This window comes from Onychostruthus taczanowskii, unplaced genomic scaffold (genome assembly GCF_017590055.1).
Source record: "Onychostruthus taczanowskii isolate IOZ18803 unplaced genomic scaffold, ASM1759005v1 scaffold38, whole genome shotgun sequence".
NCBI classification, from domain to species: domain Eukaryota; kingdom Metazoa; phylum Chordata; class Aves; order Passeriformes; family Passeridae; genus Onychostruthus; species Onychostruthus taczanowskii.
In genome coordinates, this window is record NW_024501237.1 from 6,454,060 (window position 1) to 6,596,853 (window position 142,794).

A 142,794-nucleotide genomic window follows, 5' to 3' on the forward strand; every position below is an offset into this window, starting at 1 on the left:
GTGAGTGTTAATTCGCTTATTTTCTGAAGAAGCAAACTTCATGCAGTCATGATGTTCTAATGTCCCTTCCCAGTAACTTTTCAAACCAAGAACTCATTCTGACCAACTCCAACGGTAGATAGAGCACTCCATAAAACAGAATTTCCACAGCCTTAGGAAAATATGTGGCCAGAGGGAAGAGAGAGAGACAGAGAGACGGAGATGAAGACAGAGACAGAGAACGAGAGCAAGCCTCTGTCAGTGCACCAGTAGACACCAAAGCTGCAGCAAAATCTCACATCAGGGACAGACAAAAGTGCTCTTGGACACCTTTCAGAGACTCCACACAGAAGCACATTCCTGTGAGACAGATCCACACAGAGCCAGACTTTATCAGCTCCCCTGGCAAAGGAGTTGCTTGTTCCACCCTGCTTGTTCCACTGTGGTTCTGGCAGGAGTAACCCAAAAGGGCTTCTGCACCTAAAGAACTGTAGTTGCACAAAACAGGTGAGAAGGTGGGGGGGTCAAACCGCTGTCCCTTGAAGGTGACAATGTGAGGGTGGCTTCCACTGCACTGGCAGCGAGCCCATTTTCACCATTTCACTTTTACACTGTCATGGGTGTCATGGATGACATGGGGCTGAAAAATGAAAATAAGAGTAGTCCAACAGGAAAATTCAGTGTCAGATTTCTGGCTTTCCTGGCTACATTCAAGCAGAAGCTACATAATCACATTTATGCCACGTTCCAATCACTTGATATAAGCATTAGTTGCCAACAGCCTTGGTAGACATCAGAGGGTCAAAAGGATTGCTGCAGAACTGCTTTTGTCCAAGGTAGTTCAGCCCAGGATCATTTCAAATGTGCATTGCACTGCATGAAGTTGTGATGTAGAAAAAAATGGGTTCCTTTTCCCCAGCAGTCACAGACTTTAGCTTTGAGACTGGCTCCAACCAAACTGACTCCAAATCTTCAGCAGAGCTTTGCTGAAATTAGCAGAGCACAGCATAGGAGATGGATGTTCAGCATGGTCTTTGGGACTGGGGCTGAAAGTCATGGAAAGGACGACAGAAAATAGTGAGTCTTGTTGAAACATGTTACTAAATCTAGCATTTACTGGATAATAAATTATTTGCTAAAAGTCTAAGATGAACTGGAGCCTTATCATGATTTTACTGTTAATTCAATCATTCTGGAGTTCTTGATGTTAAGTTAATTAATTTTTGTTTTATAATGGGTATATAGTTCTGAAATATAAATTGAAGACACCTCACATTTTTAATAGTTGTTCCTTAACCTTTAAGGCATTTCATTTTGTGTGGTCAATGAAGCCAATGTGAGCCTCTTTCCATTACATAGAGGACATTTCACGTAGATGTTATTTATCAGACAACTGAACAGGAAGTGCTTTGTCTACTTACTTTTCCCTATTTGTTCCTCTATGATGCATCCATACATACCTTTATCTGTGACAGATCACCCTGTTTTGACACTCAGCAGATATTCCATGTATGCTCTCCATTATTCCATTTTGCCCTCGGCAGGCACAGGCAGCCAGTCCATCGCCCCAGTCCTCTTTCCCAAAATGCTCCAATAATGCCTTATGGGAAAGGAGTCAGGTTGGCTTCCAGGAGATTATCAAGCCTTGACAACAGTTTAGTAGTGGTTAGACAGCCTGAATCTTGTCTCTGACAGTGCTGTCTAGGAGATGACACTTCATTCTTGCTGTGGTTGCACCAATACCTGAAGGATATCCTCAAAAGCCAATCACTATGGATAGGCCTCCCAAAAAACTCCATTGTCTACACCTTGCCATGGCCACACTAGGGTTCAGAGGCATTATTCCCACTCTCCTTCCACAATGATGCCACAGTAAATATCTTCCCATGTGCAGATCATTCTCCCTAAACAACTCAGAGCATTGTCAATTTCCAAGTTTATTGGAGAGGCACCCCACAATACTTTGGGGATCCAGCCTTGTTTCTGGAAATCTTGCCACTGTAATACCATCTCTGAAGGAATTGCTTATCAAGGAGGATGGGAAGCTGAAAGATTTCTAAAAACCATGAAATCTCATTGGGTTCAGAGAAACCTGGAGATAGAAGTAGAACATAAACTCAACAAAATAATGACTTTTTCACAGTAAGTGAGAGGTGATGACAACGAGCAAATCTGGGGGTTGGGTTTTCTGCATCTCCTGTTCCTGTCAGTCAGCAGAACATCAGATATAAATATTCTCAAATAGTACTTCTCACCATCTTGGGTCTTCCAGACAATAAATCATATCTTTAGGATTCTTTCCCAAAAAATACACAGTTTGGGGATAAACTCTCCCAGTGTGACCCCTGAGAGCTACATTCAGAGCTCAGCTTCCCCCTCAAGGGTTCCTGAATGCATAAGCTTGCTGCTTAATTGAAAAGTAATGAAGATATCCATGCTTAGCATTTCCCCCAAGACTGTTGACTGCTACAATCAGGCTTTTTCCTAGACATGTAAAGAATGCTTAAAAGTGTTCCTGTCCCTTGGGTGTTGCCATGCAGCTTTGTTTACTGGCTGTCCAGGAAATAACTCTATCAGTCAGAGGTGGCTGCAGAATCTAAAGACACAGCTGGTACTTAACTTGACTATAAAAAAATTATTTATCCATTCTCCCTTCAGACAAGCAGGAAAATATTTAAGCTTAATTATGAGCTGAAAAAAAAAATCATACTTTACACAATCATATAAAAGAGAACAATTAACACAGCTCATTGCTAGTTTTTGACAGGGCTTAGTATGTCAGCAGCCAAATCAATGCGAGGATTATCACCTTTTGGAGTAAAAGATGCCAAAAAATATGCCAAAATCAGGTTTGAAGGGCAGTGCACTACAACATAACAGCAAAATAAAAAAATTTAAAAAAAAATCTCCCCATGAGAAGCTGCAAGGTTCATGCAAAATAAATTACATGATAAGTCCTAGAAGCATCACCTCCATACACAGATTAACTTCAGCAAGGCATCTTTGTGCTTCTCACCTTGAACTTTCTGCTTCTTTCAACATTTAAGATAAATATTGAAGAGAGATCATATTTTTACTGAAAAGCAAAAAGCAATGGGAGATGGAATTTTCTGTTCCCATTTTTCCCTGCCATGATAAGCTTTAGGCCCACTTTTGGGTAAATGTGTTTGTCATGCCACCTGCCCAAGACAATCAGCAGCAGTAGCAGTATTTTAATAAAAATGTTGTCCCCATACACTGAAATTCACGACTATTCGATTTTGAGTAGATTGTCTTCTTAGGACTGATACTGTTTCCTTTCACTGACTGGTCAGGAAATAGTCCATTCTAAGTCATGAAAAAAAGAAAATTGTATAGACTTACACAAAATCATTTTTCCCCACCAGCTGCAGAATATTCTCAAGACCGCAATTAGGCATTTTCCATTCATCCATGCAAACTCTGTCTTCTCCCGTCAACAACTACAAAGTCACAAGATTTCAGTAGCCAAAAATATAATTGCATTCATGAGTCTGTAGTAAACTCTGTTCTTTATTGAAAGGGTGAGACTGGCTTTTCTGAGAGAGATACACGGTATTCTCTGCATGCTTAAGGATGATTAAAAGCGGATAAAAATGCTATCAAAAAAATCCATCAACACAGAAAAAGGATATCACATGGATGAATCAGTAAGTCTCACTAGATACATAGGGAGATGATAGAGAGCAAGCCATGACCTGCAAAAAAGTTGGGATTGTTCAGCCTTAGGAGGGTAAACTGGATATGGGACCTTACAGTCATAAATACATTAAAATTCTGCTGCAAGCACTAAAGGAGAAGGGTTTTTTTCCATATTCACAGTGGGAGAGTCAAGAGAGAATATCCATAAACTGTGGGGAGAGGAAAAAAAGTTTAGTCATCCTTTCTAACAGGAAGCATGATGAATGTCTCCAACCTGAAGAAGAACCACCTGGATAGGCTGGTGGGGCATCTTTAAAGTCTATCTGAACTAAAATCCATTGGGAATGACAGAAGGATCGCTGGGCCTGCTTGGGGCAGTGGAATCCACAAAACTGCTTCCAATGGTCCCTCCAGAGCCGTTTTTCTACAGGTTTTGAGGTAAGTTTGGGAACGTATCAAGGGCAAAAATCATGGCAGCAAAGAGGGGAAAACCTGCACCTTTTTTACTAACAGAATCTGCAGGTGAATTTGTGTCCCACTATCGCTGTTTTGTGCAGAGGAATGACACTATGAATTAAATCCAACAAGGCCTGGCAACATTAATACTTTATTAACGTTCAGAGAACAAGCCATTCAAACTTGGATGCCAAATGCTCCCCCTAGTTTATTTCAAATATTCTATTGGAAGCTGTATAGACACAAAACAAGGCAACAAAAAATATCTTTTCTACAGGGAATGTTTATCAAAACCTCAGAAGGGCCCATTTTATGATGCTTCCAGTTCAAGGCTCAGAAGTGAAACAAATTTTTAAAATGCTAAGTAGGCAGTGTTTTCCATTAGACTGTTTGGTTCAAGAAAGTTCAGAGGTTGCTCTTGGGACACACTAGGCTGAGGCTTTGATGGAAATCATGATAAATGTGCTTTCCAATGTACTGACCTGGATGTTAGCATATTTTTTTGCTGAACATTATGGGGTACTTCGCTTACTACATAATTGATTTTCCAGTAAAGCTTAAGACTTTTCTCTGATTCCAGTAGAAATCTGCAAGCCATTTTCTTTATTACCACCATCCCACACCAGGGGAGGGTGTGGGCTGGGGTGAGGCAGGGGGGACCAGATTATGAAAATACAGCAGCATTGCAGAGTACCAGTTCAGTAGCTCCAACAATAACCTGTTGAATTCTTTGTGTGTGTGTGCACACACTCATACATTCACTTATACAAGGACATCTATGAAGCCCTAATGGTCTTTGAAAGCACAATAATATTTAAGCAACTGGATGTGCCCCAGCTCTTTTTTCCAGTAGTCTTGGAATGAGGCCTGGCAAAAACTCACAGCTGGTAGGTTTTTTTTGGCGTGTTCTGTGTATGTTAGTTTTCCCCCTTCATCCTTGATCCTTTAGCACAAACATTTCAATATCCAGAACTCTTCTATGCAAAGCTATTTTTTTTATTCCTCACGTGTTTTTCTCTACATTGAACCCAAACTATCTTCAGGGCATGGAAAAAGTCAAAATAAAAACCAAGGAACCTTGGTAAATAAGTTTGAGTTTGATATACATGTAACGTGTAATTTGAAGAGATCTCAGAGCACTCAGTAGAGGAAATTAGTGTTTAGGTAGAAAACTACTACAGGAGTACCTGGCAACCAATCAACCAACGACTTTCTCAATTAAATTAACCTACTTAACTCTCAGGCTGCCCCACCACTGATAACTGATGCTCTTTTCCAGAATAGTCCAAATTAAAACTGTTCCCCAATACAAATGTAAAAGCCCCAAATAATTTTAACTCCTTTTCCCTTTGTAATAATTTGCTTTGCAATCATGTTCTTCTTCCAAGAGATCACAATGTAGATGGAGAAAAAACAAGCACATCACTGACAGTAATGTGTGGAGAAGACAGGAAGAACACACCGAGTGCATCAGTGTCTCTCTGGATTTCCCAGAGCCTCATTTCTAAAAAAGGTTCATCATATTCTAGCAGCGATGGCTTTGACTGCTTTAATTCAGCAGTACGTGTCTAGGGGCTAAGGCCCCCTTGTCATCTGTACACTTGACTGGCAGGCATGGATCTTCCCTGTCAAAATACCCAAGTATTTAAGTAATGACTAGTGCCACTTGAGTGGAAAAAACTAGGCGAGCTGTCAATACAATGGGTGTCAGAAGCACATTGTTACTCATCCTAATCACAGTAATTGTAGACAGGGACAGGCAGGGAAGAAAAGGAAATGAATGCTATCTGCTGGCAACAATGCAACTTCATTTAACCTTAACAGACCAGGCATTGATATCATTTCTTCCTGGCACTCTCTGCGATCCTGATGTCAAAACAACTTCTCATTTGCAATGTACGACAATTTCCTCACATCTGAAAAGACACTGCTGCAAGTCAATAGACTATAAATTGCACTTGGAAATGGGATAATCTTAAATAAAGCCTGCCTGCTTTCCCCAGGAGGCCCAAGCCCGCTTCCCCCTCCTTTTAATAATTTGTATGTTTAGGTGTTTGGTCAATTTACTCTACACTTGTAATGTCCTATAGGCAAGACCATCAATCAGATTCGGTGTGACAAAAATATCCTGCTGCGATATTACAGGTTATTAAAGGGATGATGGGAGAAGGCTGCATGCATTTACTGGGCCCCTTTTCTCTCATCTCAGGAAACCTGTCACAGATCTAAACTGGTGATTCATCTTCTCTTTACTATCAACAGGTAGCAGCCAAGAGTGGACTTTGATGAGCTGCTTTCACTGCTCTTTCCTCTGACCTCCTCTAGCTGCCTCCCAGCCCTATATCCAGTTTTCCCCACTCCTGGGAGAAGCATGGCCATGGGCAATGCTGCTGTAAAGGCTTACAGCTTCCAAAAAGACAAAAATAGTTCCAGTGTCCATTGAAGGGTTTCCAGCAAGGGGCCCAACACAGTCTGAAGCACTGTGTTTTTTCATGGAGCCAAATTCACCTTGCAAACATTTTGCATAAGGCTCTAAAATAGATGTTGAAATTATACCATTCAGATAGTCTTTAAAAGTTTTTAAAGAAAAAGCAAAGTAGATTATATACAATATCCTTACATTCATTGGAATATATAGTAATTATACTTACTAGGCCTCAGAATATTTTCTCTGAGCTTAACAGCCTAGGGCAAAGCAGGAAGGAGCAGAAGAGAAACGTCTCACTCCCTGATTTCTGTCTGCACACAGAGTGTCTATTTATGATATGTCAGTCCCAAAACTGGAAAAGAAAGGGACAAAATAAAGTAATAAGCACAAAGAACAATGTGAGGCCTACACAGTACCCTGGGATTTCTACAAGTGACAGTCTGGGTCAGAGAGGCTCTGAAAGGATTCCACAGCCAGCGTACAGGTGCCAAAGACTGTTGTGGAATCTCTCTTCCTGTGTTTAGTTCAGTGGGAGAGAGTGTCACCATGACTGCATGTGATATTCCAGCAGTGTTAGCATTTTAATCCAAGGGTCTTATTACAATATTGCAACAATTCCTGCCTTCCTTTGGAATAGAGATGATACCACATGGCTCAGTACCTAGGAAGCACACGAGACAATTCTGTCTTCAAGAGGCAGGTGCCCACTAATAACCATCACACAATGAAGTGAATGTAAGAAAATGAAGTATATTTACATAATTTCACATAATTTCTCCATGTTTCACCTGTTCAGTCCCAGATGACTGTTTTGTTACATCCTCTTTACTCAGATTCCTCTAAACTGTCCTTTTAAGAAACAACCTTGAGGAGGACATTTTCTGACCCCCTTCCCTCCAGTCCTGTATGCAGGCTGAAAACCTGTTAGTCATCTCTCCTAGGGTGACTTTATGACGCTGAATTGTATCCCCATTCATCTGCTTAGCCCAGAAATAAGTTTTCTTCAAGACTGGTTCTGAGAGCAAAGTGGGGGAGAAGTACGGAGTTTGTTATCAGAAACTGCACTCGCTCCTCCCCATTCCTTCTCCTGGACTGTGTTGTCTGCAGTTCTCCTTTGCTTTTTGGTAATTCTTAGCTGGCTGAGGCAGAGAAGTTCCCCAGCCTGTGGCTTTTCTTTTTCTTGGAACTGATCAGCCCTACTCTGGACTGAACACCAGAAAAACACCAGGAGCTTGCACATGTGGCCACCGAGGTTCAGGGACTGATAAGAGACTGAGAGAGCCAAGCTACACCCCACAACAAGGACTCTCTCTCTCTCTGAATTTGCCATTTCTTCAGAACTGGCAATTTGTCATTTCTTCAGAATTGGCAGAATTTTTAATTTCTTCTTTCTTCATTTCTTCAGAGAGGTTTCATTGTTTAATATTATTCATTATTCCATGTTTGTGAGTACTTTGTTTGTTAAATAAACAGGTTTTTCCACTTTTCTCAAAGGAGATTTCTGTCTCCTGGACTGGTAGGGGCAGGAGCTGCTTGAATTTGCTTCTAGAGGGCCCACTTCAGAAGTTTCCTGCCAAAATTTGCCCTAAACCAGGACATCACCCTATCCTGAAGTGCAGGTTCCCACTAAAAAAAACAAGGAAATTTTTCTCCTGGGCTGTGCAGAGCTGGAAGGGATTTTACATGGTATAATACAGACTAGGATGATGATGATCACATCATTAGACAGAAAAGTTAACATTTCAAAGAGATTAAACAATCCGTTCCAGAGACACCACTCAAAAAGCAACCCATGAATGTGCAAATTACATCTAAAGCTTTGGAATGAGAGAGGAAGGAAACCTGAGAAAAAACATGAGTTGCTGGAAAGACCTCCAGACCCTGTTGATGGCATAGGAAAGGAGGTGGTAGGGCACTCTTATCTTCAAGAAGGTGTGTCAGTAACAGAATATGAGCTACATCCTGTGAACTGCCCACACATGCAGAGGATCCCTTGGAAGCCTTCTACAAGCTGGCAGGCAGGGTCCCTGCAGCACAGGGACCCTCCAATCCAAAAATTCTTCTGAGCTCTTTGTGTATTACTGGTGACTGATGTCAGAAAGGCTTTATTTCCCAGAGGGGAAAAATGTACAAGCAAGACAGGAAACAAGGAAAGAAAAGTGTGTCTTGAGCTTAAAAGTGACGGAGCCGTGGGCTTGTGCTCTGACCTGGATGAGTTGGTGCTAAGGCTGCCTGGAGTGAGCTCCTCCTGTGGGGAGCAGCCAACATGCCACAGCCCAGGGGCCAATGCTGATGTGTCCAGCCACATGTCATGACTCAGGTTGCCCAGGAAAAAGCTGCAAGAAAGTCCACAAAGATAGGAAAGGTGAATAAATCACAAACAGAGGCAGGACTGCTAAAAGACAGCATCCTATGCCAGCCCAAGTCACACCTGGCCAGCAGTGCCCTTCAGAGGCCTCTGCCAACGGGTATCTTTTGCCTTGTGAGCTGGTTGGGTGGCTAGGTAGTGAGAAGGCCTTGCAGCAGGGAGGTTTACCCCCCATCTTTTCTCCCTGGCTGGAAAAGCCACCTGCTAAGCCACCAGTGCTTTCACAGCATGCATATTTTTTTTGTTCCGTAGTCACATCATCGTTGTTACACAAAAACGTTATTTGTTTTTGTGTTTTTAAGAATGCAATTTTAAGCATGGTTGGATTTTGCCTGCTGTTTATTAAGAGAAAAGGTCGCAGCAAACCATTTTGCTTTGCAAACCATTAAAGGAGGATATTCATAAGTCTCTGATCCTCAGTGCAAATTAATACAGCCCTGAAACACCCTGGGCTTAACAGTTCACTTTTCTTTAGCACCAGAGCTTTCTATAATCTAGGCAGCCCCACAAGAGGGCTGAAGGGCAACAGCTTTATCTGCAAGGCTGATACAAAGGCATATGAATCAAGTGAATGCATATTTCTTTTTTTTTTTTTTTTTTTTTTTTGAGCAATGACAAATTTAAAAGGGGCAACAAAGCATTCCCCAAATTACAGGCAATTTCCCTAATTTACTATTATCTAGTGTTGCAGAATTTTGACAGCAAGGGCCAGGGTGTGAGTTACTGCAAGGCGTGTTGTAAGATGCTGTGATCTTTGCACAGCCAGCCCATTTCTTTATGCTGAACTTTGAACACACTGTAGTGTCTGTGCCTGTGGAGAGATGGCCCAGGAAACAGCTAGAATATTAAGCACCCAGTTATATGCCTCCCAAAGGAGGCTGCTGCTAATATTATACATTACAACAACATTGCCTGAATGGTTTATTAATGGTAGCAAAACAGAGTGAATACGACATACAATGATAATAACAATAAATGTTATTTATATGGTGCCTAACCGTGACAACGCTCTAGAGGCCTCACAAAAATACACTTAAAGTGCTAGCATTGCAGTATTAAAATATGCCCAAGGCCTCAGCAAATAAAATGGATTTGGTGTTTAAAATGTGATTTACTTATACATAGTGCCCTTAGCAGCGAGTTTGCATTTTACATGAACAGACAGAGGCTTTCAAAAATCACACATGGTTGTCATTGCCCAAGTGTTTGGAAGCCAGCTTAATCTGTTACAAAAAGATTTTGAGCCCAAATTATCTGCAGGTTTCTTTTAGGACTCAGAGCAGATTACATGGAAGTATAAGGTCCTGAAACAAACAATTTTGTTGGTTTGTGTGTGCAGGAAATTATAACTGCAATGTAAATATAAATGAACTTGGTTTTAAAATGTAGCTAGAGTGTGAGGCAGCCAAGATAAACCAAAATGTCCCTGGAGTCTTTGATCTTCCTTTTATGTTTCTGGATAAACAGTGCCACATATTTGACACTCCTGTACTTCCTGGGCATTTCCAGCCTTGGAAACTTCTTTCTCGGAGCTTATCACGTGTGTTGGGATTCACCTCCTCAGGCAGCCTGTGTGGATGAGGTGGTGCTGGAGCAGGCAGTGTCTGTCTCTTGGCATCTGAGCCTGGCTTTCCATGAGGGATTGGATGTGCTATCTCATACCTTCACCATGCCAGTCCTCCTTCCACTGTCCCAAGCCTCTCCTCAACCTTGGCACTAACATCCTGCACATAAAACATGGCACATTCTTAAGTATCAAAAGGAGTTTAGAGGAGGAGTAAGCACCAAACTGCACAGCCAATAATTTTCAGAGCTCACTTGCCCTCCAGGAATACAGGGCCTTTCCTTTCAGCATCTATGGCTTCAAAAGCTACCAGCAAAGAAGGAGTGCTAGAGCTGCCAGAAAGCTCTGCAGACCAGCCTGGGGACAGAGCTGGGCAGGAGGGGACAGAGACTAAGTTAATGTATTTATTAATAGTTGGCAATGATAGCTGGGTTAACTGCCAAAGTCAGACCTAGCTCTTCATTCTTGGATGCTGTGCCTGATCAAAAAGCCAAAATCACATTCCACCACTGCACCTGGTATGCAGCTACAGAGCCATCCTCTCATTCTTTATTTTACAGTGTCTCATAGCCCAGAGACACCTGAACACATTTGAAAGGTTTATCAAGGGACAGTAACAAGACTTTGACCAACAAAGTCTTTGTCTGCTACAACCCTTTCCATATGCACTTCTGACAGCACTATAGGATAACTAAAAGGAGCATAAGAATCTTTCTGCATGAAGACTTCCCTTCTTACACATGCAGAACTAGGAACCAAAACATCCTTGTTCCCTCACTTCATGTCCCCACACCCAGTAAATTTAAAATGGAAAGCACTGAATATGTAAGGAGTGTATGTGGCACAACCCAGAGGGTTTTTGATGTGTTCATCAAATACGATTTTTAAAATAGTAATTTCTATATATACATGCATGTCTGTTTGTATAGACACACACACATGCTTATCACCATACAGTTTTCTAAAAGAACTATTGTCATACCACAGAGACCACATTTTGATCCAGCTTTACTGTGCAAAAGAGGCACACCTGCAGGGAAAATCCACGTCTTTGACCTTACTGTTACCATTAATATATACAGGTTATGAGCATTTAAACATTTAAGCATATGCTTTTATTTATCTGGAAAAAAATAAAAACTTCAGATCACTTACATGGAAAAGGTCTTAGACTTCATAAAATAGAATCTGGCAAATGGGCACAACCAGAGGATTAAAAAACAAAAAAACCCAAAAAAGCCCAAAAACAAAAACAAACAAACAAACAAAAATTTAAAAGTTATCAATTAGTAAAAATTCAGAGGATTGCATTTTAAACCACCATAAAACTTGGCCCTGAATTCTCCACAGAAGGTGTATAAATAATGATAGTAAAACTGTTCTTAGTTCCAGGGCTTCTCTGAGACCACACCGGGATCTTCTGCCATCCCTCTCCATGTAATAAGCACAGCCTTTTTCTTTATCTATGAACAGTGACAATTTCCCCATTATCAAAAAACCTGGGGGAGAAAAATCATCTTGTCTTTGCATAAAACACCACTCGTTTTTATGCTTTATATAAAATAATAATGAATGTGGAAGGATCGCTAAGTTCCAAATCAATCACAGTCTTTTGATATTATTATTAACTGCACATACTCCATTCTTGTGGTTTATGATATCATCAGAACCCCTCAATTGATTTATGCCCTAGTGATCTAGTTGTCTCTATTCATTATGCCATATTTAATTAATATATGCCTCAGAAAGAGTTGTCAAAAGACAAAGTTAATTATAGCAGAAAAAAAAAATCTGGTTGAAATTATGTCATATTTTAGTTTAGTGACAGGTCCTACAAAAGGCAGTTTTAGCTGCTTCTGTATATTTTCTGTTTGTCTGAATAAATACTATTGCATTTTCCTGCCCAAGTAAGGAAAAAAAATACTTGTCTCTACTCTTCACTAGGCACTTCAGAAAGATTTCTTAGATAATTAATGTTTCACTAAGTATTTGCAATTCTTGAGCTGTGCTGAAAAACCCGATCCTGAGGAATGGAGAATTTGACAACAGATTACTAACCTTATTTATCAGGCTCAAATAACTCCTTTTATGAGAGGAAAGTGAGTATTATACAAATTATAGGTAAACACATAAGAATTTTTTTTTATTCAGAATTATTCCAGCTGTGTGGGCAACCTTCTTTGAGATGTGTTCAAACAAATGACTCCTTCTGGAGGAATGTTTGCAGAACCAGTACGTTTTAACTTCATGCTGGAAAATATTGATGTAAAATGAACATTTTAGGTCTTAAGTATAGATATTCACTGTGGGAATTTGATTCAAAGCTTTACAGTCATCCAATCAGAGGTGTGAGACTCACAAATCTAAATAAGTCAAGTTGTCTTGACTTAGGTATATTTAAATTATCTGTTAGAGCCCAATGCCAAAAAATACTGATTTTAATATACATATTAAATATGTATTTATATTTTAGTGAATTATTTTGAATTATTAATACATTGAGAAAAATGTTACTTGTTCACAGGTATAACTTAATGAAAGAAATAAAAAACCCCCAACCATTACTCTTAACAAGTTGGGAAAAAGTGCTGCTGTCTATGTAGCACTTACACCCTCTATGTTACACATGCTGATGCAGGGGAACTCTCATGCTAATATTTTTAATATTTGTTGCTTATGACTCTTCTGTCAGAGATCTGTGTTTTGCTACTAAGCTTTTATTCTAGATCTGACAGTAAAATCAGAGAGCAATGGCAAAGTTAGAAATAAAAACCATGCCAAAAAGGGACTCTTTCATCCATTAAAAATGCCCCTATTCCATATTCTCATACCTTTCACTGCACAGAATCTTACTGTATGCAGCAGCTGTCTAGATTCCTTTATAGAAATCCTTTTATGAGGCTTCACTAAACACTGATATGTCTCCACCACAAAGATTCCTAGATATTTTAGATTGGTGATTGCTGTCACTCTCCTAAATTTTCTTCATCACTAGCACTACTGCTTAAAAATCTGTGATTATGTAGATATTTTTTCTTGGTCTGAAGACCACTTATAATTATCCCATGGACTGCAAAATTTTCTGAATGCTGTTCCTGGTTTGGAACCTGCAACATAAACATCCACTACAGTCACACTGTACTGGAATGTGTAATCAAAAAATATCTGCCTCTGTGGGCAGGAATAACAATGATCCTATCAAGCTGGAAAATGCACCCCTCTATCCTCCTTGTCCATTTCCAGATGAACACTGCCTCGCGGGCTGCCTGGATGTCAGCAACATGTACCAAACAGGGATATGGCAGGAGTTTCTGCTCTTCTGTAGAAAACAGGATGACTAAAAAATACCTGACACCCCTCAACTCCTAAAGCTGTCATTTCAGAACTGGGTGGACAAGCCTGGATTCCTTGGTTGGCATTTCAATATCTGATGTATGTGCTAAGCACATACTCATCCTCTTTTCTGTGTGGCAGCATATTTCATCCAAGAGGCTGTTCCACATACAAAGTTGATCCCAGTTTCCAATGCTTTATTAATTTCTAATACCTGATCTAAGAATGGCACTGTGGGCCTCACAGAGCCTCCGTCCACCTCTCTTTTGTTACAGTTCCACTAAAGGCATGCTCCTGTGCTTCCCCTGCAACCCACAAATCCCAGGGGATGCAATTTCTGAAGGAACTATAAACATCTAACAGAGCTGGTCAGCTTATTCTTTAACCTACCCAAGCAAATTGAGCAACATTATTTTGGTTCATTAACCATTTCTGAGCAGACTTCAACTTTATACCTATTCATTCACCATTTGTAGCAAGTTTTAGCAAGCAGAGAAAGCATTTAAGCCTCACTTCTTGTTTAAATTTCTTGAATGCATGCCTTAAAATTTTGAAATAATAAACACAAATAACATAAGAAACAAGTGCAAAACATAAATATGGATAAATATATGAATTACAAAAATATTGTTTAAATGAATACTACTATATATATTATGATTATTATAACTAATAATAAATAAAAATAATGTCTTATAAGTGAAATTATGTCAATATATAACAACACAGGTATATACAAATACAAAGAACATAAACAAAAATCTAGCTAGGCTTTTTAACTATGAAAAAAACCCAGAGGTGTATCACGTACAAGTCATTAAAAAGGGAAATATACTTTGTCAGTGCTTGCAATATTTGACCCCTTATGATTTCTAAAAGTGAGACTGACCATAGAGTACCACAGATTATAATGATTCATCTTCTAAAAATCTATTTATTGTCTTCCATATTTCTCTCCAAATTTTTAGCTTTGTTCAATATTTTTTCTCCTTAATACGCAAGCATTCACAGATTTGGGATTTTCTAATAAATCTCTTTAGACTGGATGATTGCCATTTATTGGTGAATTAAGTGTTGGGCCCTTTAGATTCTATCTCAGCTGGGACAGTACAGTGACCAGAATCAGAGAGCTACTCTGTCAGGGTGGGGAGCAAACACACCCATCACCTTCTCAGAGACACTTCCTGCTCCAGCAACTGTATTTAAGGATAGAATACAATTTCCTGGCCATATTATTTTCAAGTAATGGCAGAATACACACTGGCATTCAGACATGGGCCAGTGGGAAGGTAATGGATATGGGCTGTGGAAGAAAGGAAAACAAACCTGCATAGAATGGAGGGTGTCAACATTATTTCATCGATACAAGGATACTAAAAGCGCATTTGAAAAAGCTTCATCAGATCACCTGTGTGTGTTCCAGTCACAAATCACCCCTGTCCTCATGAATTTACAGAGAAACCTAGTAAGTAAATACCTCTTCTTGACTTGTATGGTAAAATGGAAGGGAAAAAAAGGTTGTGAAGTGTCTGCTTGGGAGTATATACAAACTAAATCAAAAGTATTGTTCAAAATTTACAGCAGGTCATCTCTTCTTTTTTCCTATTTCTTTTCAATATCAAATGAAGGGCTGACCAGCAAGGTCAAACTTTCCTTATTAATGAGGCATTGCTAGAGCTTTGTCTCATTAGGGCACTCCGAACTATGCATTTACTGCAATTTGCAGCACTTAATAGAGAAAGGTCAGAGCGGGTTACGTTCAATTTCCACTTGGCAGAGGGAGGAAAAATGGAAGTAATTCATTTGCACAAATTTGAATAATTCTTCTCAGTCTCCCTTTCTTTATCTATGTCCAGATAATTCCTGCATCTTAGCCCACTCACAATCATCCCAAACCTGCCAACAGCAGGCTTTCTATGAAGGCTATAATGGAGCTGACAGATTCTATGGATCCAGGTGTCAAAATAAAGCCATTCAGCTCCCTCTCCTCCCTCTCTCACAACAGGGAATGTGAGCTGCCTCTAGTGAGCTCTTAAACTTATCATAAATGTATCAAGATTGCTGTGGGCCATGAAACAGCTGTAGACAATTAATCTTTTCACAATTCTTCTGCAAAAGAATTGCTTTCCCTGTGAAGTAACATCTGCCATGCTGAGGTGATTATTCATGGGCAATGGGCGCCACCATAGTTTTATGCATAGAGCCATCAGTGGCAATGAAGCAAAATTTATAGTTTTCCCTGGTTCAGTAAAAATAACATTTCAGCTGCATTAAAATGTCATCCATCAGCATTGTCCCAGAGCACAGGGCTCCATCTCATCCAGAGAAATTAAAAAGTATTCATTTTAATGGTAACTTGTGAAGCTTGCAGTGACATGGCTTTTTTCCCGCCTCCCTTTTCTTTTTTTTTTTTTTTTTTTTTTTTTTTGTAAGCAATATTGAGAAGGAGGAGGACTGAAGGAAAAGGTTATGTGGTGCAGCGAAGCTGAGGATTAAATGTGCTACTAGGGAGTAATGATATACCAATTACTGGGCTGCTGGTTCTTATTTATTCATAACCCCTGAACGCTTAATCAAAAATCCTTGAATCAAACTGAACTAAAGAAGGAAAGTTATTTCACAGAGATAATGTAATTCTTCAACTTAAAAAAAAAAGAGAGAGAAAGAGAGACAGTGCCAAATGGATATAATGGATATAGAGGCAAGACATGGCACCTGCCAGAATGGTAGGGTTAGTCTTTTGAAACATTAGCTTAAAGGAGCAGAAATTTAAGCCGGAAATGTCATGGTTGTAATTTACAAGCAAGTTTCTATTCTAACTCTTAGAGTAAAGCTGATTAATGTGTGCTTTGGCAGCGTGCTCAAGGGAGAGAAGTGTGCAAAAACTTATTGTGTGAGTTTAACACTTTACTCTGTATAGCTCATGTGCCACTACATCAGGTTGTTCAGGTAGCTCCTTGCTCTGAAAGCACTGACAGGTCAAGTACTGCTCAGGAACTGAGATGCCATTCACCTGAGCAAAGATAACGCATCCTGGATTTTAGACTATTTAGGTGCTTATATGGGTAAAGACATTTTTCCTTGGTGAAGAAGTGACAGAAACAAAGAACTAACCACATCTGCACCTTTTGGAACTGGACCTGGACTATACAGGCTCCACAGCCCAAAGGCAAAGTGGAGTGAGTGGCAAGCTGCAGTGAGTCCAACTCCCATTTCTGAGTTAGTACAACTTCTTCTTTTAAGGTAATAGAAACTGTGTTTAGAGTAGGACATTATGTTCAGAAAACCTTTCAAAATCTCTGAGAGCTAAATCTAAATATGTCTACATTCAAATTTTCAGCAAAATTGTGCTGACTTCATTTCTAAAGCATGTTAATTTAACAGTCTGAACATCAAAAGTATTTTGGAATTAGAAGATATAGAAGAGAATTAGAAGATGTCTTAGACTTTAAGGATAGACTTTTTACAAAGGCATATAGGCAAGTAAAATATTAGATGAAACACAGCACTGAAGGAAGAGATTCCCTACCAGAGCCGATTTGGTTCCAGGCAGTCTGAAGCACATAAACTGCAAGTTTTATCTTTTTGTTTACAGAATGATTTTACTGATCAGTTTTAGCATTGTACTTTAACTACTCAATTGGGATCTTTTCCCAATGGTGTTTCTGTGGAGACAAACTCCCCCTGAGGGTTAAATCTTCTGTGTTTAATGTTTCTCTCTCCTATGATGCACCTCATTATGACATGAGTGCCCAAAACAAAAATTCAGGCTTGGACGAGGAGTCAAATCCTTCAAGAATTTAAGTGATACCAAAATATAATCTGCCAAGTCTGGAACAGTCTGAATTTCAATAAAACACCACAGCAGGTGGATGGACTTTTTTTACACTACCTAATTCTTAAAGTACAGCTTGCTATAAGAAAAATACCTCCCTCTCTTTCCCGAGTCTATAAAAAATGCCAAACACACAGTAAGAGACAAACTCCCCATCTATTGTTTTTGTCTGAGAATGGAATTAAATATGGTCTGAATGAAAAATTAAAATCCCTTAGTGAGAGGCAGGGCTGTCAGCAGCTTAGTGGTGGTGAGAGACTCCATTGAAGAACAAACAGGATTGTGATAAATTGTTACATGCTTGTGTTTAGCTCAATTCTGCTGTTTCCTGTGCAGTAGGGAGACTGACTCAAGGTCCACATCTAGGATGAAGGGAGCCTGGGCTGATCTTTAATGGATCCTACACTTCTTACTGTTTGCTGCAGAACAGAAAAAATTCAAAAATGCTGTCAGACCTATCCCAAATATAGGAAGCAACAAAATAATTTTGATGGTTTGCATAAATTCTTTCAGTCCCACTGCTGATTCATTGTAAAGACAGGTTCAGCTCCCGGGTCCTGACTGACCTCTCTTGAATTATGAGGGACCTTGCCTGGAAGAAATATTACAGTTGGCAAGATTGGAAAACAGCAACAATGCCTGCCAGACCCTCTTGAGACTTCAGCGATCAGCTAAAGTGGCACATGCTGAAGGACACGAGACTCAAGAGCAAAGAAAATACTGAAGGGGAATTGCAAGTAACAAACCTTGTAGGGATTGAGAGAGAGAAGGTAACAGATAGTGAGAAATCATATATGAAATACCTTTGATTTAAGGAGAAAATACGGGTTTACTCATCTGTGTGAAAAGGAAAAGACATCTGACCAAGGCCCTTCTCAGTTTCAACAAGCAATCTTTCCTGGATTCAGCCTATCCACACAAACCATTTTAGTTTTAAGGTAAGAATTGCGTTTTATGAGCCCTAAGAACAGACTCAATTACCACTTTGTACTGGACCTATCTCTGCAAGGTACAAGTGGCAGACTCCCCAGGAACCTGCTAAGAACAAGGCAAAGCATTTGTTCTCCTGGATATTATTCCCAGTTTCCAGCAACCAGTGTTTCAGCGCCAGAAACACAACCAGTGTTCCTGAGCCAGAGGCTGCCTCTTCCTCTTAGGCACCACTTGTAATATCCAATCCTTCCCCAACAATGTAGCTGTGCCTTTGATCAATTAGCAGTTTCAAGCAGCCCTTGAGTTGCCCTTAACTCGGTGCAATCCCTGCCCCTTCCCAACACCATCCATCTCCAAAGAGGGGCACTAAGATAGACTTTGGTCAGTGCTACTGGCAAGAGCCCAGACAGAGGAATATCATGTGAAGGACTCGTGCAGACGTTGGCCTTCCTTCCTTCTTTGGCATTAACCCACCTTGAGCTCCCCAGCTTTTCCCAGCAGCTCTAGGGGTCTGCCTTCCTAGGAGGCCAAATGTCTTTTGCATTCAGAGGAGAGACAAAGCCCTCCACGACTCCTTTGAGTCTCAAGAGGTATTCAAATATGTGAACCCTTTTATGAAAGTTAGCATTACAAGCATGATTTGGCTTTTGATTTAAAAACGTTTCAACTGAAATAGTAAGCCACAAGCCTTTTAAATTTTGGCTCTTTTTTAAGCTGCACAGTTACCCTTCCCAAGGAATGTTAGGACAAGACAATTAACCATGCTATTGATTTTCTAAAATAGCAATCTTACTGTGACTTCATCAGGAAATCTGCTGATGCCAGGCCATAACTGCACTCTCTGGCCACACCAAGCCATCTTTTCTGACTGGGGAGGTCTTTATCACCTTGAAAATGACTGGGTTTCACCATAACACAGGCTGAATACCTTTAGGGATTTGTGATGCGCTCTTAACTATCATTTATTATCTGAGGTCCAGAAACTCCACTGGCAGTTCATGCGCAGAATAGAGTGTTGTCCAACATCCCTGTACCAGTTTGCTCTGACAGAGTAAAAATGTGCAGGGAAGGCCCAGTCCCAGCCTGGGGTATATCCCCAGGGCCCCCAGGGAATCTGCATCCGAGTTGCTCAGTCAGGGTGAAACTGTACTTTTGTATGCTCCCATCCAGGTCAATCATACATTAGATTTAACTCTTCATGCTCCACAAGAAATTACAACAATTCTTCCCTTTGGATGGGGGAGCACATACAGACCATTGATTATGAACAGTAATTTGGAGCAGTGTGTTAGCTCCAGCCAGAGGAGTTTCCCACAGGCAGAGAAGAATGGGGAACCCTTGGCAGATAAGTGCTGTGTTAGCCACCGAGCAGGTGAGGTGATGAGTGGATTACAGATGGCCTGCCTAAAATCATATGAGACTAAAACCAACCTGGGAGCTGTACCTGCAGTCACATTTCCATCAAGCACTCTTTCATACTCCTCTTGCTTCTTGGAACATGTCGAGAGGCACCACTGTCCAGCAACTTCTCAGCACCAATCACTGCACACACTGAAAGAAGAGATTTAAAGAGAGCTGGGGGTTTTCTGTTTATTTAGCAAACCACCATTGTTTTCTGCTCTACCAAAGTCACTGCAAGAGGAGACCCTGCAGTGAGAAGGAACAACATGTTTCTGGAACATCAACTCTCAGCCAAGAGCAGCCATTAATTCACTTTCTAGCAACAGTAAAAAGCATGAGGTGTTCATATTTGGAAAAGAGCAAATTAAATCTTATATTCTTTCCATTGACCTAAATAACTTTTTCTACATGTGTATGGTTATTTACTACAACTTTGCCTCATTAAAGAGTTTATGTTAAATTGTTGGGGGTCTTTTAAAATAGGATATGTTGTAGAAAAAGAAAATGGGTTGCTTCATCAAACACATTAAACCTTTTCTCTATTTGCTTTTTAACAATTGTGAAGCACAAATTATCCAGAGCTTAGCACTCAGTGTCTCTTCCTTGGCCTATAAAGTCAACAGTTATGGTGTTAAAGTTTAATCAATCCCATAAAATGTTACTCAGAAAGTGACCCTGGTGTTACGGCTGAAGTACATCTCCTACATTAAAAAGCACTTTCGTGGAAGCCAGAGCAGTGTTGTTGAAACAGGGAGCTAATAGGTATCTAGATGAGGTTATGAAAAGGGGGAGAAAGTAAAGGAGAGCACTGGGAAAGGCAGCTGAAGGAGGAAAACAAGAGGAGAGGGAGGAGAAAATATTTTTTCCCACTTGTTCTCCACAAAACTAAATGTAAATACATGAATGTTAAGGTTGAAGTATAAGAAGTTGTTTTGACAGTTGCTCAAAAGCAGAGATCTTCATGAATTTCATATTAAAGACAGATGCAATTTTCACAGTCAACATAAGAAGATTACAACAAACAAGAACAGTGGTAAAATCAGTGTAGACAGATGACAGGGCATGACTGATTCCTGCAAAGTATAGGCTTTTGGATACTGTTAAGATGAAGTTAATTAAATTATAACTTCATCAGAACATTATATTTGCTGGCAAAAAAATAAAGCCAGAAGATCAGTAATTATTGTCTGTGAACATCCTTTTTGATCATTATCATCCTGATTATTGATTCACATCCTAACATCCAGCTGAATTCCATTGCAATATGCAAGCACTAGATAGGGCATAGTGGGCCTTGCCACATATTCTATTTCCTCTATGTTTTGGGTTAGAACAGCCAGCACCTTTCAATATTTATATTGGGGTACACAACTCTGTTTGGAAAGTGTCACCAGTGAAGATGATGAAAGCACATAAACTCTTCTGACAGAGGAAACATGGCTTGAAATCAGAATAGTTAGGCCTACCAATAAATATAAAACTGCACAGTGAGCTGCCAGACCTCTGTGTTTCAACCAGCAGAATTTAGATTCCACCACTCACAAATAGATTCATAAAAGTCTGTCAGATTTCAGGCCAATATTATTAATCATGCTGAACCTTTGATGTGATATTTGATGTCTTCCAGACCCATGTCCAAGCACACACAAACCACTGAGATTATCAGAGACATTCAGAAACTACCCAAGTTAGCACCTTATCAGAACTAGTTCTGTGTGCTAGATACTGTGCAGGGAGAACTAAAAAGAAGACAGAGCCTGAGGACAACCCAGTTTTGAGAAGCAGCTGGAAAAAAAGCTATTTTAAGAGGGAAAGAAATATTTCTCTTTCAAGGGCCTGTCTCCAGATTAACCCATGAGTCATTAGCAGTGTATTTTCAAACCCTAAAGAAAACATTTTTTTGCTTACTACCTTTAATCAAGTTCAGGAACACAAATCCTGTGAGAAGCACCTGAGGGAGGTGGGGATGTTTAACCTGGAGAAACGGAGGCTAAGGGGGGATCTTATCACACTCTACAACTCCTCAAAATGAGGAGTAGCAAGGTGGGGGTCAACCCCTTCTCCCTGCTAGGCAACTAGTAGGACATAGCCTCAATCTGAACCAGGGGAGGGAGGTTCAGGTTGGACATCAGGAGGAATTTCTTCACAGAAAGGGCTTATTAAACATTGGAATGGACTGTCCAGGGAGGTGGTAGAGTCACCATCCCTGGAGGTGTTCAAGAAAAGTCTGGATGTGGCACTCAGTGCTAGCTGACATGGTAGTGATCAAAGGTTGGACTCGATGATTTAAGAGATCTTTTCCAACCAAAACGATTCTGTGATACCTATGAGAAATTTCAACTGGCTTTTTTTTTTTTTTTTCCTCAGGGATATGGATGAGGAGAAGGCCATATTTTGGAGATAATTTCAAGTTAGTTGTACCCTGAAGTGAGAAGTTCAATTGCAGCATCAGATGCTGGTATTTGTAAAGTGCTGGTATTTCAGCCTAGTTTAACCAAGGTAGTTAGAATTTGATGTTTATTAAAGGATTATCTAAGCCTGGTCTGGGCTGGAATTCAGTACTAGTATTCCAGAGCAACTTTGACTGCAGTAAGGATTTTCTTGTCGTTCTAGAGAAGAAAGCAGAAAAGCTCTCATCTGAAGGAAAGCTAAAGAAACATTAAAAATCACACCTGCAAGACAACATGGCTGGACAGCTCCCTCTACCCAGGCCCTCCCAGAGAGACTCAGCAGCAGCCGGACTCCTGTCACAGCTGTTCTACTCCAAAATCTGCTACAGCATCCAAAGAGAAGCATTCTCCAAACCAATTTCAGTTAGATCTCAGATAACCAAATGTTCATTATGAATTGTTCAGAAGGAAGCAGATACTTGCAATGACTCAAATAAAAGCTGACTTTGAGGGCTTTGCAGATCAGACTGTGTGTCAGCAAAAAGAGCACAAACTAAAGAGTGAATTATGACAAGTTATTCCAAATGTGCATGTTTGCAGTTCAGCACAAGCTAAACTGTGAAGGCCATTAAATGCTGGAACTCAGCTGAAGACACTTGAATGTACCAAGACATCAGAGTGTGTCTTCCAGATACAAATTATACTAATCTGAATTTAACTTAGAACATCTTGGTTTACAGTGTGGAAATCCTTCAAGCTTTTATAGTGTACAGAGCTGAAATTTTGACTAGTTTTATCTTGAAATATATGGCAATATAAGACATAGTTTAATAAATGTAATCCTTTGATCAGGACAGAAATCATGGTAAGAATTCAGTTGTTACTTCTAAACAGGACTCACAACTAAAACAATGAGACGTTCAGTACAGTCTTTATACCTAACCATGCCAAAACTTGTCTTGGACAAGTCTATTCTGACTTCAAGACAAAATTAATGAATAAAACAATGAGAAAACGCATGTTATTCACTCAAACATGTCAACTTGTTCAGGTGAATTTGCAGATGTGCAGAAGCTGACATCAATGGAACACACCTTCTCAAGTCCTCAACTTGCTAATGGTTCCAGATTCTCAGAATGACCAAAGCTGCAAGTACAAAAGACCAATTAGTGTCTCTTGTATTCATTTTCCATTCTGCTGGGGCTTTATATGCTATTCTATCTCCAAGGCTATCTTTAAACAGCTTTAACCAGTTTTTCCTCCCTACCAAGAGACTACTGCAAAGCCATGGCTGCCACCATCAGAGTTTTCCTTCAATACTTCAACTAAACCTTTTGCCTCATATTAATCTTGTTATTCAGATTTTTTATATTTTTATATTTATATAGAATAAATAATTCTTTCCCTTTTTTATTTTTTCCTGATAAAAATATTTGTAGACCATGATTTCTTGCTCAAAAATGGAGATTTTGAAAGGCAGACAGTAAATCTTTCATCTCCCTGCCATGGCTCAGAATAACAAAGATAAAAATGAAGTTTCCTTCAAATAATTTCACACTAAAATAAAGTTCTTTATCACAGTTTTGACTAGGAACATACTGCTAGTGAAAACATAGACAATCTCCAGTGGGAGGGAGGCCTAGTATTTAGAAGAGCTGTAATGAATTATGAATAAATAAATAAAACTACCAAACTGAGATAAAGGTTAGTGTTTGAATCTTCCCAGAGGAAGAGTTGCTATTTCAGCATTATTCTGATCAGTCTATTCAAATTATGAGCTAAAAAGGGTTCCTTTTTTTATTCCCTTAAATAACTTATTAGTTAAAAGGGTGTGAATTAACTTAGAATGAATGTTCAATTCATATAGTAGAATCACCATCATCATTATTACAGGAAGCTCTAATCATTACACAGCCACTAATATAAGACCTTCTGCTAGCTTGCCTTTAATGAACATGACTCACATTTCACTTTAATGATTTCTACACCCCTGTCTCCTCTGAGCCTTCTACTCAGCCATGGGGGAAGGGTGGCCTAAATACCTTTTTAAAGGAGTCACTTCCAGTACCCCTCTTTTATAGGAGTTCACACTGAAGAGCATTGCAGAAATCTGAAGTCCAGAAAGTTCCCAGAGCCATCTCCTTTGAAGAAGTCTCCAACTGGGCTACCCAAAATTGGGGCACATGGAAAGAGTGAACTCCTCAAAGGAGCTGAGCCACCTGCAGCTTTTCCTCCAGAAGATTCCTTTCCATCTTACTCAGTCAACTCCCTATTTTCCACAAAAGAAGTCAGTGGCTTAAGCAGAGCCCACAGGGATGGGGCTTGCATTGGTGGCAACGCAGAGATGCTTACAGTGCATTGCTCTTTTCCTAAAGAGCCTGTGGAAACATTCCAAAGAGAAGCCCAGCACCTCACAGCCTCTTTTCTTACCCAAATCTAACCTCACCGTACTAATAAGGTATTGAGAGACTGATGCTTCAGATTGCCTAAACAGTTGAAATGGTCCATTTACCTCCGGGTGAACGATCTTCACAGCATAGATAATTTCTCAAAAAAATCCACCTCAATCAATCAGGTCAGAGTCAGAAACATCTCTGTAGCAACTGTAAACTATTGCTTGAGAAGCATTAGGACATCCAGAGATAAGCACACAGTTAGCTCTTTGTGTGTCTGCTACATAAAAAAAAAAAAAACAAACCACCACACCAAACCACTTTCATGGCATGAGGGATAAATAAAACTGCTAGTTTCACATGACTTCCATTCCATTCCTTAGACTTTTCTTGCCACTAAGTGTACAATTGACCTGCTGACTAAATTTCAGTACAAATTCCATCTCTTAGACAGAATCCTACTCCTAATAACCTCACTGCCAGATTTTTCTTGCCACTAAGTGTATAACTGACCTCAGACTAAATTTCAGTACAAATTCCATCTCTTAGACAGAATCCTACTCCTAATAACCTCACTGCCAGAGCCAATGCTATGCTATGCACAATCATAGCCTTCCCAAAGGATAAGGTTTCAATAGTCTTAATATTACAGTTTTCTTCCCTTTATTTCGTAGTCTATTTTGTTTCCTTAACTTTTACACACAAACTCCTTTCCTTTTGTCATTAATTTAGAGAGGCTGGCAAAATTAAATATCACTAACCTTCTTAAATTACCTTAATTGTCCAGCACCTATTTAATATCCAGTCTTACAGGCAGTACTGTACAAGAACAAAGTTTGGTCCACTTCTGACCTAGAAGCCCAAAAATATCATTGAAACTCCACAGAGTGCTCCTAGCAAGGGACAGGAAGTTCAGTTGCAGTGTCAAGAGACTTGATTGCAAGACAGGGACAAGGGGAATTTGAGGAACAGCACAGAGAATGAGAGGGGTCTCTGAAACTGCTCCAAAGCAACTAAAGTGACCTGAGAAGAGCAAGATGATTACTCCCTACTCCCTATCCCTGTATGTGACATTTATGCCCAAGTTTAGCTACCCAGTTTTATTCTTCATCTGTTTACAGGACATCCCCTTATGTCCAGTGTTCTTAGGAGATGCAGGACTTTCCTCCATTTCAGGTTTGGAGGACCATAGCTGTTATTTCATGCGTTCAGCTCTTCTGCAGTTGCTTCCTTTTACTCCTTAAAACTATATGACAACCTTTTCTCTCTCTCTGGTCTACAGCACACAAGGATCTGAGGCATCACAGCTAAAATATTCCTGGAAATGCTAAACATCTCATGCTCAAACTTCATCCCTGGTGTGGTTCAGCAGCCCAATCCAACATTACTCAGTTAGGCCTAACACGTGTGAATAATTTTGAACTGGGAATGGAACAACAAAGCCAGCCAAAACTACACTTTTAGTATGAAATGTTGACCAAACATCCCAGAACAAAATGTTTTCCTCTTTTGTTTTGATGATGACAAAATGAAGATCCTCCCCTCAGTATGCACCTGTTCCTGACATCCTGCTTCACACCTCTCACAACCAAGGACAGAACCAGAACTGCGGATTGCCATCAGAAAGGCTGACCACCGAAAACTGAGAAGCCTGCAAACCATCCCAAGGCAGCCAGTCATCGCCCATACAAACTCCCCAAGCCTTTCAGGCCAAATTCAGACATTTTAGCTGGTGCTGAATGGCATCTTTTTCATGTGGCTGCACAACAAGTACCTGAGCCTGTGAGTTAGACTCTGACCTCACAGGCTTGTTCGAGTTCGCAATTATCCCAAAATGTATTCTTGTCAACAACACACAATTTTCAATTCATCACTTACCTTTCAAGTCAAATTAACACTTCACAGTCAGATTCTGCCTTCTAGACAACTCTATCCTAATTGAGACTTCTATTATTTCATTTCAAGGGAGGGCAGAAGACTTCATTTGTGATTTTAACTGCAGAGACAGATAAATAATGAACTGCGGAGATTTCTCCAAACCAAATATCACATCCTCTGAATGCAGCTACCTGACAAAAGACATTAGACTACAGGAGCTGCGACTGTGCTTAAGCTCAGACATGTATTGTTAAATGTGACATGCTCAATTTATCATTAGTTATGAAGTGAAAACGGATGAATACACATTCAATTTAGTTCAGCTGCTTTCTTCATTTATCACACTCTTTCATCATCCATCATTCTTCCCTGCCACCCTTTTGATTTGAGCAAATAACACACTTTCATAAGTTTAATCTAATTAATCATAATTGTAAGGTAATGTTCCCTTAATGAAGCGTATACTGGGCTATATAAAGTTTGTTGCAATTTTAATAAAATCTGTTCCAGATAAAATCTACAAATGTTTTCAATGCAGCCAAACCCAGCCCTATCTCTCTCCCACTCATTACTCAGGTTGATGATGATGTATCAGCACAAAGAGTTGCTCAAGCATATTGTTCTTTTGTAGAACCACTGTTTCAATAAATTGAAAAGCGTTCATCATTTTATGAGACAAGACATGCAGTTTAAAAAGTTAATTGAAGTAGAAACAAATCAGAAAACAAACCTAAAAGATTTTTCACACATCATTGCTACAAAATACGCAATATTTGCTGTCTTCTGAGTGCATCTCGCACGTCAACGTCAGTACAAAGAGGAAGTTGCTCCTTAGCAGCACAAGCAGTACACAGAGCTACTACGTTTTGCTACAGTTCTCCAACTGCAGGTAACGCAGATCAGAAACACTTTATAGCAGTGCCACTGAACATCTAGCTCCATGCATCAGATCAAGGAATTATAGTTCTTCTCAGGACAACTCAGCTTTGTTCGCTGAAATTTTTCGAATCTTAACGCCAGATTTCATTTCCACCCCTCCACCATCACTGCCTGTGTTACACAAAATTTCTCACCTCGTCTTGCACTTTGTCAGAGTTTCAAAGATTCATAAAACATTTTTGAACATCTGGGTAGGAAGTGCTATAGAGATCAATATTACTTATGGTGATTATTAATGAACAATTTAGTTTGATCACTGTTAACATACATGGGTTCTTCATACAAACATTAGCATAACCTCCATTTGCTCACACCATAACATACTCATTTGCATCTCTTTCCACTCTTATACTGGCAATTATTTCTAAGTTGCAGTAGCAGAAACACCACATTAGAAAACTGACTTATTTTCCTGCTAACAGACTTTCAAATCTCTGGATTACTAATGAGATATCTGTCCTTTTCAAAATCTGGCTGAAAGATGTACTTCCTTGCTCCAGGGATTTTTTTGCCCAAGTCAGTTCCTGACCACAAATACTGCTACAGAAGTATTGGTAATTTCGTGCTCCACCCATCAAACCATTGATCCACAATATAATGTAATGTCCCTGTTTTCATTTTCAAGTGGAATTTTACCAGCTTTAGTTCAGCTTTTTTCAAAACTAGTGAGAAATTTCTATGAGATAAACAATTCTAACCATTACTATTACCATCTCCACCAACATGAAGTTTCACCTGGATAGAGGATGGGTGAACAACACATAAAACATCTACTCCAGCATCTTATTCTGATGCAAGTCACTATACGATCCCTTCTTGCACCATCAGAAAGGAAGGAAGGCAATGCAGCTCTACATCTTGTTCTGTGGTTTTTGTAAGGAATTGCAGAGTTTTTTCCTTCCACTTTGTGAAATGAATGTGTGATGGTTTCTGGCAGACTGTTAGACAAAATGTGATTGTGACTCTCCCTCATTGCACACAAGATTAGAGCTACACAGCTGCCAGTGCTCCCTTTAGACCTGGCAAGTTATTTTACATATCCACACAAACAGGGGCGGAAAATAAGGATTTACTTGTTACAAAGACAAAGGCAAGAATAGCAGGAACTAACTTCACGTCTAACACAGATTTCCTGTGGCCAACTGCTGCTTCTAATAGCCACTTACTTCTGTAGCTCACCCCCTGAAACAGAGGAGTACAAGGTTTAATAATCCACCAAGGACACAGAACACCTGATCAGTAATGCTTGGAAGAGGAAATAATTCAACAGTAGGAACAAGCCCCTGTAGCTGCAGCTCACTACAATAAATTCATTTGTAAAGGATCAGGTACACAGAAAGGGTCCAGGGTCAGCTTCCTTCTAGAGGCTGGTGCAGAGTTATCATGTGAGAGAGAAACTTCAGGCATTTAACACAGTTCTGCATTTTTTGTGAAAGGAAAAAAAATAGGTCTTAGCTGGGAAGGGAGAAGGACGCAAAGCAAGCTTTTCTCTCAAGACAGGAGGAGTTTCCACATCTTCTCAGCTGGGGGGATTCCTGCTGTAGTCCTCTTTCCCAGCTCTTCCCCTTACTCTTATTTTTCCCACAACAATTATGTAGGCCAGTGAGGTGACAATTTCTGCTCCTTGTCCTATACCCCTTCACTTTTTAAATTTTTGACTCAGAACAGGTGTATCCTCTAAGTTGCTACAGTAACCAGTGCATCCAAAGTGCTGCTACCAATTAAGTACAAAGTATGAGACCAACTAATCATTCATTATCTTCACAATGCAATAGCTGGAGCTCCAGGGTAGGCAGTCCAATAATCCTTACAACCCCCAAGGTACTCATCTTCTTCTAAGATGACTATTTGCTCCCCAGAGCATATCAGCATAGAAATTTCTTCAATTTCCAAGGCAATCAGTCTAGTAGAAATGACAAGTCATTGAAACTCTGGTGCACCTTAACTATGTGAAGTTTAAAAGGCCTGTAAACACATGTTTAATCAGTGCTTTCAGTGAAAGCAAAGGAAAAAGTCGTACTGAGCACTTGGAATTCAGGTTCATTTCACAGCCCCGACAAAACCAGCCAACCTTTACAAATGCCTTGGTATACACTAATGTTACCTCTGTCCCAAGGCAGAAATACATAAGAATCCAATCCAAGAGATATGTATGTGGTGGAAAAAGCAACTCTCAGTAAAATAAATGAGGCAGGAGCCTTCAGGCCCCTGGCAAATGAAAGCCTAGAAAGTGCATGTGCAAAACAGTCCAGCTCCTGCCTTCCTTGGTCTGAAATGATGTGTGAACTCTGACACAGGACAAATAGCAAGATGGCAGCACAAATCACAGAAATCCCAGGAGGCACACTTGAGAGCACTCAGACACAAAGTGGTGCTGATTGTTTTGGGCTATGGTGCACCCATTCACTTTTTTAGCAAAAGGGTATTTTATGATGAAGCATCTCAACTTTATAGAGGAAGATATTTCATGGAAAAAAAAATTCAATGCCTCCCTACTCCTTAAAAGAGATCAGTAGGAAAGAGAAAAAACAACTCTATGGAAATGGTGGAGCCTGTGACCTTAAGCTCTCAAAATAGGACTATCCAGAGTAATAAAAAGCATTATTTAAAGAAAAGTGACTGCCAAAAAGAGAACAGCTTAGATGATGTAATGGGAGTGTCCAATTCAAAGGAATGTGCTGGTCTGCACAGACTTTTATTTACCACTGTAAGATCACACAGCTGTTTTTCCTTCTTCACTTTAACCCCTGGACCTCTTTTCTTTCAGTCTCCAAACTCCACAGCTTCCCACATAACCTTGTTTCCCAGTGAAAGCAGTTTCCAACATGGAAGTTGCTGAACAGGCCACAAAACAGCTGGAGGGTCTGAGACCCTTCATGCCAGGGCAGAGCAGGAACTGGGGCTGGCCCAGCACTGGGGGGTGTGTATGTGTAATCCAGGAGTGGCAAAAGCTGATTTAACCAAAAGGTGAGATAGCAAGCAAGGGAATAAGAGGTTTTCAGCTCAGATATCTGCAGAGAGACTAGGGCTTGGAAAAGGGGCTTGCCTGGTGTCCAGAGATGGCTGCTCAGCCCAGCAGGATCCAGATGAGCCTACACAGCTACTGAGTGCTCCAGATCCCATCCAGTTATTACCTGGCTGTGACTTTGCCACAGTTTGGGAAACTTTTCAGAAGCAGAATGGCATTCAAAATCCATTCAGACATCAGTTTTAAAGAAGCTTGCCTCCAGTTCATCAATAGGACTAAAGAAGTAGGACTAAAGAAGTTTGCTCACATCTGGGAAAAGTAAGTGAATAGGAATAATATTTCCCAAAGAAATCTGCTACAGCTTTTGTAAATAAGAAATCTCCCATTCAAACAAAAAGCCCAAAACAAAAGAAAAAAAGAAATCCCACCATTTGTCCAAAATGGAAAAAACCAAAACCTCAGAACTTTTTTTTTTTTTTTTTTTTTTTGGTAGGAAACTGATGACTGGGAAAATTATTTTTTCTGCACATAACAGTGTTTCTCCTGCTTTTCCTTGGAAATTAAAGGGGAAGAAAGGAAAAAAAATCCTAACACAGCTGATTTCTCACATAGTATTTTTGCTAAGTTCCTTCAAAATTCAATTCTTTCCTGCAAAGCATATTAGAAAATGAACTGTGCAAGTCTTCCATGGCAGTTTCCCTAGTTTTTCCACCAACTCTCATGCAAGGAGACAACACCCCCAGAGTAAACTGCCCCTCTCCGAACATCTCCAAACTGAGAGGTACTTTATCTGGACAATACTGCCCAAGCATGTTTCAGACAAAATAGTTGCGGTGCTACTGGAGTTGTCCCTTTACTTAAAGCCATCAACCTCTCCTGCTATTATTTCTTCAGTAATTTTCTCTTCTGGTTTTCCCACCCCTGCAAACTCACATACCACAAAGGACTTGAGGCCACGCAGGGGTTGTGTCCTACTTATTATTGGCAATTGTGTCCACTTCAGCGCCCTCATTGAGCCAGGAGTTTTCATCCGGTGAAGCTGGTGGAAGACTCTTCTATTTAAGAACTAATTTGTTACAAAGAATGATCACTTGCATTTGGTTGTTGTTTGCCCAGGCAGTTCCTTTGTCATTTACTTTCTTGGTGTAAGGTATTTACTGAGCACTGCATTCCAGCAGCAGCAGAGAAACCGCCTGGACTCAATTTATTAATGTCTAACATTATATTTGTAATAAGATCCACCACTTAAGAACCACTAGCAAATGTTGCCACCATGTTATGCTGCAAGAACAAGATGAGAAGAGGAGAAAATGTACTAAACATCATCTTTGTTACGTGTGTGCCAATGCTAACAGTGCTATATGTGGCTGTTATAACCTTGCTTTCAATTCTGTAGAAACAGCTCATAAAATCTGCCTCTGCCACAGAGCACTGTCTGCTCACACAGTGCTAATGTTTAATTAAATGGATACTAGCTAAGATGAGCACAAGGAAGGACAAGTTTCTACTTTCAGCAAGACCATCACTCACGCACATACCCAGTGTTTCGTGTTTATGAGTATTAAACAGCACACAATCAACACGCCAAGCTCCTGAGCTTTGCAGATGTATTTGTTCGACCCAAGAAAATGTTTCTTTGGGGCAAGAGCTTTAATTACAACCAAAAAAAGATCATAAAAATCTTAACAGCAGGTTGGCAATCAAATTTTCTCAAGTAAGCGATTCTTTTTTCCTTTGTTTTCCAACTTTTGGTTAAAAAGGTGTTTTCTTGGAATTGTCTAGAAGAAAATTGCCAAAGAATGGAGCTGATCAATTAAGACCCAGAAAAAAGGATGTCATACATATGGATAAGCAGGGAGATAGTGCAGGGAGAAAAAGAAGTGGTAATGAAAGGATAGAGAAGGAAATTATGTGCTGCCTGTGAACTGTCTTCTGCACAGTGGCGCCTTTTCCTAGTTTTTAAAAGGAGAGACAGAGTCTAGAGAGCAAATTTAGCAGTGTCTACTTGAAAGGTAAGAGTAAACTTAGACCCTGACAATTACTAAATAAGAACATAATTAATTATTCCTTCAACTGAATAGTCCTGAATCCTACCACAAATCAATCAGCTCTTCTTGCCTAAGAAGCTCTGACTCTATTTTAGCTCAATGAAAACAAAATCAATGAAGGCCAATTATGGCCCAACTTGTTAGAGTATGCAAATAGTGTCCTGCGGAGCTGAGCTGCTCTTGCTCTGGGCACTGCCGGGGAGGACACGTGTTAGGCAAACCAAATGTGAGCTGGTGCTGGCACCTAGCTGCCTGTGCTGTGATACATCAGCTCCTCACAGCTCGTTTGCAGGAGGATGCAAACGTAGCAGACAGAGATCAACTGTGCCAAACAGCAGTTCTTCAGCAGCCTCCTGTCCCAGAATTTCAGGTGCAGAAAGCTCACCAGTGTGTCTCAGACAGCAGATTCAGCATTCTTTACAAAAATGGGACGTGAAAATATGCAGAAAACAGAGAGCCTACCTGCTTTGCATCATCTTACATCAAGAGGAAAAGGCACTAAAAAAGCATGTAAAAATTATACAATTATAGTATTAACAATGAAATTGCAAAGCAAGGATTTCATCCAAGGGCTATCAATTAAACCTCTCGCCCTCTCAAATGGCAGCCTAAAGCTCTGGGTCTCCAGAACAGAGTTGTGGCTACCAACAAAAGGCTATAGTACATCTCCACTCTGACACCATTCTAATCCGAGCTTGCTTTTCCCAACACCAAAACCATAACATTTCAGGAAGCTTTCTCCTCTTCCCTGTGAAAATTCAAAATGCAAAGGAAGTTTGCCAAAATTTTCCTGCATGCAATGAATGGTCCATGGCTCTCTGGAGATGCAAGGCTACTGGAGCATGAACTGCTTTGAGTTCAACCACTTGTTCCTAGTTTTGCCCAAACAGAGACACAAAACTCGTAAGCTTTGTGTGGTGCTTTATTGAGGGCCCGGGAGTCTGGGGACCGCAGTCCCAAATCAGAGCTCCAACGCCACTGATACATCGATCTCTTTATATATGATATGCGTACGTGCAGTCCGTTACAAATTCTCTAAGCAACGACCCCCAACAATTCCCCTTTCTTAGCAACTTGCTCCTCGTGATACTCGTGATACATTCCTTAAGCTTCAAACAAGACTATGAATCAGGTCCTTATCATTATTTCCAGAACATTGTATACAAATCAGCATTCTTGCTTCTCTCCCCTGATTAAACATTTGTTACGATTGCTTGAATTCTATAGTTACACTCTTACAACACACTCCAAAAGTTACAACACACACTTCAAACGGTTATAAATTCTTATCTTACTCACACATTATATTTTACAAATTTTCTACATTCAATTATTTTCTAACACTAGCAGTGCCACCCCAGCCCCACGGGAGCACGGAGAGTGCTGACAGTGACTGTACACACAGCCTTGCAGGACTCAGGCACCAGGCAAGTGCCTGCCAGACTGGGAGATCCAATTTCATGCACCCACAAAAATCTGACCTCTCTGAGCCCTGCTCATCCTGATCAATTTCCCCATCATTTGCTTACAACAGACAGGATTATTCCTTTCAAGGAGCCACCCATAGGAACTGAACTTCCCAGTTTTCTGGCTACAGTCCACGGACACTTTTGGCCAAAAACCCCATAGTGGTTTTTCTGCCCATGTAGTAGGACTCTACCCTTGGCCTCAAAGCCAGCTTTGACAGACAGCTTCATCCTTCCACTGGCTACCTAAAAATTATGATGTAATATTTGCTTTACTGCCACACTTGGCAGTACTGCCGGGACTTAGGATAAACTACAGAGCAGCAACTACAGAAGGATTTAAAATTAAATGCGCAACTTCTGCAAGAACAGGGTGACTCTGGTTTTTTCTGGTGCAGAAACCTTGATGTCCAGCATATTCCAGGCTTTTGGGCTGTGTGTGGTTGGGAGCTTTGTGTTTGTTTGTTTTCTTCTCATATTGTTGTTTTTACGTTGATCATATTATAGCCTGGTCGTATTATAGCCAAGGGATTTTTTTGAAGCACCTTGAAAACGAACATGATTATGCTACACATAAAGCATGGAAGACAAACCATTCCTATTTTTAAATCTTGACACACTGTTCCCAAGAGATGCGAGAAGACAAACCTGGGAGTTCAAGTGCTCCAAACACTGTTGATCCTCACTCTCTCTTGCATATTAGTTAACACTGATTTCTAAGCTAAATCCAAACATTAGCATTTTTGCCATTTAAAAAATAATCTTCCTACTTAAATACTGTACAACTTCAGGAACAGAAAGCATTAGAAATGAAACCTTTAAAGCAAAAAAGTGGGGAAACAAAATTGTTCATTACTTCATAAGCAGCTACATGCAACAAAAAGCACCCTCTTCAAACAGTTTTGAAAACCATGAGCAAACCCTTGTTAAAAGTAACAAGATGTTCAATAGCATAAAAGCCTCCCTGAAACAGTATCCTTAAGAGTTGATTGTACATATTATTTCTGCTAAGAGAATAGTGTGAAATATCCACTTTTACTTCAGGAGCATGCACACTATTGGAGGGCTGTGAGAAACACTACAATAAGGGAATTCTGTAAATTGTAAAGAGGTCTGCTAGAATTTCCATCACATGGCCATGAAAAAAACCTTCAGGGTTATCAAGGCATGCTCAAGACAGCACTTCTACCGTTGCATCCTGGGATGTATTTCTTCCACTTTTTCTCTGGGCCACAACCAATTCAAACAGCAATTGCCTCAGAGTCCATCTTCCTAAAGGACCACAACCTTTATCTGTTAATGATCTATTTCTTCTTTAAGTCTACAGGAAAAGATGATCCACAGTCAGAACAAAATGGCAGACAAGAAGAGGAAGTCTGCCTTACTGATGGAAAAATCCCAAGGATAGCAACAAGCTGGAAATATTGGCAGAAGCAATATACTTAGCTGTGAGGAAGAAAACCCTATAAAGCAGGGGCTAAAATGCAACACCATGCAAGCCTCATTAGTGGCCCCATTTACAGATTCTATCTTTTTACAATTTCATTTCAGTTGGTGATATGGCAGGGCAAATAAAGCTACTTCAAGCAAAGATTAATCCAGAAGGTCCTGAACTGTTAAGTCACTTCAATCTTGTAAAGCTGGACAGAACAGGCTCAAGTAAATAATTTTTATCTTTTGAAAATAAGCCTGGACTTGGCTGGTTTCTGGAACTGGATTTCTATAATACAAGTTTACTGTGACTTAGCCAGACCAAATGCAAACTCTGTGTAAGAAGCTGTTGTGTGTTTCCACCAGGAGATGGATAGCAACATCCCTGTAGTTACCAGTTCCTGGTGCAGCAATCAGTGAGGACTGTAACATCCACACCTCATGGACAGCCCATTAGAGAAACAAGGTCTGAATGATAACAGCAATTTAACGGAAGTCACAAAGTGCCTCAGTTTTGGATATTGAGCATAGCATTTACAGCAGTGATCAGCTAAGGCTGGTATTTCCAAGAGAGCAGACACATGCACCTAATCTTAATCTCCTACACTATTAGTAACATGACAGCGATGCCACCCTGGGTAGAAGTTAATTCTCAGTCTTGCCCTTTTGGCAAACCACTGCAGCCTCTCAATGTGCTTCAGAAATATCTGCAAATACAGCAGCAAATATCCCACTCAAATAACTTCAGGATCAGAAATCAGCATGCCTACAGGAAATGGAAGTCCTGAGATAGCCTTGCTGATCAACTGCCCAGGAGTTTTCTTGAGGAGCTAAATGAGTGCAAGTGATTTCAAGGGAGGAATGGGGATGCAACACAAACATTCCTGCTGTCCTCGAGGTTTATTCTGAGCTCCTTGGAAACACATTAAAAAACCCTGTACTGACAGAAGTGGGACCACAGCCGAATCCTGACCAGTATGCATTCAAAAGTCCAAAAACAACATATCAAGCTTGAATATGAGCAAAGATTTTTCCCCTTTGGTGCATGAAGAGACGCTCATAAGGCCACCCTGCACAGCTCCAAAAGATACTGAGGTGAGTACCAACTAAAGATGCAGTTTTGGCTTCAGCACTATATTTTCTGAACAGCAAGTTATTTCTAATGCCGTAACTTCACCCCTTCCCAGTTGTGTATTCTTAATTCCTGCGATATCTCTAGTTACACAGAGCTAGACCAGGCCCATGTTACTTCTGAACTACTTAGGGCTAAAGATTTATATTTGGGCATCACCTTTCTCAAGATATCAGGGACAATTTCCAAAGATACTTTGGAACCTGAAGATTAAAGATACAAGCTTTTTAGGCATTCCAAACAGCATTTAATTAATACCTACCAGGCACTTCACAACCCTAAAAGCCTAAATACTCTCCTTACCTCCCCAACTCCTCCCTAAAACCTCAGACATGTTTAGCTTTCACCATAGGCCAGCCCAGCTAAACAGGTGTGTTTGGGACTCCAGCTGATCACTGGTTTCTTCATATGGCTAACTTGGGAATTGACAACCTCCTAAACAACATTGTTCCTCTCCCTCCCCAAAAAGGAGTGCCACCATTATTATCGAATGAGACAAGGAGGAAATTGCTGCTGCTCTCAAGAGTTCATGCTTCTGAATTCCCATCCCTTTCCCTGAGCACGAACCCAGCATTAGGAGTTGAGAACACAAGTAGAAGTTTGATTGTGATTGTTGGAAAGGATTAATCCCTGCCTGGGTAGCTGACTTCCACAGTGCAATAATTAAGTGGAACCGCTGCACAAGATGAAGCATGAGGAAGGAAATTAGAGTATGCCATGCCAGGGTTGTTTTGTGCTAGAGCTGTCCCCACCTGGGCTTACACTCCATCACGCTCACTTTATGCAATTCTAGCAAGCATCTGGACTAGTCCATTATCCCAAGATGAAGTGAGGAGAACACAGGGCCAATCTCATCGTTCTTCTTTGTAACTAATTGCAGGAGACAGTGACTTGCTACTGTGTGGGAATGGAGGTAGGAAGACAGAGCTCACAAACAAGTAATAGAAGACAATCAAAGCTGAAAGTAAATACAAACATCACCCTTTAGCAACAAAACTTGTGCCTTTCCTAAACACCAGGCATGGAATTGCACACCCAGATAAGGTTAAAAAAACAAAATAAAAATTAGATTACAACAAACGCGTGACACAAAATACAGAAAAGTGGAAAGTCCTGATAAGCAAAACACACACAAAAACCTGCTGCTGCCCAATAAAGCTCTGTTTTATGCCAAGTCACTTCAGATGCAGAAAGTTTTGGCCTGCCTAGCCTGACACTGACACAGGGCCCCACACTGAGAGTGGCAGTGCCCTGCAGGGAATGCTCTTTACTTGAAAACTCTAAGAGCATAAAGAAAGACTTAACTGTAAAAGGCACAAGGTCCCTGCTCCCATCCCAGCTGAGTGCCAGGTCTCCCAAAGCTCTCTTCATTCCCCAAACCAACAACAACAAAACCTTCCAAAAACAAACAAAAAAAAATCCCAAACAAACAAACAAAAAACCACAAAAGCCAATAAACCGTCATGCAGTCATCAGCTGATAGATGGTGCTGCTTTGCAAGGAAATTTCTTTCCTGTGATGTGTCTGGATAACGTGATGGCCTCAAGGTTCCAAAGCAAATTTCCTTTGGACTTCTGTGCAAAGTTGCTTTTACATGAGACAACTTTGGAATCAAAAGTTCAAAATACTGAGACAGGACATGTATTTAAGATATAGCTAAAAACGTCACTCTTGAGATCCATTCCTCATCCTGGATGGATGCCCCATTCCTGGAAGTGTTCCAGGAACAGTGTTCCAGTGTCTAGTGGAAGGTGTCTGTTACTCTAGGACACGAAACAGAAAGATACGGACACTGGATTTTCCAAGTCAAAAAAGAGTGTTTCATTTCTGATTCTAACATTTATAGTTTTTAAAAGTGACTGTGGATTAGAGGGTGACAGTGCCACCTCTCCAATGACATTGGACAAACCAACAGCCTATTAAATTTTTCTTCCTCCATAAAAGAATGTAAAACAATTAATTATTTACATAAAGTCTGTGAGAAAGTTTGTTACAAGAATGTAAACATCAAAAGGCTCAGAAGAACTCAAAAAAAACTGGCAAGAGGTGTCCCGGCCCATGGCAAGGGGGGTTGTCTTAAAGTCCCTTCCAACACAGACCATTCTGTGATTCCTTAAGAAATGACATGACTCCAATCACAGTCAAATCAATCAAGTTACACTAGTTGAGTGGTGTCAAGACATCATGTGACAGAGCAATTCACAGAAATTGAAGGCTATACAGCTCTCAGACTCTCTTTAAAATTAAAACCCCTACAAATTACGTCTCCAAGGCATGCCATGTGCACAGAACATCATCTGGTGTGCAAGAGAAAACTGGATGCAGTCCAGCCTGTGAACTGCACACTACCATAGCACAAGGACACAACAGAGTCACTGCTCCTGGAATACTGGAAACTCTGGATTTCAGTGACAGGCCCTTCCCACCACAGAGAGGCACAAACTGCCACCTGGCCACATCTGAGCTTCCAGCCTTGTACCATGCCTGGTTCTAAGAGAGGTGGGAAGCTGGCAGGGACATTTCCCTCACCATGCCTCCTCACCAAGCTGCAGGGCAGCTGTGCGGAAGCTCAGATACAAATTCATACCTCCCTGCCCCAAAGGTGGTCACAATTAGGAAAACTGAGCCAAGCACGTTCCCATTCCATGATATTTAACAGAAATATCAGTTTTATCCATACAATTGGCACATCTTGCATCTGTCTTGTATTTTAAAACAACACAATTTTTCTTATTAGCCAAAGTGTAACGTCACACAAACAATTACGGAGCCTAAAAGCCAGATATTTATTTTAAAAGACTGTAATAGCTTCATGATCTGTGCAAAAAAAAAGAAAAATCATCATTATTCCAGATGATGTCTGATATGTACTGGCTTCTTTGCAAAATGCATTTACCTTTTCATTACTATTTACTGACTGTGCTTGTATTTCATTTCTATGGATTTTATGCAGCACAAAAAAGCCTTAGAAAAATTTAATAAAAATATGGAGACAATGAACAATCATTGGAGTCTGCATATTGACTCTTGAGGTCACAGTTCTGCTGGTTTTATTATGTTAATTTCAGAGAAACAAAAAAACCCTTTTTTAATGAGAACAAATCAGGCTTGGTAATTGCATGGCCACATTCTTTGTGGCACAGCAGCACCCAAAACCACATCTGTGACAAAATCAAAGAATTCACTTTCACTGCTAGGCTTGAGCAGCCAGCTTATCACAAAAATAAATATTAAACATCCCCATGACTTTCAGTAGATCTCAGTCCAACTGCATATCCTCACACAGGGCTGAGTCAAGATCTGTTCTGCAGCACATACTGGCCTACATCATGCTCGAGTGGTGTCCCTCAGGGGGATGCACTGGGACCAGTATTAACTTCATCCATGACATACTGGGATCCAGTGCCCCCTCAGCATATTTGCAGATGACACCAAGCTGAGTGGTGCTGTTGACACACCTGGAGGACAGGATACCTGAACAAGCTTGAGAAGTGGGCCCAGGGAGACTTTGTGGTGGCCATTCAGTATTTATAGGAGGTATACATCAAAGATGGGGACAGACTTTTTAGTAGGGTATAGGACAAGGGGTAATGTTTTAAACTAAAAGGTAGAATTAGACTAGAGACAAGGATTAATTTTTCTACAATGAAGCTATCAAAATGCTAACACAGGTTTCCCAGAGAGGTGGTAGAGGCCCTATCCCTGGAAATGTTTGAGGTCAGGTTGGACAGGGCTCTGAGCAGTGGTCTAGTTGAAAATGTCCCTGCTCACTGCAGGGGCGTTGGACAGGATAGCCCTTTAAAGTCCCTTCCAACCCAAATCATTCTGTAATAACACTGTATTGTACCACAGCTACAATCAGAGCTTGCAGTCTAAGTTGAGGCACAATTATATATAAAATCAGGCTTCCTTAGTGCTAGTACTGATAAATACTTTTATCTAACAGCTACTTTATGTCCACCATCCACAAAAAAAAATCAGAACTAGGAACCTCCTTCCAGGGCATTAGTACTGATACCTTGGAGAAGGTTTCAAAGCCAAAGCCAGCTTTCACCTCAGTTGTGTATCTTTAGGGTTTTCTTTTGCCCTCTCCTTAAATATCTCAGTACTGTCTCAAATAATTTCCATTCCTCAAGCAAGAATTTGTAGTATCAGGACTGCCAAATTCTTGAGAAGCACTAGTTAAAATAAGGAAGAGCAGGAATACATCACATTTGCCAATCTGACATGTGAAGTCTTCAATGAATTAGACCAGATAAATACTGGGGGAAGACCTAAATCTTAACTAGAAACCTTTTTATCAATCTGTTCAGTAATAGAGGGGACAAGGACATTTTTAAGTACCTTAAATTTCAAGACTGGGCCAGGAACTTCCAGAATCACACTGAGATTTTTAAAACAAGTTTCCAAAGACTCTCAGTTGAGTTTTTCTTCATTAGCGTCCTTCATGTCAATTAGGAGCTGTCCATAATGACAGCCTGCATACACTTAATGTATTAAGAGGCAGAGCAGATTAACAGGATACAAAGGGAACCCTTGGCTATACCCACTGTGCTCAAGGTAGAAATAACAGATTTCAGCAACAGAAAAATTATTAACATTTGGATTCCATCACCACCTTTAAAACCACCTACCTGTCCAAACCCTGTAGAGTTTTATCAGAGGTTGAAAGGAGCCAACCCTTCTCTAAACTCAAATTCTCTTAACAAATATATGCACTTACATCCTAAAATAAGAATCAATGCTCTGTGCACCAAGCATCAGAAATTAAAACTTCCAGTTCAGCCATTGCTTTCTTGAGGTATCGCTGCTCATTCAATCCAATACAACTGCAAGATTTCCCACATCTGTCAGTGGAAAAGGAAAAAATGTACAAAATGCTTTCCAAAGGCAGTAGAGGGGCCTAACTGGCAGTGAGTCAAGTCACACCTTCTACACACTGGCCCTCTGCTATTAGTTGTCTGCTGTCCTATAAAAATACTTCTCCAAAGTAAAAACTAAGCCACCCCAAGAATGTGGATCTCGTGTCTGTAACAAATCTGGGACACAGTCCAGAACCACCCATTAGTTATCACCACTGAACACACGGCTTCTCTGAATACATTTTCAGAGCGAAGTGATAAGTCTGGGGATATACCACCAAGAGTCAAAGAACACACAGGACTTTCTGCTTAGTCAAGATGTACAAGCTGCTGCAGGTTCAAGAAACCTCAGCTTATTCACCTACAGATTCTCAACTAAGAAATGACTGCATGATGGCCCATGCCACTCACTCAGCTAAATCTACAAATTTCCTTGACAAATTCTCCCCAAAATAAGGCAGATTTTGTTAAAAATTAGTTCAGTGGAGACTATTTGTAATTAAGTCACAGAACTCCCTTTCATTTATCAGACATTTCATTACAGCATCATTGGATTACTTTGTCATTACCTTGTCATTGCCCTTTAACTTAGCAGGAGGTCTTCTGCCCTAAAATTGTTTTGCCCTAAGCAAGAAGCAAACTACAGGCACTTTGGGGCACTTTTGGCAAAGTCACAATTCTGTTGCTGTAAAGACATGCACCTAATACAGCATCCAAAAAACCACTGCAGTTCAGTTACTGATGATCAATTCAAAAAGCAGGAAGAAAGCAGAGGGCCCATAAACTGTCTGTGAGAGTTCTGTTAGGAATCATGTATTTAAACCTTCAAATGGAACAATTCTTGTTCCATCTACAGAGAAATACATCATAATCTATACCTTATAAGAAACATTCAAAATATGTATCCCAATATTTATACAGAGTAGATTTTTAAATGTGTTACCTAAACTGTATTTTAGGTGTGCAGGCATATAAAACAGGCAGGCATGTTTTTATAAGAGCTGTCCTTACAAAACTTCCTATTGTGAGTGCAATCCAGGAAAGCTCAAGCTCACAGCTAATATCCATAAATTATGACAAACGCTTTCATCAGCCCAAAGCTTGTATGACCAGTTCATCTTAAGAGCAATAACAAATCAGACCACAGCTGAACTCTGTTCACCTTAAGCAAAATGCCTTTGCTGTGTCTCACTTGTCTTACCACCCTAACCCTTTTAACAGAAACAATCTCCTTCTTGAAGGTCTGCTATGCTAAACCTGAAAACACTTCCCTATATATGCTTGTGTAAGTGCATAATGGGAAACAGGAGTTCTTTTTCTAGGAGACTAGGCTCTATCAGATTTTTGAGTTTTGATTTATAGGACAGTAATTTTTTTCAGCATTAAATTTAATTTCTCTTTGCTAAAAGGAAAAGACTACTCAGAAATGAACAGAGCTAAAAATTTAGCTCAGTTTTCCCAGTTAATTATAGATTCATTGATTGAGTCTCCCTGATATGACTTCATGCTGTAATTTCAAGATAAGCCTACATGATTAGATACTGATACACTAACAAGGATAAACACCAAGCCATCTATGTGCCTTTGAGTCCAAGGAGAGGGTAAAAAAGGAAATAAAGTCAGGTTATAAATCTGCAGAACTCAACTACAATTGGTCCTTTATGTCACTGATTGAAGTTTCTGTGATTCCAATCTCAAGTTCTCAGGAAGTATAACTTTTTTTGTTATATAGACTCAGAACAGTAGTAATGCCACACAAGACCCATTAGAAATATAGAATTTATTTCTCATTACATTCAGACAACAATATATTGCAGATTTGGACATGCCATATCTCATATCAAAGCTGACTTACTAATCCTATGTTTATAGTTGTGATAGCTATTGCTAGCCCAGGAAACACAAGAGGTGTTTCTGGAGTGGCTCTCTTGAGAATTTCAAGCCATTAACAATAATTTTTGCAGATGGGCACTCTTGACAGTCCACAAAGATTCATCTGTCATAGCCTACATTATCCAACCCTTACTGTACCTTACCTTTACAAAGCAATTTCAACAACAGCAATGGACAGGGAGACTGAGGACTTGCCCTTTATCTTCCCTCAGGCAGCAGTTCTCAATAAAGGCAATATCATGTTATAAGGCCACAAAATTCCTCATGTTCCATGGTCTGTGCTTTTGGCAGGGCAGCTCCTTTCCCATCCTGTAGGGTCTCTGCAACCCTTTTTTCCATTCTCTCCTTGCACATCCAGTGCAAGCTAACAAAGAGTTAATCTCACATTTCTGACAACATCCTAAAGCATGTGATTTAAGTCATCTACAACAAAAAGTCTGTGAGCAACAGAAAAATAAAAAGACAAAATTTTGTTATGTTTAAACCTTTGAAGTACCATGAACAAGAGGTATCTTAACAAGCAGTGTCCTGACAGCATCTGTTCAGTGTACTTCCCTTCATTCTTACAAACTCAGAAAAACTGGGGCGTTTTTTTCATCTTCTAACTCAGCAGGCATTCAGTTTGGGAATACCAGGAGCTGCAGTGCATCATCACATGAAGATGGAGAGGGGCAGGATAGCAAAAGAATGAACAGGGAAGAACACAGAGACACTGCCACTGGCAGGCTCTGCACCAGCCACACAGAGAATATGAATACACACAATGAAGGATTTTGTTGTTTTCTTGCTCTATTTTTTGACAGTTTTTTTTTTTTTAATTTAAAAAAAACACATTCCTGCTAAGGCTGGTTGTGCAAAGTTACTTTTCAAGAACCACCATTCAGTCAGACTCAGTTTCTGCAGACAAGCTTCCTACTGATCCATTTCTCACTAGCATTTTGCTGTAGTTTTTCTGCTGCTCTTCTTTGAAAGTATCTTTGACTTTTGCTCGTTTCAGTCCTCCATCCCTGGAACACAGAAAGAGAGAACAGTAAACCATCGGGGCTCTTATGGCTGTTGTTATAAATCTATGCATTACATTAAAAATCTATGGTTGATTAAGGTAGGTGATCTGAATTATTATTATTAAAGGCTTTTCTTCAGAACTTCTGTAACATTCAATTTTAAGCATGTTTATTAAAACCTTTACCTTAAGCACAATGTTTATGCAGTTCAAATTTTGAATTCAGCTCATTAAAGCAGTCTATTCATGTTGTTAACATGCTGTACCCACAACAGAAAACTTTGGCAATCTGGGATGCTACTGTAGAGGCAGTCTATTTTCTGCAACACTACAGCTGTGTCTTGCCTTATATTATTCAGAGCTGGGTCTCATAGTTGAATCTATTTGCTCAGTCTCATCATCTGAATTTTGCTCTCAAGTTTGCATCATATGAAATCTAGGCATTATCCTGCTACTTGCTGAGGCAGGACATGAGAAGTCAGAGCAGAAACCTTTAGACCTGTTTAATTTTTTGTTGTTCATCAGATTAGCCAAGAAACTCACTTTTGCTACTTAATCTCAATGTCATAAACAACTGTGAATGGACCTACTTCAACAGCATCAAGCCTTTAGATAAGACTCACTGCATGCTACATGCTCCAAAGACTTCATACATCTTTTACTTTCACATATGTGCATGTGGAGTTACTCCATTGTTTTCCTGAGTGGAATAAAGTGATGTTGAATGTTATTTGTCAAAAAGCTAAGGATGGAAGCACCTATCAGTCAAACTAATCACAAACAGTCCATGAATTCTATCAAGGAGGGCATCACTCACCATGGGAGTTCAGTCAGTCCTCCTTGGCGAGCAATGGCTGACCTCACTCTGTTGGCAAACTGAACAGCATCTTCATCTTCCTTCAAGAGCCACAAATTCAACATAACCAAAGAGAGAAGTCAATGGAAGCACTTTAACATTTTTTTATCTGTTGCCTCATCAAATTAGCTCACTTCCAAACAATCTGTTCCTTATCATGCCAGCATCACAATCTGAAGTTCCCACATGATAATAACTCATGTTTCCCCTAGAGTGTTGAAATTAGAAGAAAATTTTGCTTCAACAAGATGAAACATGACCATTATTGGTACTGTGAACAGCACTGCATTTACTGCTATCCTTTGTATATCTGATGCACCGCAGATGGTACTGAGCTGCACCAGGAAAAGCAGAGTCCAATCATACATCAGTCAGCACTGACAAAAATCCAGTATAAAACTAATTTGGAGACATGGAGTGAGCAGAGGTTTTGAGGGAAAAAAAGAGTAAAAGTGCACTTGCAGACACAGTCAAGTTTTTAAATAGCAGTCAGGCAACCAGATGTGGGATTACCTTTCTAACCATTGGTGGCAAGTACCACACATTGCAAACGATGGCCCAGCTGGTCATTATTCGCAGCAGATAGCTCACGATATTGTATTTGCTGCTGTTCCAGAAGGCATCTCCAAACTGAGGATCATACTGCAAAGGATCACAAAAAACAATTGATTAAGCCTTTTTCCAGACCATCACAGCCTCTCAGACCTGGGATTACATGGCAGAACCAGCAGCAGATGTCACCCATTTGCCCAAACAGCCAAAAAAATTAAGTCTGCTGTGAGCAGGATGCTTCCCTTCAGCACTGCAAAGGACTAGCTGGATTTCTCTTCCTTCCAGCTTTCTGGAGGAAGAAGCTGACCCCATCAGGCCTACCAGCAGGCTCTATAGGCCAAAGGACTTCACTTCAATTTCAGCTACTTATTCTCCAGGAGCCATCCACAGCATCCACCCAATTGCCAGAGCTACTATGCTTTTAACAGCAGCTGTATTGAGACAGCTTCCCACCCCTCTGACAAAAACCCATCTCAAAATCTGAAATCCAGAAGCCAGCTATTTCCACTTACTTTGATTGCAACAGGATAGATTGTCCCTCCTATTTCAAAGCTCCCCTTCTTGAACATCATCACAGATGTATTGTTTATGCAGGTGCCTGTTCAGAAGACAAAGTCATTGCTTCACACAGCCATTTCAGTACAACACAACATCCACAGACAGGTCTTACTCATAAAGGGCCTGCATTTGCTGCTCAGTGAGTTAAGCATCTCTCCCCTGCTTACTTTTAGCCTTTGTCTTGTGACTGACTCCCTGAATGAAGGTGTGCAAGACAAAAATCACAATGCTGAGGTTAAATGTGTAGGACAGCAAATTAATAATCTCAGGGCAAAATAAACAATCTTTCCCTTCTTCTGCCTGCAGCTTCTTCCAAGAGAAGCAACATCCAGGGACAGTACTGTGTTGTCTCCATGCATATTCATCTTATATTAAAAATGAAAACCAGGAATGCCCTAACAAAGTTGAAGCCAGAGGTGAAGATAGATTTCAGCAGCAGAAGCCATGAGAAGAGAACAGGGATGATATCTGCACTGAATGGAGATAAGTAGTTCAGCTTCTTACCTTCTGGAAAAATTAAGATTGGGAGCTTGCTTTTATCTGCCACATGTTCCCTGAGTCTGTGGAAGCAGAAGAAAAGCTTAAAAAACAGCTCCTTTCCACTCTTCTTTCCCCAGGCAAGTGCATTAAAAACACCTTTATGTATTATGTATGTATGAAACCAAAGCCTTTTACTAGACACTAATTTGTACTTGCCTTTTTTTTTTTTTCTACAGAACTGAAGCTTTGGGCCAGCCATCCTTTAGGCCCCTGGAGCATTACACTGAGGCAACACCCTGTTTTCCTTCCCCCACATTATTTTACTAATGACTGTCAGAGAAGTCGACAATTATACGCCATTAAGCCAGTCTTACTAAATCTGATCCACTCAACCTTCAAGAAATTGCCTACATAAGGAAAAAAGCATATTGATGCAGTGCTCCATGCAGCCTCTGCTACTTAACAGCATATTCCTTAAAAGAGGACTTCTAAATGCTCACAGTACTTGAACAACACTTGGACAACTTGGCAAAGCTGTCCTACTGTGCAGAGGCCAATAAGCCAGTGAAGAAGTTAACCTGTCAAAATTGACCTAAAAAGTTCTCTGCAAATTAGGAAGAATGTTTTATCCCTGTACTACAGTATTCACAGGTATGCTTTTGGTGACATCCTGCAGAAAACCACTTTTGTACACAGCTTATATTCTTACAACAAGACATTTTGCCTTTCACCCAAACAAATAAAGCTTTTTATTTCTAGTGGCTCACAATTTCCAGTGATACTGAGTGTTTGTCACAAAAACCCAATTTTATTATCAGTATTTCTCTTCAACAGAAAGTACCAGAATTTAAGTATCTTCACATTGTTTCAAAGTACACACCTGAATTCATCAGACATTAGTTATGTTGATGGCTTCCCAACTGAGATGTTTTGTTATTGTCTGCAATCCAAAACTTCCCAGAACCTTTGGTCTAAATTATGACACGCTGCATAAATGTTTTGAGCCTTCCCTGGTGACCTGAGAACCTGACATTTTGACCTCAGTGTACTGCACCAAAGCCCACACGAGCAAGCACACTCAGGTTATTCTGAGTGATGCAGCCTGCTGCACCACCCCTCTCCAGGGAGGCAACCAGCACACACCTCACCTTTTTGTCACTAAATGGCGGTCCTTGATCTCGGAGCGCTCGAACCAGACGTGAGGACAGGCCTTGACCGTGGCCCGCTGGATAATGCCCATCAGCCCACCGTGAACCTGGCCCACCTGCAAACCCAGCAAGGCACATCACTATCTGTGACACCTGAAAGGCAGAACTTCCTCCTCTCTACCCCTCCAAAAACATCCAACAAAACCAATTGCACTGGGAGGCTGCAAGCCAGGATTGAGCAATGACCACAGAACTGTTAAAATGCATTCACTTGAAAGAATCTAGACATTCACATGGTACCATCTCAGGTACTTCAACAGAAGAAGAGCCTGGCATTGACGTCCAAGGACAACTTCTCCAGCACATAATATAGACCGATTTCAACATAATTTACACTTTTCCCCACTGACCAGTGCTCAAGCAAACATCTCTGCTGTGAAAGTTAAGTACTGAAGTCCACAAGCAATACCCCACAATCTTTCCCTCTCCTGGTCCCACTGCTGTGGTTATCTTAGATCTCCTCATACCATTGCATAGCATCCATCATTTGTCAAAATGATCGCATCTATTGGTGATGTATGGTTGGCAACACAAATTCCTCCTTTCTGAGGTCTGTTTTCCCTGCAATTACATATTTTTTGTTAGATTGCTAGTGTATTAAAGCACCATATTACACACCAAATAGTTCCAAGAAGCTGTCAGGTGAGTCAGCCTCTAGAGTGTGACATCAACTTGCAGCTCAGGAAAGAGCAGTCCCCATTTTCAATGGGATGTCACACACACATACAAGCATATGCACACTTTTGCTCACTCACTTGTTATGGTAATGGATAGTACCAGACAGAGCTCTGACAAGGATGCGGGAGCACGTCAGGTGAACCACTTCGCTCAGATAGTTTTTCACACTGAAAGAAATTAGACATCTGAAGCATCCTGGAAAGCAGCTAGACACACATGCACTGTTCTCCAGCCTACTCAAGACAACTTAGGGCTGAAATCTGCCTGGTATTCTGGAGCACAGAGGGATGTTCCCAGCTCTACCACTCACTTGCTGTACAGCAGCTCAGCCAAGATACATCATGCCCTTGGTGCCACTTTGCTAGGCAAGGCTGTCCTCTCTCTGCTGGGTGTTTTTCATCCCAACACTACTACCCGCCCTACAATGCCCCATTTGAGTATCTCATGGCAGCAGGAGGAACCCATCAGAAATCAGCCTCAGTGCCAAGACTGACAAGAACCCAACCTCAGCCCAATTTCAAAATGCCACTAAAACAAGGTCCACAAATTTGTGGGTGGAATGGACTATCGGTAGTCTGTTATAGGTAAAAATCTGTCCACTCCTAGTCTTCAGCTGTTTGCACTGATGCAATTTGGAGAGTTCATCCCTCACATGCAGTACCTACCTGCCATTTGGCAGCTGTCCTACCACAGTTGTTCCCACAATCATCGATGTAATCCCGATGGCAGCAAGGCTAAAGCTACAGACAAAACAGACATTAAACCTAAGTAAGTAGCTTTGCTCATCATAGTAACACTTCCTCCCCTTTAAAATGGAAAGGGATTGTAGAAATTCAATTATTCCTCAGATACTTGACATCTGCAATTCTCTAACTCAACAATTCCCTGACCTGCTTCTTAAAGTCATGGTGTAGCAAAGGCAGCAGATCCAGATACTCCCATGCACACAGTGTCAGGGAGCTTTAGAGCTCACATTTATTTTGCTAATGCACATCGACTTAAGGGAAGCATTCATGGAAAATATGACCACCAGCTCTACTCTACTCTCCACAGAAAATAAGTGCTTCTTAACAAAAAAGGAGCCTTTAAGCAAGTTAACATTTTATATCTGCCAATACTACTTTTGGGTTAAAGAAAGCTGAGATGACATTTACAAAGAAAGCACAAAATTACCCGTTCTCAGGCTGACAAAACCCCTCAGCACCAGAGCTTACCGTAGGGGCAGCAGGAAGCAGTACCGCACTACCACCCCAATGACCCACACAACAGTCAGCCTCAGGCTGATGTAGTGGAAGTTGACATTAGTTCTTGTGAGCAGGTTCCAGGAGAGCAGCTCTTCTGAGGAAAATCGTTGAGTGACTTCATCTTCCACAATAGCCTCAAACCCCTTTCTGCAGAAGTAAAAAATGTGGGAAAATTCGAAGTCTGCTCGATGCAGAAGGGCAATTTCTTTCTCCAAAGGCGTTTCATCCCTTTCAATGATACCTTGGGAAGGAAAAGGGTAACCACCTGAGAAAATAATTCTGTGATGTAACTAACAGTCACCCACCAGACCCCTAGTCACTCTGTATTACTCAAGAAGACAAATTTACTGTCAGAGCCTCTCCTACGACAGGAAAAGAAGCTGTGCAGTTGAACACAGCATACCCTGCAGGAGGCCACTTCCAGCTCCCCTTCCTCACACCAACACCTTGAGCAGCAACTATATCAAGTTCTATTACCTACTGAACATGAAGGAAGAAGGCAAACTCCCACCATCTGGCATGTTCTCAACTCAAACTTTATCCAGGACTCTCTCACACTTTCAGAAGAAACCAAGTGAGACTTTGGCCTTTTCATTCCTTCCTGTGCTCTGTGCATTGAAGGGCATTCAATCTTCTTGATGGAGGCTTCCCTATTCCCATCTTGTCTGACATTCTGGTGCCCCACAGCCACAACACTGTCAAAGCCCCAGATGACAACACTATGCATGGATCAGCTCTGAACCTTCCTGCCATCACAACACAAATATTTTCTGTAAGTACAGGCAGACCACACTATTTTTTTTTTTTTTTTCCTGCCATCACAACACATATTTTCTGTAAGTACAGGCAGATCACACTATTTTTTTTTTTTTACTTAAAATCAAACAAAGGAAAACCCTTCAAAACACTACATCAAAGAAAGCTGTGCCTAGAGGAGCCTTGATTTAGTTTAGCACCAACAACTGTTTCAGCTGAACTCTGACTACATAATGCCTGGAGAGAAACCTGCAGAGTTCACAAATGCAATGCAAACAAGAAGTATTCCCCTTCCTCCAATCTTTAAGCTTATGGTCTGATAAGCATAAATTTCTCATCAGAGCTTTCAAAGGCAAGAACAAATTGTGTAAGCTAAACACAGATCAAGTAGTTGCTTGCTGGTAAGCAAGTCTGGCTCCAGAAACTGATGACCACAGAAATTTAGAGTAACAGTTAACCAGAACAATCACCCCCTGAGACACTCAACTTGGATTACAGAGGTCCAAGTTCAGTTTGCCACTCTGTCAGACACCCTCTGATAAATTACATAATCTCTGTGCTTCCATGCTGAGTTAAAAACAAAGGGAAAGGACACAGCACCCAATTTCATGAAGCTACTAGGAACTTTCCATATCTTCCTCCCAATTAAGTCTTGTCAGCAGAAAATCTCTCAATATATTTCCTGTGCCAATAATTGTAACATTTAAATTACAAGCAATATGGAAAATCTTTTTATCGCACATACAGATATGGCACATATAGGATAACATGGGAAGCTCCAAGATACAAGTCCCACAAACCACTGAGGTAAACACTAAAGAAGAACAACACTGCAACAAAACCTATTGGCATGTCCAGCTTGGAACCTGGCAGCCACAGCTTCCAATTGTACCAGCGGGCCACGTCACTGCATTGTCCTATGACAAGCCTACAAATATAAACCATTAGTATGGCACACCCAAAAAGCCACACACTCTTCAGGATCTAAATTATACAAGCATGCATCACATGAAACATTTACCAAAATGGACTATGCTTATGTCATATAAACCGAAACCAGAGCTCTAGCTTTTGATTAATTTTTTTTTCGCACTCAGAAAATCTCCAAACTGTGAAATATCCAGGACTGTAGGTGAGTCAATGCAACCTGTCTGCTCCATGCTGCTGGAAACAGGTTGTAGGCAAGAAACCAGTGGAACACTCCAGCACCCATCACACAAGTACCACTCCTCTCTCCAGTTCCCAGAGCTGGGAATGTTTCCTCCTTATCCAGCTATCCTTCCCCCTTATTCAGCACCACTCAAGCAGCTGGCCCATCTAGCTCCAGCCTCTCAGCTGAACTCAGCTGAGAAGTTTATCACAATGCTAGCAAGCTGAGAGAGCTTGGATAGGTCTGGAATGTCTAGCCTCATCAGCCTGTGCTGTCCTTGTCACATGACATCCCCATGCAGCAACTGCCCTGCAGCCTTAGGACAGCTACTCCAAGCCAAGATCTCAGCAGCACATGAAGGTATTGCGAACAGAATTACACACACGCTGCTCTGGTGATGCTGCTCTTGTAATCACAAGTCATATTTAATGGCCTTTAATCCCTCGGCCATGGGCAGAGCTGAGCTAGCCAAAGACAGCACTATGCAGGAGTACAGCAAACACTACTCTCAACAAAAAAAAAAAGCCACAGTCACTGTTTTCCTCAATACTGCAGCACTAGCCCCAAGCCTTCAAGCTCACATACTCCAGTCAACTAATTATACCAAGCTCAAATTTAACACCATCTACTTACAAAGCAAGTAGATCTACTTAGTAGCATCTGTTAATTAGCTCCTTAGTAGTATCTACTTATGTAGTAACTAGATACTACTAACATTACTTGCATAAGCTTTTCTTTTATTGAATGTAATTTTCAAATCTCTTATTAGCATTTTTGTCTTTTTTAAACCCATCATCTTGAAGACAACACAGCCAGCACCCACAAAGAGAGCTGAGAGCTGATTATTCAGCTGCAGTGAAATAGATACCTACCCTCCAAGCACCTACTCAGCCAAGAGCTACCACTGGGTCCAGTACACACTGCTCTCTAACAGAGAAGGATCTTGAGGTGACAGCACCACATAATTCCCCATGTAACTACACCAGCCAACTTTTCTCTTGAAACTATTCCTTATCACACCAGCACAGGGGCACTGGCAGCCCTTTCTGCCAAGAGATGTAAAGCACACTGGATTTGATGCTGCAGAGAAGGGTGGTGTCCCTTCAATCATGCCCACTTGGTTTTGGGTTGGTCTTTTTTTTGTTGTTCTTTTTTAGTTGGGTTGTTTGTTTTTGGGGTTTTTTTTTGTTTTGTTTTTTGGTTGGGTTTTTTTTTCCCTTCAATCATGCCCACTTGGTTTTGGGTTGGTCTTTTTTTTGTTGTTCTTTTTTTGCTGGGTTGTTTGTTTTTGGGGGGTTTTTTTGTTTTGTTTTTTGGTTGGGTTTTTTTTTGTTTGTTTTGGTTTTGTTGGTTGGGTTTTTTGTTTGTTTTCTTATTGAGGGACAAAATTTCAAAGTGTTTGGGGAGGACCATTTTTGCTCTGCCAGGGAACAGGAAAACTTGACTTTGCACATACATCTGCAGTGCTCCCTTCTATCCTGACCCAACTCCTAGTACTGGCTGAGTGGTCAGGAAAATCATAAGAAATGACAGACACATCCCTTCAGCACTTACACATAGGCGCATACACACACACAAACATTTACCTTTACCCTGTTTTAATCGACTACTCTGTAATTCATTATCGGCAGGAGTTTCTCCTCCTTCAGTAAATATTGTGTAATGCAATTGGGCCTCTGTCTGATCATGTTGTGTCACCTCAGTGGACGCCAACTTATATAATGCACTGTTAGACCTACACCTGCCCTGGCCCTCAAGTATTTTCTTCCACAGCCAGGGTCTCCTAATCACAAGCCAGTTACTCCTGTGCTTTAAAAATTCCCAAGAGCAAGATATAGAGCACAGCTTGGCACCGCATGTCTCCCAATACTTTCTCAAGTAAGGAACAGTTAAGATTCCTGCTTCCGGCAGAAAGAACCATCTCCAGTGGGGCAAGATTTTAACTTTTTATTTCAGATATATGAAGAACACTAAAAAGGGCTTCAGGCTTGTGATTGTGTATTCCTATCCATAAGACTGCTTGAACATAGCCTGCATGCAATCATCTGTATGAATTACCTCGGGCCATTTTCACTATCTCTTAATGGTCCTCCAGACAGCGAAGTACACTCAGCTTCATGCAGGTTCTGAACCACAGCACATATTAACACTACATACCCCTCAGCTGCAGAAGAAATAGCTACTTGTAGCTTTTTTTTAAAGATAGTTCAGAGAACAATCTACTAGCTAGGACCTCTCTCCCTTGATGTCTGTTTACTAGAGAAGAAATAACTATGTGTAAGAATGATCAGTTGTCTAGGAGCTAATGCAGCACAGTAGGGTCTCTTGCCCTCTCACTGGCCCATGACGTGATGGGGCACCATCTGCCTTACAGGCAGAAAAAGGATATCTTCCTGCATCATTGACAGCCTGGGAAGCAGACAATATCACTGACAATTAGCTGAGAGAACCACTAACCTTGCCCTTTCCTCCCAAAAAGCCCCACAACTTTCAGGACACTGGTGAGTGATATAGGATGTACTTTTTCTCAGCCACTTGAAAGACAGCAACTAAGCAAGAGAAGTTTTAACCTGCTTTCAGAGGTGCTGTGCAGTACCTCCAGCTTATTATCACAGATGCTAACAGTTGCACCTGCTGCCATGGAAGCCAGTTCCATGCCTGGCCTGCAGACAGTACGATCCCAGTGTTTGCAATATTGATAAGGATAGCCCTTTGGAGCTGAAACACACATACCCGGCTCAGCAATTCAGTCCCCACTACTGGATCATGTTCACATGAGCTAATCCACAGGCTCAGGTAACAGCTGACTTGTCTGCTAACTGGCAGGCTGGGCCTGCTTCCAGCTGTGCAGCCTAAGGAAGGAACACACAGAAAATGCTCACACTGCTGCCAAATGCTGTCAAAACAGAACAATTGAATAACAAATCTGAAGCATTCAGGAACCAGGAGGAAACCAAGTGCTGACTGCAACACTTTGTCCAACCTTCTCCTGTTTCCTGGGCAAACTCAGACTTCTTCTCATGGATCCAAAGTCATAAAGACAACTCTGACCTACTACAGTCTGCCACAACTCACACACAGTATGGGTTAAGATATAGTTAAAGAACTAATTTCAAAACTAGGCTAAAGGAAGAAAGATGAAGCAACTTTTCAGCTGTCTTTCTACAGACAGTGAGTGTAAGAAGTTTGGCAAACATTAACTCCAGAGAGTAAAATGTCCATAGCAGCAGACTGAAAAAAAGACAAGCCCACCAAACACTTTCAACTTGCAGTCCTACCACAGAAAAAAACACTGAGCTTGGGAAAGAAAGGTGCTGTCCAACAAACACTTAGATCTCTTCAGAGAGTACTTAAGAGCATTCTGATGCTGTTAGGACAGAGATAGCTTGCCAGTAACCCTAGAAGCATCAGAGTAAAGACAAAGTTCAAGATGAAAATTAACCTCCTATTTAAACACAAAAATTTCCATCAACTAAGAACAATCTCCATCTTAAGCTCTACTTTGTTTTGTTAAATTTCATGTTGTTTCATACCCTTCATTTCCTCATCCCCTGATTTTTCAATGACTCAGTATGACCCAGTAAAAGCAGCATTTTATAATGCAGGAACTGTTTGCTAGCCAGTAGCATTGCAAAATGATTAGATATATAAGTGTGCTGATTTTCAGTGGGGTAGAGTGAATTTTATTCAGAGTAGCTGGTATGGGGCTGTGTTATGGATTTGTGCTGAACACACAGTTGATAATAGAGAGATGTTTTTGTTATTACTGAGCAGGATTTACAGAGCCAGGGTCTTTCCTGTTTTTCATACAACCAGGCTGGTGAGGAAGTTGGGGGTGCTTGGGAGAGTGGGAGGAGACACAGCTCAGACAGGTGACCCAAAATGACCTTCCAGACCATATGGCATCATGCTCAGGATATACAGTGGGAGGAAGAAGGAGGAAAGCAAGACATTTGGAATGATGGTGTTTGTCTTCCCAAGTCACTGTTAACCATGATGGGGCCTGCCCATGGGAAAGCAGGGAATTCATTCCTTGTTTTGCTTTGCTTGTGTGTGTGACCTTTGCTTTCCCTGCTAAACTGTCTTTATCTCAACCCATGGGTTTTCAGGCTTTTTCCCTTGCAATCCTCTCCCCAGTCCCGCTGGGGCAGTGAGTGAGCAGCTGCCTGAGGATAAACCATGACTTTCAGTGAGCATGTAACACCCCACCTCTTCTCAGGCTCTCCCATGCACACATCTAACTGCTTCATTTGAGAAGGCCTCAGTACTCCAACATCACAACATTAGTCTCAATGTGACTTTACTCCAAGCTCTCACCATTGGCAGTAGCAGTCCGTGGCACCTGCGGCTGTGGCTTCTTGGCACCTTTTTGTAATCGGATAGTGGCCCACTGTTGAACAGAAAGAAAACATTAATTTCACAAATGCAGTATTCACTTAAGGAAAAAAGTCACCAGAAAAAACCCAACAGTTAGTCAAAGAAGTGTTGTGATTTTCAAAGAATATCTTCATCAGGTAATCATCATTCATCCTCCTCAGATGTGTGCACAAACCCATACACAGTTCTTATGAAGAAACTCAGAGTAATTAATAATAATTTAATAAACCAAACTAAAGCAACACAGTGCTAGTCAGTACTTCTCAACTCTGCTTTCAGTCTTCAGAGAGCCAACTCAGTGCTCCACACCTGTTTCAGTTCCAGTTCAGGTACACAGCTACCAAGAGCCTGAAAGTTGTCTGTCAGCCTTGCTACTGCCACAGCAGCCACCAAATCCAGGCCACATGGAAAGCCCCAGGTGCTGAGCTAGACACAGGACACACACAGCACGTGTTCACAAAGCTAAAAGTTTGGGTTGTGATATGTCTATCTCCTTTCAGAGCAGTTTCATCATACTGAAGCCAAAACAAAAAACAAAAAAAAAAAAAAAAACAAAACAAAACAAAAAAAAAAGTCCTAACTGGGTTAAGTGAAACTGAAGCCTGCACACAACTGATTTCCCTAAAAAACAAAACCGGCATTTGCAGTCATGAGAAATTCCAATTAAATTCTTGAGTGCTATCCTTTTTGGGATAGCACTCAAGAATTTTCCAAGTTGAACAAACCTGACATTTCCCTTGACTCTGCAACTGCTCGTTTCTTGGCACCCTCACAGAATCATAGAATGTTTTGAGTTGCAAGAAATCTTAGAGATCACCTAGTTCCAATGCGCTTCCATGGACAGGAACACCTTCTACCAGATCAGGTTGCTCAGAGCCCCATCCAGCCAGGTCTTGAACACCTCCAGGGGTGGAGAGTCCACAGCTTCTCTGGGCAATGTACTCCAGGCGCCTTCTCTTCTCCAGGCTGAACAACCCCAACCCTCTCAGCTCTCATTCTGAAGCTCTGAGCAGCAAGAAAACAGGCCAATTCACCAGCTTTGGGTGAGCTACAGAGAGCCCCTTCCTTCTCAGTTCTGCTGCTGCTAAGGCAATAGCTCTTCCAGGAATTAATTTTAACTGTAGGAATAACTCAGTTCTTTCTGTAGTACTCAAGTACTTTCAGTAACTTTATGGCTACATTCTTAGCAGTACTGTCACCATAAAAGTTCTGGGAAATACCAAACCAGAACAATTTTCAAGGAAGAACCTTTTCAGAGCACTGTCATTTTATGTTTTGTCTATGGAATGGATTTGGGGGTACAGAGGGACCAGCAAATACATTTACACAATCACTTCTGACCAGACTTGAATCACTGCATTCAACAAATTAACATCCCCACAAACAGCTAAGTCACAGAAGAACAAGAGCATATTTGGCTAATGGTCCCAGCCATACACACCAGCAGAAAAAAAAAAGTTTTCATCTTTCAAATCCTCTCAAAGGGATAATTAAAACCCTCAAGAACACTTTGATGCTCAGAAAGAAAATGCAACACTGCCTTCAGATAGCTCTTGCTACAGAAATCCTGCAGTTATGAGTTCATTCTAGACTATGTCAAAGCCTGAGTCTCAGCACAAATCAGGAGGACACAGGTTATTGAGACAGGCCTTTGTAATGCCCAAAAGCTTGCAACACCCCTCTATACTGCAGTATCTTGACATTTTGCTGTGCAAGGAGGCAGTACAATCTTCCCAAAGCAGAGAAACTGCAGGGTCCTGTAACTCAAGTCAGTTTCTACTGCTCAGATACATTTATCAATCTGATTCAGAAAAGCATATTTTTTCTTCCTAAGTGGTCTGACCTTTGCTCCTCATATCCATCTAACTCCAGAAAGGTGCAGCAGCCCACCTGGGGGATGGGGGAACAGTGGCAAAGAGAAAGCCAGGAGAGGACAGTTCGCTTTCCACTCTACCTGTGCTTTCCCAGGAGATGGGAGCACTGCCACGAGCCTCTCAAGAGCGTGGCATCATGAAGAATCGTGAGCATCATGCACAAGGGTTGCGCACTGCATTCCAGGAGACAACTGACTTGTGCTCTGTAAGTTGGTGGCTGAGGCAGTTTTACATTCCGTGCCAGGTCTCTTAGGGGATTTAAGCACACTTAATAAAATAGGCAATGATGAGATCAGCTCTCCCTCTTGGTCAGGAGCATTTGGGCATTCCTAAGGACCCACATCTACCAGATGACACAGCAAACAAGTTTTAAGTTCTCTGCCAGCTTTCCTCTTACCTCAATCCATCATATTTCCAAAAACTATGTATGTTCCAGCAACCAAGGAGTAAGAAATGAGAAATTTTTACTTAAGATCTAATTCCTTCACATATTCTCAGGCACCTGAACTAAAGGCCATCAAAGCCAGAATCTCAACTTTGATCAAGCGAAAAGTTTGTTTATATCTGGGCTGGGAAACAAGAGAGACACCACCCACAGTAAAGTGAGTAATTCCCCTTCCTTTCTGCTAATCAGGGATATGTGCCATCCATTGCTGCTTCAGCTGGTTCCTATGCTGAAGGACAACAAGGTTATGCTACAAAGAGCTATCACAATGTGAGCTGATCCATCCCATCGAGGGGAAAACAACGTGTTTGTGTATTAGAGATCAAAGCATGAAACAAATACAAGCCATAGCCTCCCTTCCACTCAGGAAATGAGCAAAAAGCAGACTTTGCGGCAAGTCTTTTGGATCTCTCAGTAACACTAGCACAAATCTAAGTGGCTTCTCCCAGATGGTGCTGACCTGGTAGTCCCAAGGACCTTGGTGCAGACCTGTGCTTTTAGTATGGATTCTTGAAGCAGCTTTGAGGAATAAATATAAAACACCAGGCTCCTAAACAGATTAAAAAGAGTTCTACAGTGGGGCTACACATTGGACTGAAAATGTAAAGTTAGAAAACAGTATGATCCCAGAACTACAAGCATCACCACAAGTCTGATTTTGAAACTTTAGTATCCTAACTGCTAACAAGAAAGTAGCTTGGATGCTTTAATTACACAATGCATAATCTGAAGATACCACATTTCACTAGGCAAAGAAAACATCAACTTTCCCCTGAAAAGTTCTACCTCCTCATCCTGCTAGAAAAGTCATCTAATTTATCAGCACCTTAAAAAAAAAATCTAAAGTGGCCAAAAGATCAAATTCACTTACACATCACTAAGCAACTGCCACACACATGCAGGACCTATGCAGTACTTGAGAAAGATGTCTATTTATCAACTGTCTTATCTGCAGTTAGGAAGGGGTTTTGATATCTCTTGTAAATGTGTGATTTTTGCCTCTGAGGTCTGACTATGTCCAAAGCTAAGCCTGACATGTCATTTCATGAAAGCACGTCTAGACATTCTTTGCTGGGATCAAAAGACAAATCATTAGGAACACCTCATGGTGCTGCTCTGTTCCCCTAAAAAATGGGGCTCAGCCTTTCACCTCATTTACCACCTTTACACCACCTTTGATTTAATGTTGAATAACTTTTTGGAAGGCAGGGATGACTGAAACCTGCAATCACATAGACACAGGCCACTGGTGTTCCTCTTTTAAAAGCACCGCTGGATCAGAGCCAAAACTTTATGTGCTAGTTTAGGTGAGCACTCCTCCTTGGAATCTCTCCAAACCTCAAGTAAAAACAAAGATTGCAGAGCACATCTCACACAATGCTACCTTGTTTAACACAGCAAAATCTGCATGCCAGGTATAGAGTTGTTTTGTATGAGGAAAGAACAACACCACCACGAGGAGCAATCATTTCTGAGTCAGGGCAAAACGTCCTCTCTCATCTCCCATGCACTTCTTATTCTGATGGGACACCCCTGGCACTGCCTCCAAGGAACTTCCCAAATTCTTCTGCACACAGGACTTGCACAGCAATCCTTTCTGGTGGACAGGTATCCAATGAGCAATTAAGAGTCCAGCTTTATAGGATAACACCAACGGCATCAGCAAAAGGAATGTCAAACAGCGTCTTTTACAGCAGCTTTACAACCTCTTACTTCAAGGCAAGCTCTGAATATAGCTGCTGTTATTTAACAGCATTTGATTATTAACAGTGTTCACATGCTGCAAAACTGAGAGCAGTTTCAGACAAGAGCTACTGATCTGGAATATGGTGCATTAATTACTGATGCAACTACAGCAAAGGGCAACCCCCAGCTCTGCCAAACTTACTGATATACAAGGACTCTTGATTTTTAAATCTGTGGTAACCATACATAAAGGCCTTCAAAGAACTGGGGTCTGTGTTAATACAGACCAGGGATTTACTTCAATATTCTGCACAAAATTTGCTAAAATACTATTCCAAAAGTCAGCATGAGCCCTGTAAACAAGGGTGCATCATTCACGCCAGGCATGTCTCCAAGACATGCTTCTCTTTACCATCTGAGCTGGCAGCTTTCAGATTCTCCTTTCAGAGCTCTCAGATTCTCCTCGGCTCAGCAGTCCTTGAAGGATACCAGTTACACAGACAGAGGCCTTCACTGACTCTGTGAATGACATTAGTCAGCAAAGCTTGCTGCTGAGGCCAGTGAGTTACACAAGCAGCAGTCAAAGCCCACAATGATTCATCTATTTATCATCTTACATCCTCTCCTTCTCCATTCCCTACCCTCATGCCCAGGCCACATACAGTCCTGATGGTGACTCATGGGAAGAGCAGCCTGGCATTCCTAGGACAAGAGTATCAGTCCATCCCACTGGCCCTGCACAGCCACAATCTCCAGTTTGACCAGAGACACCGAGAGGTCCTTTTTTCCTCATATCTAGATACATTCATATTGCCAAGGTCATCTGCAACACAAGCAACTTGGGCTTAACCTCCAGCTACAGAATAATATTACACTCTTGTCCAGCAAAAAGACATTCCCTGCAAGCAGCATAATAAGGTATCAAATTGCTTCTGTTACAAGGGGCTGCTGTTAAACCCTGATGGATCAGTTACAGGACTTGAACAACACCTACAAGTGCAGCATCTGCTGTGCATTATAGCCAGCAAAACCAGCCACACAAGGAGCACTCTCTGCTCACCTCAAGCCCCCACAAAAAGCTTTGAGAGACTGGGAAGGGGACTGCACTAAAAGTGCTTGCAGTCATCAACAAACCATTAGTCCAGAAACAGACAATAATGTAATGTTAGTTAATAGATAGGTTGTTTGTTTCCTGAGTCAAATGTGACCTAAACACCTCACTTCCCTCAGGCTTTCTTGTTTCTTAATATTTCACAAGAATTATGCACTGCACAGTTTAAAAAAACATGAAATTTTCCCATGAGAATGGGCAAGAAGAGCAGTCTGTACAAAGTGCTGCTGACAACTCTACTGTCTCAGGCAGCAAGGCACACCCCAAAAAAAGGCCCCAGCAGACTGGAAAAAAAAACCCCCAAAGTATTTAACAAGGTGAGCTGCAATCCATTCAAGCAGAGATCATCACTGGGCGGAGGGGGGGGTGGTGTGTGTGTGTGTGCATTGCTACTGCCAAATATATAGGCACACGATCCAGACCAGTCCTCCTGATTTTCCACAATCTGATGGAAACAGAGAAACTGCTCCTATGTGACAGTGACTGCTCTATGGGCATCAATGAAAGACAAAGGACTTGCTGAAAGGCTGGACTCCCCAGTGCTTGACAAGACAGCTCCAATGGCACGTTTGCAGGGGCCTCGACAGCCCCAAATCATATTAAGAGTTCACAAGAGGCAATGGATTAAGACAAAGCAAAAATGAGACCAAGAGGTAAAGATGCACTAAATTTAAAATTGGAAGCTATCTGTTGATGCTGAAAAACAAACAGGGAGCAATGCAGCATGCTGTGATGACTGCAAGAGACAGTCCCCGGCATTTCAGCAATAGGGAATATTTCTGTGGGAAGAGACTTGACAAGCAATCAGGACATCAGGTGCCTAGTCCAGACTAGCTCTTCATAGGGTCTAACAGCTGCTAGAAATGTTTCTGCAGCAGTACTCCCACATTTTAAAAAAACATACTACCATGGTGCCAGAAATCCTTCTATTAACACTGGAAGGAAAGCCACAGGCAAAAATGAGCAATCTCCTAAAAGTTTGCTGAGTTTGGTAAGGTAATTTCAGAAGCAAGTTCATGCACTTTCAGGAATACCCACATGATGGGGGGCAGCGGGCTTTCAAATAGCAAGTGCTGCCTGCTGTACTTCTTTAGCACAACTTTCCATACATTTTCCCTTATCACGTGGACAAAAATACAATCACATAGGAAAAAATATATCCATATAAATCTGGTAATCCCTAGTGCAGTACTTAAGGGTCAAATGCAACCCAACAGCAGCACATCCTCATCTGTACATGCTGCATTTTCTCAGCAGCATGTGCTTGCTGAGGCAGCTCAGCAGAGAGAAAAATCTATTGTGCACAAACTGATGTCCCTTGTCAGAAATGTCAGACGGTCAAAGTACAAACACATTTTGTTCCTAAAAAGAGCTTCCCCCTCCCTTTTCCCAGATCATGCTTGCAGCACCAAGAACAAGCTTCTGCCCTCCTGAAACAAGCAGAAATTTATTTATTTTTAATTGGCAGGAAAAAATTCAAGCACAAGCCCCCATCACCTTAACTTGCTCCATCCCACAGCCTACACAACAACTGAACACCATAGACTCATTCTTGGATGTTTTGTTTTGTCTGACATGACCTGAAGAGGTATCACAGCAAACTGTAGAACTGTCCCTGAACAGTGGACTGACTTGGACCCTCAAAACAGATTGACTCTAATAAAGCAGACGTTGTAACCTGACAACACAGGCCATATAGGAAACAAACCACAGTCTCTGTGTCCTTCCACTACACCAAGACACGGGATGTAAACAGGCAAAGCCAGGGTATCACCTGGGATGCACAAACAGCCACCACTTTGCAGACAGCTCCTGTAATCTGGCCCATTAAAGAGGTAACAAAAGCAGCAGCATCTTGACTGAACACTGTGCAGGTGCAAGAGCCCACCCTCCTCTTGGAAAAGAGGGGAAAAGGCCTAGGGAGAGCCAGGGCTGGGAGCAGAAGAAGAAGCTTAAGTAAGCTATTAAGTTAAGACTGCTGAAAAAGGCCTCAGCCATCAGAGACTTCAGCATGCTGTGACTTCACAGAGCCAAAAAGCTCTCCTCAGGAGAAAACGTGCACACTCAGTTCAACATCCCAGGGAGTCTCAGACACCCAGCTAGCAGCACACTTCACTGTTAACACAATAATTATTAATAACTATCCCTTATAAAAGAAATACACCTTCCCAAATTACTTAAATAACCTACTTCTTAAAAGTATGACATGCGCACTTTTCCCAATATTACTCTGGTTAATATCCACGGTTTAGATATTACATGTCAGGTGCTCTTCCAGGTGCTGCTTGGACCTGGCTGTAGACAATCATCCTCTGTCAGGCTTCTAGCCAAGACAGACCTGCGAGCAAACGAAGAGGAGACATCCCACAACAAACCACTTCCTTTCAGGGATTATCCCCATGCAAGTATTCTGAGGACAAAGAATTCACAGGCAAAGCAAGGCCAAATTGAGATAAGCAGAATACCTGGGTGGATTGAGCTTTTTACTCTCCCACAGCAAGTCAAATTTAGCTGACTCTTCTCAGAATACTTTCCAATTTTTCATTGCTTTTTCTTTATAGAGACATTATTTTATATCTATGTCCAATATAATTATGTATTAATCTAATTTTTAATATATTGAGCAACATGCAACCCCAGAAAGTATTTAATGCAAAAGTAATGGTAACTTGCAAGGTAAGTCATTATTTCCTCCCTTAGGCAATAGGAGAGCTCTCACAATTAACCATCCTCAATATGCCACCAGATACTTCTCCACAATTTTGCCCAAAACATTTTGAGTCACCTCTTGTTCCGGCATTTGATGACACTAAAAAATAATGATTAGTGATTTACCAATAAAGAATGTAAATTGTGGCTATTCACAGGTGAAGGCAAGTCATCCAAACAAGACTATCTCACTAGGCCATCTGGATTGCTCCCTCAGGCCAGGGTGATCTTTACCTCCTCAGCTCCTGCTATTCAAATAATTTTTTCCACTAACTGCATCTTCTCTCCTCAGCAGTTATCCTGATACCTTTCACAGACCCAGAAATTACTTAGAGCAGACTCATTCTCATCCAAAAGCCTAAAAACATTTTGCCTTAAGACGTATTTAACAAATGCTGATTTAAGAGGTGGGATTTTTTTTTTTTTAGCCAGGCACTGAAGTACACTAACAAGGCTTGCCTGAAAACCTCGAAGAACAAGATGAAACTAGACAAAATCTACTTTCCATAGTCACATAGTGATGTATATTGCATAGCCACTGACTGTGCTGTGAGTCATTTCACTTTTCCTCCTTACAGCTGTTTCCTTGATTTGGGTGCCCCTCCTTCTTGGAAAAAAAAAAAAGCGTAGTAAAGAGTCAAATCTGATCACCTCCAGCAACAATTTAAAAACACGTTTGAGCTTCACATGAGCTTCAGAGGGAGAGTTTTCACACACATATTAAATATGCCCCATGCAGAAAGCAGTTCCTCCGCGAGAAACTGACTGAGAATTTAGAGGCAGATGGCAACTAAGGTGTTGGACATGCTCACCTTGGATGGGAGTCCGCATCTCTGAGCATCAGCACTTCTGGCCCCAGACCTTTACACCCTCCCAGAGCACGACCCGGCATCATTTTCCCCAGGTGGAGCACAGCTGCCACCGAGCAGCGACAGCCTCGCCCAGGCCATGGTACAGCCTTAGGTAACAAGGTTTATTCCGCTTTCCTGCGGGTTCAGGGACAGCACTCCAGAGCCTACACAACCACAAAATTAACACAGATCTCCAATTTTACTCGAGGGATTTAAGCCCGAAGATACAGGCGGGCAGAGCTGATGCCAGGCAGGACGTGACCCACCCGCTCTCCTCTACAGGAGGGCACGATGGGACCGGCGCGCACTGACGCTCCTCCGGGATATCCATCCCCGCACACGCCCCGGCCGGAGGGAGCTGTGCCCGGCCCGCCGCCCCCCCTCGGCCCGGGGGAAGCGAGCGAGGCGCAGCCCAGCGGGGAATGCAGCGCCAGGGACACCCCACTTCCTTTCCAGAGCTCCCGCCTACCTCCAGCGTCTTCACCAGCACCCACATATAGGCTTCAGAGATGCCCAGCGAGATGCCTAGCGCCGAGGGCAGCACGATGAGCCCAAGCACCACCGCCACCCACACGGCGCCCAGCTGCCCCACGGCCCACACGACCTCCATGGCACGCAGGGCCGCGCGACGCCAGCGCCGGCAGTGGAAACCGGACAGCGCCGCCTCCCGCCGGCCCTAAAGGCCCGCGGCCGCCCCGCCCCGCCCCGCCCCGCGGCCGCGGGGGTCCGTGCGAGAAGGGCTGGGCTGGTGCGGGTGTGGAAAAGCTGATGTGTCTCTGGAGAGGGTGCCCGCGGGGCGGGAAGCAGCTAAACCCGGGTTTAGCGGCCGGCACGGCACGGGAGGCTCCTGGTGTAGGAAAAACGGCTCCAACGGGTGCGGGCGGCGGCACTGCCGTGGCCAGCCGGGTGCCTCGAGGCAGCAGAGTGGGCTGGAAAGCCGTAGGAAGCCCGAAAGGAGCAGCTAGGGGAGCGGAAGTGAAAAGGAAAACTGGGGAAAGCTTGTGGGTCTGTGAATATCAAAGAGGACAAGGATAGCCAAAGAAAGGAAAAGGAGCAAGGTCTGCTCTGGTCCACCTGTGTTCTTCTCCAGATTTGAGCAGAGAAGAGGGATTCACTGAGGGTCCAGCTCTCACCCCGGCGTTAGGCCCTCTCCAAGAGAAAGGCAGCTTAGTGGCAGCTGGCTAGAGGAGGGTTTGCCTACCCCGGCACTTGGCGTGACACAATCCAAGAAAGCGGTGTTAGCAGAAAAAGGCTGAAGAGGGATGTCAGCCTTGACAAAGCATCCTGGGGAAAGGGAATAACATCGTCTTCTGAGAAAAAGGCAGGCAGCATACTTTCTGGCATCTTTCATACCTGTTTCATGGAAATGGGATGTTTGGTGTGCCTCTCCACGTTTGAGCAATCAGAAATATATCTGAGAGCCAAGTGCTTAGGATTAAATGAAAAACCTGAATTGGAGTCCAAGGCCTAAAGAACTATTTCCCGGAGAGTCATGTGGACAAGGGCATTGCTTAGTGGTTCCTATTTTTGGCTCTGGTGTCTCTCCTCCTACTCTTTGCCTCATCTGGTTAAATAATTTCTCTGAGGCAGAAACAGGATGATCCCTGATGAAGCCTCTAGACACAACAACCACAATTGTCCAGCTAGATCTGACATTGCCAAACAGCACTGCAGTGTCTTCATTCTTCTAAGTGTTTAGTTATGATCATGCCCAAAAGTCCCAGTAAGGATCAAGGCCATAACCTGTCAGTGCCATACACAAGGTAATAGAGTTCTTACTATCCGCACTACAAGTGCTTTTTAAATATTACAAAGATGTGTGGATACAAGTCAATTAAAAGTGCCCAAAGCCCAGAACAGAAACGAATCAAAAGAATATTACTTTCCAGACTGGCTGATATTTATAACACACACATGGGTAAGATGTTTTAATTTTGTATTTTGTCTGTTGCTTCCCAAGCAGAAAGTGATACAGGTTTTTTAGTACTTGCTTGTGAATTTTCATCTGGGGTGCAAATGGCAGAGGCCAAAGGCTTGGTCAGTTTGTTTTCATCTGGCATTAAGAAACAAAATGCTTCATTTAAAGGACAGATGTAGCCCAGGCAGCAACAGTAGATTCTGTCTAGATCCTGAGGAAAACAGTACAGCGTTCACAGTAATGGGCCATACAGTTTTGTATCTCCCTGACATTTCAGTACCTTCATTTAGACAGCAACTAATGGCATCTAATATTGCCATCTGAAGCAGGAATTGCAATACAGATAATCCTGTGCAAGTGTTGCCTTGTGGGTTTGTTGAGAAAACAAACCTTGAAAACTGAAAATAATTTGACTTAGTCTATGTGCTTGTTAACCTCTACTTTAGTGAAATGGCACACCGTATGTGAAATTTGATGGCATGTGGCAAATTCCTGAGTCTCAGAAGGCTGGAATCCATCAGCGTATCTGGAGAAACAGAAGAAGATTCTGCATACCTTTCCTTGTAATATTCATCACATGGAATTAAGGCATTGCTTTTTTTTGCTGCAATAGCCTGGCTATTGGATCTGCTGGCACTGTCCTCAGGATCCATAAACAAAGAGTAGGAAGGGAGCAGTCTCTACCAACATTTGTGTTTTAAGAGCAGGGAAAGGTGGCTGGGTTGAGACCTGCGCTCACTATGTAACAGTGGGGAAAAACACTGTGAAAATGTATCATGAAAGGAGGCAGTTTTAGGCACAGGCAGCCATCCTGTGTGAGCTAAACAGACCAAGACAGAGGCAAGACTCGCACATAAACACGTACTCTTCGTTTATTGCATGCAGGCTTCCCCTCCATGCTCTCATGAATAATTCACAAAACCATTAATGTTAAATGGGAAGGAAAAAAAAAATCAATTCTGTTATTGAGTTGCTTGAAAAACCACCTTCTCTGCGTGGGACAGCAGGAAGGAAACACGCCTGCTCATCCAAAAGCCTCCTGGTGACAGAGCTGCTACCAAAGTCCTGTCATGACTGTGCTGAAGTTTGGCCTTTGCACAGATCTTGCGCTCCCATTGAAGAATAGTTGGCTGTTAACTGCAAAAACTGTTGACTTATTTTAAAAAACCAACAAACATACTTGCTGTCTTTACTGAGTGGCCTTTGCCTTTTAAAGTAATGCTGTTATAAACTCCTGATCACTTATCTACTGACAATTTAGTTTCAAATTGATTACATCATTACATTTTATTTGTTTGCACTGTAATCTGTGAGGGCAAAAAATTTCTCTGCCTCACTTTTACCAGTGAGCCTGTTTTCCTAAGAGAGGAGGATTTTTTTTGTTGTTGTTGTTCAAGAACTAAGACTTTCAGTATGGGTAAGACAGTATGATACACATTGAAGATACAGAAGGAATGTCAGTTTTAAAAATTTTCCATGCTTTAATTTTTTCAAGGCCTATTTCATGTGGAAAGGCTACAGTTAATCATGTTGCTAATGGAGTATTTTTCAAAAAGAAACATCCCAAGAGAATATACCAGTGTTGCTTTACTTGGAAGAAAATATTTTCATGTATCTTTATTTTTCAATTTATTTCACCAAGTATAGTGCATACCAGAGAAGTTGTGGTTGAAGTGATAGGCTTCAAATTTACCTAAATCAGGTGCACCAAATGGATGCAAAATTTTTTGGGTTTTTTCCTTTAACTTTGTGAGAAATTTCTGAGATTTTTAATTTTTGTCCTGTTAATACTAGCAATAGTGTATTTTTTGTCTGTAGCAAAAGTATGATTATTGTCCAAATAAAAATGACTCTGTGAAGTAAAATATGCTTTTAATGAGGCTTGGATTGAATCAAAGATAGAGGAAAAGGATCAGTCTTACCACAATGCTTTTCTAAATTTTTTGTTGTTTGTTGGGGGGTTTTTTTGGTTTTTTGGGTTTTTTTTTTTTTTTTTTTTGTTTTTGTTTTTGTTTGGCCACACTTATTTTATCCCCCCTAATTATCAGCACCTCTCAAGTTTTGGTGGTATGGAACATTGCTACAAACTTGGTTTCCAGGATGGGGGAAATCTTGTTAACCAACCTGGGAAGAGAGCCTGTATCTCATGAGACAGTCTCCCTTTGCTAAGTTATTGCATGTGTTACTGGCTTCTGGTAGGTCAGATCTAATAAAAAATAACATTTCATTTGTCTCTTGTCACTGGAGCTGGGCAGCTTCAGAATATCAAACAGTTTCATCTCATGTAAACATCAGTGTTTTATTGCAAGTAAGTAGGGTCAGGGTGGTTATCCCAGTGCTTGTTTTTATCTTGTGCTGTTGAGGAATGGCAGGTAGCCAGCAAACCACTCGGGGGAATTCTGCAGTCTGTCTTCTGGCTACAGGCAGGGCATGCTTTCTCTCTACGACTGTATTTGCTATAACTCGTTGTAAAACTTGATACCTTTTATACAAGGAGTCATGTTTTCAGCTTCACTTTGTATCCTAAGTGGAATTTTACTGTCTGCTGTCATGGACTTCCAATTCTTATTACACTGAAAATAAATAGAAGTAGTTTGGCTTCCACACAGCCTTTGAGCCTGGCAATGTGCACTGATGGAGCTGCAGCCTTGTGTGCTGTCTCCAGCAACAGCAAGGGCTTATAAGCATTGTGTGCTTCATGAACACAGCACCCAGGCATGCCCCACCTCAAACAATTTAATTTCCAGAGTTTAGAAATTTAGGCTTCTAGGAATTAATCAATCCAATTCAGTTAAAACCAACCGACCCAGCAGACATGCTAGAATTTGTGACACCAATACAAGGAGCAGGCCGCAAGGATGGTACCTTGATGGCTGTTGACCATGACCTGGCAGCCTGGATTTCTACTGCATTGGGAGAGAGGAAACAGTGAATGAAAAAACATGGAAGTATTACTCCAGAACTCCATGATCGCCTTAAAGACTGAAACTTCCAGGGCAATAAAATCAGTTTAAAAGAAACTTTTTTCCATTCACACCAGGATTTTAAGGAAGGACAAAACATGCTGATAGCCACTAAATTAATTTATCTTTACATCTTGGTTTGTTTCTTTTCTTGTTCAGTTTTCTTTTTTTTTCCTTGAGTGATATTAAAGCTTGCACTTCCTAAAGGAGCATTAATAAAGCTGTAGTTCTCATGGCAGCTCAGACACACACACAGGGGTGCCACTTCCTGGTGCTGCTGCACAGTATAATCCTTGAGCTCGATGCACCCACCGGTTCCTTGTGTCACACAGACACTGCAACATACAAAGGATAACTTAAAAGCCCAAATGTCTTAAGACAGCATTTGGATAAAAATCAGCCTCGGCTCAAATCTAACAAGAATGTAATTTCTATATTGAACTCTATCTTTCCAATCCCTTGTAGGCAGATTTCAGAAAATTATATTAATAAAACACTGGACAGAGTGGCTATTTGAAGTGTAACAAACGTCAGTTATTTCATTGAATGTATGTACATACATCTTATTAAAAGTCATAAATTATATGAGAAAAGGAGGCTGTCCATAGCCACATACGATGAGAATTTTAGGATAAAAAATCTATTATATGATTGATAAATACAGTATTTAATGTATGAACTAATGAATGCTTACAAAAAGGGCTGTTTAACAGATGTCGGTATAAACTTAAAAGATCATTATTAATAACTATCCCTTATAAAAAGATAGATGCCTTTTCAAATTATTTAATAATCTACTTTTTACAAGTTTAATATGCAAGGATATAGTACTTTTCCCAATATTACTCTGATTAATGGCCACAGTTTAGATATTACATGTCTTTCATCACACACATCTTTCATACTGTCAAATAGAAATACTAGGGGATATCAATTGATATCAATAATCCACAACTGCACACAAATCATGACTACTGATTAGTAAAGCAATTATCATATTAAAAGAGTTCAACAGGGCTCAACATACTGTTAAATTAGAAATCAGTCAATACCACAGCCATTATATAGAATAGCATTGATTGGATGTACTAAACATGAGCCTTGATGACAATTGATCACAATGAACTCTGCTCACAGAGGAGTCTGGTACACTAATTGAGGAGCCATCCTTAAATAGAATAATAAATAGAGGAGGAAGGGAGAAGAGAAATGGCTACAGAGCTAAGGTGCTGCCTGTCTGTGCAATGAAACAGTAAAGAAACAAAGAACTAGGAAGACCTCTGTATGCTGGATGTCCACAAACTTCCAAGCCTCCTTTTCAAACACCAAATGAACCTGTGAACTCCTCACAGGTCATCTCCACAATCTGTGCCACAGCTGTTAAACCTGCTCAGAAGAGTCTGAACAACACCTCAGAAGAAACATTTCCAAAAGCAAATCCCACAAAGAGGCCATAAACCCCAGAAGTCTCATCTGTGACATGTGACCAGCCTCCATTGGCATGCTTGAAATCAGGCCTTATGGTTGTGTTTGAGGGTGCCAGGATGAGGGAAGAGATGAGAATTTTGACTCCATGTTTCAGAAGGCTGATTTATTATATTATTATATATATTATATTAAAATTATATACTAAAACTATATGAAAAAGAATAGAGAGAAAAGATCCTTCAGAAAGCTGGAAAGGACAGGAATGGAATGAATAACAAAACCTTGTGACTGCTCACAGCCTTGACACAGGTGGCTATGATTGGTTATTAAGTGAAAACAATCCACATGGACCAATGGAATATGCGCCTGTTGCATTCCACAGGAGCAGACAGTTATTGTTTACGTTTCTTTCCTGAGGCTCCTCAGCTTCTCAGGAGAAAATCCTGGCAAAAGGATTTTTCAGAAAATATCGTGGCAACAAGGCCTCAGACTGCACATGTAACCAAAATTTGTTCCTTAGAGCGAGGAGCTGCCCAGGCTGCTTTTTCTTGGTTTTGTTCACAGCAAGCTGCACGTGGAAGAGTTTGAGTGAAACACTGTGTTATTAAATTTGGCACTAACAGTTTGTAGTTCTCACTACCGCTCAAGGAAATGTGTGGTGGTAGAAAACAAGTTCCAAACATCTTCATTATCCTGAAATCTTATTCTGAAAGTATTCCCAACCCCAGATCAAGATCAAACAGCATCAAGGTACTGAAGAAATTCATCCCAGCAAATGCAAATGTTGTACTGCCTCCAGGAACATCCCAGATTTATCACCTCTACAGAGTGTTAAAATATATTTAAAAAAAAAAAAAAAAAAGCTCAGCAGTTAGACCCCTACCTGATTTTGAATTAACTAAAGGACAGGAGCAGTTCTGATTTTGGTTTGTGACAGGGAAGAGATGGCCTGGAGAAACCCCACACAGCAAAGGCTGCTGAAACTTTAAGCAAGCACAAGTTTTGCGGGTAGTAAACCATGATCAATGTTCAAAAATGCAGTGTTCAGATTATGCAATGTTATTTCTATGTTTTCATGGTTTCCTGGAAATGGGAGAACAGGGTGTCTGAGGCAGTTTGCTGCCAATGACTGGACACCACCAGATGGCCCCCGTTGCATATCTCTTCTAATGCTCAGCCATGAACAGCCAGACAGACAGGAAAAGTCAAGAGATGAGCATTTAAACATTCCCAATTGTAAAACAGCAGTAGAAAAAGACATTTGGAGCCAAGGGAATAAAGGATTTGAGCTACACCAATCAGTTTCACAGGTATGTTACAGGGAAAGATCATTATAAAAATGAGCACACTGCCCAAGTTTCACTAAAGGAGAACTTTTAAAATATATCTGGTTTTCCATCCACACAGCTGTTAAAACAGTGATATCTTCAAGAACTAGAAGCAGCAGCTATTTTTGTTCTCTGCCCCATCCACATTGCAGGAGGGAGTTATTCACTTATTCCAACCTACATTTATTTTCAACTCATGGCTCATTTCCTTGGGCAGCTGAAGTTTGGGATGAATACACCCTGGACCACTGTGGTTTGTTTCAGTTTCCTAATGTATTAGTGCCACAGCAACAGTAAGCATCCCTCACATGCTTCATACATAGGTACCAGCTAGCAGCACCAAATTAAAAAGCAAGGCTACATAGATTGTAGGTCTTCCCTGCACTTATTAGCTGTATCATATTTAATTTGGAGATTAGGTCAACCAGTCAATTAAAAGAACAAGGCTCCTTGGTTAAGAGCAAATATAATGGTAAACAATAGAGGAAATTTGTGCTCTGGAGAAAGGCAGCATTCACAGGTTTGTCCAAGATGATGATATATCCTGTCTATGTTGTTTGCATAGCTATCAGATAATAAATACATTAAAAAATATAACAAGCAAAAACATTACTTACACTGACAGGGTTTGGGGGCTTTTTGGTTTTTTTCTTTGATTGGTTTTGTTTTGGGCATTAATTGCCTGGTCCACCCAAATACTCCACTTGCTTCCATTTTAGCCTATCATTTGTCACAAATGAGCATGAGACCATGCTGCATTTGATCCTGCAAAGGTACATGGTAAAAAAAAGAGGAGCTCTAATGATATAATATCTCCTTGAGCCAGGTCTTATGAACTCTCAGAGAAACATCACACCCAAGATAGCCCAGCTACCTCAGATGGCATAAAATCAGCAGGATGGCTTCTTTTTGATCTTGCAAAGGTACATGGTAAAAAAGAGGAGCTCTAATGATATAATATCTCCTTGAGCCAGGTCTTATGAACTCTCAGAGAAACATCACACCCAAGATAGCCCAGCTACCTCAGATGGCATAAAATCAGCAGGATGGCTTCTGAGGTTGTGTTGGAAACAGAAAAGTTTTAATAAAAGGCAAAATAACAAAGCTTTTTACAGAGAAAAATGAAGCCAGGGGCAAGAGGCTCTTGCTCCTGGTAAAAACACCCCGCAAAAGCAATTACTTCCTTTGCTCTCTTCTTTTTCTAGTGAATTGCTTAAGCGGGACCTTTTGGCTTCTGTCCAATTGGGTATCTTTTGGTTTGAGGGGAAGTCCCCAAGGTCCTATGAGGTGTCCTTTTACCAAATTGAGGAGAGAAACTTCTGGGCTTTTTTCCTTTTTAAGGAGACAAAGGATAATTTGTTCACTCCGTCAACAGGGGGCACATTCCTACACTCTAATAGTTTAGAAACCTGGTTCCTGCAAGAGCAGTGAAAGATAAGTAAAGAGGAGGAGTAGCACGAGTGCAAGATCCTTGATTGTGAAAGATAAGCTGTTTGTCAGCTTCCCACTCATGTTGTTGTCATAAGAACATGTTCTTTTTTACTGTCACCATGCCCTCCTAGTGGAGGAGGAAAACACACTTACCTGCGGAGACCTTTTGGATAATAATAAATTCCTCCATAACCTTGGCAATCTAAGGACAATATACAATTTCAGGTAAAAGCAATTGCCAAGGCCTCTGCTGATATTTCATTTGCATTTCAAGAGAAAAGAAAGGAGGAGGTGGAAAGTAAGTAGAGAAAATAACACCAAAAATCAGAAACACTTCTTTAAAGCAGGGCAAGACAAAGTAGTCTCTATTTCAAGTCAGATTGGCATTTTTACCAGCAGGCAACAAAGTATACTCCACTTGTAATTGACAAGTTCGTGGGTTCATCCCTTGGTTTATATTTCCCCATTCTATATGTAAGTACCAACTTCACAGAGTTTTCAGCTTGCTTTGCTAAGATAGCCAAAAAATGGCTGAGAAAATACTGACAATCCCACCATCCTCTCACAAATGACACATAATACACATACATTGAGAGGTCTGAGCTTTACTTTTACACAGCTTGGAGTCATAACCATAATGAAGATCACACATTCCAAGGCTCCCTTGATGAGCTGGAGAAGTGTTGCAGGACAGGAAAAAAAGGCACATCAATCTCCTAAGTTCTTACAGAAGCAGAAAAATTCTCTTCCAGCAGCTGTTCTTTATCTCCCTATATTTTCCTGTGTCTGGCCCCTCTTTTTTGCCTATTCAGTCTCCCCTTTTACCTCTGGTAAGAAGAAAGTACATAGTAGTGCGGAAAGAATGCTCTCACCACTTCTCTTACTGCAGTCTCTGTTAGCAACTCTCAGAAATCAGTCACACAGAAAGACAACCTCCCCGTTTTAAACTCTGGCATACTGAAAGCATTTGAGAGTTATTAGCCTTTTCAATCACATTTCTTCACATTTTTATAGCTAGAAAATAAATCAACAGCTTAAACAGCCATGGAAGCACATCTTACTATAGGTGGGAGTAAGCAGACGTGTTCCAAACCAGGAAAGCCTGAGGCAATTTTCCTTACTTCCTGGTGGCTTTCCTTTTAGCCTGTGTAGCTAAAAGCTGCACAAAAGGGCAGATTCTCCTACTGCTTACCCATGACACCAACACCTAGACTGACTTATCCACCAAAGAAATTCACATACCTGTAGCAATGCCAGGCCTGGCCACAGAAGAGGAGAGCTCAGTTCTGTGCTACCTCTGTGCCATGCAGCCCCAGGGCAATTATCACTTCTGTTAGCCCCTCCACGGGATATTGTTTTTCTAGATTCTCCAGGGCTGGGTAGAGTTGTATCCGTGCATCTGTCCCTCTGTAGGATGTATCTGAGCTCACCAAGACTGATCCTCTGTCTTTTCTGAGACTTCAGCCAATGGACTGCTGTCATGTAAACATTAACTGTTCTTACCAAGGTCTGTCTTAAGAGCACCATGGCCAAAACAACAGCTATTTGTGTGTTTCATTAGGGACATCCAGATAGTAAAAGAAGCCTGATCCTTTGATATGAGAGCTACTTACCAGGAGAGCAAATATTTTATACCAATAAGTGCTATAGGAGATGGAAATATTCCCACTGCATACTCCTTAAGTGCACTTGCTCTGTTCCTGGAGGATGGGCTTGTCAGAGGCCAAATCCTCAGCCTTCAACATCCAGCGGTAACAAGCAAGCAGCTATCCAGAAATAACAGCAGCAGAGGACAGTGGATGTCACACCATAGGCTTTCTTTAATTTCTGTAATGCATACAGACACAAAAAGGGATCTAACAAAACCACAAAACATGATTTAAAAACACTGGATATTTTCTATGACACTGTCCTTGGCTGTGATTAATTTATCTCAGCTTCACACAACCAGACATCAGGGACACGATGCCCTGGACACTGTCCTGCTCTTTGTCGTAGCAGATGTTCTACAATGCCATCCCTGGTCTTGTGACATGGAGGAGAAAGTCAGCATCTGCTTTTTCCCTCTGACATATAACACTTCGTCCCCAGCATGCAGTTCAGAAAACATACTTTGGTGAAATGCTTCATGTCTTGTGACATCAGGAGATCTGTCTCTAGAGCAACATGGTTACTGTGGCTCACAGGAGTAATGCTAGTCTAAGTCGCTGAGAGAGTCTAGCAGTACAGACATGATTTATTATAAGTAACCATTTAAGTCCTCAAGGTATTGCAAATATTTTAAAGTCGTACTTTAATGAAATTAATGAACAAATTAATTTTACTGTAGATTTTTCTCATCATCAAGGAGAATTTTATTAGCATATTTTATGTTTCCCTGTTTATAAAATTATATTACTTTGCTTTAAATAAGGATATTTCTTTATTGTTTTCCTGCTGTGTCACGTGCAAAATATCTTACGGGGAGAGAAGGAAAACATGTTGGGTTTAATATAAAGCTACTCTATTTTCTGGTAGAGATAAGTAATGGAAAAATGAGATAAAATAAATAGCATTCAACAAACATTTCTGTTTCCCACAGATCCATTTTCTATTACTATCTGGCAATATTTTTTCTGTTGCTCTTCCTTGAAAGACTCTTTGACCTTTTTCCTTTTCAGTCCCCCATCCCTGAAAGATAGAAAAAAGAAACAGCCTTAAACTCAGGGTCAAGGCAGGAAAACATTACTATATTTAGACTATGTAGTCAAAGCAGTTTCCACTCTTAATGTTGACATCTGTAAGACAATGCTAAGTGATTTATACTGCCAAGACTTACAACACCACAATGCCCTCCTTTTAACCAAGCATTTAACAGGCAAGTGATTAATTTTCACGAATACTGCCTGCTGTCTAGATCCACTGTCAGCTCTGTTTCTCTCTACTATATTATTCTAATTATTCTAATGTAATTTTTTAAGTAATAAAGTAACACTTTCGGAATCAGTCAGCTGGAGTGGTGGACTACGGTGTAAACAAAGCAGGTTTTAAAGGATTCCATGCTCATATTTCAGAATACAGAGCCCCTTAAAAAACAATTCCAGAGGTGTTGCTTCTTACCATGGAAGCACAGACATTCCTGCCCGAGCAGCGATGACAGCCTTGACTCTGTTAGCAAAGTGAACAGCATCTTCTTCTTCCTGAAAAAAATATATGAATTAATTGCTTTACAACATAGACATTTTCTCTGTGCCTCACTTAAAAAGATAGGTTTTGTCAGACAGCAGGCAGTAGGATTTATGCCTGACCCACAAGCCAAATGTGAGCAGTTCTAGCTGATCCTAGTTTGCCACTATTTGGTGCCAAAAAGAACTATGTGGGAGGCTCTCTGGTTTCTGGGACAACCTCAAGCATACAGCCTGAAGTCCCAGGTCTGGCCAGAGCAGGGGATGCAATCTAGATAAATCCAAGACTGTAGTGTTGCTTCCTGGCCTTTGCCCATTAAGTTATCAATAAGGATTCAGAACACTTGTGTAGTAATGCAGACCTTCCAGACAACATTTCTCAAGCACTTTCAAAACATACAAAAGTGTAAGAACCTCTTTGACCATCGGGGGCAGGTACCACACATTGCAGACAATAGCCCAGCTGGTTAACACATTAAAAGCATAGGTCATCATGGAATGCTTTGTGCTGTTCCAGAAGGCATCTCCAAAGCGGGGGTCATACTGGAATACAAGAAGAATAAGCTGCCTTGGTTTAAATCACATAAACTGCTTTTTTTTTTTTTTTGGCCACTAAGTCACAATTCAACTTATTAAATAATGGGCAAATCTAACCACACCTCCTGAAAGCATCAGTAAATTCAGAATAAAGTTCCAACATTTATTACAAGTTTCTAACAGTTAACATTTACAAGCAATGCATGATGTCAAACTATGACAGACCTGCAACACAACTGTAGCAAAAGATTTATTCAAAACATAAAAACTTGTAATCTACAAATAAGCTGACTACAAAGGTTTCCTTGACAATGCTCACACCAGTTTTAAGAACTTCCATAAGATCAGGCAACCTTATAGTGCCAGAAAAAGTAACTAATATTTCCAGATCTAAAATGACCTGGCTAAAGCTACTCAGAAAGACTTGAAAGTGCCAAGAAAAATACTCTTTTCTTCAGAGCACGTAAGAGCCAGGACAGAAATTTATGTTTTCCGTACTGCTTAAAACCACAAGTTTGTGTCTCTCAGGGCTTATTCAGTAATTTCTGCACACCAAACATATCCCTTTTCAAGGCCTACACATGAGCAACTTCTCTGACATGAGAAGCATTTGCAACCAATCCTTCCATGTTGGGAAAACTGCAGTTACAGTACCTTGATTGCTACTGGATGGATGGTTCCTCCTACCTCAAAGCTTCCCTTCTTAAACATCATTACCGATGTGTTGTTAATGCACGTGCCTGGTCAGAATTAAAATAGTGAAGGGCTTAATCCACTCTGAGAAAAGTATCAGGAAATTAATCTTAAACTGTCTTAAGGAGACTTAGTTGTTAAAGGAGAAAGTAAGCTTTAGTTCTGGAACATAATCCCAGAGCCTGGTATGTCTTCATTCTGTTATATGCTAAAGCAAATAAACTGTCATAAAACTGTTGTAAAATACTAGAGCCTGACCTTTAATATCTCACAAGAGCTAATTAATTCTACAAACTAAAACCAAACACCTCACTTCTAAACACTGGATATAATAAGCTGCACTCAGTGGCAAGAAGTGAGAAGAGCAAAAAAATCAATACAGTTGCTTCTTACCTTCTGGGAAAATTAAAATTGGTAACTTGGCCTTATCTGCAATGTGCTCTCTAATTCTGTGGAGAGAAAATAAAATTTCAGTGTATACTTTATATTTATTTTGTCCAAGAATCTAAACATTCATTACCTCTCACACAGAACAAGAAAAGCCCTTGCCCAATTGCCTTTTGCCCAGTCAGTTGCTTCATCTGGAATATGTTCTGTTTTCAGGCCTTTATCTCAGTATCTCTTGCTAATTTAAAAAGTAGATTTTCTGCAAAGCTGCGTGAAGTTCCATTTTAACCAGAGAATGGTGGTACTTGAAGCATGTGAAAATAACTTCCCAGATTCCAGCTATGAATGCAGTCAAACTTTTCTTTAGACTGAAATATATTCCAAATTTCTAGTTTTTATGCTTTCTAGGTTCCCACCATCAGTTTAACACATATCTAATGATTCTCCACATTTAGTTAAGTGACAGGTCACTATCTTACTACATTTGCTGCATCACTTAAAACCACAAATATCACCACTAAGCAGATTACTGACACTAAAATCGGCCATTTTCCAAGACAACTGTCTTTCCTACAAGTCAAAAGCATGGAGCTCCTCTTTGGCCTGTATTAAAGGACAAAATCAAAACCCCATAAATCAAAAAAAAAAAAACCAAAAAAATACCAAAAACAACACAAACCCAAAACAAAACAAAAAAACCCAACAACAACAACAAAAAAACCCACAATTGATGACAAAAAATGTCAACACTGATGACAAATTACCACACCTGACCAGACAATGAAGCAAACACCTCACTACCTTACTTTTTCCTCACCAGGTGACGGTCTTTCATTTCTGAGCGTTCAAACAAGACATGCTGAGAGGTTTGCATGCAGGATTTTTGAATAAGTCCCATAAGCCCTCCATGTACCTGGCCAACCTGCAAGCCCAAAAGAATTTTGTTACAAAGCAAACACACACACACACACACACTCTTAAATTATTGAATTCTAAACACAGATGCAATAATTTCTAAGCTTATTGACAAATTATACCAATCCCCTTACTCATAAATGTGCACACACCTGCCTGCATCTCATTTTTTGCCGTTCAGAATATGAGTTTGAATGCTGTCAAATCCCACCTGTTCTATGAGGAAGTTTATCTTCTTACCCAACGCTACATCTATGTGCATCTCAACATTACTGATATTTACCAACTGTCTTGTTCATACCAAGGAATAGCATCCATCACTGGCCAGGATTAGGACATCCAATGGAGATGTGTGGTTGGCTACACAGATACCTCCTTCCTGTGGTTTGTTTTCCCTGCAATGACAGCCATAAAAGCAATTAGTTAATGTTAATTCTCTAGACTACAAGCCCAATCAGGTGGCAAGCACTGAAAAATATCTAAGTGTCTGAAGACAGTACTATATCATCTACACGCACCCTGCCAATACACAGCAGGAAACACAGGAGGGCATGTGAACATCCTGACAGAGTCTGGATGATCCAAACAGCTTTTTGGATCAAGTTGTACCATCACCAAGTATCCAGGCAGCAATGGAATACGAATCCTGCTCCAAAACTTGAGATGCTAAATACTGCAAGAAACAAATTCCAAACTAATAAAGGGCAAGGTGGCAGCACTCACCTGTTATGGAAATGAACAAGGCCACTCAGACATCGGACACCTAAGGTGGCACATATCATCTGGACCTGGTTGCTCAGCCAGCCTTTAACTCTAAAAGAAATGAAGGCATAGATACATTTCTAGTTCTATGGAGTCACACATGCAATGTAAACTCTGAGTTATCCCCCATTGCTGTTACTACAAAGACCATACTAAGGCTCACACTGCATGTCTGCTTTCAGATGCCATTGCCATAACTTTCTCTCACAACACTCTATAATTTTACATGAGTGAAAAAGTCAGCCCATGATAGTCCACATCAATCCTCTGTACCTCAGCAGTGTTCCAACTACTAGTTCAAATCCTCAAAGAAATACAGAAGAAATTGAAAGAGCGCTCAGCAAATACCTACCTGCCATTTGGAAACCGTCCTACTACAGTAGTGGCCAACACCAGCAACAGAATGCTGAAAACAGACAAGCAGATGCTACAAAGTAAAATAATCTTAATTAAACGGCAAGAAGAAAAACTGGAGGAGTAAGCAAGAAGGCATTCTTATCTGGCTCTTTGATCCATTTCACAATGCTTCCTTCCAGCATTAATAGCATCTAACTAGCAACAAAATACTAACTAACCAGCACACAAACCCCTTAATCCAGTTTTGCTGGATTTTAAAAGCAAATTAATGACTAATAAAACATATGGAATGTGAGAAATTTACTTTTTTTTTAAGGTATATTTGAGTTTAGATGGCTTCTTGGAAAGGTCATGCCAGGTTCTCCTTCCTCCAATAGTATATTGCTAGCCAACAGTATATTATTTCACAACTTCTGTAAAAAGTACCATGAAGTATGATCCCTGTCTGGCTCACCGGAAAGGCAGCAGGAGGCAATACCGAATGAGGATGCCAGTGACCCACACAGCAGCCAGTTTCCAGCTGACATGGTGCAGGTTGGCATTGGTTCTGCTGAGGAGATTCCAGGACAGCAGCTCCTCAGAGGAGAACCGTCGAGTGACTTCATCTTCTGCAACTGCCTCACAGCCCTTCTTGGAGAAGTACATGACATCAGCAAGGCTGAAACATCCTCGGCACCGGCCAACAACCTCCTTTTCCATGGGAGTCTCATCTCTCTGGATGATCCCTGCATGAGGAAATGAGCCTTCCTTCCTCATGGTGAAATGAACAACATGGATTCCAAAGAGAATATCAAGAAATACATATGCTTTTTAGAAACAGCTCTTCTCCTACTCAAGCACAATAATGGCATTCCTGTACCTCATTTATGTACTGACAGTTCATTCCACAAGTTACTTCTCTAATCCTATGCCATATAATGCCCTTAAGTTGCTGAGGAAGGAGAAAAGGATTCCAATCAAGCTGCAAATAAAACCTTGAGCATAACACCTACTTCAATATTGTTTACCAAATAACACAGGCACTCACACCTAGAAATGTCACCTATACACTGCCAAGATAGTAGATCCATACTGATGCCTTGACTCAAATTCAGGCAGTTTGTATGATTGTTCTTGCCGCTGTTGATTAGCTTTATTGTTTCCCATCTGTAAAAAACACCTTCCTCTGCTTTTTTTTTTTCTTGGAACCTTCTATCTCCCCCCATCCCTTCTCCATTAAGAGTCACTTCCCTACCAAGAAACTTGAAAGTGCCTGGATTTCCCCCCGCAGACATACAAAGTATTACACAGACACATTGTGCAGGAAGAATGACAACACATTCTTTCTCTGCTATTTGTAAAATACCACACCACATAGGACAGCCATGCAGGAAGTCTCAGATATCTGCTGAGGTCACTCTGAGACCAGATTCTTATCTGGCTGGTTACAGAGACTAAAATTGTCTTGGTTCATACCAGCTAACACTTGGCCTTTTTGTTTGCCCCCCCCTTTTTTTTTTTTGTCTTTTAGATGGGGAGTACTGGATGACATTAAATATGCATTATAAAAATACACTTAATTTATCTAGATCAACCTACCTCTCCCTGATCAGAATCACAAAACTTTCCTCCATCTGCACTTCAGTAAAACCTTCAACTCCCAAGAAATCATCAGAGCAGAAAATTATTAGCTGACAAACCAAGCAGCCTACATGACTAATCATTAAAAATGGCACTACAAGTAAAAGGATAACTATGAGAACTTAACTCTTTGATCAAAGAAGGAAGGAAAAATAGTTGAGGGAAAAAATTATTTGGATTTTATCCACGTGTCTAGAAAAGAGTGCAAATTGTATCTGTGATCCATGGGATGCTGTAACTCTTTTATTTCAGAGCCTGGATTTTTTGCGTGCTAGGAGTTACAAGAAGCAAAAGATAACTATGCAGAGCCATGTCAAGCACAAAGAATACTAATTTTTCCCAATCCTGTAAAGAGAGACCTGATGGAGCCAGAAAACAAAAACTATTTATGAAAACAGGGATGCTTCCCAAATGCTTATCAGCAATGTCTTTCTATACCCACACTAGTCTCTAATTCCTTTTATTCACAAAACTCAGAGATTATATTTTTTATAACATGCTTATGTAGGTTTATAGCTTCAACAGATATTTGCTCATCAAACTCCTTTCTAAGTAAGATTGTTAAATAGCTGCCTTTTTACACGATAAATAGTGCTGTGTCCCCTTCATCCAGAGATCTTACCAGTGGAGATTAAATTTTCAAGTGCCATCGCCTTCTGCTTTTTTACTCCCTCCTCAATCTGCAGGGTGGCCCACTGTTCCCAAAACAAGAAAAGCAGATGTTGATGGTTTTCATTTTATCATTTCCAGACATTCTGCAGTTACCTCAAGTGAATTGTCTGAGCCTCTTTCACCCCTGCCAGGTCTAGGATTTTCATTTTTCAAATTCAGCCTGAAGGGTGCCCTGCACACCTCCTGTTTCATTTGTTACATAGACTACCTTTTGCCATTTCCAGGAAAAATTGTTTGTCTCAAACTTCTTTTCAGGACACAGGCAGTTGTTTTTTTTCTGGAGGTCCAACAAGTCACTGAACTACCTATGAGACTCTATAAGATCCAACGTGTCCAAAACTCTCTCTTCTCCAGTTAGCTTCAGGCAATAGGATTATACAAAATAGTATCACTGACATTAGAGACATGCTAGAAAAATAGAACTAAAAAAATTATTTTAAAGAATAAAAGAGATTAACTAATTTTGAGGGCATTCAAGTGGTGTCTGCTGACAGCAAACAGAGCTGGCAACATTTTATATTAATAGTATTTCAGAAGGTGGCAGCTGTGATAATGAGCTTTAACCCTTCCCTGTATTCATTTATTTGGGCTAAACCACTTCTCCTTGTATAGAGCACCATAAACCAAAACTCTCCATTAGCAAAATCAAATATAAAAATATGCCTAATTTTTGAAGTTTTCCTAGTTTTGAATGTTTTCATCATACATACATACATAGACATATAAAGAGTAGCTCTCATGAGTACTAAAATCTATCTGTATTTATGTCAAGGTACCTGCCCTAACAAAGGACATAGGATGCTTGAGCATAGGCTCTGCTCATTATTAAAGGCTCAGTGACCCACTCAGTTTATGCCTTCACCTGCTATTAAGGGTTCCTATCTACAACAGATAAGGATAATCCATCTGCTTCATATAAACTCTTGCTAAACACTGTATTTCTCTCTAGCTGAAATGCGCAGCCACACAAGTCACCACAAAGCTGATCTCAAATAGTCTTCATTACATTACAACATGAATCATGTGCGAGCATCAACCAGCTTTTTGCCACCCTTAAGTTTTGCATGCTCTTTCTGTAGCTATCAAAATTAAGTCAGTAACAAAATGGACACTTTGCCTTGACATAACTAGGATATTTTAGTTACCCTTAGCTGACAATTTTTTTTTTTACCAGGCTCATAAAAGAAAAGAAAAAAGTGAAGGCAGAATAGCATTTGATGTGGTATTTTAAGCTGCATACAAACCTTCTCTAATAACACCATAAAGCAAACAACCTCCCCAAAAAAGAAATTAAAAAACCTGCACCACAGAGCATCGTCTTGTCTATACTTCCCAATTATTCTCCTGAAAAGGTCAACAAGTGCATAATCTTTCAATCTTTTGCAACACATGGAGAGTCATTCAGAATGGTGGAGCCAGGAGATGTCATGAAAACAGCAGCCCACACACTGAGAAATGAAAGAACATACAGAACAGGTACAGGAATGTTGCAAAAGAGAGTAAGGCAGATGTGGCAAATTTAAACTCTTCACAAAATACTGCTGGTCCTCATCCCTTCCCCAACATCCTTTAGGATAGTTGCATAGCATGAGGGAGAAAAAAGTATAAAACATAAAATATTTGAGACTGACAAATAAAGCCTTTTGCCTTAGTCTGCTTTCCCATCTCCTCTCTACCACCCTTATCTTGCCTATCATTGCCCTCCTACATAAAAAAGCACCTGTCAGCTGGCCAGGACTGCCAGAAATGAGCTTGCTCATACTGTCCTGAAGGACCTGGAATACCTCCAGGAGGTATTTTGGCTTTTGATTTCCAGACAGAAAAAGGGTGACAGTCACTGACCAAGCTGACTCCAAAAATATATGTTAACTAATCTAAATGAGCAAGACAAGTCAAAATCCACAAAAATTTATAAAGCTTACTAGTAAATTATACAATCTTGCCTCCTAGAACAGAGAAAGAGTGAGGCAAAAGTTGCAGACAAACTAAATAGTCAAGGCTACAAAACCAGTGTCCAAGGAAGGTGAGGAAGAGCTTTCAAAGGCTGAACAGTTACACAGGGCTCGTTAGCTTGGAAAAGAGCTAGCTGAGATGGGTTATGACAGGCATCTACAAAGTCTGGACTGGCACAGAGCAGGTGCTTAAGGAGCAGTTATCAATTTTCTCTTCTACTACAAGAACTGAGGTTTACCATGGGAAAGCTTTGGGGAGAGTATGTGAGCAAGAAAAAAGGCAATGTATTTCCACAAACCGCCAGGGAACATGAAATTCTCCTAACTCATGGCTTGGCATGGGAGGCTGAAGAACAAGCAGTGAGGAGGGAATACAGCTGTAGAGTCCCCCAGGTCTTAAGCTTTCAGTCCAGCCATTGAACTGACACCTGTCAAAGCCATCTCTCTGGATTAAACTCAGGACTAGCTAAATCTGCAGTGGCTGCTGTGGTGTTCTGCCTTTGGTAGCATCTGTATGTATAATTTGTTTTCCAAAATGAAATAAGGCTTTGTGATCGCCTTTGTATTGCACAGTATTGAGACAGAGCTGTCACGCTGGTCTTTGTTGCAAAACAGTAATGAAAGGATGTTTTAAATACCTTACAAAAAACCCCACAGATGTTGCAACTAACACAGAATTTAAGTATTAAATGTAGCAACTTCATTCCTACATCTGCTGACTGAAGGAGAAGAAGATGTTGTGCTTTCCTTCACTCCCATTTCTGAAGTGATGAGCACACAAAAAGTCCCAACTCCCAACGGTAAATCCCACCTGGAATACTGAATACTTGACAGCTTAACTCCAACAGTCATTTGTCTGAGCTTCCTGTAATTACATTCTAAACAAAATGAGGGTGCCCAATACTTCTTTATGTTAATTACTGTCTTCATAGGACATGACATGAAATAAAATGTGGAATATTCATTTCCTGAAATCTCATATCTTGCAGGATTTTTCCTCCCTTTTCCCTTTCAAGTATAGCTCAATACCCCATCTTTCCATATGAAGTAATAATTCAGTTTTGCCTCTCTTCCCATATTTTACTACCTCTTCTCCCGTATTCTCACAAAAGGTTTTTCTAAACACTCATTACATGAACTTTTCTCAATCTTTTCCTCCTGTGTGACAAAGGCTTTGAAGCAATTCTTCCATGTAAACTCTTCCACTACAGTGGCAGAGAGAAGGTTGGAAGTTTTCAGCATCTACTAAAATCACCATCTAAGGTCAAGCACTTGTGACCTCTTCACCCAGCAGCGGTTTCTGCGTGGCATTATTTCCCTTTGCCCATCACGAACATGAACCCATATCAAATGGTGTGAGTGTTACACTCAGCATCTGAGAAGATGTGACTGTCCACCTCAGGCTGTGAAAAGGACTTACAAATCTCCTGGCTGCTCCATGAGGACTGATGAAACGGGTTAAGAAGGGTTTGTTTGGGATAAAAGCACAGGTATAATTTGTTTTGGTTTTGATGGAGAGGCCAGCTAAGGATAACCATGTATTTAAAAGACAGCAGTGAAATTTTTCACCAACTGAAGTGTCTGCAACATCTGCCATACTCCAGTAGGAGTTCACAGCATACGAGCTACCTCCGTGTACAAGTGAGCTCTCAATGCAAAAACTACTCACAATTTTTAGCTGGCTGATTTTCTCTAGAAGCAACAATGCTTCATACAGAAGTTCAGATCTTGTAGAACTCCAGAACATTTCTTGGCCAATAGCGCTGCAGCTGTTTAATGCGTTCCTTTGACTCTTCACAGAGCTCTGAGAGCATAGATTTCATCCTAGCAAATGCATCTTCTTTTGCAATCACTGGAGTAACATTCTTGGAACAGCTTTGCTACTATCCTCATCTCCAACAAACCCCAGGATGGACAAAGCTCAGAGAAAAGACATTATTTACAAATAAAAGTTTACAAGTATGTGTGAAAGAATAACCCTAACAAAACCCAAACATCTTTATAACAAAACACAACATCTTTATAATTTCCAGAAATATTTGAAAGATAATTTAAGGGTAATAAGAATCATGGGCTAATAGATATGCAATTGAGAAATTACTGTATATTACTATATTGGTGTATATCTTTTGCTATTATGTTATCCATATGTCCTCAAAAAAAAAAACCCAACAAAAAACCAAAAAAAAAACCAACTGCGAACAAAACCAGTCATGCCAAATTTTCAAACTTTGAATCTTGCTTTTATAAAATTATTTATTTTCTTTCTAAAATAACAAGTATCTAGATTCCTTGATGGAAAAGCAGCAGAAGGTAAAAATTATTTCCATGCATGATTACATTTTTCCTATTTAGTCCAATCACCACTCACAGTGCTGTAACACTTCAGTGAAGTCAAGAAATCAAAGTGACTTATTGTATGCCACCAATACTCATTGCTTAGTGATAGATCTGAAAACTTGAGTTTTATTCTGAAACACCTTTTTTGCTCCCAGCAAATTAAGTAAGGTCTAAAGATACACTTTCTTTGAAAACAAAACTTTAAAAAACATTTTTTTTTACTTTGAAGTCCTTGATTTCAGTCTCCACTCTTCTATTTTTCTCCAGTTGCCAAACATGGAGGAAAATAAAACACACTTTTCCTCTGCTCAGCTGTAAGAAACAGATATAAAGAAACTCCTTGGATGAGAAGTTTTCTATTAATTTTGCTGGTCTACATAACAGACTAAGTCAAATTAAACACAATGGAATGACCAGCCACAGTGCTCAAGGTTGGATTTTTGCTGAAGCATCACCCAGTTTTTTGGCACTTCCTTGAGCAGTGATATTCCTGCAATATAGTCAGTAGTGTGCTAATACGTGACTAAGCATCTTCAGCATTTCCAGCTCAGCTCTCCGGGAAGGCATCCTGTTTCACCATTCCAGAGGACAACAGGAACCACAGATGGTCTCTGTGCATTATCCCATTAGCAGGATGTGCAGGAACACAACACCACAGCTAGAAGCCAGCCAACACCTCTCCAGGGTTTCAATGTCAGGTTGTATAAACCTGCTTTAAAGCTGACTTATCCCAAGCTGCAATTTTGCTTGCATTCTAGTGAAAAAGCCCCAGAACTCCAAGAACAGGCCCAGCAATTCCATGTACAAGCTTTAACGCAGGGTTTTCCAGTCCTACCCTTTCTTCCAAAGAGCCTAGTGGGCCACATTACAAGCAAAGGGGACCTAACACCCCCTCCCTTCTTTCTCCCTCCCATTTTCCACCAAGATAGCTCTTAACTACTTTTGTGGCACAATGAGAAGCATTTGACAACACTTCAAAGAAAACCATTGGAATTAATTGTAAGATGAAAACAGCGGAAACTCCTTTTTTGCCCACAGGACAATTAGGGAACAACTTTGAACAAAAGAACAAAATAAGCCAGCCTAAATAGCAGTGCATGGAGTTGTGCTGTTCCTGTTATTAGCTGCTGTGGCAACAGGGAACTAGACACAAAAGGCTATAGCTGATCATATAACAATTAACTTATTTATTTTTCAGTACATTGTGAGCATGGAATTATGACACTCATAACCTGTTACAAAAACTGTGGAGAGAAAAATACTTCAAGTGCTTTACCAAAGAGAAGTGCCTTCTTACACAAAACACACCCTGAGTGGGTCAAACGTCTTTTGGAGTTGTGAAATGCACAGGGAAAAATCCTCCAGAAATTATTTTGATGCCCACCAACTGCATCAGCAAAGTTGTCTAAAGACAGGTTTGATATGACAGTAGCTCTTAATTAGGGTATGAATAAGAATTTAATTAGCATACCACTGTCTGATTTAAAATATTTCACGTATAAAGGCCAATATTACATACAGCCACCGCAGGCAGTCATTGCCCGCTGATATCAGTATCTGAAAAAAATAAGTAACCCCTAAATTTTGCAGTCATCTGCACTATGCTAAATGATGTTCATACAGCTGAAGACAGATACTGCCCAAGAACTCCTAATCAGTATTAAAACAAACAAACAAACAACAACAAACAGAAAAGAACACAAGAAGGATAAAAGACAGAATTGGCAAGGTAAGATGATCATGATATTAACTGTATCATACAGTTACAGACATGTTCTACTTCAAAACAGATTACTCCAAGGGTTTAATAATAATAGCAACAATAATAGTAACAAGTTTTCTGCCACAAGTAGAAAGTATATTTACAGAAAGCGGGTTTATGCCAGAAGCACAAAGTCAATCTACTGCAAAATGGAAATGCTTTACTGTTCAATATGATGAATTTACAGCACCTACTTCTGGCTAATAATGGATATCAAAAGCCAAACTTGAAAAACTAAATGGGATTCTGGCTTATAAAAAGCCCCAGAAACCTTTTATTGATAGAAGCACGATCAGAATCATAGCAATTATCTGTTTCTCTCTAGAAAAATTATACTTTTAGAAGGTTGCACACAGATTCCTTTAAGTCTTGTACAGCAGAACTTGTGAATCCCCCAGATTTATAACTGGGTGAAGCAAACACACAGAATCAGTGTTCTTACCTGGAATATTAATTCCATGCAATTAAAACAATCCAAATAAAACAACTGAAACTTATATACATCTAAAATACACATATTTATTACTTAGCAACTCCCACAAACTAACAGATCTTTTTCTTTATACTTGACTTGTCATGAGTATTCTACTTGCATTAAGCATTCTAACAAGCATAAACTAGAAGAAAATACCATGGAATCTCTATTTTAACCCCAAAAAGCCTCAAACCAGTAGCAGATGATAAGCCAGCACATAACTAGGTATCATTAAAGACACCCCTCAAAAGATTATCTTATAAAATAAAGCTGCAAATAACACATACAAGCTAACGGATTTTGTTTTCTGCTGACTTTTACGGATTTCTATCAAATGTACAGATTTTTATTTTTTTTTTATTAAACACATCCTGTAGCAAACATACCTTTTGAACCCACTTCTCAACTTACCTCTAACATTTTAATTACAATTTTCACATAGAAATGAGAAATCCCCAGTGACACTCGAAATATCGAAGGCAACAAAATTAATGCCACAAATAAAATAATCCAGATAGACAAAATCTTGCCTTCTGCGAGGCCATGACCTTCTCTATTTTCTTCCATGTTTTCCCCTCCAAAATGCCAACCAGCTGCCTTTCTGAGAATATATGTTCATCTGTAGTGGAGAATCTAGCAAGCTTCAAGAGACAGAGGCAAAGAAAAATTTTACATTCTAAGAGCCAAAGCTGTCTCTAGGAGAAGGCTGTTGCTCACTGAAGTCTGACACTACTGATACTCTCAACGATAAAGTAATTTCTACCCTTTGTCCCGCCCTAACTCCACCTACTTCCTTGTAATTGATAAGCTCCCTGCTCAACAGGGGAGAAGAAAGAAAAAACATGATAAGTAATAATATATGTTAGATAATTAGATGCTGCCAATAAGGAACCTTGTCAGTGTGACAACTGGTTGTCACAAGGTGTCCTGCCAATAAATTACAATACAGAACTAGGTGGGTGTGTTTTTCAGACTACCTAAAATCTTCTCTTGTTAACACACATGAAGCATTTCTTCAACTGATGTTTTGCACACATCTGTGACTTAATCACTGAGATTTTCTATTTCATGTGAGATAACTGCCTTGTTTTGGTATTTGAACAAATGAATGAAAGAGAAGCTTGAGGTTCAAGTCAGGCTTTTTCTATTTTATTTTATTTTTAATAACACATTTGAAATGAAGATGCAAATTTAAGCAGATAAGGACTGACAAGACAATAAACCTGCTCCCTCCACTCTATCTCTATCAGAAATTCGCCAAAAAAACCTGTATTACAGGGTTACAAAATACACTGTAGTGAAGTAACAAGCCATCTATCTTCACACTACACACTTCATTCAACTACAGAATTGAAATGCAATAGATAATCCTGCTTCTCCTTCTAGCCTATCAAATTTCAATAATTTAATTCAGTATTTTTTAGAAAACACCCAGGTCAACCCCTTTCAGCCACTCTTCTCCTGCCTTTTCACGTGCATGAGAGATGATGTAAAGGTGAATAGAACTTCATGGGAGACCACCAGCTACTCATTTACAACCTTCCTACAGAACAAATTAACCAGCCTTGGTGGAAGGAGGATTTAGGGTACAACTTCCAAGACAGTGACATGCTGGTCCACAAAAGATCTTCCCTTAGCCAATACATTGGTGTGTTTGTCTGAAGCCCTGGCTGTCCTTTTAAAATATTCCCATCCCCAAGTACCTTTGCTTGGTTTGTGTTGTGAAGCAACAAGATTCCTTATAAATGGAAGCAGCCGCAAAGACCTTGTGTAAAATGTGCATCCAACACTGTCCAGGCAGTAAGAGAAGCACGGATGTCAGAGGGGGCTGCATCACCTCTAATTTACACCACACACCCAGGCACCAGCACACAGACTCCTGACACTCACAAGCCCATGTGAATCCATGGCACGCTTCTTGTGCCACAGAGTGAATCGAGTAGCTTCTGTACCTTCAGATTTGCTGCTGCATGATATCCTACTCAGGTCTTTCAAATTAACATTGCAATCTTCTCCAGCAATATAACTTCTCTTTTGCATCTTTTCCTTACTTAGCTTCCTCACCTTTCTCTCCTCTTGCTGGTTGCCTTCTGAGCATTCTGTATCCTCTACAAAACCTCACTGGTTTAAGTGTTTCTGCCTTTCCAATGCTCTTTCTCTCATTGACAACATTAAGCCTCTCACTCTCCACCCTGCTGCTGCCAGGTTCACCATTAACCACTATTTCTTACCTGCCCTGCCAAAAGGCTTCTCTAGGAACAATGTTCCATTGTAAAACAGCTTTTCTCACCCATTTCTCTTTAGCTACTATTCCTTATTCTCCTTTCTGGTCTCTTCCTCAAGTGGCTTGCCCAGCTAGCACACATTCCCTAGCAGGGCCTGTGGTGGAGAGCTGGAGGAGAGGGCGTTGATCCACCTGGCAGCACCTGTGAATAGCTGCCATCAGCCTCGGCACAGGGGATCGGTATGCATGGAGTCTAGGTGCTAAAAACCCCGTGGGCGGGAGGGTGGAGGTAATTTCTGGGACCTGATTTGAGGCAGGAAAGGGGGGCAAAATGAAGTATCGCAAGGAACAGGAGGATGTGGCGACTCACTTGGTGGGATGCCTCAGCAGCAAGTTTAGGCACACATAAGACAGATAATTTCTTAAAAGCACAGAGGGGAAGACAGACTTGCCTAGCCTGGGTGGGAGGAAGAAGTTTCCTCTCCTGGATAAGGTAGAGTTGTTTTTCATTCTGTGAAACCATATAAAGAAAGAACTGAAGAGTTTCTAGTAGCCTCTCTATTGAGGTGGTCAAACCATCCAGCCCAAAGGTACTACAAGATCCATATGGCCAAGGCTCTTACAATTATTCTTTGCTTTATCAACTTTGTACCTCCTGAAACAATGAAAACCATTTCAGTGCTCTTACTACTCGGATACCATTGATGTCACATGGTTTGGAGAGAAAAAGAAGCAAACACACAAACAAAAAACCTGCACCTCAACCACCCAAATTGGGAATGACACCAAAATCAAGAAGATTCTGCATGTCTGCCTATTAACGGTATGGAATAAAAATTGTAATTCAATGGAAAATTGTCCCAAAAGCCACTAAGGAATAAACCTGAGTACTGGAACTTGTCCAATCATGACCAAGGAATTTAATTTTGTTAAATTTCTGCCAAAAATGGCTGCTGAAGCTCCTAAAGCATCCTTCTGCTCTTGAGACCATACGCATAAAAACAACTGAGACATGATGGTCTAAGCACTGTATGTCTTAACTCCAAAAAACTAGAGACTGCTATAGAAGTGAATATGGATTTGAATTTTATCTCTGCTCTGAATTAAGGTAATGAATTTGCTTGTGACGTGAAGTGGAAAGGAAATTCTTTATTTCTTCAGGCAATTCATAACATAGCTTCCTGTTTTTGGTCAGAAATTTGGCATAGCTTTTTGCACCCCATCATAATAATTTATTATGATATTATCATTATCATTATTTCAGAAGATCCATGAAATATCATTTTGTCAAATTTCAATATGAATACATATGCATCCAACACTAAACTGAATAACTACAGTTTGTAATGTGACTACATAAATTTCCTCAGCAAAATATTTTCTTTCAGAATTAGTTCTGCCATCCACTGACTAAACAGATTCTGCATGTCATTCTTCTGCCATTTTTGTCCCTCTTAGCCAGAGCCAGCCTACTGCAATCACATCTGTTTAGAAGCTGTGTGAGAGGCTTTATCCAGAAGAGGGAAAGTATTGCAAATAATGCAAACAAACATGCAGCAACAGAATGTAGCACTCATTTGTAAGGTTCAGTAAATAACAGGAATTTATACCAAATAAACACAAGTGCTTTTTTTATGATGAAGTGCCCCATATGTTAGGAAAAGCAACCAGAAAACGTGCAAAACTCTCTATCCATTTGGAAGAATGGAACCCAACTTAGAAGAAAGCAATGTGGGTGACATAGGAGGAATCCAAGAGCAAAGATCCCTTTAATTTAATGAATCTCAAATTGACACCTACATGCATAACAAATTCATTTGAAACAATTCCTGGTCTCTCTCTACATGCATAACAAATTCATTTGAAACAATTCCTGGTCTCCTAGGGAAATGACAAGGAGATGGAATGGGCATCAGCTGCCTACTCCAGCAGGTAGGTTCTAGATCCCTTGAGGTCATTCTACTAATTTCATATTGCAAAATATTGCCTATTGCCTAACTGCCATTTGTCGGAGGGAACTGGAATTACGACCCATTTAATTTTCCAGTGCAAGAAGAAGCAAACACAGCACTGACTTGTGTCTATCTGTAGTGCCTCATATGGAAGGGTTAAATCAGGTATAAATGGCCCTTTCCTGCACAGCAGTCAGCTTTTAAGCAGGTTCAAATACACTGTGAACAAATTAAAAACTGCAGTGGCAAGTGAAAGCTTTCAATGAGTGCTACTATGGTTTTGCCTTCCCTCTGATACACAAGGGGAACACAGCCTGGAAATAACACTTGCCACCGTCTTCAAAAAGAAGGAATCACACAGTCACAGAAATTTTTGGCAACCACTCTTTACAGGTATGCTTTCTTCCTGTCCAACACTAACAATTCCAGTTAATTCCACTGCAAAGGGATATTGTGAGAGTTTGCAGCCTGCCTTTCTTGTAAGGCCTTTTTTATCAGACCACCCAAACATCATATGTCCCCAGCAGATACTGCTCCAAAGCAGCACTAGCACATCAGCTTCAGCCAGGTGGTGCTTCAGATGCTGAAATAACACACTCCCTAAGGATTAACAAAGAGGTATTTCTACCTGAGGCAAATGACAATGATCGTGACTGTCAATCAAGGTCAACCTTCTATCACTTGATCCTTTTTTTTTTTAGGAAATATACAGGGTATAATTTTTACCTATTTGGAGTAGCAACATTGTCCAAAGCTGCTTGCAGCCAGTATACAGAAGTACATCCTGACATTGCCATTAGGCACGGGAAGATGGTATTATTGCTAAAATTATTCTTCTGACACCAGTTGTAGGGCTCCCTGGTATTTCTCTGTGAGTTTTGCCATGCTACAAAGCAGATTGATCTATTTAGAAAATCCTTGTAAGTCAATGACACAGAGTCAGACAGCAAACCTGGGCTGATTCACCAGCATCACCTAACATCCAAGGATATCAGAATCATGTTTTTCACAATAAGAAAGTGTTCAAACAGGACTGATCAAAACATTCTACACCCCAGTAATTCTGCTGAGTGTACTCAGAATGAAAACTACTAAGAACATCCCTTTTTTCAACTAGGGATTGAAAAAACTTTAACCAGCTATAAAAACAACAAAAAGGGTTTTTTAGTTTTGCTTATGTCTTCTCAATGTTTCAAGCCCACATTTATCAAACTCCTTACCTGATTGCTATTCAAGGGTGAAATAATCTCTGGTAGTTTTGCTTTGATATTTATCAAGACTGAGGTTCATGCTTTACATGTGGAAAATTCTCCAAAAGGCCAGAATAACCTTAGAGGTCACCTATTGCATAGTAAGCAGTGTCAGGTGCAATATTGATTAATGGAAAACACACTGTCTTCATGCACTGAAGTGCAAATATGTGCTCCTCTGCATTCTCACTCTAACTGAGCTATGTCTGCTACTCTTGAGGTCTCTATAGATTCCATCTATGCCACCAAACAGGAGCATGTTTATATCTGACCACAGTAAGATTGTTCTAGTTATGCTTTATTTTTGGCCATCAACAGACAAATTATGAAAACACTGAAGAAGTATCTTTAACTACTGTATCACTCATTAGGATGATTTTAACACATTTAGCTCTGACTTCAGAAGCATTATTTTTTCCAAACAAGATAAATTCAACAATTACAGAAAGTCATTTATTGTATCCTATGACTTACAACAGGCTTGAGTCTTTGTATCTCAAAACAGGGAAATCCACTACTGTTCTGATTATATTTGTTTGCTCAGCAATGTATAAATACCCACAGATGTGTAGGCATTGCATGGCTGTCAATACCCATCTCATATATTGTCCATATATAAATCTTTTATGTGGTTTGTGTATCATGGACACTGAATGCAATAAATTAATTGTCAATGCCTAACACTTATTGCATTGATTAAATGCATACAATTTTCTCCCTGCTCTGGCTTAGGAGTGACTGCAAGCACAACACAGGGTCCTTTGGGAGAATTCCTGAACTGAGTGAGCATTTTGTGTCCACTTTCAAAGTTTTCTCTCCAAACAGTTATAGAAGCTTATCATATCATCTGTTCTTGTTGCCTCTACCACAGCAACATGGTCCATAATGGAATCATTTGTTGTAATATGTCCCTTTAGATGTGTTGTACTTGTGACCCATTTGTTTAATACCACATGGTCTGCATTACAAGAAATGCATGCTAGCTCTTCCCCATCAACCTTGCCCATCATTCTGTACTATCCAAAGCTTGTCATCTCTTTATTCAGAGATTTAGATCATTTATGAGTGTGTTGAGAAATGAAAGTCCTACCTGGTCCCTTTCTCTACTGTAACAATAGTTAAGAATCACAACAGTTTTCCCTTCTAAATACTAGCATTAGTCACATATATTTCAAATAATACTTAAATAATTTTATTTAAATATAAATATGCCAGAACTCCTTCTAAATCTTGCAAAAAAAATAGGAAAAAGAAACTGCACTGAAAATATTAATTTTATATTATTTACATGAACCTAAAAAAATATCCGTGAGATCTAAAAAGCATGGAAATACCACTCAAAAGACCACAGGTCCATACATCCTATTTCAAGAGTCAGGAAATTAACATCTACGGCTAAGATTGTGCTTACCTATAGTCCTGATGAGTGATGAAATCAAACACTTCCTCTCCTGAAGTAAAGGAGTAAACCCCCTGTGGCCTTTAGACCAGATCTCTGATCACATTTCAAAGAATGCTGTCACTTGTTACTCTCTCTTCCTGAAATTGTTTTCTAGGACTTTCTTCTGGCTGATATGTCAGGAACACTTGCTATAATGGGAAAAAAATGTTAGTACAAGTATTAAAAATAAGTAAAATGTGACAACTCAAAAAATACAAAACACGCATTGTGCAAACAGTCTACATCTGAGGAAGAAGTGGTACAAGTTACTGCTGTCAGATGATTATTTAGCATTATCATTTTATTGCCTCCTTATCACATTTTGTTAGGTCATTAACTCAGAAGATTCTCCCGACATTCTCAAAGACCGCAGTGCACAGACATACAGCTGTATGTCCTGTTTCGAAAGGCACAGCCTTGGTATTAAATCTCCCTTCTTGTAGACTAGGCTTGAAAGCGGACAAAAATCAAACATCAGAGAACATCTTTTCTTGAGAACATTTTTCCAAACTCCGCGTTTTGCAGCTGAGAAGAGATCCCGGGCCCCGCCGCGGGGCCGCGCTCCCTGCGGGCCGGGATGCGGCGGGCCGGGCCCGGGCGCGGCGCTGCCGCCGGCGGCCGCTGGGGGCTCCCGCCCGCCCGCGGCCCGTCCCGCCATTACTGGCATGGAGGGCGAGAGCACCTCGGCCCTGCTCTCGGGCTTCGTGTTCGGCGCCCTCGCCTTCCAGCACCTCAGCACCGACTCGGACACGGTGGGTGCCGGGAGAGGGCCGTTCCGGGTCGGTGGGAGGGGAGGGAGGGGCGGGCCGCCTCCGCCGCGGCCGCGCTGCCGCCGGGCCTCCCCCGCCCGGCCGTCTCTTTGTGTGCGAGCGGCGGAAAAACGTGGGTGTTCGTGTCCGAACGGGGCGAGTGGCGGCTGCAGCGCCATGTCCGCCCCGGGCCGAGCGCAGCGCCGCCCGGGCCCAGCCTCGGCGGGCAGCACGGCACGGCCGCTGACTCCTCGGGCTCAATGAACACGGGAGCCACCGCAAAGCGACCAAGACACAGCACTGCCTCGCTGAGGATTTCTTCCTAACTGCGGGCTAGTATTGAAAAATGAGTGAGAACCCACTCTCTTAAAAAAAAAAATATATATATATACATATATATATATATATATAGTTCGTTTTGACAGCCTTTTTCCTCTCCTGAAGACAGCACTCACACTTGGTATTAGGGCAAATAATGATAGAATATGCTGCAAGGATGTGAAAAATGTGTATTTTATGATTGGCTTTAAGTGATTGGCGTTTTTCACAAAGGGTCATGTAGTCCAACTTTTGGCCCCACACAGGACACTCCAAGAATCCCACCACATGCCTGGTGGGAGTGGGAGTGCTGTCCAAACGCTGCTTGAACTCTGCCAGGCTTCGGTACTGTGATCATTTCCCTTGGGAGCCTGTCCCACTGCTCAGACACCTTCTAGGGGAAAAGCCTTTTTCTGATATCCAACCTAAACCTTCCCCATCTCAGCTTCATACAGGGACTTCTGTCTCTTCCCTCACGGTGGGCACAGGGAAGAGATCAGTGTCTGAAGCTCCACTTCTCCTGAGGCAGCTGTAGAATGCCATGAGGTCTCCCCCCACTCTCCTCCAGGCTGAACAGACTGCATGGCCTCAGCCACTCCTGCTGTGCCTTCCCCTCTGGACGCTCCACTATCTTTGCAGCCCTCCTTTGGACACTTTCTAATAGCTTTGTATTTTTTTTTACATTGTGGCACCCAAAACTGCACACAGGACAGGGGGTGAGGCCGCTCCAGCACCAAGAGCAAGAGTGTCTGTTCAGTGCTACTGTTAATGTGATTTTTTTTTTCTCCCTCTTCCCCTCTAAAGGAAGGTTTTCTCCTTGGAGATGTGAAAGGTGAAGCCAAGAACAGCATTACAGATTCACAAATGGATGATGTTGAAGTTGTTTATACAATCGGTTAGTGTGTCCACATTTTTCATAGCCTGCTTGGTTTTGGGCAGTAAATGACAGCTTTCAGTTTTCAGGGACAGCAGTCTACGTCAAGATCAAAGCTCCAAGATCCTACATGCTTTGCTGATAAAAAAAAAACCCAAGCAACTGAAAACATATGGAAGGGTTATTTTGTAACTGCATTTAACTGCTAAAAAGATTACAATTTTACTGCAGAAAACACAGTAATTTAAAAGAAATGACAGTTTCTGTTTCCTTGGATGGCTACTCTCTGCCAAGTATCTTGTTACATTAAACATAACCTAGAGTTTAGACCCTTGTCTTGGCTACATCACAAACTCTCCTGGACTACAGTTGCCCTGGAAAAGCTTTGTTTATCAGTGATGTGAACTGTAATGTATTAGCATCTATTACCTCATTTGGAGCTTATAAAATTATGTGTGTGAAGGCTGCAAGCTCTTTAATAATTTCACTAAGCAGATGCCAGATGTATTTTTTTTGTTATCATCTTGATGTGATTGGAGTGGATGTGCCTTGAATAATTCACGAACAGCAGTCCCTGAGTTTTCAAGTAAAATCCTTCATACTACATATTTCTCCTTCACTCAGCAGAAAGGAGAAAATATAAAGTACCCAGCTTGAGTTTTCAGTTGACATAGTAGAAAAGTATACAAAAATAGTTTATATAAGTGGTTCCCTTTACATTTGACAAAATTAATTAGAACATATTTTTAAAATATTTCCTTTCTTCACCTTATTTAATTTTATGTTAATGCATTCAATTTCAGGAAATTATATAAAATTATTTCTTGGTCTTTCTATCAGTTTCATACTGATCATAGCATACAGCAGAATATACATCTTCAGCTGATGAACCCAGAGTAATGTTTACTTTCTCTTTCCAGACATACAGAAGCATATTCCATGCTACCAGTTGTTCAGGTAAGAATCTCAAGGAAACAGATATTGAAAAGTTAAAATTAACGCTAACCTGAACTCTTCAAGTGTTAAACTTACATTGCCTAAGAAAATCACCCAGCTGTAACTGTAGCAGCTGTATCAACCTCTTGGAATTACAGATGCCAAATGCCTTATGCTATTCTTATTTTGGTTCTTTATGTCTTTTTTTTTTTTTTTTTTTTTAATGTTTGTCTATACATAAAGAGACAGAGATAAGGCATACTGCACCTTCTGGTGACCTATGATACCATATAAACTACAAAACAATGTCAACACACTGAAAAAAAGCATTCCATACATTCTAACTCCTCACCCTTAATAGTATTAATTTAATTTTTTTAAAAAAGCAAGATGATTCTCAGCATGCTAGAGTTATTTTTGCAGTTTAATTTTTCCCCCTCTAATTGTCCTAATTTTCTTATAGCTTTTATAATTCTGCAGGAGAACTGAATGAACTTGCCCTGAAGAAAATACTATCAGGCTGTAAGAAGGTACTTTATTCTTAAATCTAAACCATACTGAGGAGTCCACTCAAATTTTGGAGGCTGTTCTGGCTGTTCTCTTGTGTCAAGGTTTTTTCTTTTCTCATTTTAAACCTTTTATAGTCCCTCATGCTGCTGGTCAAGGCAGCTACATCCTTTTCCTCCACAAAAAAAAAAAAAAAAAAAAGTTTAGCTTATCTTTTACTAGGATTTGCCTACGTATGTGTCACAACTTTATTTTGAATTATTAATTTCTCAAGTGAACACTTCAAGGATCCCAAAGGAATTGCACCAATTTCCTCCTTAAGATCAGTGAGGTCAGCTCACAAGTGGTTAAGGACCACTACATCAAAAAACCTACACTTTTTTCCACAGAACAAAGTTTCACAAGGGGAAAGTAAAAGCTGGAAAGAAACAACAAAACAGAAAAAAAGCTTGCAGTTTGAGCTTGTACACAGGCTAAGAAACAAACCAATTCAACACACGGTTTTGAAGTAAAGAAGATGGGAATTAGGCTTAGAAGTTTTAAAGGTTTTAAGTAAACTAATTCCTTGACTATGCACCTACTAGCAAACAATTCAGACATGACTTTGCACTGGAGGAAACTTGCTTCAGTGACACACAGGGACGTCATGATTCAACAGTAACTGTGAATTTTCTTCTGCCTGCAGAGTGTAATAGGATGGTACAAATTCAGACGTAACACAGACCAGACCATGACATTCCGGGAAAGAGTTCTTCATAAAAACCTGCAGTCACACCTATCAAATCAGGGGCTTGTATTCCTCCTTTTAACCTCTAGTGTGATGACAGAAAGCTGTTCTACTTACAGATTGGAACATGCTCTACATCGGCCTCAGGAAGGGTAATGTCTACAGTATGTGCTAAAACTTGAACGTTTCTCTACTTTGTTGCAACTGAATCAGTAACACTGTATATTTTACCTTTGAAACTTAAACTTTTAATAAGATTATTCCTTATGTTGCCACAGCCCAGTTGAAGGTTTACCCTGGACTTCTGCTCTGGGATTGCCCTTTTTATCTATAGTGCCAGCATCACCAAGCAGACGCTGTCAGTTTATTTACACACATAAGCTACACCTGATCAAATTGTTTTGTGTACAGGGCCTCCACCCTACATGGTGTTCCTCAAAATATTTAAATTGGTGTCAACTTTATCTTCAGAGAAATTCTGCTTGTAGGCTAGGCTTAGCAAGCAAATGTTGCATTAATGTGTGTTGTAGTCAGAAAGGGGAAATTATGGGCATTGCTCAGCTTCTGATTGCTCTTGGAGTTTGCGTTTAGCCTCATCTGTACATGATGTAATACATTTAGCAAAGATATACTGTAACCCTTCCATCGGATCCTGAATGGCCAAAAACATTTAACTTTCATTGAAACATCTGTGGATATTAATAGATCATGTTTTCATACTTATGCATTTTAAGACTTTTCCAGAAAGTCCCTTTGGTGGTTACCAACCTGGGCATGGCAGAACAGCAAGGTTACAGAACAGTGTCCGGTTCCTGTGTATCCTCTGGTTTTGTGAGAGCCATGAGACAACACAGGTACAATACATGTTGTATGTACTGACAGCTGTGGCTTCCCACTACCATAACTACACTTACTTTTCTATAAAAGCATTTAAGTGCTTTTGAAAATGTTACAGTCATACCTTGTTTCACTTGTTGACCTTTTTTCTACAATTACTTACCATTCCAGCATGCAAGGAAATTAATTCAGTCCCATATTTTGCCAGGAGCTGTCTGTCTCAGCACAGGCATCTGGCATTGAAGCTCAAAATGCTTTACTCACTAAAGCTCCTACTAAGTAAGCACTGGGGTGACTAGCTTGCAATTATGCTGTTCTACTCCTGGTGACAGGTCAGAATTCTTCCATGAAGATGGGTCCCTACAAGAGGTTCATAAGATAAATGAGATGTACGCCACCTTGCAGGAAGAACTGAAGGTAAGCCAGGCAGGCATGCCTACCTTCATCTGTTCTACAAAATCAAGGCAGCTAAGGGCTACAACATTTTGCACTGCATGAGAAAAAAAAAACATGTCCGAAACATGGACAAACTGAAAGGTCAGCAAATTCTATTTACTGTGCTGCACACTACATTCTCAAAGCTCTGGATTTAAGTTCCCATTTGATTAAAGCACAATGTTTAATCTTCAAGTCCATTAATAAATTCTCACAAGAGGATTATTTTGAAGGAGTAGTATCTGTAGTTTGTTAGATCTCCTTTGCCTAGATGGGATCATATAAAACATCTTGCACCTTGCTCAACACAAAGTTTAAGTTATCTGACAAATCCACCCCCAAATCATTACTTAAGCTTTTTACTACTCTGTGTCCACCTTAACCATGAGTAACTTCAAGGATTTTTCAACAATTTTAAAGTCAGCTACTGTGAATACTGTTAGTCTGATCAACATGCTCTTCTTCTTGCAGAAAATATGCATTACAGTAGAAGTCAGTGAACGATCTGTGGAGAAACTCTTAGCAGAGGTGAGCCAATTAAAAGAAGAAATAAAGAGGAAAAAGCAACAAAACTGTTCAGGTAAGTTAACCAAATGTGATGCAAGCCTTGCCCTTCCAAAGTTGACTCAAGTGGCAGAAGCAGAAAACACTTCTGAACCTGAGGTAGCCAAAACAGCAGTGGTGCAAGAGGTTCTGCAACTCTGACTTTTGATTTTTTTTCCCCAGGAGAAGATAAAAACCACCCAGCAGAGCCAAAGGAGAATGTTCTCCTTTGCCAGGCACTACAAACATTTTTCCCCGATTCCAGACTTCAGACATGCATTGTTTCCTTCAAAGGCCAACAGATATCCAAGAACTGCTGTAACATAGACCATCATATTAATGTCATGGACAAACTGACTCTCATGGTAGAGGAAAAAGACTTCACTGAAGGTGAAACAAGGCATCTGAACAAGCGTAAGGTCAGGGGGACCACAGCAGTTTCAAAGTCATTCAAGAAGTCCAGATCATTGCAGCTTCACCAAGAACCACTTCAAAACCAAGAGGACAGTGACCAGGAAAGGAAGCTTACACTGAGTAGCACTGAAACAGATGAGGATGTGTTTGAAACAAGCAGAGATGCAAAGGAATACCCACATTCTCCTACTTTCTGATCTGTCAGATGACTTCACACCAAAAGCTACTGTTGGTGTATTCCAGTGACGTATCAATCTCTAGCACTGCAAGGATGTATGGAACAGGGCATTTTTGCAGGTTGGATTTTTTTTTTTTTCAGTGCACGAATCCTGTTCAGCATAAAGATAAATCCAAGATGACATTCCCTCACTTTGCCTTCCAGAGTTGCATCTGTCTTCTTTTCTCTCAGGGTTCAAAGCCTATGCTACAGGATGCTATCAGTCAGATAAGCATGTCACATACTGCCTCAAAGTGAGACAGCTTCAAGCTGCTGGTGAAGAAACAGTGCTACCCTCCTGACGTAGGGAGCACCAAATGAACACGTTACAGAATTAGCTGTCTACATGAACTGCCACAGTTTAAATATATCTAAATATATATTTATTTATATATTTAAATATATTTATTTATATGTATATAAATATATATTTAATATATTTAAAATTTATCCTCAGGAAACCAGTGCTTGTTTACCTCACCACATCTTACAACCCAACAAGGGGAAAAACAGCCACCTGAGCTTTAGCAAGACCAGTGAGCAGAGGAAGGGGTCCATATAGCTGCCAGTTTATTTTATTGCTTTAATCTTCCTTCAGACAATAACTTCCAGAGACTTTATGAAGAAAAATTAAATAAGGACTGACATCCACCCCTCAGTCAACCACACATTATGCTAGCCAACCACATTTCCAGCAAACAAGTATATAAACATGAAGAACAGTTTTATTGTTTATTTCTGTACAGTATATCACTCTGGATACTTGATGTTACATAGCTTGGGGTCTGTGAGAAATTGTGGGTTCTTAAACATAACTGGCATAAATCCTGTTAAAGAAAAAGGGAGGTGTTCTTAATAGAAACGTAGCCTTGAGTTAGAAAATTCAAAAGCAGAATCATACTTACCAAATACATGAGCTCTTTTAATGGCTTTTGTAATTTCCTTCTGCTTCTTGTTGCACAAGCCTAAAGAGATGAATTATCTTCAACACCGAGCAAGTCATGAGAGCATGAAAAGCATGTTACTGACAATTCCCCCAGCTTTGATTAAGTCTTTCTAGAAAAATCCATTGTGCTTTTACTGTTAAATACAAAATGCATACAATTAAGGGATATTTTAATTCCTTGACACAGGCTACTAAGTCAGGGGAATACTATTACAAAATGTATGGAGTTGGGACTGGTTACTTTCAGAAAGACTGCTGAGGCACAGTTATTTAGACTCACAAATATATTATTATTAACCCATATATGATTTAATACTTCACATACCTGTGATATGCCTGCCATAAATGGAGCCAGTATATGGAGAAACAAACTGGGAAAGAAGCTACTTGAAATTAAGAAAAATCAAAGTCAGTTTAAGAACTTTTTTTTGGAGCTTTATGTTACTACTTGTACTCTTTTTCATCTGTTTTTTCAAAACTCAGTTCTACCTGGAGAAAAAAAGTACAGCTTGGAGCTAGACAGTATTTTCTATGCTTCCATGCTTTGTAGCAGCTGAATTGTAACCAAAAACTCTTATTTGTTACATAGCAAAGTTGTCACACATAGTTAGTAGATTGAGCATGACTACATTATTTGCCCTTTGACCTACACACATTCTTACTCATAAGTTTTAAACCCCTACACATATGAATGGATTTTTAAAATTGGTTTTTGGGTTTTTTTTCATCCTACTACACACACATTTAAAAACAGTAAACCAGTTCCCTTCATCCAAGGACAGCAATTTTAAAACTCACCTGCACATTCTTATAGTCCACATTTATTCCACATAAGACACATCTCTTTGGAGGGTCTTTGTAGGGGTTCTCCATTTGTACGGGCTGAAATCAGAATTACTAACATCTGTAAGCTTCACAAGATAATAGAGAACATTTGTTACTTTTAATCCTTTAATCAACATTTGTCTTGAAAACAGAAAAGATATTTAGTACACCACTGAACTTTTCAGTAACTTTATTAACTCACTTCTTGGTACCTTGCAACTTCAAAGACTTCTCACAAGTAAACAGCCTTTTATATTTTAGCAACAATGACACTAGCAACTCTATTAAATCATTCAGGAAGATAGTGCTTACACCTCTACTTGAAGTCAAAATCTGCAGGAGCTGGTAAAAATGTAGTTCTGTCTGACAAGTCACAAGAATCTTTCTTTAAAAAATAGTTTCAAAGCAAATGGCCTGAGGAAGCTTCTGTCTGCTCACACAGTTTTAAAGACAGAGATTCAGAAATACCTCCCAAGGAGCCTCCTTGGGAGGTATTTCTGAATAGCCTCCTTAAGCTTCAGAATACACCCAGCGCCAAATTCTTACAAGATACGAAAGGTGATTTTTCACTTTGCACAGAGTCACAGAACAGTCAGTGTTGGAAGGGACCTGTGGAAATCATCCAGTCCAACCCCCTGCCAAGGCAGGGTCACCCGGAGCAGGTGACACAGGAACATGTGCAGGTGGGTTTGGAACGTCTCCAGAGAGGGACAATTGTCTCCGTGGGCAATATGCTCCAGGGCTCTGCCGCCCTCAGTGTGGAGAAGTTTTTCCTCATGATGAGGTGAAACTTCTTTCGTTTTTAGTTTACAGCGACTGGTCCTTGTCCTGTCGTTAGCTCCACGTCCGAGCTACTGAGGTACCAGGTTTAACAGGCTCTAGTTAATATATTGAAATACAGATCCCTGGGGCCTTAACTTCCAGCGCCTCTGCTCATGACCTCCTCTGCGCTGCGCTGCGCTCCCCGCCATGCATTCGGGGTCTGATGAGCTACACAGCGAACAGAGCAAAGCGTTTCCAGCCACCGCTGGTGTCTTGCGGAGGGGGAGCGGCGGGACGGGTCGGGGAGGCCTCACCTGGTCCGAGCGCTTAGGCTGCCGCTCAGGCTGCCCTTCATGCTGCAGGCGGCACGGCCGCGTCCACAGTTTCGCTGCAATGGAGAGAGCGACAAGGTTAGCGCCGGCGCAGAGCGACAGCCCACACACACGAGCGCCACCGCGGCCGCTCGAGACAGAGAGGGAGCGGCAGGGACGCACCGAGAGCCAGGCGCGGCCAGCGCCCGTGCGCCGCCATGACCCGCGCCGCCATGACACCCGTACCGCGCGCCGCCACTTCCGCCCGCCCGCACGTCACTGCCACCGCCCCCGCCGGCCAATAGCAGTGCGGCCTTCCCGGTTCGGGACAGACGATTGGCAGCTGCCCGGCCACGTGCTTCTCCCGGCGTGTTGTTAGCGGAAGTCCCCGCTGCCGCCGTGGTCGCTGCGCTTCCGTTGGGCGGCTCCGGCGCGTGTGTCGGCCCGGCCATGGCGGAGCCCAGGCTTGCCGTGCGGAGGAAGAGCCGCTCTAGCTCGGAGCGCAAGCGGAGCCGGGCCCCAGCGCAGCCCCTCGCCGCCAGCTCGCCGGTGGCTCGCAAGAGACCGAGCTCTGGTGGTGAGGGGCCCCCGGCGGAGGCCCCGGTAGGGGATGGTGGGATCCTGGGGCTGCTGGCGAGGCGGGGGAGCTCCGTCTGCGAGGATGGTGTGTGTCGGGGAGGGCCGTACTTTGTATGAGAGGGTATGAAACCGTTTGGCTTTAGCTTAAAAAAAAAAAAAATCTGTGCGCGTATCTTCCTGCTTGTAGGTTATCTGTTTCACTTAGTCAAGGCATTTCTTCAGAACCTAAGCTGGGTTTTCCTTACAGACGACATCACACAAAATGCTTTTGTGTTAGGTTGGGGCAGACTTCGGTGACTTGGCTCTGATGTTTGTGCCCTGCGAGTTATTCTGCCTTCTGTGGTGTTGCCTCAGGGTGTCAATAACTCCTGTTTCGTTTTTGCAGTGCAGTAACGATAGCGAGGAGGATATGTTTGGTGACTATGACAGCTTTTATGGAAACGATTCATTGATGGCCCAGGTGGATGATATTGAACACAAATACCTGCAGGATAAAAATATGGATGTGAAAACAGCTGGAGAGATCATACTTGGGAATCTTCAGTCAGGAGTCCACCAGAAAGAGCAAGATAACTTCTCTGCTTCACAAAATGTGGTTCTCCTTAAAAGTGACCAAGAGGGTGCCTTCCAAGTGCATGACAGTGACCCAGCTGATGGCAATCAAAAATTGACTGAGTCTGCTTTAGATGACTTGCCATCGTCGCAACTTCTGTATTTTGAAAAAATGGATGAACTTTCTGCTTCTAGAACATCTGCACTCTCAAAAGGGAGGGATGAATGTGTGAATTCTTTCTCAGACAAAATCAGAGACCCATTGTCTTTTTATGCTGGTGCTGAACACAGGAACAGACCTACTGACTCTTCCTCGCACTCCAAGTGTATTTTATTTAAGCCTGAGAGTCTCAAAGATCACCTGAAAAGTGCTATGACTGGAAATGCCAGAGCCCAGACTCTGCAGGTCTCCAAGACCAAGCAGCTCAAAGAAGCTGTTTTATCTGAAGAGATTTTTGTGGCTAGGAAAGCTATTGAATCTTCTTCTCTTGATATAGGCCCTTTTTATGGATTACCTAGCAAAGTTAAAGATTTATTCAGACAACTTCGAGGGATTGAAACACTTTATGGTAGTGTAACCAATGGTCTGTTGGAAAAAAAAATGCTAGTGGAATATTGTCTGTTTCAGCCATTATACTGTAAAAATATTTAAGGTAATGCTAACATAAACCACATTGGAAAGTAGTTCTCCTGTTTCAGGAAGTGGCTATTTTAGTGTTTTAGATGGATGGAATGGATGGATGGTATCCATCTAGATTACAGAATACTTTGGAAGTCACCATCACTGAAGGCTTTAAGTGCTTTTTTGAGAAAAAGCTCTCAAAGGCTGAGCTCAGAGTGTTCTGAATGAAACACAGGCATTTTTGTATTAGCTGACATTCCCCTGGAGTTGCTGATAGTTCCATTTTCATTTTGCAGAGTGGCAGCATGATTGCTTGATGTTAGAATCCCTACAGCAAAGGAAGAACTTGATATACTCATTGCCAACCAGTGGTGGAAAAACTCTTGTAGCTGAAATAATAATTCTCCAAGAATTACTCTGCAGGCAGAAGGATGTTCTGATGATCCTGCCATATGTTGCCATTGTCCAAGAAAAGGTCTGGATACATTACTCACTTCTGGTACTGCTTTGATATAAATCTTTCCTGATACGCTTTGTTTACTTGCTTACATGCCTGGTTTTCAGCAAGGTTTTTATGAATATGGTGGCAAGTGTGTGGCCTCTTCTAAATGCTGCTCTGAGGGTCAGTAATTTTGCAATGGATCAGACACAAATTGAGGTGAAGATGTTGAGTTATGAAGTAAAGGGTGCTGAATTTTGAAATAATGGCTTTTGGGATGTTTTGTTTAGTTGTGCAGCCTAACTGTGCTGCCCAACTTGCTAAAGAAGTGATCTTGAAATAAAAATGTATTTTGGTATAAAGGGAAAATTACTTTTAGAAAACAGATGAAACCCAGCTATAGTAGGTGTACACACTTCAATTTTGTAGCTGGAATAGGTAGTCTTAGCTAGTATGTTTCACTAATTCAAGCAGCTGATTGTGGTGTGGGTTGGTTTTCTGTTGAGTTGTTGAGGCAGATCTGGAATCCAAAATGAGCATGAATTTGTTCTGTAATTGATTTTTCTTTTATAGGTGAGGGGTTTGTCAAGTTTTGGGGTAGAATTGGGTTTCCTGGTTGAAGAATATGCAGGAAGTAAAGGAAGATTTCCACCAATCAGAAGGAGAGTAAAAAAATCTCTTTATATTGCTACTATAGAAAAAGGACATGCTCTGGTGAACTCCTTAATTGAAACAGAAAGAATCGATGACCTCGGCCTGGTTGTGGTAGATGAGGTAGGCCACAAGATGTACTCCAGTTTATCTGGTGCACATTCTTTTAGGGTTCTAATAAGCAATTATTTAGGAAGGAGCAGTTCTTGGCCTGCTTGGTTTTGCTTAAAGTATTCATAGTGAAGATTGCTTTTATTTTCTGTGTTCTGAATTGGCACATAATTTTGAAAGTTTTTGGGTTTTTTTTTTAATGAAGCTTTTATTGCTATTTCACAGTAATAGATTTATATTGAGAAATCTACTGTGGTAGTGGTTTATGGTGAATTTCTGCATAACTGCTTGTCATTTAGAAGTCTCTAATGGGTTGCAAAAAAGCATAAATAATTTTAATTTTATGGAATGTATTTTATGAAGCTTAGACCTTAACTCACAGATGTGAAGCCATGCAACTTTGTGTCTGGTATTAATGACCCAGTAAAACATTGACAAAAATGAAAAATACCAAGTAACATTTGGCTGTGAGAATTACCTGTTGCAGTGGTGGGGCTGAGTTGCGCTGCCAAGGGTTGATTGTGGGGTTGAGTAACGTGGATAATGTCTAATGGGGATTTTAATTCCTGGAGTTCTTCAGGCTGACTGACCATACTTTAGCACTGTAGCTTCTAAACAGAGAGCAGCTGAAGCACTAACTTCTGGTTTTTCTAGAAGCCGGCTGCTAGGAATGTTTTTACTTTAAGTGTTGCTTAAACCAGATTTTGCTTAAAATTTCCTCAGACTGGCAAATACAAAGATCTTCACGTTGATTGTTTACTGTCAGGAGTTAACTGTTTGTGTCAGTTGTGGTCTAGTTGAAGGTAAATCTTGTTGTCTACATTTGCCCATGAGTCTGTTTTTCTGTGATTCTTAAATGCTTTTTAAGTGGGGTGATACATCTGAACTTAACAATCCAAATTTACATGAGGGATATCTTTAGAAAGTCCAACATAAACCAGTTCTGTAGTATTTCTTTATATATTTTGGAGGTTTTTTAATAAATACCCTCAACTCATTGCCTTTTCCTTTCCCTTCTGTTCGCAGCTGCATATGCTCGGGGCAGGAAGTCGTGGAGCAGTACTGGAAATTACTCTGGCAAAACTTCTTTACACCAGTAGTAAGTCATGGCTTCAGTTAATGTCATTAACATTCTGTAGTTGTGGCCCTTTTGGGAGAAGTCACACTCTCACTTCCTGGATTTGTGCTCTTTTGGCTGCTTTTGGAAAACATGGCATGACTCCATATGTAAACAGCATTTACTCAGTGAAGCATTAATTGACCCTCTAAGGATGTTAGGGTGTTTTTGAAGCGCTTTTGATATTTCTCTGTGAAATCCTGAGTATTGTCAAATGTCTTCCATTTCTTTGTGGGAGCCCTTTAGGCATCCAATTTAATGCTTCTTTTTTTTTACATTTAAGTCTCAGTTACTATTTTGTAACTTAGTATTATTTCTTAGTTAGTTAGTATTTCTTTAGTAGCCTTTCCCTTCAAACCTGCTACTTTGGCATTTTGGAAATATTGATGGTGAAGAAGGAGTCTCATGACTTAAGTACTGAACAGAAGTGTTAAAAATTGGTAATGTGACAATAAATTAATCTCAACTTCTGTTTTACAGAAAAGACACAGATCATTGGCATGAGTGCAACATTAAATAATGTTGGAGACCTGCAGAAGTTCCTGCAAGCCAAGTACTACACTAATAATTTTAGACCGGTCTGTATACAAGATACCAGGAACTAGTAAAGAAGATATTTGCCTTTAAAATCATAGTAAATCTGTTTAGAATTGTATCATAGCTTTTGTGCTTAATTGCACAGTGTAATATAAGGCCTGCTATTGCTCTCTAATTGCTAAAAATAAAATAAATAGCACCATGCACTTCTAAATACACAAATGCAATAACCTTTATACTGCTGTGCTAAGACATTTGCTTCTTTTTAACTTAAGCAATTCCTAAATTACAGCTACTGTGATGAATCACTGTAGTCCATTTGGTGTAACTAGAATATGTAGTGCTGGTTCTTCTATGCTGTCAGGACAGCATGGTTTATAAATAATTTATGGGATACAATTTTGGCATTCTTCATTATGATTCCATGCTTTATCAAGGCAAATAATTAAAACAATTAAGTTCTCTTAAAAATTCTAAAGCGTGTTCTTATGTGCAAGTATGTATATGACGTGATGCTTGGAGAAAAGCTGTAGCTGTACATCAGCAATAGCTTTAGAGAAAACTGAGTAATTTAACTAAAGTTTCTCTTTGCGGTTTCTGCCTTGCTAGGTAGAGTTAAAGGAATACATAAAGATACGAGACACCATTTATGCAGTTGACAGCAAAACACAAAATGGCTTTGCTTTTTCACGTGTCCTTAACTTCAAGGTAAAAACAAAGTGCTTATATTTTCTTAGAACTGTTGCAAAATGCGTTCTTTTACATTGATTTGCTTACAGACCTTTTACTAGAGAAATTACTTAAACATGATAATTCAATTGTAGTACCCATGAGAAAGAAGTAATTTGGGAAGCTTTGGAAGCTTTGGGAATGAAAAAAACAGCCTTAAAATGCTGAATGCTTAACTTGATTTGCACTTCTTTTTGACTCTTCAAGGCAGAGGTTTCATCAGTATTTTGACAGGCAAAAAGTAATGTGTTTGAGTATCCCAGATACTCAATGTTTTTTGTTCAGGGGTAGATTTCCTCAACAGTTGATCACTCTCAGACAAAACTGAAAGAAGATACCTTTTGGGGGTTTTGCCAGCTTACTACTGCCTTGTAGGGATTCATTTCAACCTTTACAAAGGAAAATGTGTCTAATGGTAGAGTGCCAGTATCTCAAGTGTTGCTAAAAGAAAATGAAGTATTAAGGGGAAAAGCAAAGAATTTGATTTGTACATTCATGTATCCCTCAAGTAAGATGTCTTTCAAGTGAGGATTGGGAGAAAAGCTTATCCTACAACTTCTTGGAATTATGTCACATTAAATCCAATTCAAGCAGTGGTTGAGAACAAGTGTTGAATATTTAGGTTATGACTTAATTCCTAGATTTAAATATTTGTCAATCTGTGCTTATTACAGTATTCTAGTAATCTGGAGAAAGCAGATCCTGACCACATCATTGCACTGGTTACTGAAGTTATTCCTAAATATTCCTGCCTAGTCTTTTGTCCCACTAAAAAGAATTGTGAAAATGTGGCTTCAATGGTGTGCAAGTACCTCAAGAAGTAAGTTTCTACTTTTTTTTTTTTTTTAATTATATGTGAAATAATTGCTTACAACTTAGGGTTTATTTTCATCTAGTTTGCAAGTGCTTTTCCCTGGTGATTAGAAGTAAATGCTTTGAACATAGAGATAAAGTTGCTAACTGCATAAGTGATGTCAAACTGCAAAAGGCTTATTAAATAAAATTTTTTTAAAGTTCTTACTTTTATTCCAAAACAGTTGAAAAATATGATAGCCAGAGGAAAAACACTAAAGAAAATAAGGAAAAACATACTAAATTAATCTAACTTTGTGTCCCTTTGGCACTGGTTTCTGGAAGCTTAAAAAAGAAACATTTTTCTCTTAGAAAACAAACGTTTGGTATTTGGTCATGTAGTTTGGTAGCCAGTTGAATATCTCTGTTCCCAAACCCGCTTTGGAAATCTGAGTTGTAAAATATAAAGCAGCCAGTATTTGATCTCTTCTGTTCCTGTGCTTCCAAACAAGAAAGGCTCTATTGCAACTAAATCAGCCTCCTGTGTATTGCTGTTTCAAAGTTACTGGATATAACTATTTCTCCAACTTAGATGTTAGAGAAATGAATGATGAACAGAAGTAGACAGTAAGCATGTCTCTAGTTTTTATTTTCTTTTTGGTTAATGATTGGTCAAAGCCTAAAGAAATGCTTTTCCTCCTCCAAGAGAATTTAGAGTTCACAAGGAGAAAGAAAAAGAAGATCTCATCAAGAACCTAAAGAGTATTGGAAATGGAACTGTCTGTCCTGTTTTGAAGCAAACAATCCCTTTTGGTATTGCCTATCACCACAGTGGCCTTACAAATGATGAAAGAAAAAGCATAGAGGAAGCTTATTCTGCAGGTGTCCTGTGTGTGCTTGCTTGCACAGCCACTCTAGCTGCTGGAGTGAACCTACCAGCTAGAAGGTTAGTAGCAAAAACATTTAATTTTTGCATTGGATTTTGCTTTGATAAAAAAATTTCTTTAGTAACTTGGAAATCTCAGTGCTATTTAAAGTGTGTTTGTGCCTTTACCAGGAAATGTGAAATAAAAAGGATGTTGTGTTCAATTTGGGACACAAGACTGCAGTATTCATGTAGAAAATGTGAATCACTAGGAAGTACCTCAGAGTATATCACTGAAGAGCACTTTTGTAAATGGATTAAGGAAGTTCTAATAAATTGAAAAATGTTATAATGTTTTTAGTAGTGGTATTCATAAGAACAGTGGTTTCTTTAGATACTCTCCTAACAGTGTTTAAATGGTAAAATAAACCTTTTCTAAGGAGATGCAGTTAGAATATGTTTTAAAACAAAAATGTGTTATCTTTTCATATGCAAGTTCTGATGATAGGGCTACTGTACTCTGTGTGACCAAAGATTGTTTGCTAAGAATCCACTTCTGTGTGTGCATTTAATACACCTTAAACTATTTAAGGCTTTACACATCTGCCCAAAGAGATGCATTTGACTTTTATTAGTTACAAGGTAAGGGGCACATATCAAGAATTAATTTGAATTAGTAACATTTTATGTTACTTTAGTAATTTGAATATAAAGCATAACTTATTCCAGATGTCTTTGCAGGGTGATTCTCAGAGCTCCTTATGTTGGCAATGACTTCCTGAAGAAGAACCAGTATAAACAAATGGCTGGCAGAGCTGGTCGAGCTGGTATTGACAGTGCTGGAGAAAGTATTCTCATAGTGCAAGAAAAAGACAAACACTTGGTAATTTTTACAAAGCTGTTGATAATTTAAATTGCTGAGTTAAGATGGTGGAATAAACAGGAGGAGCCAAGCTGCCTAGCTTAATTTTTGTTCATCTCTTGAAGTTGCAAGCATTTGATTTATGTAATAATACCTTTAAACTTCCTTTGTGTGACTTGTTTTCAGATGGGAACTGTAAACTTTCAATGTTTACTCTTATTTTCTTTATAAGATGACTCATGCATGTCAGTTTGATTTTTTTGAAAGTATCAAATTAATGCATGAATATTCCTCTGTACTGATACATTCCTTGCCCCTTTTAGGTTCAGGATTTAGTTCACAGTCCTTTGGAGAATTGCTACAGCAATCTTCTGCAGGAGTTGACCAAGGGAATCCAGAGCCTGTTGTTATCATTGGTTGGACTGAAGGTATCAGTTGACTCTTCTCTGTGAGTAACTTAAGGGCTTGGAAATGCTAAGAAAATGTCACCTGTTGATCCTGTAGAAAAAGACAGACTGCTTAAACAGTCAGGCTTGCAAGTTCAGAAAAGCTTTAATCAAATGTGTGTCCTTATCTGATTAGGTCTTCTCATTTAACTCAATAAGTAATTACCTAACACAACAATCACCTTATGTGTAATAGCAAAAATTATATCTATCTTACTATACAATGGAATATTAATATTTCTATTTCTGATACTTGATTCAAAATTCAAATAGAAACAGTGGAAACAAGCTAACTTGATACAGTAGCTAGAATAATAGAATGGATGGAGAGCAGTCCATCAGATCCATCACAGAGAATCTATCATTCTATTTGTTGGGATGTATTTCTATAGAAACACAAGGTCTTTCTTTATTCAGTAATTTATTTCTTATGTCTTATTAAACGTGTGAAATTATAACTTCAAATATGCGAATCATTTCCCAAACTGGTGCAGATAGCAGTTACCCATGAGGAAGTGGACAATTTTATGTGCTGTACATTGCTGGGTGTTCAGCAGCAGCTGCTGTCCAAAGAGAAGAGCCTCACAGAGATAGTTAAAGATGGGCTGGAAAATCTAATAGAAAAAGGACTCCTAAAAGGAAGAATATCTGAGAAGGACCACAATTCCAAATCTACACTGACAATCACACCCTTGGGTAAAGCTACATATAAAGGTATGGATTTTTTACTCTTATTATTGAACTGCAATGAAAAATAAGTTGTCAAGAAAGAGTTTTATTACATGATCTAGACTGAAAATGGGAGTCAAGTAGCAATGACAGAAAGTGATGTGAATGAAGTGTGAAAATATTGATCCCACTGGGAAAAAAAACCAGAACTGTACCCCTAAAAAAAATCACTTAAATATTTGATTTAGTGTTGTAATTGAAGTGGTTCAGGACCTTGTTTTACAATTAATTGTTATGAACAGGTTATTGTAGACAGAAGGATTTCTTGGAAAGCTTAAGAGGGAAAGGGAGCATATGACATGTAGACCCATTATAATAAAAATAAATATATCAGGAAGTTCTGTTTTCCTGTCGTATCATAAATATTTTGGGGTATGGAATCTAGTTGGATGAGTCTGAAGGGTGCCTTCAATCTGCAAAATTATTGTAGGATTTCAGTAAAGCCAGGACATTTCACAAGCACTCCAAAACCACACAGAATGAACATACATAGAAATAAGTGATTGCCGTTCCTCAGCTTTGCTTCACTACTTATGTTAGGTTAGAACAGTAATTCAGGTTGCAGATATTTCTCTCCAGTTTAGATGGCATAACAAGCTTTTGTGGAAGGTAAAGACAATACTGATTCTATGTTTAAATGTTCTTCATTTAACTCTCTGTGCCTGTTTTTAATTGTGTTTATTCTTACCCTGTGTGCTTTTTCTAGGTTCAATAGACTTGGCATACTGCAATATTCTGTACAGAGATTTGAAAAAGGGTTTGGAGGGGCTGGTTCTCGAGAGCAATCTTCATCTCCTATATCTGTCAACTCCCTATGATATGACTTCTACTTGTAGCCCAGATTGGATGATATACTTGAGACAGGTGAGAAATTGCTAGCAAACATGCATTGGGGCATTCTGTAATCCTGTGTATTAAATTTGCAGGGGGTTTGTACACATAGGACATGAAGTAGGGTAACAATCTGATGGCAAATGTGCTCTTTTTTTTACTGGGAGTGCACTAAAATCTGTTTAATTCTGTTAAAATGAGGCATTCAGAGATGGACAGTTACACATAATTCAGACAAGTAGGCAAAGAAGCCTCAGAGCTGCCTGTGACTGGTGACTGTGGTACTACTCGACTGATTCTATAGAGATACTGAAAAACATTGTTGCACTGTGAACAATGTACTTGTGTTCTCTATGATATTAAAATAACTAAATATATAAAAATTCTTTATACAATTTTATTTTAGTTCAACCAGCTAAGTGCAGCAGAGCAAAAAGTAGCAGATATTGTGGGAGTACCTGAAAGCTTTATTACAAAAAAGGCTTCTGGTCAAGCCATCAGAAAGGTAGGCTGGCGATTTCTCATACCTAAGATGTCAGTTTAGTAATTTCATTTGATTATTTGCAAATTCCAGATTATTTTTATGCTAGTGTTGTTTATTGCTGTTCTGATTATTAAAGTTCTTTTAATCTCATTGATTGGTTTTCTTAATGTTTTCATTGTCTTTGTATGTAATACAAAAATGTTTTAAAGCTGTGAAGGGAGTAGAGATGAAAAGATTTGCCTTGTAGTACTAACAGAACATCTGCAGTGTGATACTGGCTCTGAATTCTAGCTTGTCTTATTCCTAGAATATGGATGATGCTGTGGTGAACAGGTTCTACCTGACATTTGTCCTTTATGCACTACTGAAAGAGACCAATATATGGAGTGTTTCAGAGAAATTTAACTTGTCCCGGGGATATGTGCAGAATCTCCTCAGTTCTGCTGCCTCCTTTGCATCCTGCCTTCTACATTTCTGTGAGGTACTGTGTTAAAAGAATGTAAATAAATTCTTTGTGGCTTGGTTTCGCAAAATCTGGAGTTTTGTTTTCTTACTTTAGAACTGAATACAGGTGTGGTATTTCACCTTTCCTGTGCAAAAATGTTTCTTCACCTTTCCTGTTCTATGTTATTTTTCCTGTTGAGCAAAGCATGCTCATACAATGACATTTCTGATAGTAAAAGCAAGCTTTATGCACTGAGAATGCGAAAATATACAAATTGTACAGGGCATTGATCACTCCCAGTGCTGTTGGTGAAATAACTGAAATAATGCATTGCTTTTCCTTCAGAATTGCCCCAGCTTTGGGATGTTCAGCTGAAGAATGCTGAATACACCTCTGCAGCTCTCTGAAAGAATGATTTAGAGAAATAACAGTACTTCCCTCATCTAAAAGACAAATATATGCATTTTGCCTTAGTAGAGTTTTGTCGGTCATGTTTCCCAAATACAGAACTTTGGAGCTGATTTTTAGCAATCTTTGTCTCTGCAGGAATTGGAAGAATTCTGGGTTTATAAAGCCTTGCTGATAGAGCTTACCAAGCAGTTGACATACTGTGTTAAGACAGAACTCATCCCTCTGATGGAGGTAGCAGGAGTTCTAGAGGTCAGTAACCCTGGCTCAATTAAACTTTTCAATGTTAACTTGTGTGCTAAATGTTACTGTGCCTTTCAAGTGTATCTGGAAAACCAAGTAATTTGTTACTGGGAATTCAGCATAATGCAGACATTCCTCAACAGTCTGGAGGTTGGGGGAAAAGTGATCTGTTTAGGAAATGGGAGCTGGGGCCTATGGTTTTCTTCTGGCTTCTGCCACAGCAGCTATGAAAATACTGTATTTGGACAGCAGTTTAGCTGTATACTCAGTGGGAAGTTGGAGTCCTGCATTTTGGCCACAACAACCCCCTGCATTTTGGCCACAACAACCCCCTGGGGATGGTGTGGCTGGACAGTGCCCAGGCACAAAGGGACCTGGGGATACTGGTGACAGCTGGCTGAACATGAGCCAGCAGCGTGCTCTGAAGGCCAAGGGCATCCTGGCCTGTATCAGGAACAGTGTGGCCAGCAGGAGCAGGGAGGTCATCCTTCCCCTGTACTCAGCACCTTGAGTGCTGTGCCCAACTCTGACCCCTCAGTTTGGAAAGGACGTTGAGATGCTGCAGTACATCCAGAAGAGGCAACAAGGCTGGAGAAGGGCTGGGAACACAAACCCTGTGAGGAACAACTGAGGGAGCTGGGGGTGTTTTAGCCTGGGGAAAAGGAGAATCAGAGGTGACCTCTACAGCTTCCTGAAAGGTGGCTGTAGTCGGGTGGGGGCTTGGTCTCTTTCACCAGGCAGCAACTGACAGAACCAGAGGACACAGTCTCAAGCTGTGTCAAGGAAAATATAGGTTGGATATTGGGAAGAAGTTTTTTACACAAAGGGTGATAAAGTTCTGGAATTGTCTGCCTGGGGATGTGGTGGAGTCACCATCCCTGAATATGTTTACGAAAAGATTGGATATGGCACTCGGTGCCATGGTTTAGTTGAGGTTCTGGGGCATAGGTTGGACTTGATGATCTTTAAGGTCTCTTCCAACCTAGTCATCCTGTGAATTCTGTGGAAAACAGTTCAGGTTTCTTTTGTAGTAAGGATTCTTCAGTTCATGGGAGTGAGGAGGAATAAGAATTTACATATTTAAGTTAGAAAACCCTCACAGAAATATGCAAAGTCATGTTGGGATGCATGTATTTTAAATAAGAAATTTAACTAGTCTCTGAATTGAAGACTCCTGTTAAAATAAACTTCAGTCCAAGGTTCTACTCTTTGCAAAATGATTTAACTTGCCTGTCCAGCATATTGTAGAATCAGTTTGTCAGAAAACCTTTTAATTTAGTGGCAGTGAGGTTTTAGTCTGAGAAGCTAAACAAGACAGACACCTCCAAAGAATGTGGGACTGTCGTTCCTGTCAGTGACAGTGAATGCAGAAAACATGGCAACAAGAGAAGACAGCAGCATTGGTATCATGTAGGCTCAGAGAAAATAAAGGCAAATGGATTTGTAAGAGCCAGATAAGATTGCTAGGGTGGTAAATCTTACTGGCAAAGCTGTGCTTTTGGGCTATAAGGATTCTCAGTGAGTATTCATGTTAGAAAAAGAGAATTGGATTGATATGCAGAATGAAATGTTTGAGATTGGTGCAGCGATTGGCACTTACAAGTAATTCTTATTTCTTCTTCTGATAATCTAACACAATTTTGTACTTTCAGGCACGAGCAAAACAACTTTACAATGCAGGGTACAAAACTTTAGCACACTTGGCTAATGCAAATCCAGAAACATTGGTGAGGATGATTGAGCACTTGTCACGACGTCAAGCCAAACAAATAATTTCATCTGCAAAGGTGAGTTAGAAACAAAGCTATAAAAACCTGCTTCAGAACTCCAATATGTCAAAAGTGGATGTTTGAATGGCATTAAAAGGGAAGGATTCTATTTACTAGTAAAGGCATTAGTGGACATTTGTGATCCAAATGCTGATCTGTACTATGAACAATGTGTTGTGTACAGCAAAGTGGTGCTGCTTTTCAGAGGGGAAGCAAAGGGCAAAAATGCTTGACAGCTTGTCTGATACTTGAAATGCTCTGTTCTGCCAATATCTCAGGACTTCTTACAGAAGTTCTAGTGGTAATCATGACAAAAGAATAGGATTTGTAGGGTTGTAGAAATGGAAACCAACAAGGTGCAGGGTTAACTTTGCCTATTTACGTTGCTTTTCATGTGCCCTTTTAATCTTTCCTGTCTTTTCCATTTTGAATATACATGTTCTGTAACAAACACTGAGTTGTGTCTAAACAAAAAATGCAGAAAGTACTTTATCAAGGAATGGTATTCTCTATCTCCATTCATCATCTGCTGTTGCAATGATACTGGCTTCATGTTTGATTCTACTAAAAGAGCAACCTCTTGGTGAAGTAAGGGAATGTCCAGAATAAAAGGATGGGTGGTTGGTGTAAAAATAAGGCAGTCAATTATAAAGTTTTGGTTTGCACATTCTATGAAGTAAACATACCAACTTTGGGGGTTGTGTACTAAAAATATCATGTTTAGATAATGTTGTAGGCCTCTTGTTGCATCTTTAGTTTGCTGCTGTGGGAGCCAAAAGAAAGGGATATATGCAGATTGCTTATCTATATCAAGGACAAATCTAGCAATCTACCCTACTCTCATGATCATACTGAATTCATGGACTTTTCTCTAATTGGGAAGTTAGAAGAGTGCTTGCATGGAGTCCTGTTCGTCTCCATGCCAGCCAGCAACAAACAGTTCAGAGCAGTGAATTAAACAACTGTTGACATAAGGAGTCGTGTATGTCTGGTGTAAAATGCTGTAGTAAGAAATTTCAAATAAACGAAGAAGTAATCAGCTCAGCAGGCACAACTTAAAAATGTTTATTCTAACATGGAAAATGAATGTCTAAGGTTAAAAATGTTCTTTAACAGTTCCAGACAAAACTGTTCATATTCTGTAATTTGGTGTATTATGTGATGGCAGAATCCAGAAAACCATCTGTGTGCTGTATGAATTTTTGTGTGGCTGCTTTCTATGTGGGTGTAAACTAATCGACAAAAAAATGCTTGCTCTTTGAGGCAAAGCTGTTGTGGTCCTGGGAGCAGCAGCAGCAGTCTTTTACAGACCCAGGTGCAAGTTTGGAAAGAAACATTGGTGTTTTAATTTGTCTAAGAGTTATAGCTAATACTTGTATTTGTTTTCTAATTTTTGTTTCTTTGTGTTTTCTTGTTGTAGATGCTGCTGAGTGAAAAAGCTGAAGCTTTACAGGAAGAAGTCGAAGAGCTCGTAAAAGTGCCAACAGATATCCCAGGGACCCACTGATTGTCATGGAAAAAAGTCATTAATCCAAAACTCAGATATTTTAAAGTTTTTAACTCTCCTCTAAAATTTAACTCTAAAGCTGCTGTAATTTAATAAATATTTTATATCTTTTGTATACCACAGTTTTGACTGAGTTCTGAATTCGGAAGTTGACTTCATTTGAAGGTTTGGATTATGAACTTCTTGAGCAATAGGACAGAGTCATCTTCATTTCTGGTTTTAGACATAGCCTAGGAGTGCTTTGGGAATTGGACTGACTGCTTTGTGTGTACTTCTGCTGGGAGCTTATGCTCACAGCTGACTTAAATAATATCTTTGGATATTCCCTTTAGGACACCTGCACTTGAGTGAGGTACCCAAAAATGCCTGCTTGCAGGATTCTCTGTATTCTAAGCGTAGTTAATGGAAGGAGCTGCAATTCAAAACAAAGGAGTTGTCTCAGAGTTGTGCAAGAGATTGTAAATTATGCCTAGTTTAAGCCTTTTTAAAAAATGCAGATATCAAATTCATATTCAGCCTCTGGCAATTCCTTGAGATAATTCTTTCAGGATGCCTTTGAAGCAGTCTTCCAAACAGAAGGTTTACTTTTTTTAAAAGAGTTTTTAAATTTCTTGCTTAAATGTGAAGACCAAATAAACACGAAATTTTACAGAACTGACATTTGAAAAGCCCTGTTGAGTTTTGAGAGTCCATGGGCATGTGTCAGTCACCCTAGTCAGGATTTTTATAGGCATCTGAACCCGATTTGCTCCAGCAAAAAGTTAAGCTTCATTAAAGTAGTTTTGAACCTACTTTAGAGCCTACAGCAGCCTGAACCTTCCTCAACTGTGACACAGTAAACTTCTAAGCTGCTGTGTAGTACTAGACAATGGCCTGCACATTAAGACAAACTTGAAAGCTGGGGCAGCCTGATGTGTTAAATTACAGAATCATAGACCGATTTGGTTTGGAAGAAACCTTAAAAATCATCTCATTCCAAACCCTCTGCCATGGGCGGGGACACATCCACTAGACCAGGTTGCTGAAAGCCTCACCCAGCCTGGCCTTGAACACTAGGCATGGGGCATCCACATTTTCCTTGGGCACCCAGTGCCAGTGCTTCATCACCCTCACAGTAAGGAATTTCTTCCTAATATCCAATCTAAATACCTCTTCTAGTTTAAAGCCATTCCGTCTAGTTCTATCACTATCTACCCCTCTAAAAAGTCTCTCTCCCTCATTTGTTGTAACACCTGGAGCCTCCTCCATGCTGAACAACCCCAGCTCTCTCAGCCTGTGTTCACAGAAGAGGTGCTCCACTCCTCAGAGCATCTCCATGACCACCTCTGAACCTGCTCCAACAGTGTCCATGGCTTTCTTGTGCTGAGAATCCCAGATCTGGATGCAGTGTTCCAGGTGGGGTCTCATAAGGGCATGGAAGTAGTTTTGAATTATGGTAGCCAGTGTAGCAGCACACCTAAACATGGCATTCCTGTATAAAATTTGGTCTCTTCTCAGTAAAGGAAAAGTAAGATAAACCTGAGTTAAACTGAGGGCTTGATAGGTTAATTATGTTGTGGTTCTAGAAATAGAAAGGTTTTTAAATCTAGTGAGAATGTTAGACATTGAATGCTTGATAGAAAGTGGTTATGGTGAAAAAAATATTCTACTGCTCATTGTGTTGTTTTATTAGAGAAATCATAGGTAGCAATTGAATAAATTCGTTGTAAGCTTTTATTTGGCAGAAATGTGCCTCTAAACCCATACTTGTGATATTTCATAGTGGCTTACGTGGTTTGGATAAATGCAATATTTGACTGCATTCAGTATTAAACCAGGTCAGGAATTTAAAACTAGCACTTTTTAGAGGCAGTATGATTCACTTCTACTGTTACACTGAGTGCCCACAGAAGAATCCTGCTACTGATATTGAAGTGCCTAAGGCACAACTGGATTTGGAAACATAAAAAAATGTGAAGTTGGTCCTCAAGGGCAGAAGCAATATTTGCCATGACTTGAGGCTATATGTAAGTTTATCTCTTAATGCCTTGCCCTTTTAATTAAGATCTAATTTTGACCAAATGATAGCTAACATTAAATTCTCTATTGGTTTGTTACATTCAAAAGGCAGATGATGCTCACTCCAGCATAACAATGAATACATATCTAAGCAGGAGATGTAGTACCCACATAAGAAAACACAGCTACCTTAGAGGTTTATTGGTGCTTTTCCAAAGTTTGGTAGAGTTTTGTGTGGATTTGGTGGGGGAAAGAACCCCAGGAAGTTACTATAAAATTACTCACTCTGAGTACTGAGTTACTGCAATAACAGATGTTATTGAAATATTCCATTAATTTCTGCATTTATTATAGAATAGTTAATAAGCCAGTAACATCTGTCACAATTCTTTGCATGATATTTGTACTTGCGTGTTAATTAAAGTGTACATTTTATGTATTTATATAGCAGAGGGGAACAGCAGGAAAATATCATTCCTGCCACTTGCTAAATGCACCCTCACACTATACATTACCGTAACGCCCAGCACTGCTGCAAGATCAGGTTTTGATGAGATACACATTTAGGAAAAAAGTCAAATATTCCCTACAAATGCCAGAGCACCTGTGAAAATGGTACAAAAAGCTGGTTTGAAAAAAGAGAGTGGTTTTAAATCTGCATAAAGCTGGTCTGAAAAGAAAAAGAGGTTGGCAGTAACTGTCTCTGCTGTTCTCTTCACACAGACTGTGCTCTGCCTTGATGGATGAGTGCAATTCCCTTAAGGTTTTCCCTGTGACCTTAGAGAGGATCAGAAATTAAATGAAGCTGCACTAATTTGCACTGAAACTTTGGTATATGTAGCTTGTCTTATTTTCCTGAAATCGCTTATCATGCAAAGCAGTACATATATTTCATACCGCTTGTATTAATGTGTGATTAAACGCTTTTCATATAAAGCTTTCTTACCTGGGCTTTCCCCTGGGTGGAGATGGGAGAGGAGAAAAAAAGGGAATACAACAGATGCTGCTCATGGTATTTTTGTAATGCCAGATGATGCTCAGAGCTTCAGTGGGCTGATTTATTTATATATATATATATATATATATATATAACATGCAAGTGGTGGTATTTTTGTAATGCCAGATGGTGCTCAGAGCTTCAGTGGGCTGATTTTATATATATATATATATATATATATATATATATATATAACATGCAAGTGTTGGAATGGATATGCAATTGTTTGGTAAATGTCTGTTATGGGTGAATGTGCTGTGGAAAAATTTATGCTGAGGATGGATTCAAGATATTTTGGAAACATTTCCCACTTGCTTCAATGGGATGTTTGTATCCTAAGGCCTGTGTTAAAGGAAAAGAAGCAACCTTGGTGAATTTATCTGATTTCCATGTGATATAATGGTAGATGCTTCAAAGCTAAGTAGGTCATCAAAATATGCTCTGTCAGATGTTCCTGCCAATGTCTTCATAACGCACAGTGTATTGGATGAGAGCTATTGTGTGTGCAAGTCTGTTCAGGTGCAGAGAAATGTTCTGACCTAAAACCTCAGAGCATATTTCTTAGTCTTTATTTCTATTCACTCCACTTTCCAGCTTGCCCACATAGACCAGTTCTTGTGTTTGTGTGATTCCCTTTCTTCCTGAGTCATGATTCCATGAACCCCTGTACATAACTTACTGGAAACTGTCTCCTTGGAACGATAAGTAAGAGAGTCAGGCTTAGGATAATGTTTAGCTGTTAATTTTCATTGTGTGAATGAGACATATTGCGTTCCTATGTTCTGGAAAGCCATTTCCACATGAGTTAGTCCTGACCAGCTCTCACTTTGTCTTCCTTTTAAAGCTTCATTTCATCTCTGTGTGCATATCAAACTGCTAAAATCTAGACTCAAGGTGTCATTTCCATCTCTGAATAAACAGGATGTGCCATCTCAGACTCTGGCTCATAAATAAAACCAGCAGGGAGTACTGAGAGCTGTGTGCTGTGTCAGGACAAGGGCTGGCTGCAGGCTTGGGACAGGGAGGAAGGATAGCTCACAAAACCACTCTGACAGGCATCTCTGTTTTTACAGTTTCCATGCTTTCTTGGAATCAGCTTAGCTTTAATTTCATCTTCCTGAAGCTTCTTATATAGAAACAGAGCAGTATTCTGACACAGGTCAGCTCTGTTCATCCGCCTAAACATCTGTGTCACAAGAATTTTTGCAAAGACAGCTCTTCCCTTCTGAATTCCTTTAATATACACAAAGTAAAGCACTGATATATATGTAGACACAGACATAAATATATCAGTTATTGATGCTTGCCCAGGAACAGCAGAAGTGCCCCTGCTAGCAATAGCATGTTGCTGCTGCTGTTAGACAGTTGAAATTCCTGGAAGGTTTTGTTTTTAGTTCTTTCTAGTTATAAAAACCTAGTCATCACAGGGTGTCTAATGGCATTACTGGAGAAGCAGAACTGTGTGATAGGAGCTGCAAGACCAAAGCATTGGAATGTTACAAAACAGGGGATAGGTTTTGTGTGAAGTGAGGAAGTGGGATGGGATGCTTGTTTGGAGCTGGCTTCAAGTAACACTCAAGTGGGCTTAAGCCTAGTCCTACTTCCTAAGCGCTCCCCTTGCAGCTCACAGGGTATCACTCAAATTCTGCCCTAATTTCCGTAAGTCCAAATACAACTATACTGAGCTCCCCTACTCTGCAATATTTAAAAATGTATATAAAACCATGTGAAAAATGCCTAGGCAAAAGCTGCTACTTCTCATTTAGTACCTTAATCTAATGCTGGAAGGCATTTTTTTCCAGCTACAAGGTTTCACAGGCTGCTAAAAACACGACAAATGCCAGACTTCACATACACACATCTGTACACAGCAACTGATCCCAAAACATAGCATTCACCATTTGAAATACACACCTTGTGCCTTTGCTGTGACAAATACCACACAGTGGCAAGTCACCTAAAATGTGTCCTCTCAAAGAAGAACATGGAGGAAATAAAGGCAGAAGTACGGAAATCCAGCAGAAAGTAATTGTGCACAGGCTGCATCTTGCCTGACAGCTCCTGACCTTTCCTCCTGCACCTGTGGTAATAACCTTAGCTAGATTTGAGCAATGATTTTTCACACACTTAACTGCATTCTTATATCCTTAGTTTACCCATGGCACTGGGTAGTTTGTTTGGTGCTCCAGTCATCAGCTGATAGATGAGTTATTCCTCTGGCAGATAGTTACCCCAGCCCTTCCTGGGGCGTAGGCATATAATTCCCAGAACGGGAAGCATTACCCTGACTAAGATACCGAGACAGTCAGAAGTGTCACTGATGTTTCCTTTTTGGCAGGGCCGTGGATGTGCTTATCAAAACCAGAGTTAATTTGCTCAAGTTCTTCTAGTTCCGGTGGAGAGTTACTTAATAGCACAAAAATGTAGAGCAAGCAGGAACAGGAAGGGCCAGGCAGGCGAGCACTTGAGCCACAGATTAATGCCCAAACTTTGGTGTGTGTGGGAAGTGCTGTACCTGATAAAGCAACAGATTCACAGGCTGTTCCAGCAGACAGCCATTTTCAAAACAAACTTCATGAGAAATATGGGTGCTTCAGGATGAATTGGTACAGGTGGGAAATGTAATGGTGGTGCTAAATGTAGTTGTTTAAAAACTCTGCGAATGTTTCAGTAGTGTGCATAAAAACTTAGAAACGTTCTTGCAGCCCAGGAAGCAAACTGTCTTCTGGGCTGCATCAAAGGGAGAGTGGGCAGTAGGTCAGGGGAGGTGACTGTCTCCTTCTACTCCAGACTCCATCTCTGGTACTGCATCCAGCCCTGGGCCCCCCAAAACAAGAAGAATCTGGACCTGTTAGGAGGCCACAAAGGTGATCAGGTGTCTGGAACAACTCTCCTTTGAAGAGAAGCTGAGAGAGCTGGGGTTGTTCAGCCTGGAAAGGAGAAGGCTCCAGGGTGACCTTAGAGCACTTTCCAATACCTAAAGGGATGACAAGAGAGCTAGAGAAGGACTTTTTACAAGGGTATGAAGTGGTAGGACAACAGAGGAATGGCTTCAGCTGAAGAAAGATCAATTTAGACTCGATGTTAGTAAGAGATTCTTTACTGTGAGGGTGGTGGTGCACTGGTAAAGTTGCGCAGAGAAGCTGTGTATCCCTCATTCCTGGTAGAGTTCAAGGCCAGGCTGGATGGCACTTTGAGCAGCCTGGTCCGGTGGGAGGCATCCCTGCCCATGGTGTAGGGTTTGGAACAACCCAAGCCATTCCATGACACTAAGCCATACCTGCTCCATGGCTGCAGCTGGATCTTCCCTGACAGGCCTTCCCAGCAAGGCCAGCTGCTGCCAAAGGAGTTTCGGTACAGACTGGACTCCACAGGTAACACCTAAGGGGCAGACCCAGAGCCTGCCTGAAACGTTTTTGTAACAGTAATTCCAAGTTTCATACCTCTGCCATGAGGACAAACACTTGTTCCAACAGTACGGACTGTTGCAACAGTCATACAGCTGTGTGCTGCTGGGAGTGGATTTCCCGCAGTGGAGGCCGCAGACGGGGTGCCAGGCTGACATCCCAGCCCTGGAGAGGCAGCGTTCAGTCCTGTAGCCATTTTCCAGCCCGCTGGTTGTACACGGAAATGCCCAGGGCCGCTGGAGCAGGGCGGGATGTTGGAGGAGGCGGCTGCAAGGCTGCGAAGGTGTGAGCAGGAAAGGAACCAGCTGTAAACACAGGGTCATTTTGTAATGGTTGAGGCGTTTAGGTAACCCCGGGTGTCGGGTATCTTGCCGCTGATTTGAGGCTCGAAGATGCTCTTGGAGCCCTGCCAGAGGGTGAGGAAGGTCCTGCTCACGCCAGCGCGGTTCTTCCCGGCGGGGAGCGGAGCGCTGCAGCCCCGGGTCCGCCCTCCCCTCCTCGGGGGTGGTGCCGGCGGCGGTGCCGGCGGAGTCGGCGCGGCGGGCCGGGACCGAAGGATGCTGCTGCCGCTGCTGCCTCTCCTGCTGCTGCTGTTGCTGCCGGCGCTGGCCGAGGGGCACCGGGCGGCGGTGCTGCGGCTGGGGCTCCGGGACAGCCCCCGAGGGGAGGTGAGCCCGGCTTTCCTCTCCCTCACCCTGGATGCCAGCCTCGCCCGGGACCCGCGCTATGTCGCCCTGCTCAGGTGGGTCGCCTCTCGCCCCACTGGGCAAAGGAGAAAGGGTCTTCGGGAGGAGGGGCGGGCCATCCTGGCAAACGCGCTGCGGAGCCAGCTGGGCGGCACGGGAGTCCCCCAGCCCTAAAAATGGGGTCGGGGAGAGGCTGCTGGATCCCGTCTGCTTGGGGTTCGCTAATTCCCTCCTCCCAGGGCAGAAGGCGGTACCTGCCGCAGGTGGGAGCAACGCCGGCCCGTTGGTGCACGGGAAAGGAGCGGCTGGCATGGGGAGATGCAGGGAAAGCTCAGTTCGGGAAGAAGCATGGTAGAGGAGTTGCTTTGCCGGCAGAAAAAAAAAAAAAAAAAAAAAAAGAAAAAAAAAAAAAAGGATAGGAAACGGAGGGAATTGCGGTTGCTTGCCCTCGAGAAATGAAGTCCTCAGGGTGTCCTTATCGCCCCACTCAAGCACCAGAAAGGAGTTTGTAGTGAGGTGTGGGTCAGTCTCCTCCAGCTAACAACTGACTGGAGGAGAGGAAACGGCCTCAAGTTGTACCAGCGGGGCTTTAGATTGGATGTTAAGAAAAATTTCTTCACTGAGAGAGTAATCATGCATTGGAACAGGCTGCGCAGGGAAGCAGATAGTGGGATCACCATCCATGAAAGTGTTCAAAAAATGTGTGGATCCTCCAGTCCTGCTTTCCCACTACCTGCACGTTTTCATCCTCACTGAGCTGGTGAGAAAGGTGTCACCAGCGCTACTGGAAAGTGCTCAGGTCTCCAACATCTAGCCCCACCTTCACACCTTGGGGCTCAGCATGAGGCCAGCCTTGCCACCATGAGGAGAAGGAAGTATTCGGTGGCCTCTAATCTGCTGTTTATCGCCACAGAGCAGATAGCACCTAACATGCCCAGTGCCCTCCAAAGCCTTGTGGTTTCCCCCAGAGAAGGCTGGCTGTCGGTGATGCACATCCTGTACAGGGTGTGAGGTGCTGCACATCCTGCATGGAATGTGAGCAAGTCACAGACACGTTCTTTTGTACACCTGCTTTGATAGAGTTAACACCTCTCCCAGCAGGGACTCTTAACCTCCCTTGGGTACAAAGGCAATTGCTTTGGCTGTTGTTATGGAAGTTGGGGCTGATGATGTAAAGTCAGTTTTGTGCCCAAATTCTCAGAGGACATTTATGTCGGTGTTGCACAAACAAAACCAAAAACATCTAGGGGAGGATGATGTTTAGGATGGAAAAAAAAAAAAAAAAAAAAAAAGCTTGTTTTAAAGTTTTGCCTTACTTTGCCCCCAGGATTTGGCTCCCTGCCAGTGTTCCCTCAGGTATGTTCTCCCCTGCCCATTAGACCCTCTCCTGGGTCACTTGGCCATCAGTGTCCCTCTCGTACAGTGCAGAGGGCTGGGATGCAGATCCCGGTAAGCCATCAGGAATTCCTTGAGGCTCTGGGTAGCCCCAGGTCACCTACTGCAGCATGTTCCTCAAAGTGCTTGCCATGTTTACCCTCTACACAGTCTGCATAAATACAGTGGTTTTCTATTTCTTGGCATTCCCTCCTCAGCAATTCGAAGCTGCGGGCCCTGGCAACAGCTCTGTCCCCAGGTTTCCTGAGGTTTGGTGGCACTGAATCAGACTTTCTTATCTTTGATCCCAACAAGGATTCAACTTCAGAAGAAAAAATCCTCTGGGAATTTCAGGCACAGCAAGGTAAAGTGGGCATCAACTTGTTAGACCTGAAACCATTCTAGGTTTTGGAGAGTCTTTGATGCAGAGTGAGGATGCTGCAAGGGCACAGCAGCAGCACTGGGGGCCCTCCACATTCTCAGTATTGCTATCATCCATGGAGAGGAGATCTGTGGACTTTCAGCATGGTTTGTGGGAAGAGCTGTGCCAGCTGTGGGAAAATTGAGAAAGGATGTAGGGGAACTTGTATCCTCCCTGGCATCTGCTGAGACTCTCCCCTTGCTGCCCTCTGCTCCCTGCAGCAATCTTGGGAGCTCCCTCACTGTCTGGGAGGTGATCAAGTTCAGCTCAGAAGCTGTGGCTTCATTATGAAAATTAAGGAACAGATGGAAGAAATAACCTGAGGAGAAGTGTTCAGTCTCTCCCAAAGCCAGAGAGCTTGGCTGGGGGTGCAGCCTTGCCCTCCTGCTGCTTTGACAGGGCAAGTGCAAACCTGATGGACTTCTGTCAACTGCTTGAGCTTGGTATTTTCTCTTTGAACTTAGCAAAAGTGTCAAGAGGTGCTTCAGATGAAAAAAAAATCCTGTATATTCCTGTGGCACATAGCACAATTGTGCAATCCTACATTACTGTATGACCAGTGATGTTCAGTTTTGAAGTCAAGTGGTACTTTTCCCTTCATAGCACTTTGCTAAGTAGACACTTCCTGTGACTCTGGCTCGTGCCTTCTTCTCTGGTTATGGCTTGTTCCTGTTTTGTGTGCCAAGAAAAAACATAAGCTTTGAAGGAAACATGTCCTATGACTCCTGCCAGTGAACTGTGTGGGGAAGTCAGCATTTTACCCTGCATGAGATGGCCAGTGCAGGAAGCATTGCTCTGTTCCTGTCCCCAGCAAGGTGGGTCATGATTCCTGCCACTCCACTGCATGCCAGGTTGGCTTATCTGCTCCTCAAGCATCACAGCCTATGCTTCGTCAGCTCACTGGAACAAGGGTTTGCTGGCTGTGGAGGTGAGGAGTTAATTCCTATCAACCTTCTTCTGCCCTACAGAGGCTTGTGGCTCAAGACCTGCATTTGCTGCTGTTGAGAAGGTGCTGCTGACCCAATGGCCCAGCCAGGAGAAGCTGATTCTTGCCGAACAGAACCGGAAAAAGCACAAAAACACCACCATTACAAGTAAGACTTAAACAGGGGGATGCAACTCTCTGCCCCACAGTAAAAGGGCCGTAGGCTATTAGGAGCAGAAATCACTGAAAAAGAAATATTTCACCCACTTCGAAAAATATTCAGAGAACTCTTTTTCTGTTGTTTGCTATCCCATATTAATAGTATTCAGCTGCAGGGGTTGGGAGGTTCTCAAAGCTTGCAAGGTGTTGTGTAGAGAGGCCTGACCTCTTCTGTCTGGCTGGGAAAGTTTGGCACATCTGCGGCATCAGGCTAAATAAATACAGTAAAGGCAGTAAAGATTGTTGCTTGGCAAGAGCTCAACTAGCAAGCTGTAACCTTGAGATAAACACCCCTCCTTTCTCCTCTGTGCAGAAAACACACTGGATATTCTCTATAGCTTTGCAAACTGCTCAGGGTTTCACCTGATCTTTGGACTCAATGCCTTGCTGCGGAAAGGTGGCTTGCAGTGGGACAGCTCAAATGCCCAGGCACTGCTGGACTACTGTGCTTCCCAGAGGTACAACATCTCCTGGGAACTTGGGAATGGTAAGTGCTTGTTGGCCAGACCAGCTGTCACCTAGAAAAGTACCACCAGACGGTATGGGCTAGTAACTTTGGATATTTTGGATGATGGCATATAAAGGCAAGGTGATGTTTTATTAAGAGGCATTACGGTCTTAATTTGCAGAGGGATTTTAGAAGAAGACAAAATGAATGAGCAAATTGAGATTATTTTGCTGCTCCTACCAGGGCTTTGAGATGAGGTGAATGATGCCCCACGAGATGCAGTATGTCACCTATGGCTGGGACAGAGTCCTGGAGAGTAGCACACTGTATCCCCCAAGCTTTTGGTTTCATGCTCACCTTCAAATATGTCACCCACACTATGCCAGATCATGAAGCCTTAGGGAACTGGTGCTTCCCATGTGGATGGAAATGCCCTATTTTGTGCCCCAGAAATAGAGTGGGGTGTTGATGTGCATGTGTCTTCCCCAGAGCCCAACAGCTTCAGGAAGAAATCTGGCATCCACATTGATGGCTTCCAGCTGGGGCAAGATTTTATTCACTTACGCCAACTGCTGAATAACTATGCCCTCTATCAGCATGCCAAGCTCTACGGCCCCGATGTTGGGCAGCCCCGAAAGCACACGCAGAGACTGCTGAGAAGGTAGGGGTGTGAGGTTCCAGCAGCATTCCCTGAGTTGGGGCAAGTGTGGAGAACTGTGGCTTGTCTGTCCCTATATGCAGGAGGCATGAAGAGGCTTTAAGGCAGGGGTTGAACAATTTTTTTTATCTTGACAGACAACAATTATAATCTTACCTGCATGCTTGAGTTCAAGGCCTGAATACTCAGCCAGGTAAAACTCAGCTGCTGGAAGTACATCAGTGGTCCATGTATCTTCCCATTGAGTACTGGCTCTAGGGTTGTGCTAACAAGGGCTTTTAGCCAGAAAAACACCCACATGTTATACAAGGGTCAATTCATCCTCCCAGCAACCTGCTGAGGAAGCCAGGCTGCCCAAAGCCTGCTTAAAAGCCACAGGAAGCCTGGCCCCCAAGCATTCACCAGCAGTGCTGCCAGCTGTGGGGAGAGGGGAGGGCTGTGCATGGTGTTGCCCTAGTGGGAGGGCCATGACTGGACTGCTAACCCCCTGTCCTCCACCATTCCCTCTGGTTGCAGCTTCCTGAAATCAGGAGGGAAGGTGATCGACTCTGTCACATGGCACCAGTAAGTACCACTTGGATACCACTGTCACACTACTGCCTCATTTTCTTTAAAAAATGCCAATTTGAACAGAATTATCAATCTCAACAGAAAAGAGGAGGGTGAAATGCCCCCTTTCGACAGTTTCTCAGGGGTCTCTCCACAAATTTCTGTGTTCAGAATAAGAGATTAATTGAGGGAGCACATTACAGAAATGCTGAAGCCTCCAAAGGGTCTACTTGGTGCAGAGACCCAAAAGCAGCGGTGGGGGTTAGTCATGGGGAATGCAACATGTGCAAGGTGATACTTTTGTTTGCTCCTATTTATGTCTAGTTGATGTAAAGAAAAAGCTCTGTAGGTCTGGCTGACCTTTGTCCATGGAGAATTGCCAGCAGTTCCTCCTGCTCCCTTGAGTTTGTTCTCTGAGTCACTTCAGGCTCTGTGTAGGTAACTCACCCTTAGATCCCACATGCAGTGCAAACAGCACTGGCACCTGGCCCTTTGCTCCTGTGCAGTGACTTTGATTGGTAGGTTTAAAGTGCTCATGGGGACAGTGGGGTAAACTGGCCCCAGGGCCATGAACTTAATATGTTTGAAAGTCATTTCCGTGTGAAGGCAGTTTTCTTTCCAGAGTCAAAAGCAGGACATGACATGCAGCAGTCAGACAATAATGAGAAAAAATGTACATACTAATTTTATATATATATATGTATACATACATCAGTTATCTATGTATCTTGAGCTACTAGAAAGGCATGAAACATGTCCTTTCCCCTTCCTGGGCTGTTGTTTACTCATTTAGGATTATCAGGTTTTAACTTCCTCTTGTGGCTGGAAGGCCTCAGCTGTTTTTGGTCAGACTGAGTGATAGCAGGATGAAATGCAAAAACCACCATTCCAATTTATTTGGACAAACAAGACTTAAAAGGTCTTCTGCTCATGGTGAAGGGCAACCTTCACACCATAGGAATGCCCACATTTCAGCTCCCTCCAAGTGGCAAAAATATTCCAGCAGATGGACAGATGCTGTGAGCTGATATTTTTAATATATAACTTGATAGAGTAAAGCAAGTAATCACATAGGAGTGTCAGACTCGTCAACAAGAGAAGATTACAGAAGCTGGCTCTCGGTGACGTTTTCCTTATTCTTAACAAATAGATGCAAACAAACCTATTACTTCTGCTGGTGGAAATTTCTGTGATATCCTGACTCCACTGAAATAAAATTATATCTTAAAGTCCCTTAAATACAAGTGACAGACCTATACATTTGGAAAACAAAAAATTAAAAAGCACTGGACAGAAAAATCATGCTGTGGATAAATGTACCAATCAACTGAATACTTTCAGTGGTGTTTTGTACCACTGGTGGTATTGCTCCCTAATTTTGTCTATGTTTTTTCCCCCATTTTCAGTTATTATGTGAATGGACAGAGTGCAACAAGGGGGGATTTCTTGAGCCCTGAGGTGCTGGACACCTTTGCCACAGCCATATATGAAGTTCTGGAGGTACCTTGTCCTGTTCAATCATTCCCATGTTCAGTTTCCAGCAGGTTAACAGAGAATCCAAAAGTAAAGCACTATTTCTTACTAGCAATAGACAGGGATACTCAAAGCTTGAGTTCTGCTGACATTGTATATTAAAAAAAAAAAAAAAAATTAATGATACTAACAATAAATGAGCTCCAACAGTTTGCTATGTAGTAAACATTGTGCCAGGTGCATCACACACCTACAACATTCTCATTTATTGATATAATAATTACTCAGGGATGAAATTTATGATTATCCTCTCCCCCCAATGTTTTTTTTTTTTTTTTTTGTTTTTTTTTTAAGATCCTGACAGCATTATAAGTTAGAATATAGCACTACTCAGCACAAGAAGAATTATGGGACCTGGATTTTAGTGATGTTTGCCCTGTTTTACATGGGTAGCAAGTTTGGGTTTTTTTCTGGGGGAGATGTAAATCTACTTCTAGTCCTTTTGACCCAGATTTCTGTGACATCCCATCTCAGAGTGTTATCCCTTAAATGAAAACATCCTAAGTAAGCCTTTGGCTAAAACACAACATTTTGTTTATTTCAGTAGTCAAAAAATTAACCGTTGTCTCTCTTCTTTCTGAATGCCACACTGGCCAGATTACTGGTCAGACTGTGCCAGACAAGAAGGTATGGCTGGGAGAGACAAGCTCTGCCTATGGAGGAGGAGCTCCCAGACTGTCTAACACTTATGTTGCTGGCTTTATGTGAGTACTGTGTCCCACAGTGAGTACTGTGAGGAAATTATGTATTTTGACAACTGAATGGGGCTGCCCCACAGGAGGAATGTGGCTTCCTCAGGCTTCCTGGGGAGCGTGGGCAGCTTTTTTCCATCCTATAAGACACAATGACTTTTTATCAGGGCCTGGTGGGCCAGCAAGTCAAAGTCTGATAATGACAGGCAACCTTGTTTTCAGTGTGATTATTTCTCTCAGCCTTCAGACCTTTGGCCAGTTCAGGAGAATCTGCTGCCACTCCTTGTTTCCACCCCCTATAAACAGGGGAATGGAGCAACTGCTCCCAACAACTTGGACTTCAAGAGGTGGACTAAAATTATTTTTTAATGTAATCAATGCAAGACTTGAAATTAGTTGTGTGTTTTTAAGGAAGTCAGCATTACTCACTAAGTTTTGCTTTCCTGCTACCCGAGCTGGTTTGAGAGGGGCAACAGAGTACTGTTGAGGTCAGCACTTTCATCTGCATGATATTTGCCTCATTTTTTGGCAGGTGGTTGGACAAACTCGGGCTTTCAGCCAGGCAGGGGATTGATGTGGTAATGAGACAGGTTTTCTTCGGGGCAGGGACCTATCACCTGGTGGATGCCAACTTTGAGCCTTTGCCGGTATGTAAATAACACCCCCTGAATGCACCTCTGCACAGGCAACGCTGGGTGTGGAGGGACAAGTCAGCTATTTTAACACCTTTTTTTGCTTGGATGGTCACAGGTATCCTTGCACCTAAAGTTATCTCATGTTCCACTACATTACACATATATGTATGCACACAAGATATTTACTCCAGCTGCAGGGGTGCAGCCAGTCTTCAGCACAGCAGAAACTGATTTTTGGGACACGATGCTCTGGTTTGTACATAGAACCTCCTGGATCTCACAAGGTGTTTCTGGATGGCCTGTTTTTTTGGTTTGATTACTCCTCAGCTGAGTGATGAGTAGTTTATAAACAGAAGTGAAAAGAGATATTAAAATCAATTTCATTCCATTTCCACTGTGAAAACCAGTCCACCCTGAAGTCAACACTCAAGTGTTATAGGTCATGAGCATATTCATACTACAGTGGTGGCTGATGGATAATTAAATTGAAATATACATTTAGTATAGTTTGATTTATTAGGAAATAACACTTTGCTGTGATGAAACTTCATTATATGAACTATACATTGTTCTTGCACATACGGCACATTTCTTGGTACTACAGCACTTAGACTGGGGTGAGAGGACAGCATCTTCCTTTTTAGCTTTCCTCTCATTTCTCTGCTTCCAAATTGTGATTTTCATTGGTGGTCATAGAGCCAGCCTAAAAGAAAACCCAGCATACAGGGGTTTTCCATTTTACTTGCTCAGCTGCTTCCTATGCCAGAGGCTGCATCATCAGGCTTGTGACTTTGGGCTTTTCATTCCCTCATTTAAAATAGATTTAAGTTGGACTGAAACTGTGTGCCTTTTTCCTCACCTACTGGCAGTACAGATGCTAACCAAGCCAATAATGCTTCAGACGCAGGGAAATCCAAACCCAGGTGCATCAGCTGTAGTTAGCACAGAAATGAGGAAGCACATCACTGTCAGAAGGCTGCATTTCCTTGCAGAGGGATTCAGCACGAAGGCTGATAGCAAAAGTAATTTTCTGGTCTTGTGGTGAGTCAGAGGAGAAATGCAACAGTTTTCCTCCTAAGAAAACCTCAAAGACCAACAGATGAGCTGGAAGAAGCTCTCTGAAAGCCAGAAAAGACCTGGAAAAAATGAGTCTGCACTGGGCATCGTCCTGCTCTGAGGTATCATCTGGAGTGTCAGAGGATACACTTGTGACTTGGATTTAGAAATCAATCCTGATACCTGTTCAAAAGTAAAATGTTAATGAAAGGGGTTAAAGTTTAGGAGCTTCTTCCTGGTGTTGCACCTGTGTCTTAGGTACAAGCTTTCCTGCAGGAAGAGCGCTCACACCCCTACATTCAGTACTGAGGTTCTCTGTACCCTGCAGAAGGGCATTTCAAAAGCACAATCTCTCCCTGACAGAGCTCTGAGAGTTGTGTATGAAGGGGAAAATGTGCCTAAGGTACATTCTAAACACAGCTGCTCACAGGCAGGGCTTCCTTTTTATCTGTGGTGTTTGTGTGAATGTAAGTAGATGTGAGAAGCTTGGTAAAGCAAAAAACTATGGGGAATACCCCTTAAAATGAGCTTCAAAATGAAGGTTAGATTAAGCACTGTGTGGAGCACCTGGCACGTACACAAATGTTTCCATGTGTTTTTTTGTCTCCCAGGACTACTGGCTTTCACTGCTCTACAAGAAGCTGGTGGGTACCAAGGTGCTGCAGGTTGGCCTGGCAGGAGCCAACAAGAGGAAGCTCCGTGTCTACCTCCACTGCACAAGCAGCCTCAAGTAAGACTCCAGAAAGGGCGAAATATCCTGGAAACTGAGCCTGTGGCCACCTCCGGGCCAGCAAATGCCATTTGGGACAGTGCAAGGTCACACATTATTCTAATCCCCACCATCACCTTCTGTTGCCCTGCAGCCTAAAGTACAGAGAAGGGGATGTGACACTGTTTGCCTTAAACCTCTACAATGTCACCCAACATTTGAAGCTACCAGATTACCTATCGAGCAAGCACGTGGATCAGTACCTCTTACTGCCTCATGGCAAAGAGAATATTCTTTCCAGGTAAGTGGCAATTCCTCCAGTCCCTGCGGAAAAGACTGTGAGTAGGCTTAGATGGTCTTTAAAACCTCACCTTATTCAATTTGCATGGGGGTAAAAGAAGTTACCATTCATTCATCTGGGTTTTTTTCAGTAAGATCTGACTTCTGTTAAATCAGATCTCCTAAACTCAGGCTGTTGAAAGCTTGCAAAGTTATAACGACATTTACTTGATGTGAATTTGGAAGTTTATCCTAGCATGTGTCAGTGTTCTGGACAGCTGCTAAAGTCCTGTTTTGTATTGTTTTTTGGGGTTTTTTTTGCACAAACACAAGTATTTTGCTTTCCCAAGTGCTAGCTCCTGATTTACAGCAACGTGTTCAGCCTTTGTGCGTGGGTGGGATCTTTTTGTTGTCATTGTTAATGCATCCACAGGGAAAAGATCTGCTCTCTGGGCAAAAAAAGAATATTCATATTTTCAGGAGAAAAAGCAATTTAAATTTGTACTTTTCAAAGCCTATTTAGCTGTTGACCTCACTGGAAGAGAAAGAAACATACTTTTAAATGTGCTTGTGCTACCAGTCTGAAGGAGTCCTTGTAGTGGGAGTGCTGCAGATGTCTGTGCGTGTGTGTACACACACATTCAAGGGAAGTTTGGTTTGGCTTTGGGCTGAGTTAATGTTTACACTCAAGCCCAGAGCAGTTTGTACTCGATGGCAAACAGAGCACAGCTGCCCAAACAGTCTCTCTGTCCCTCTCCAGGTCTATTGAGCTGAACGGCCGTGTGCTACGGATGCTGGATGATGAAACACTGCCAGAGCTTATGGAAAAACCCCTTGGTCCTGGCAGACTGCTTGGCCTTCCAGCCTTCTCCTATGGCTTTTATGTTATCAAAAACGCCAAAGCTATTGCTTGCATTTAAGCGGTCAACACACACACTCAGGATAAATGTAAAGCACTTGGCTAGTAGGAAATTCTAATCCTAGAAATTCACATTTCTACCATGCGATTCAGTTCTGGTAAGGGATGCAAATGTCGCAGCACGAGTACAACTGTTAGCTGGGGAAGACATAACATCCCACTGGGTAACTGGTACAAGGAAGATTCCAGGAGAATTATCCAGGTAAAACAAGACCAGGCAGGGGCTGGTTTTGCTCTTGATCCAACCTGTCACTGTGCTTGAGCATGGAACTCTTCTCCACACCACACAGGCAGCTTCTCACACTACTTGGGGCTCTGCCAGCCCAGGCACTGCAACCTCCCCTCACCCTCTAGTTTCTGCAAGCACAGCTCCTAAAGCAGTTTCTTCAAAAGCTTGCCTTCAGAAAGGATGAGCAGAGTTTTTATTTGAGCTGTACAGCTGTGGCCTCACACTATGTGGGGGTTGTGGTTGCTGAGGGTATCTTGAGGTGGAAGGTCTGGACACACAAAGCAAACCAAGGTCAGGGTGCTTGCAGGGGCAAAGGCCTTGCAGAGAAACAAGATCCTCTATTAGATCTGGGGAAACAACACACATTTTTCTTAAGCTAGGATTGTTCAGTCACAAGATGGAGCTGTGGTTCTGTGCTTTCCAAAGGCAAGTTGTTGACAAAGGAAATGCAAGCTGTTCCTGTAGGGTGGTCAGCCTCTGCCATCACACCTTTCTTCCCTGAATGGAAAGGAGACGAGCCCACCAGGCCCTGGCAATAACCCTCTGTGCTCAGGGGGCTGCAAAGTGAGTGCTCATGACCTCAACCTGCACCACTCTGCAGTTAGTTCAGCTGGAAAGTTCCTGAACCTATGCACAGGTAAAGCTCTCAAGCTCTCTCTGCTTTACACTCCCTAATGCACTCAGGTCTCTTCTGTCTTGGGGAAATGGTATAGGAGAGAGGCTGAGGAAACCACTCACCCCTCAACTACCAGAGAGACATCATGCTATAGAGCGTCCTGGGGACAGAAGTGCCCAGTCAGGATGACATCCTTCCTACTGGGAAAACAGTGATTTTGGAAAGAAATCTGTGTTGGTGGTGGCTTTTCCCCCCAGCTGTGCCTTCCCCATGCACACTCTGTTACAGCTGGCTGTGCCGGCAATAGCTCCCTGTGGCACACAGGTTGCTGATCCCCAGGGCAACAAAAGGCCTAGGACAGTAGCTGTGGCCTTCTGCATCTATTTATTTAGTTCTACTTTTCTTGAAGGTATGTAACCCACACCACTGTCAATTTCTTATACTTATGAGCACAGCAGGGAAGAACCCCACACTACTGTACCTCCCTTTTTAAGCTTTAAAAAGATGCTACCAGCTACAGGGCAGGGAACCTTTTTTAATGAGATTACTTTCAAAACTGATGTACTTTTGTAGCTGTGATGAAAACCTGCACACTAAAAAGGTTATAGTTCAGTTCAGTGTGTCAAAGGAGTATGTGCATCCATGGAGCAGATGCATTCTGTTAAGGGTTATGTATCAGGGGATAACATAGATCAGAAACAAGGAAGGCTGAGTTTGTTTGCATGTCTAAGTTCCACAACACAAGTAAAAAGAGTGTAAGATGGAAAGTCTTACATACAGTCAACACAAAGTTAATAATATATTATTATTATAAAAATGTAAGTTGCAACTAAAACATCGAATTTATGCTTTGCCTGGTAGCTTCTTTTTAGAACTTTGATAAAAATTTTGTTTATTCCAATGCTTGTGAGTTTTGTATTTGAAGATTTTAATTAAAGCGATTTATACCAACTTTTGGCAATCTTCGTTCTTTTTTTAAGACTCCTTTTTGACATGCTGATACCAGGACACTCCCTACTTTTCTTTTGGTCATAACTACCCGTGCTTCTTTTTATTATCAATAAGAGTACCCAAGTACACAAAAATGAAAGAAATCCTACACAGGTTGTTGTGTTTCAATTGTGTTTGCCCACCAGTTCAGAGGCCCTCCACCCACTGTGACTCAGATGTGACACAAGTGCTGGTGACTGGCACAAAGGAACTACCAGGAGAGGCCCCGGGGATGTTTGCCCATGCAAATGACAGCTGCTGTCAACCATGTCTCCTCTCTGAGCCCTCTTCTTGATGGTGGGGTGTGGAGGTTTGATTTACAGCTCAGTAACCACCTTTCTCTTTACAAAGTCTTGCACATCAAGCTAATAGCTACTCTTAGTTCCACACAAACAGAGCAAGAGGGACCCAAGTGCAGGGAACAGGAAAGATGCTGGATCCCAGCACTCCAAGGAAGCTACAGTCTGAAACAGAGATGAACATCACCACCTCACAGGCCTGCCCCACCCTTATCTCTGGGACTTTTATTTCTCTGTGAATGCTGTAAACCTTGGGGGATTGAATATATGTGTGTACAGTTATTTGAGATCAGGGAGAACCATATTTCACACTCATTCCAATTCACTTTTGCCCTTTTGACTCTGGAGGTCAGATTACTCATATTGAATTTACTGTAAATCTGTTCCTAGAAGGTGGAGTAATTTGCCTCACACTTTGGTACAGGGGATCATTTGGTGTAAGTGAAAATAAGGAAACTGATACCCACCTTAGTGTCAGGGACATTTTGACCATCAACTCAGGTTTCAGATAAACAAGACAGCTGGGCTTTACTGAAGTAAAGTAGTCTGAAATGAGCTATTCTCTAGATTATCTTTCAGTGAAGGGCCAGGCCACTTTATTACGAATGTAAATACAGTGGCAGTAACTGTAAAAGTTTTCTTTACTGCTTTACTTCCATGAGCTCCTTAAAAATTTTCTGCAGACAGTCCAGGGTTTCCTCTCTGCTTCACACATATAAAGACACCAAAGCAGTGTGGCAGAGGACATCCACCTGGTGACAATCAGAGCATCTATGTTCCTACGCACATGGCAGGCAGAGAGGTTGTGGGGATTCATTGCCAGGACTCACTAGTCAACTGCACCTCAGCTACTAGTCTGTATCTGAAAAAAGCCCATGATGACTGTTCCAGATAAAAATTTGATCAAGCCAATTTAATAACTAAAAAAATAGAATTTATTGCGCGACTGATATACAGCGTCGACGCCAGGCTTGACACTGGGTGAACCGTGATCCGACCTCTATCGCATTGGACCCGCTCTGTTCACAAAGGTGGTCTGGTACAGTCAGGTTTTATACCCTTTTTGTTCCTCAGGCAAAGTCTCTCTTGTGCTTTTCATAGTCACACATATTCATGTCATCCTCTTTCTCCGAGTTCGACTGGACAATGTGGTTCCTGGCAAGCTATGAATGCTGATGGTAGGGTTAAGGGAACCTGGTATTCGGATGCAAGTTCCTCGATAGTTTCTGCTGTCTTGACCTCAGAGCTTAACCCATCTCCTTCCCCAGCTAGGCTCTTTTGATTGCAAATTAGACTTCTCCCTGCTGTCCGCAGTTTCGCAATGGCATGCGACAGTCTCTGAGTACGAGGCAATTCCTCGGCTCCCGCATGTGGATTTGAAAATGCTTTTGAGTGTTTCTTTTAAACATTATAACATATATTCATATCATATTCTACATAAGCACAAATTACATATATAATATACTACAATGACTTTATAAGCGTCAAATGGAACCTAGATTATTAGCTACTCTCGATCAGAGTTGAGCAACTCTTTCCTTTATAGTCCTGTGCAAATCGTTTTACTGCTGTGGAGTACTGCTCATTAAAACAATAAAACAATAGCAAAATATTAAAGTCTCTTCTCCATTGCATTCATATTTCACTTAGTCCTGCTAGTCAGCACCTTGGGAAATTAAAGTTCAAAGCAGTTTCCATTGTTTTCTACTAGTGTGTGAGTCATTCAACCTGAAGGAAGTGTGTAATGCAAAAGAATTTATATCTAGAGGGACAATGAAGTCCCCAAGGAATCTTTTAGCAGCAGATTTGAGGACACTTAGACACTGAAACCATGCCACAAAAAGCAAAGGTTTTATGGCTCTGTCCTCTGCTCTCTGGCTTGTGCAATAACTCATAAGTTGGTGTTATGACCCTGAAGGTGAGGTAACTGAGGTTCTTGTTAAAGGGTCCCTTGGAGTGGATAAGAGTGAAATGACACATGAATGACTGGTGTTTATATACAGCAAGTTTAGTTTAGAATGATGGAAAGGAGGTACACAGCCATTTCGGTTATTGTCTGTTATAGGTATAAATGAAATATGTCTAATTCTAATAAAAACAAAAAGAGTTTTTTCGTGACTGTGATACAGTCCTGACAGCCAACAATCAAACTGACAGTGCAACACCCCCCGGGAGATAGGCTGGGTGAACGTGGATTTGGCCTCTATCGCACCAAATCCCCCTCTGTCCACACTAGCTTCTCCGAGGGGACAGTTTCTATACTCTTTTTTTAAAAATACTCTTTATTCTGCCCCCGGCAGAGTCCCTTTGTTTCCTTTTAGAGTTCTTCATATTCAAGTTGGTTCTTTTCTTCAGTCTGAACTGCACAAAGCCTTCGCCCGGGAATAGATAGATTAGTGCTTCTCCCTGCTTCCCGGAATCCTGTATTCAGGTGGCAGGTGTTGATGGCCCTGGTTATCTCACATGGGTATCTTTGCGGGCCACCATCTCTGGATACATGCCACCGTGAACGACCATCTCCTGTGCAGCGAAGGTTTCCTTCATGACTTGGTATTCTCTTGCCAGTCTGC

General features: G+C 41.1%; 6 protein-coding genes across 22 annotated transcripts; 3 read left to right on the top strand and 3 right to left on the bottom strand.

Moving 5' to 3' along the window:
• Positions 1-43,229: 43,229 nt before the first annotated feature.
• On the bottom strand, positions 43,230-65,575 carry LOC121339934 (glycerol-3-phosphate acyltransferase 3). 3 transcript variants are annotated; one of them, XM_041412196.1, is made up of 12 exons: positions 65,365-65,575; positions 56,160-56,232; positions 49,907-50,177; positions 49,358-49,432; positions 48,770-48,859; positions 48,482-48,575; positions 47,955-48,070; positions 46,831-46,886; positions 46,281-46,366; positions 45,730-45,858; positions 45,178-45,257; positions 43,230-44,364 (listed from the first exon to the last, which is right to left on the bottom strand). In XM_041412196.1, the coding sequence occupies exons 1-12, from the start codon at positions 65,503-65,505 to the stop codon at positions 44,238-44,240; spliced, it is 1,338 nt and encodes a 445-aa protein (XP_041268130.1). In that variant the 5' UTR covers positions 65,506-65,575; the 3' UTR covers positions 43,230-44,237. The 3 variants fall into 3 exon arrangements, with proteins under 3 accessions (XP_041268130.1, XP_041268131.1, XP_041268132.1); XM_041412197.1 differs by lacking the exon at positions 65,365-65,575 and adding an exon at positions 54,576-54,694; XM_041412198.1 differs by lacking the exon at positions 65,365-65,575 and having other exon boundaries at positions 49,907-50,083.
• A 10,188-nt stretch (positions 65,576-75,763) lies between these two features.
• On the bottom strand, positions 75,764-96,720 carry LOC121339937 (glycerol-3-phosphate acyltransferase 3-like). 5 transcript variants are annotated; one of them, XM_041412206.1, is made up of 12 exons: positions 96,437-96,720; positions 83,021-83,093; positions 81,233-81,503; positions 80,774-80,848; positions 80,383-80,472; positions 79,961-80,054; positions 79,551-79,666; positions 78,751-78,806; positions 78,319-78,404; positions 77,542-77,670; positions 77,063-77,142; positions 75,764-76,633 (listed from the first exon to the last, which is right to left on the bottom strand). In XM_041412206.1, exons 2-12 carry the CDS (start codon positions 83,046-83,048, stop codon positions 76,519-76,521), a joined length of 1,140 nt encoding a protein of 379 aa, XP_041268140.1. In that variant the 5' UTR covers positions 83,049-83,093; positions 96,437-96,720; the 3' UTR covers positions 75,764-76,518. The 5 variants fall into 5 exon arrangements, with proteins under 5 accessions (XP_041268140.1, XP_041268142.1, XP_041268139.1 ...); XM_041412208.1 differs by lacking the exon at positions 96,437-96,720 and adding an exon at positions 90,011-90,219; XM_041412205.1 differs by lacking the exon at positions 96,437-96,720 and adding an exon at positions 86,692-87,016 and having other exon boundaries at positions 80,774-80,827.
• A 368-nt stretch (positions 96,721-97,088) lies between these two features.
• Positions 97,089-103,461, top strand: ABRAXAS1 (abraxas 1, BRCA1 A complex subunit). 3 transcript variants are annotated; one of them, XM_041411990.1, is made up of 9 exons: positions 97,089-97,218; positions 98,338-98,428; positions 99,328-99,364; positions 99,807-99,873; positions 100,536-100,729; positions 101,312-101,431; positions 101,747-101,831; positions 102,321-102,429; positions 102,576-103,461. In XM_041411990.1, the coding sequence occupies exons 1-9, from the start codon at positions 97,132-97,134 to the stop codon at positions 103,001-103,003; spliced, it is 1,218 nt and encodes a 405-aa protein (XP_041267924.1). In that variant the 5' UTR covers positions 97,089-97,131; the 3' UTR covers positions 103,004-103,461. The 3 variants fall into 3 exon arrangements, with proteins under 3 accessions (XP_041267924.1, XP_041267926.1, XP_041267925.1); XM_041411992.1 differs by having other exon boundaries at positions 97,107-97,218; positions 99,824-99,873; XM_041411991.1 differs by lacking the exon at positions 98,338-98,428 and having other exon boundaries at positions 97,117-97,218; positions 99,824-99,873.
• A 269-nt stretch (positions 103,462-103,730) lies between these two features.
• On the bottom strand, positions 103,731-106,124 carry MRPS18C (mitochondrial ribosomal protein S18C). The gene is made up of 6 exons (XM_041412000.1): positions 106,051-106,124; positions 105,871-105,944; positions 104,768-104,851; positions 104,295-104,352; positions 103,929-103,988; positions 103,731-103,850 (listed from the first exon to the last, which is right to left on the bottom strand). Exons 1-6 carry the CDS (start codon positions 106,100-106,102, stop codon positions 103,774-103,776), a joined length of 405 nt encoding a protein of 134 aa, XP_041267934.1. The 5' UTR covers positions 106,103-106,124; the 3' UTR covers positions 103,731-103,773.
• Positions 106,125-106,280: 156 nt separating this feature from the next.
• HELQ (helicase, POLQ like) lies at positions 106,281-120,707 on the top strand. Of its 8 annotated transcripts, none has more exons than XM_041411947.1 (18): positions 106,281-106,470; positions 106,832-107,567; positions 107,917-108,095; positions 108,633-108,833; positions 109,848-109,920; positions 110,419-110,516; positions 111,085-111,183; positions 111,879-112,024; positions 112,703-112,942; positions 113,603-113,744; positions 114,047-114,151; positions 114,664-114,883; positions 115,605-115,762; positions 116,136-116,234; positions 116,521-116,694; positions 117,205-117,318; positions 118,962-119,096; positions 120,499-120,707. In XM_041411947.1, exons 1-18 carry the CDS (start codon positions 106,318-106,320, stop codon positions 120,583-120,585), a joined length of 3,159 nt encoding a protein of 1,052 aa, XP_041267881.1. In that variant the 5' UTR covers positions 106,281-106,317; the 3' UTR covers positions 120,586-120,707. The 8 variants fall into 8 exon arrangements, with proteins under 8 accessions (XP_041267881.1, XP_041267887.1, XP_041267886.1 ...); XM_041411948.1 differs by having other exon boundaries at positions 106,341-106,567; XM_041411949.1 differs by having other exon boundaries at positions 106,341-106,531.
• A 6,657-nt stretch (positions 120,708-127,364) lies between these two features.
• Positions 127,365-139,876, top strand: HPSE (heparanase). Of its 2 annotated transcripts, XM_041411987.1 has the most exons (12): positions 127,365-127,729; positions 129,266-129,411; positions 130,437-130,562; positions 130,926-131,099; positions 131,550-131,721; positions 132,235-132,282; positions 133,674-133,767; positions 134,398-134,504; positions 135,025-135,139; positions 136,795-136,913; positions 137,047-137,193; positions 137,932-139,876. In XM_041411987.1, the coding sequence occupies exons 1-12, from the start codon at positions 127,380-127,382 to the stop codon at positions 138,089-138,091; spliced, it is 1,758 nt and encodes a 585-aa protein (XP_041267921.1). In that variant the 5' UTR covers positions 127,365-127,379; the 3' UTR covers positions 138,092-139,876. The 2 variants fall into 2 exon arrangements, with proteins under 2 accessions (XP_041267921.1, XP_041267922.1); XM_041411988.1 differs by lacking the exons at positions 133,674-133,767; positions 134,398-134,504.
• The last annotated feature ends 2,918 nt before the right edge of the window (positions 139,877-142,794 follow it).

Bases quoted from the DNA above. Each gene is read 5' to 3' on its own strand.
- LOC121339934 (XM_041412196.1), bottom strand. From the start codon at position 65,505: ATGGAGGTCGTGTGGGCCGTGGGGCAGCTGGGCGCCGTGTGGGTGGCG. The intron at 48,576-48,769 runs GTGAGTGAGCAA...ATGTAATTGCAG, and splicing joins ACTATCCATTACCATAACAA to GGAAAACAGACCTCAGAAAG. The intron at 45,859-46,280 runs GTAAGTGGAAAT...GATCCTTTGCAG, and splicing joins TCTATCCTGTTGCAATCAAA to TATGATCCTCAGTTTGGAGA.
- LOC121339937 (XM_041412208.1), bottom strand. From the start codon at position 90,166: ATGGAAGAAAATAGAGAAGGTCATGGCCTCGCAGAAGGCAAGATTTTG. The intron at 83,094-90,010 runs GTAAGTTGAGAA...TTTTGGGAACAG, and splicing joins TTGTAATTAAAATGTTAGAG to TGGGCCACCCTGCAGATTGA. The intron at 77,143-77,541 runs GTTCTTACACTT...TATTTTTTTCAG, and splicing joins TGCCCCCGATGGTCAAAGAG to GAAGAAGAAGATGCTGTTCA.
- ABRAXAS1 (XM_041411990.1), top strand. From the start codon at position 97,132: ATGGAGGGCGAGAGCACCTCGGCCCTGCTCTCGGGCTTCGTGTTCGGC. The intron at 100,730-101,311 runs GTAATGTCTACA...ATGCATTTTAAG, and splicing joins CTACATCGGCCTCAGGAAGG to ACTTTTCCAGAAAGTCCCTT. The intron at 102,430-102,575 runs GTAAGTTAACCA...TTTTTTCCCCAG, and splicing joins AAAGCAACAAAACTGTTCAG to GAGAAGATAAAAACCACCCA.
- MRPS18C (XM_041412000.1), bottom strand. From the start codon at position 106,102: ATGGCGGCGCGGGTCATGGCGGCGCACGGGCGCTGGCCGCGCCTGGCT. The intron at 103,989-104,294 runs GTATGTGAAGTA...TCATCTCTTTAG, and splicing joins TTATGGCAGGCATATCACAG to GCTTGTGCAACAAGAAGCAG. The intron at 103,851-103,928 runs GTAAGTATGATT...TTTCTTTAACAG, and splicing joins TAAAAGAGCTCATGTATTTG to GATTTATGCCAGTTATGTTT.
- HELQ (XM_041411947.1), top strand. From the start codon at position 106,318: ATGGCGGAGCCCAGGCTTGCCGTGCGGAGGAAGAGCCGCTCTAGCTCG. The intron at 111,184-111,878 runs GTAAAAACAAAG...TGCTTATTACAG, and splicing joins CACGTGTCCTTAACTTCAAG to TATTCTAGTAATCTGGAGAA. The intron at 117,319-118,961 runs GTCAGTAACCCT...TTGTACTTTCAG, and splicing joins AGGTAGCAGGAGTTCTAGAG to GCACGAGCAAAACAACTTTA.
- HPSE (XM_041411987.1), top strand. From the start codon at position 127,380: ATGCTCTTGGAGCCCTGCCAGAGGGTGAGGAAGGTCCTGCTCACGCCA. The intron at 131,722-132,234 runs GTAGGGGTGTGA...CTCTGGTTGCAG, and splicing joins ACGCAGAGACTGCTGAGAAG to CTTCCTGAAATCAGGAGGGA. The intron at 136,914-137,046 runs GTAAGACTCCAG...GTTGCCCTGCAG, and splicing joins CACTGCACAAGCAGCCTCAA to CCTAAAGTACAGAGAAGGGG.